Source organism: Pelophylax lessonae, assembly GCF_965119305.1.
Source record: "Pelophylax lessonae genome assembly, chromosome: 2".
NCBI lineage: Eukaryota > Metazoa > Chordata > Amphibia > Anura > Ranidae > Pelophylax > Pelophylax lessonae.
In genome coordinates, this window is record NC_138769.1 from 472,606,290 (window position 1) to 472,750,468 (window position 144,179).

General features: G+C 43.0%; 1 protein-coding gene and 1 long non-coding RNA gene across 2 annotated transcripts; one reads left to right on the forward strand and one right to left on the reverse strand.

Moving 5' to 3' along the window:
- Nucleotides 1–19,819: 19,819 nt before the first annotated feature.
- Nucleotides 19,820–20,957, reverse strand: LOC309547569. Its single transcript, XR_014224975.1, has 2 exons — nt 20,328–20,957; nt 19,820–20,237 (listed from the first exon to the last, which is right to left on the reverse strand). It is a non-coding gene; the product is annotated as an uncharacterized lncRNA (long non-coding RNA).
- Nucleotides 20,958–28,141: 7,184 nt separating this feature from the next.
- On the forward strand, nt 28,142–74,117 carry IRS2 (insulin receptor substrate 2). Its single transcript, XM_082245403.1, has 2 exons — nt 28,142–31,271; nt 73,340–74,117. Exons 1-2 carry the CDS (start codon nt 28,250–28,252, stop codon nt 73,342–73,344), a joined length of 3,027 nt encoding a protein of 1,008 aa, XP_082101529.1. The 5' UTR covers nt 28,142–28,249; the 3' UTR covers nt 73,345–74,117.
- Nucleotides 74,118–144,179: the final 70,062 nt, after the last annotated feature.

The following is a 144,179-nucleotide window of genomic DNA, read 5'->3' on the forward strand; positions in this document are numbered from 1 at the left end:
GACCTCTCCCACATCTAAAGGATGCAAGTTAGTACCCCAAAGGGTGGCAGAACAATTTCTTGGTTCCCATGAAAGACTGATGTACCCATGGGAATTGAGTAAAACATAGGTAAAAACACTGCTCGAACTGGAGGAATGTTAAGAAAAGTTCTCCATGACCAGTGAATCCATCTCTGAGGTTTTTTTTTTTTTTATTTTTAATGCCGACGTGATAGCAAGGAGAAAGGCAAACATGACAGAAAGGTCTTTAACGGAGACAGTCCTAGAACACTCCACTCCAATTCCCGAGAGGGAGTTGAGAAGAAGAGGGAGATTCCATTTGGAAAACCTCTGCTTACTCTGAGGTTTGAACCTAGTTGCTCTCTTGAAGAATTATTGCACAGGAAAGATACCTAGACCTGGAAACACCTGTGAAGGCTGATAAAGCTGACACTTGTACTCTGAAGGAGCTGATAGATAGAGCCAGATCTAAATCCTACTGGAGGAAGTCCAGAATATATAGAACTTCTAGATCAGTACATGATCTGTCAGCAGCAGACATGTATTGCACAGACTTTGACGGGATTCTCCCATAAACTTTGTTTGAGTTCACTCTTGTTAGAAACCATTTGTTAGAAACTGCTAATTGGCTAATACGCATGCGCCAATTAGCTCCCGTTAGCAACCGCTAATTGGCTATTATGCATGCGTGAATTAGCTCCCATTAGCAACCACTGTTTGGCTAACACGCATGCGCGAATTAGCCAATGCGCACGTCATGCATTCTCACGTTTGCACGCACTGACCCAGACGGCCTATTTAAAGGCAGCTGATGCACTGGCACTTTGCTGTCTTGTCTTCAGCTCTTGCCATTGTTCCTGAACCTGTGACCTATTTCCTGCGGATTTCCTGTTGTTCCTGACTCCGCTCGTCTGCTGCCCGTCCTGACCCCGGCTTGTTTGACCATCCTCTCGGATCTCCCTTGTCTGTTTACCTGCCTTCGGACCTTGACCGGTTCTCCCTTGGTGGGGCAACCCTGAGGACCGCGACCTGGTATCCACACGCAGCGAAGTCCATCCTCACCACCAGAGGCTCTGGCGAGAACCGGTGGATACTTAGATTCCGCACCTCAGGCTAGCCTGTGTCACTTACCTTGGGTTTCCCGTCCAAGCTCCGTCCTCTAGCAAACATCGGGGCCTATCTCTGCCGTCAGGTTACCACCAGCACCCTAACAGTACAAGACAGCCATGTCGGAACCTGCAAGAGAGGCCTCACCGTTAGAGGAGATCTGCCAACACCTAGAAGCCCTGTCCCAAGCCGTGAGGAAGCTTCAGGATGGCTATAAACAGTTAGAGGGACGATTGCGCTCTGTAACCCTCCCGGCAGATTCCACTGCGCCATCTACTCCCTCCTCCGCAGCCGCAGGACCAGCCTCCAGCCCCACAGTAGTGATGCGTCCACCGGAAACCTCAGGTCCCTACCCCTGAAAAATATTCCAGAGATCGGGGTAAATTCCTAGCGTTTCGCAATGCCTGCCAGCTATACTTCTCCTTGCAAGCCCGGACCTTCTCCCTTGAGGCCACCAAGGTGGGGTTTGTTATTTCATTGCTACTAGGCGAACCCCAGTCATGGGCCCATCGGCTCCTTGAAGAGGGTAGCCCCCATTTGAACTCTCTATTGTAATTTTTTGAGGCTATGGCCCAACTCTATGATGATCCACAGCGATCTTCCACCGCAGAAGCTGCGCTACACGTTCTCCAGCAGGGGCGCAGACCCGTAGAGGACTATGTCACGGACTTCCGTCGCCTGAGTTCCGACACTTCCTGGAACAAGGCCGCACTCCGGTACCAGTTCCGTCTTGGCTTGTCCCTAGCACTGAATCACGAATTGGCCCCGGTGGGCGTCCTCGACGCACTGGAGGATTTGATCTCCCAGGCCATTCAAATCGACTGTCGGCTCCGAGAACGCCGGGCAGAACGATCAACACAGCAGTTTTGACCAGCCTGGATGTTGCCAGGAGTAGCACCTCCTGTACACTTCTCTCCCGCTGGGGCAGTCTCTCCCAGCCCTGCTCCCGCTGGAGCCATGCCTGATGCACCTGAATCTATGCAACTTGGGGTCATGCGGCCTGCATTGTCTCCGGAGGAGAGACATTGCCGCAAGCTGGGTAATCTTTGCCTGTATTGCGGAGAAGCTGGCCATTACATGTGCTCCTGCCCAGCGAAACACCATAAGTCTTTGCCAGTCTCTCCCTCCAGTTGTGTGGCATCAGTTACCTCTACCTCCCACTTAGCCTTTCCTGTGTCTTTGCAGCTCCCAGAAGGATCCGTCCAGGTTACAGCAATCATTGACTCGGGAGCCTGCAGTTGTTTCATTGACCGTTCCTTTGCGGGGCAGCAAGGCATACCTCTCCGGACCAAGCCCCAGGACCTCACTATCTTCCTGGCCCATGGCTCCCACATCAAGTCTGGACCCGTGATCCAAGAAACCCTTCCTCTTCCAATGGTCTCTCCATCTGGCCATAAGGAATTGATAAGTTTGGATGTCATTGCATCTCCCTTATTTCCCATTATCCTGGGATTGCCATGGTTTCAGGCACACAACCCGCAAATCAACTTGATCACAGGAGCCTTCCAGTTCCCGTCAGCGTGCAAAATCTGGTGCAGCTCTGCATAGAAACCAATCAGCTTTTAGTTTTTTTTTTGTTTGTTTAGGCCCCTTTCACACATGCGGACCATTCAGTTCCGCCTGTCAGTTTTTCAGGCGGATCTGAACGGATGCCCCATGCATCTCTATGGGGCAGCGGATGTCAGCGGAGACATGTCCGCTGACATTCGATCCGATCCTGTCCGTCAAATCTGGACGGATGGAAACCCTATTTTCCATCTGGCGGATCGGATCGGATCGGATGAGAACGGACAGGTGGTCCGTTCTCATCTGATTCCCCCATAGAGAACAGCTGGGATTTGACACCTCTGTCTCTGCACACAGCGTGGAGACAGAGCTGTCATCCGCCTGCTCATCGGGGATCGGCGGATCGATCCCCCGCTGGGAAAAATGGAGTCCGCCGACGAAGCGGACATGTGTGAAAGGGGCCTAAAGCTGAATTGAACAAGCTGAAGTTAGAAGCTGATTGGCTGCCATGTACAGCTGTACCAGATTTTTCATTCAGTTTTAGTAAATCAACCCCACAGTGTTTTAGCAAATTAAGGTCATTAAGGTTGGGGTTCACACCAGGGGCGGAACTAGAAATCGCAAGGCCCTACGGCAAAAAAGTTTACTGATCCTCAACAGAAAAAAAAGACCATTGTACACCATTTGAATTACAATAGCAGGTGACAAAGGACTGGAAAGGATGCAGCAGTGACCCTAAAAGTAAGTATAAGTTTGTGGAGGGAGAGGAAACGTCTGATTCAACCAAAGGGACTAGAGAAAAGGAATTGAATGTGCACTTATCCTTTAGGCCGAATTCACACTAGATGCGGCCGTGGGTCCCAGCAGGAGGTCCGGTGCGTCCCTGTTCTCCATTTTAGGTGCGTATCAGGTCCGCATTTTTGCTTGAATTCGCACCTGGATCGAAATTAAAGATGCAAGGACCCTTCCAAATGCGGACCGCAGCCACCCTGAACCAGTAAGGCGTATAGGTAAACCAGGTCCAATGAGAGCTGGTCACAGTCTCCTGTCATGCGCATTAGATGAGGGGAAAGAGGCATGGCATAATAGGCAATGTATAGCATGGTATAGGGAAGTGGTCTCCAAATTGTGGCCCTTTACTTGCTTTTACCCAGCCCTTGGGATACTATTTCATTCACTGATACCATCAATGGGGCATAATTCCCCCACTGACACCAACAAAGGGGCACAATTCCTCCCAATAATGCCAATGATGAGGGACAATTTCTCCCAATAGCACCAACAATGGGGCCCAGAGACATCAATGAAGGGGCATAATTCCTTCCAATGATGTTAATGTTGGGGCGCAATTTCTCCCACTTACACCAAAGATGGGGCTTTATTTTTCCCACAGACGCCAGGAACTTTTCTACTCCTAGTGGTCACATTTCAGCCCCTCTAAAGTCTGATGGACAGTAAACTGGCCCTTTGCTGAGAAAGTTTGGAGACCCCTAGTATAGAGAATGAGGCAGTGCTGAATAGTAATTGTACAGCATGGTATAGGAAATGTACAGCATGGCACAGGGAATGAGGCAGTGCAGAATAGGGAACAGATACCATGGCACAGGGAATGAGACATTGTGGAATAGTGATTGTACAGCATGGCATAGGGAATGAGGCAATGCAGAATAGGGAACAGATACCATGGCACAGGGAATAAGACATTGTGGAATAGTGATTGTACAGCATGGCATAGGGAATGCGGCAATGCAGAATAGGGAACAGATACCATGGCACAGGGAATGATACATTGTGGAATAGTGATTGTACAGCATGGCATAGGGAATGAGGCAATGCAGAATAGGGAACAGATACCATGGCACAGGGAATGAGACATTGTGGAATAGTGATTGTACAGCATGGCATAGGGAATGAGGCAATGCAGAATAGGGAACAGATACCATGGCACAGGGAATGATACATTGTGGAATAGTGATTGTACAGCATGGCATAGGGAATGAGGCAATGCAGAATAGGGAACAGATACCATGGCACAGGGAATGAGACATTGTTGAATAGTGAGTGTACAGCATGGCATAGGGAATGAGGCAATGCAGAATAGGGAACAGATACCATGGCACAGGGAATAAGACATTGTGGAATAGTGATTGTACAGCATGGCATAGGGAATGAGCCAATGTGGAAAAGTGATTGTACAGAATGGAGTGAACATGCAGAGTTATTTTAGTACCTTTAGAGCTACAAACAGTGAGCTACTAATTTCTCATCTCTCATCCATAACCATCTACTGAAAATGACTGTCATTTTGAAAAATCAGTTACTTATCTAGTTGATCAAATTTTACTTAAAAAAAAAAAATAGAACTTTTCTTGTAGAAAAATGTAGGTTTAAATTGCTTAAAGACATTTTTAATCACGTCACACTTAAGTAAACCAGGGCCAGTGCATCCTATATTGATATCATACAGACTCTATATATAAGTTTTCTATGTGACAGAAGAAGTAAGGCTCCATGTACACGGGACGCTGGAAATGGCCGTTTAGGAGCAGTTGGGCGTTTTTTTCAGAAGCCCCTGAACCCATCTACATTTTATCTTATCTGTCCATGTACACCAGGTCGTTTACAGTCATTTGCAGGCAGTTGCGTTCAGGGACTGTTTTTAGAACGCAATTATTTGCGTTCAAACGTGTGTTTTCCGGCGTTTTAAACGCACAAACGCGTCCGAACGCGTCCGAACGCGTCTGAACGCGATGACCCGCGTTTGGCGTTCGCGTTTTTCCATTTTAAAGGGGAATAATTTTTATGACCTCTAGGAACGCTTCTAAACGCAAACGCTGCTAAACGCCCGCTAAACGCGGGTACAAACGCGACTGAACGGACGTTTCAAACGTCCTAAAAATTCCAGCATTCAAAGGGACTTTTAACAACGTCCCGTGTACATGGAGCCTAGGACGCAAGAACTGTTCATGGCAGCTCCTCGTCATAAATACTTTTCCATACCACTTCTGTTGAGCTGTGTTTAGGCTGCTGTGTTCATTGTAAAGTATGTGCACATCCTGTAGGCTAAGATCTATTTTGCATTTGCTAGCTAGGTGCATCAGGAACACAACAGCAGTACATAGAAAGACAGTCATAGCAAACCTGAAGAATATAGCTGCCAATCGACCATTTGTTTTGTGATGACAGTCCAAAAAGGTACAGATAGCGGAAACTCTGTATTGACACACTGGAATGCTTAAAGTGCTTGTGAAGGCTGAATGTTTTCTCTGCATAAAGGTAAAAAAAAACTTCTGTGTGCAGAGCCCCCATCCCATATACTTACCTAAGCTCAACCTTGATTCAGCGCTGTGCTGAGAGCAGCGGCTCACTCTCTCCCCAGGCTGGGTTCACACTTACTGTGGCTGCGGGTCCAGGGCTGGCCCAAGACATTTTGCTGCCTGGGTCCAAGTATGAAATGCTGCCCCCCCCCCCAAAAAAAAATTATGCCTAACAAAAGCCCCCACATCCATTACTTTATATAAATATAAAATTTAGAAAATATATATAGTGTTATCTTCTTCCATAACTCACCCCTGGCCTGGTCCACCAAACACCCACCTTCTGTCCTCAGTCCTCCTCTGTCACTCCTGTGTCTGCCATGCCCACTGTCCTAGAAGATCCAGCCCGCCCTGCGTGAGATGGAGTGCGCCGATGTGTGACATCATTGCGCATATCACGATCACACGAAGGACGTTCCCCAGAGGGGATAATCCACCTCCTCATACTCATCAGTTTGCACTACATTCGGCAGTATGAGATAGGGAAATGCCGCCCGTAATGCGCCGCAAACTGATGACACGCAAAACTGCTGGAAAAAAAAGTCTTGGGAGTCAATTTGCCACCCCTCTCCAAGTGCTGCCAGGGTCCAGTGGGACCCATGGTAGGGCCGGCCCTGTGCGGGTCATAGCAGGGGGTCCGGTGCGTCCCTGTTCACCAACTCAAGTGTAAATCAGGTCCAAATTTTTTACCTGAATTCACATCTGATTCAGAGACAAAGACGCAAAGGACTCTTTCAAAATGTGGACCGCATCACCCTGGAGCTGTGTGAGAGCTAGTCACACTCTCCTGTCATGCAAATTGGATGCAAGGAGGCCCTCGGGGCGCAGGGCAAAGCCAATGGTCACACAAGCAAGCAGTTCCAAGTCAACTCGGGACCGCTTGCTATGAGGGCACTAAGCAGGGGGAGGAGCCAGGAGCACCCCCCCCCCCCCCCAAAAGAGGAGATTCAGGACTGCTCTGTGCAAAACCATTGTAAGGCTGGGTTCACATATATGCAAAATGGTTGCGTTTAAAGCCGCATCCAATACGCGTGACTGTGACCAGCTCTCAATGAAGCCGGTCTGCACAGGTGGCAACGGCACAGCTTCAAAAAAGGTCCTGTGCGTTTTTGGGTCTGGTTCAGGTGCGAATTCAGGCAAAAATTTGCACCTGAATCGCACCTGAACCGAACAGAAACGCACTAAACCCCGGACTGCAAACCTCAGACACGTGTGAGCCCGGCCTAAGTAAGTATGACATATTTTTGTTTTTTTCCTTTAGAGTCGGTTCACACTAGCGCGACTTGTCAGGCTACTTGTCAGCCTGACAAGTCGCCCTCCCTCGCGGTCCATTGACCGCTACAGGACCCGTTCTAATAGGAGCGACACGAGTCGCTCCGACTTAGAAAAAGGGTCCTGTACTACTTCGGGGCGACCTCGGAGCGACTTGCATAGACTTCCATTATGTGAAGTCCCTGCAAGTCGCTCCAAAGTCGTGGTGCACAGGACTGCACAAGTCGCCCCTGAAGTAGTAAGGAGTCATGTCGCCTCAGTGTGAACCGGCTCTTAGAATCACTTTTAAAGGATACTATTCTTTAGATCTTCTACTTTGCAACAAATACTATACTTTAGATCTTCTACTTTGCTAAAACAGTAGCATTTTATGTATTAACACAAAGCATTCTCTGGAATAGACAAGTGCTTAGACAAGGGGACATCACATTGTAGACTGCTGTACAACAGAGACAAGTACAGTAATACCTTGGTTTGCGAGTAACGTGGTATACGAGCGTTTTGCATGACGAGCAAATTTTTCTTTTTAAATTATGACTTGATATGCAAGCGCTAGCTTGATATACGAGCAGTAGTTTTAATGTAAAGAGAAATTACACTTACAATGTTAAGGAGTCTGGTGCTCATTGTAAAGCTGCTGGTGTACAGTAGTACTTTATGTGGCCACAGGTCCGAGGGCGCTGGTGGCTTCCAGCGCTACCTGGAGAACTCGGAGACACTACCAGCAGGGTGGGGCAGGCGTAAGGCGCGTTCGGAGCACCCAGGAGTGTCAACAGTTCCCGAGCGTCTCTGAGTTCTCCAGGAAGCGCTTGGTGCCACCAGCTCTGGCCACATACAGTACTGTACCATACACTAGCGGCTTTAGGCCTCTTTCACACGGAGCGGACCATATTGCGATCCGCTCCGGCACCTTTTTTTTTTTTTACGGACACGGATGACACTTGTGTCATCCGGTCCGTATATCCGCATATTATCCAATCCGTTTGCAGATGATATACTGACATAATGTATGTCTATGGGATTGCGGATGTCAGCGGATGACACCGCTGCCATCCGATTTTGCGTCCTTTCCGTTCTTTAAACGGAAGAAAAAATAGGGTTCTGTTCCGTTCCAAAAAACGGAACAGAACTGAAAGGACGCAAATCGGATGTCAGCGGATGGTCATCCCCTGACATCCACAATCCCATTGACATGCATTATGTCCGTATATCACCCGTAAACGGATGGGGTGATATACGGACATAAGGAACGCCCGTGTGAAAGAGGCCTTACTGTACTGTATACACCAGCGGCTTTACATGGATTAACACCAGACTCCTTAACATTGTAAGTATAATTCTTTTTTTTTTTTTTTTTTTACATAAAAACTGTGATCCTTCTTTTTTTGTACTAAATACCAGTATAAGTAAATATTGTATTCTGTATTGTTGTAATCATTTTTATATGAATAAATTGTTGTGGAACGAATCATTTAGGTCTCAATTATTTCCTATGGGGAAATCAGCTTTGATATACGAGTGCTTTAGATTACAAGCAGGTTTCTTGAACAAGTTATGCTCGCAAACCAAGGTATTACTGTATAATACTTCCTTATAATGGCAGTGACATCACACAAAAGGTGTCCACCAAGTGACATCATTGCCTTGATAATCTTTCTGTTTAGGATATTGTCTAATACTACTACAGAGGACACTGACGTGAAAGGGAGTGGGGATTTTAACTCCATAATCCAGGACGTAAAAGCAGGATCCACATTTAACACTGCAGGGAGACCTCAGCTTATACTTTCTTTGAATGCCCCCCACACCTATTGAACTTTTCAGTAGTCATTTTGACCAGGTTTTACCAGTTTTCTAATAGATTGGATAAACCTACTATTTTCTGAGCAGAGCATGTAATGTGCTCCAGAACAAATTGCCTGGTTTACACTTAAAGTGTACCTGTCGTAAGAGAAAAATGAAGGCTGCTATTGCTTGTCTCCTACTGAAAATGCAGGAAAAGAAAGTCAGAATTCTTTATCTCGATGAATGTTACAGGTCAGTGAATACAATTATTGACAAAAATCAAAATGAAAGCCAGGCATTTAGCATTTTGAGGGGTAAAGATCAGCAATGGCATCCTCCATATTTACCTCATGACAGCTGTTCTACAGTTTTGAATTCCAGTCAAACAGTTAAAGAGGAACATTTACCTCTTGCCAAAATGTGTAAGTATGCACAGTAAATGAACACGGTATGAAACCTTTATATAGGAAAATGACCTTCTGCAGTGTGACATCCATGCTTCCCCATGCTGTGTCATTGCCACAATTATCTACTGGGCTTTGGGTCTTCTCTGTTCTCTAATGTTTGGGACAGCATGACTTAGGGCATTGTAAACATTCCTACCTGCACCTTGTGTTTTTCACCTGCATATGATGTGCATTGATCATGTCATTTGTTGCTTTGTATGCACAAGCCTATAAGAGAAAAAGTCTTCTCATTACCGGGTCAGAAGTTTCTGTTTGTGTAGAAACATGAGGCATTCAGCATGGAACTGTACAGGTTAATGCATGACTCCTATGGAAAAAGTGCTCCTTCTGCGCTCAATGACAAAAAAATACCACAAAGGGGAGCTGCCTGCAAAATACCTGCATACAAGATATCAAATATAATAAATTAAAAGTGCTGCGCTACCCCTTTAGAAGCATGTACAAGTATTATTACACCAAACCTCTAAAAAGACATAAAAACAACATAGTCTTTATGATGACAACATATGTGTGCAACATGCTAATTATATACAGAATCTGGACTCAAAACACAAACATGACTTCTGTCTGTGGTGTCAGACACTTCCTGTGAAGAAGCTACAGTACATATCCCACAATTTCTGGGCAGTCTGGTGCTGGTGCAGGTGAAAGCTGCACATTAATTACATCTAACCCAGACACAATGGGGTGGATTTACTAAAACTGGTGCACTCAGAATCTGGTGCAGCTGTTTATGGTAGCCAATCAGCTTTTTGTAATGCAACACAGAGGAGATGGCGATGTATATGCTGAATGTATGAAAATTTAAAGTGCTGTATAAAGGCGGTGACCCCTACTGACGAAGTCAACGGATGACGCAACGCGTACAGGGGGCAGAGCCTGTTATCAGACTCCAGTTTGTTGTATGCTCAGATGAGTATGGATTGCCTGTCAGAGCCCGCACAGCTGAGTGTGCTGGCATTTGTAAGTGTACTTCTTTTCTTTATGCACATTAAAACTGCCATACAGAGATCATTAGATTGTGTCTGTTTTTTTCTTATATCTCTGTGGGATTGTTGCTGGATACTTCTGAGTGGATCCTGACCCAGTTTTACTTGGAGGATTTTGCTATCCCTTTCTACTGTGATCCCGTAAGCGAACAGCGTCTTCTGACCCATTGGTAAAACAATGGTCAGAAGCTGAGGTGAGCGGCCATCTATTTATGGTAAAGGAATGCATGGATATTGGATTTTACACCTTTTAAGGAATTGCAGTGTTGGCACGCATTATTTGCACATGATTTACACACTTTAATTTGGACTTTCATTATATAAGGACTTTTTTTTATATTTAGATATATATTGGCTTTTTTCACTGTATTTGTATATATTTTGGTACATATGAATTTTTATTGTAATTTTGATATTCATCTATGAATTAGTCCTAATTTACACACCTTTATACAGCACTTTAATTGTTTTTTTTTTGGATACACTGATTATTTATTTATTTGTAATTTCAGTGGCGCAGCACTGTTTTTGTTAATACTAGAGATACGCTATGCGGTGAAGACATACTTAGTGACAGCGGCCGCTTGTACATACTAGTACACTATTTTATTTTTTCACTGGGTAAGCAATTGGTTGTGCTGATTTTCACTTACTTTATTTATAAGTTAGCTGAAGTAATGGATGGACATAGGGGAATCAATCAGCCATGACACTACGTTCACACGTGAGTCCATCATTACAAGGTAAGGAAAACAAACTACACATGGGAATATAACTACACTAATACCTAGTTAAAAACAACAAAAACATTTTAAAGTGTACAATGCCTGAAACTCTTGTGCTTGCTCAGATGCTTTGATTATACCCAGAGCTGTGCATGCACAATCAGTAAAACATTTCTAACAAGGTGGGGTAGAGATTTTATGGCAAAAGGGACATACTTAGATTTGTATTCTATAAAAACATACCTGCATGGGTGGTCACTTTGTATATTTTGGCGATATTGGAAGCTAATACTTTATAATTTTGTGGGTTTTGTTCTGTGCAGAGGTCACCTTGGTAGAGGAGCAGGGCTTTGCTTCCTCGTGTTAGAGCTGATCTGATGACTGGTGGGTTAGAGATCATGAAGCAGCAAAAAAAGTGGAGGAAGCATGGATGCACAGAACAGATGAAGAAAAAAGATCCTTGCACTTCAAATCCACAGGTACAGCTTTCTCTCCAACAAGGAGAATGTTGGCATAGCCCAGTCATAAGTCAGCTAAACCACTAATATTTTTCCGAGGTTATTTCAAAACATAAGGTTCCTTTTTAATGGCATTGCTTTGGTACAATAAACACTTCTAGAGGTTACCTGTAAGACAAAACAATTTCATTTGAGAAGTTCACTTAAAGCAGTTGTACACTCATTCAAACCAGTTTCTTTCAAATGATTTAGTGCAGCCTATAGTACTGTGTGCTCTTTCTTTATCACTTCTTACCTACTTGCTTTCAGTGTAATCCTTATGTTTCTTTTCATTGGCATCACTGGTGCATGCTCTGTTAGCCCAATTTTTCCGACAAGCTTATGCTGCCAGAAAAATGCTGTGTATATGCCAGGGCTGCTTCATTTACTAATGTCGACATCAGCCCCCAGATCCTGCGGCACTCCTTCCCCATTGAGAAGCTGGGCAGTAGCAGGATTGGCTCCTATTCGCTGGACATGATTTCCATAGTAACGGGAAATGAAAACGAGGCTTGGCTTCGGGAGAATAATGCACATGCGTGGGATTATGGCCACGAAAAAAAAGCTGTACAGATGCAGAAGGCAGGAGTTGTAATGGCAGCGGCAAGATAGATGCAAGCTCGAGCATTCACAAAAACGTTATTCTAACAAGAAAGAAAGTTTATTTGGCATACTACATGCAGCGATTTGATTGAAAACAACAAAATGAAGTTATATTGCTGATTTGTAGTTAGAAAAACCTGCAGGGGATATAGGATCCTCTACATAGAAGAGATCAACAAAGGGCACCACAGAGGTAGATAGCAAAAATAAGTGAAAAAGCTTTATTTAGGCACTTATGCCAATATGACAAAATATATATACACACATGATAGGATGTGGCACAACAATGTACAATAAAAAGGTTAAAAACAAACAGTATTGAATGGACCACCATCAACCCAGATAACTGTAGGAAGCTCAATGAAAATACACAGTGGAACCTGTGATAGTAAATGAGGCTCGGTATTGCACTGTCCCAAAATGCCGGTGATAAATAGCTAAAATTAGCAAGTTAAACAAAGAAATCCAGCAAGGTCCCAGGTGACAAAAAACATCAAAAATATGATTAAACCACAATGGGGTGCCCCGTTGGGGAAGGACTGATGCTGGAAGGCCTTGACGTTAGGCAGAGAATGAGTGGCAGGTGTAGAGGGACAGAAACGTCAGCCTTCAAATCAGTAGTAAGTTCCAGTTACGGCCATCGATGGTATGTACAAGTAAAAGGTAAGAAGTTGATCTTCTATTTTACCATGCAGATGTCATGAATTCAGGCCGTAGGGGAAATCTGGGGATGTCTGTTCCTCTGTATTGATGTGACCTGACCTGCCGGTATTGGCGTTCCTCGTGCAGCGCTCTCCCTTCGCTCTCTCTCTGGGTACTTCCTGGTCTGAGGTCAGAACCGTCGAACACGGCCTGACATCACGTCCGGTGTAAAGGATTGGAGGCGGGGGCGCACAGAGGAAGCAACCGTACGATAGGCCAGACGTTACAGAGGTAGCTGGTCCATTGACTGTGGGCAAGTGACGCACACGTTGACGCGTTTCACTGGCAAGACGCCAGTTTTCCTCAGAGCTTCTAGGGTCCTATGGCCCTAACTGGAACTTACTACTGATTTGAAGGCTGACGTTTCTGTCCCTCTACACACACATTGCGATTCAGATGCGAATGTAATGCGATGATGAAAAGGGTCATGTGCGAGTTTACAGCGCTGTGTTGCGAATTTAATCTCCATAGACATCAATGTAAATCGTCCTGGACTCGCATTATCAGTTCAGATATGTGCAAATTCTTATTTTTTTTTATGTAGATTTTTCCCCTCAGTTCCACCCCTCCTTACTTCCTGTCTAATTTCTAAGTGCCCATCTGCAAACATCCATGATCATGGCCCCCCAGACATCGGAACATTGGCATTGACAATGAGGAGCTGATAAGACTTGTCTGTGCCAGGCCATATATATGGGACAGCCGTATAGCAGAATATAAAAACAATGCCCTGAAGAAAAGAGGGTGGGATGAGATCTGCAAAAGTACTCTCCCCACAAAGACCAGGAAGTGCACAGGAAGTTTACACCCATTTTTTGGATTGGCCTGACCAGAAATCGCATCTGAGCTTAATTAAAATGAACAACGCAATCAATTCGCATTACAATCGCGCTGGTAATATTGAAAAACGCAAGGCCAACTCCCACTGAAAATTCGCATTGCAATCGCACCAGTTCGCAATCGCACAAGTGTAAACCGGCACTAAGGAGTATAGCCGGGTCCAGGACCTGCCCCAGCCTTTGGCTAGACAATGAAGAAGGAAAAGCACACTGCAAAGTTTAGCTCTGTGCTCTGCCCTTCCAGTAAGTTCACTCCCTGTTAGCCATACAAACCTGATTGGCACTGAGCACCGGCCCTCCTAATCTTTGTAATGTTCTGACCCGGAGTACAGAAGGCTAATATCAAGATAGATTCAGGTACTTATTGTGTGCTTTTTTAATGAGAACATAACTGTGTTAAATTGAGTTTTTATATCTGCTTGGAGTTTAGCTTTAAAAGCAGGAGGAAGGGGATCAATACTTTTTATGGGCATTTATTTTTTTTAACAGACATCCTCAATCTACCTGCATTTTTTACAGACAGTCTGTAAATTTCTGGACAACCGGCAATCCTGTGAATGTGTCTGTAAACACACTTACCTTCCTTATGAGACAAGCAAGCTGCTCTTTTAAGTAGACCTGTCACAAACCAGACCAATACAAGCATATCAAGAAAAACTGTATAAGCAGAGGTTACTTTTATATTAAAACGGTTAGTAGATCCAGAGATGCAGGCTAGGGTTGCACTGATACCAGTTCTTTATTGCAAGTACGAGTACCGATACTTTTGGTCAAGTACTTGTTGATAACAAGTACCAATACTTTGCGGTACTATTTGTGTCAATACAAAATAAATGGGTGCAAGTCGCACTGCAAAGAATTGCATGTGATTTGAACAGGAATGTGGTGCGATTCCTGTTTGAATTGAATGCAATTTCCCGCACCCCTCCTGTGTGTGTATAGAAAGGGAAGCGTCATCTAGTAAACAGTTTATTAAAAATGTCATAACTCACATAAAGTACATATCTGGTCAAATGCAAAATCTGCAGTGTCACGATCCCTCCAATGATAGAAAATCACAGCCGCTGGAGGTGCTCACAGGGCTGGAGGAGAAGTTACAGAACCCCTGTTGGTATAGTATAGGGTGGAAGTAATGTCAGCTTGGGGGCAGATCGTCTCTACATCTCCTCCAGCCCATTTTGTATTGACGCAAATCGCACTGCCAAGTATCAGTTTCAGTATCATTTTCACAAGTACGAGTACTCGTAAAAATGCTCAGTATCGGCACCGATACCAGTGCATCCCTAATACAAGCAGCTGAATTTATATGGAAATCTTGACTCTCCCATATAACCTGAGTTACGCTCTACCCCTTCTGCTTTTTAACCCCTTAAAGAGGAAGTAAACTCTTCTTTTTTTTTTCTTCTAGTTCTGTAAAGTAAATGCATAATGTGACATTTTCCTCCAAAAGAAGCCCTCGTCATTCCCGCTGGTGGCCGCATCCATCTTCTGCCATCTTCCTTCCTGGTCTGCGGACTCTGCCTATGCCACTGGCCGGGAGCCTCGTGACGTCACTCCCATGTATGCACGCGGAAGCCGTTGGTCACGGCACAGGGCTCTGAAGAAACGGCACAGGCGGCCGTTTCTTCAGAGCGCATGTGCCGATGACGTCATCGGCTGAATGAAATGTAAATATCTCCTAAACTGTGCAAGTTTAGGAGATATTTACAGTACCTATAGGTAAGCCTTATTAAAGGCTTACCTATAGGTAAAAGTTATTAAGGACCAAGCCTATTGCTGACACATGTTGTTTACAAGTTAAAATCAGTATTTTTTTCTAGAAAATTACTTAGAACCCCCAAACATTAAATATATTTTTTTAGCAAAGACTCTGGAGAATAAAATGGAGGTTGTTGCAATATGTTTTGTCACGCGGTATTTGCGCAGAGGTCTTTCAAACACAATTTTTTTTGAAAAAATATACTTCAATGAATTAAAAAACAAAAATCAACAGTAAAGTTAGCCCAATGTTTTTGTATATTGTGAAAGATGATGTCACACCGAGTAAATAGATACCTTAAATGTTACGTATTAAAATTGCGCACACTCGTGGAATGCCGAAAAACTACAGTACTTAAAAATGTCCATAGGCGATGCTTTAAAAAATTTTAACAGTTACCAGTTTAGAGTTGCACAGGAGGTCTTTTGGAGAATTATTGCTCTCACTCTGAAAATTGCGGCGATACCGTACATGTGTGATTTAAACACTGTTTACATTTAGGGGCGCAACTTTTTTTTTTTCTATTTTATTTTTTAACAAAAAAAATCTGATCACTTTTATTGCTGCCACAAGGAATTGAAACATTCATTGTGACAGTAATAGTCAGTGACAGGTACTCTTTATGGAGGGATCTTCAACCCCTCCACTGCACTTCAAAGTATTCAAAACGCAGAAATCTGCATGTTTGAATAGAGTATTCTTAAATTGGCGCCATTGGCAGCCGTGTAAACAGGTTACATGATCGGAGACCAAAGCGTTCAGGACTCAGTTGAACATGCTGGCTGGTTGCTTGGGTCTCACGGTGGGACGAGAAACTCAGGCAGAGTGGCGGAAGGCGGCGGGAGGGAGGGGGATGTGCCCTGCTGCTCGCTGGGAAAATGGCCGAGCGGCTGCTGAGCCGCATAGGTTGTTTTCCCCAGAAAGCTGACCGCCGGCTCTAAAAAAAAAAAACGGTATAGGGGTGATGCCTGGTACAACCACTTCTGCAAGCCGACGTAAAGGTATGTCAGTTTGGTGGAAGTGGTTAAACCTTCCTTCTGGTCAGTGTGGTGACCCATCATATTAAATGGCCAGTAAGAAAACACAGGAGGTGATGGGGCCAAGTTTTATATTCACCATGAAAGTTGAAAATTGAAAATCTCTGGAGATACCTTTGCTTTGACATGGGTCCAGACCCCATCCATGAAGAAAAAATAAATCACTAGGTCACAACATTAATGTCAGATGGACTGGATGACATTTCCGTTCACTGTGCAAGCATCAAACTTTTAGCGATCTAATGTGAAACTTTTGTTGTGCTAATTTGTGCCCTAGTCAACCCAACTTTACACAAACTGTTTTGTATTTCTCAATATAGCATTGAAAAGGGATTAAAGCCCTCCTAAAGCAAAACACGTATGTTCACTGTTGAGCTTCACAATTCTGCTACGTTATATAAAACTCACTCATTGGGAAAAACTACAGCATTTTTTTTTTTTTACTATTTATACCCAAAGAAAAAAAAACAAGGAAACAAAATCTATTTATCTAAATCTGACAAATGAAAGCCATGTCCCAAAAAATGATAAGAGTATATATTAAGATAAACAACAAAGCCTAAAAGATATAGGGATTGATTTACTAAAGGCAAATAGACTGTACAGTTGCTCCAGAGCTTAGTAAATGAGGGGAAGCTCTGCTGACTTTCATCGTCTAATCATGTTTTTTTTTTTTCCCCTTGCATGTGTAACATGGCATACAATACCATTCTGCAGCCCCCCATCCTCAAACCACCCCCCACCTTGAATACAGGGTTCTTTTCCCTGTATTTTTTTTTAGTTTAGACCTGCTGCACAGAGGATTTGTGAATAGAAAAATTACAAATTCCCTTTGCCACTGCGGCAGAGGGACTCAAAGGAGGTTATTTACTAAAGCTGGAGCGTGAAAAACCTGATGCAGCTCTGAATAGAAAACAATACCCTTCCAAGATTTTTTGCCAAACAGTTAGAAGCTAATTGGCTATCATGTACAGCTGCACCAAATTCTGCCTGCTCCAGTTTTAGTAAATTCCCTCCCTTAATTCTCAATGGAGTACAAACAGTGTGATGTCCCTGCACTTGTGGTCCTTTGATACTTTCTCCAGCCCCATAACCGAAGGCCTGTACCTCCGTACGCGCATTTTGTCACTATACCACCTTTGTCTCATATTGGGGAAAAAGGTGGAAATACACTTTAAAGCAGAGCTCCACCCAAAAGGGAAAGCTCCACTTGTTTTCACCCTCCACATTTGACACTTTTGGGGGGGGGGGGGGAGTGGGTACCTAGTTTTGACAGGTACCCGCTCCCACTTCTGGGTCAGATCGCTGCAGCGATCTCTGAGGAAGTTCAGCCCTCCTCCCTCCCCCCACAGGTTTCTGGGATACACACAGGTCCTAGAAGACTGCGGGACCATTCACAAAGCGTGACTCATGCACGCGTAGTAGGAAACCAGCTGTGAAACCTCAAGGCTTACCTAACATGCCCGGCGCCTGCACCCGAAGCCGATTGAAGAATCAGCTTGGATGCTGACATCGCTGGATCCCTGGACAGGTAAGTGTCCTTATATTATTTATTTGGAGGGGATTGGAGCTCCTCTTTAAGCTGGAGGAAAAGTCTGCAAGAGCCTGTACATTGCAGCTGTAAGCTTCTGATTTTAGCTGCAATGCTTTGCAGACTCCAATGCAGAAAAAAATAAATGCACACCACCCAAAAGAGAAAGCTCCGCTTGTTTGTACCCTCCCCCCTCCACATTAGGCACTTTAAAGGGGGGGAGTGGGTACCTGGTTTTGACAGGTACCCGCTCCCACTTCAGGGTCAGATTGCTGCAGCTATCTACGAGAAAGTTCAGCCCTCCCCATTCCCCCCACAGCCTTCTGGGACACACACAGGTCCTAGAAGACTGCGGGACCATTCACAAAGTGCAACTCATGCACGCGCAGTAGGAAACCAGCTGTGAAACCTTAAGGCTTACCTAACATGCCCAGCACCCGAAGCCGATTGAAGAATCGGCTCGGATGTTGACATCGCTGGATCCCTGGACAGGTAAGTGCCCTTATTTTATTTATTTGGAGGAGATTGGAGCTCCTCTTTAAGCTGGAGGAAAAGTCTGCAAGAGCCTGCATATTGCAGCTGTAAGCTTCTGATTTCAGCTGCATTGCTTTGCAGGATCCAATGCAGAAAAAAATAAATGCCCACCACCCAAAAGGGAAAGCTCCACTTGTTTTCACCCTCCCCCCCTTCACATATGGCACTTTTAGGAGGGGGGTTGGGTACCTGGTTTTGACAGGTACCTGCTCCAACCTCCGGGTCAGATCGCTGTAGCTATCTACGAGGAAGTTCAGCCCTCCTCCTTCCCCCACAGGCTTCTGGGACACACACAGGTCCTAGAAGACTGTGGGACCATTCACAAAGCGCGACTCATGCATGTGCAGTAGGAAACCAGCTGTGAAACCTCAAGGCTTACCTAACATGCCCATCGCCTGCGCCCAAAACCGATTGAACAATTGGCTCGGATGCCGACTTCGCTGGATCCCTGGACAGGTAAGTGTCCTTATATTATTTATTTGGAGGAGACTGGAGCTCCTCTTTAAGCTGGAGGAAAATTCTGCAAGAGCCTGCACATCGCACCTGTAAGCTTCTGATTTTAGCTCCAATGCTTTGCAGGCTCCAATGCAGAAAAAAATAAAATGCACACCACCCAAAAGGGAAAGCTCAGCTTGTTTGCACCCTCTCCCTCCACATATGGCAATTTGGGGGGGGGGGTACCTGGTTTTGACAGGTACCTGCTCCCACTTCCAGGTCAGATCACTGCAGCTATCTACGAAGAATTTCAGCCCTCCTCCTTCCCCCCACAGCCTTCTGGGACACAAACAGGTCCTAGAAGACTGCGGGACCATTCACAAAGCGTGACTCATATATGCGCAGTAGGAAACCAGCTGTGAAACCTCAAGGCTTACCTAATATGCCCACCGCCTGCGCCCAAAACCGATTAAAGAATCGGCTTGGATGTGGACATCACTGGATCCCTGGACAGGTAAGTGTCCTTATATTATTTATTTGGAGGAGACTGGAGCTCCTCTTTAAGCTGGAGGAAAAGTCTGCAAGAGCCTGCACATCGCACCTGTAAGCTTCTGATTTCAGCTCCAATGCTTTGCAGCTTCCAATGCAGAAAAAAATAAATGCACATTTTTTTTGCAACATGGGTGCATTTACCCCCCCCCCCCCCCCCAAAAATTTGGAATATGCCTTTAAGAAAACTGCGTACAGCAAGACATGATACGAAAGATCCTGAAAAATCGATTTTGGGTTTACGTACACTTCCGCTATGGATTGTAAGCTCCTGGGGGCAGAGCTGTAGTATAGTGCTGCAAAGCTCATTAATAATCCATCAGACAGAGCCATGTGTGAGTGTTGCCATATATGGAGCGGTGAAGAATGTTTTGTTTAGTGGCCTTCTCCTGTGGGTGGGAGGGAGATGCTGATCTGCCATCCTATACTGAGCACAAGACAGCTCTCTGCTTCTTCTTCTTCATCATCAGGGTTGGTCCTTTTCTGACTGTTTGCCTTGTGAGGGAGATGAAAGCAAATCCCGCCCCATCCATACACGGTGGAAACTACGCTCATTCAAAACAGATGACTTCAATAGGATCCCCTGCAAGAATAAAAGCAGAGAGAACATAAACATGTGTGTGTCATCATAACAGCCCACAAGGCACATGGTGACTCAGTAGGTCCCCCTTACTTTAGGTGGTACAAGGCTGATCACGACATTGTGTGGGTTCAGCTGGCATTTCCTCCCACCGGTGTGAATTGACAGCCTACGGAGAAAAAAAAATTAAAAATGGAACAGTCATTCCAGCATTACACGGCACTTTGTGCTGGATACGCAATGGAGCAGTACGGGAAGGGTTAATGGTGGTGTGTAGCCAGCGCTTCGATGTACAGCCGTAGTACTAGAGATCTGCTGGGAGAAGCATGACTCATTTTCATCCTGGTAAACAAGAAGGGAGCCTCCCATTTACATTTGTTTACAGACATCTTTCCCAGGACACTTCCCTGCCATAACACACAGTAGGGAACGTAAAAGGCTGAGCAAACATGGGCCAATGCATCGCCTTCACTGCAACACCACAGGTAATAATAGCAAGCTCTTTAGGCGTGATTAGGGCAATCGAGTGATTGATCATAGCACAGTGGTCCCCATGCTACGTATCAGTTGCGTCATGAGCAAACACCGAGTTTTTAATAAGAAACGTCATCCCCACCAGGGTTATTTTTTATTTTAACCCCTTCTTACCTTGTATATGGAGTTTAGATAGAACAGTAAACACACCCTCCCAATAAATACTGCGCTGTCCAGTTGTAAACCACCAAAAGCCACTGCCCACGCCACCATCATCTTTGTGATGCCATCAAGAGGCCAGCTCTCTCTCTGGGGTCCTAGCACCCAGCTACCTAATTATGCTGCACTGTGCAAGCTCAGTGTACTCTACATAGCCCCAAGGCCTCCTGAGGCATGTTACGTGGCTATGGGACAGTAGACCGGATCCCCTTACCTTCTTAATATTATAATATTAAATTAACTAAAAATAAGACACCACACCATCCGATTTGGGTAAAAATTTAAGCCCCCGTTCACACTGGGGCGACCTGTCAGGCGACCTGGTCACCTGACAGGTCGCCTTCCATAGAGAAGCTGCGGACCCGTTCTAATAGGAGCGACACAAGTCGCTCCGACTTAGAAAAAGGGTCCGGAGCTTCTTTGGGGCGACCCCGAGCGACCTGCTTAGACTTCAATGTTATGAAGTCCGTGCCGGCCACTCCGAGGTCGCGGTGCGAGCAGCGCACCGCGACCTATGAGGTCGCCCCGGCAAGTAGCGTCGCCCCAGTGTGAACGGGGCCTTAAAGGCCGCGGCCGTTTATTATTTATATTACATAAATAAAAGATTCAACACAATCCATCAAGTATAAATACTGAAGACAAACAAACCTGATCACCACGATCCAGGCTGTAATAAAGAGATACACTTAACAAAATGTATCCATTATTTAACTTAAAACATCAACAAACATTTAAAAAAAAAATAAAAAATGTCCCCCTTTGCAATACGCAAAGGTGACCCACGAATAATAAACTTTTGGCCAGGGGGGGGGGGGGGGAAGAAATGAAGATCTTCTTTGTTCTTCCTGAGGTGGTCTGAGAATTAGGCGGCAGTGAAGCCCCTTATAAAGCCCTAGAGCGGCAGTTTAGGTGGTAAATTTGAGCGGGAAGCGGGGTTCCGAGCCCAAATCTCCCCAGATACAAGGGGGGATTTGGGCGGGAAGCGCATAGGGAAGACAAAATCTGCCCAGAAACCCGAATTTGAGCGGGAAAGAAGGGGAAACCTCAGGCAGCTAGGTCAAAAGTTCACTGACCTTGCTTACCTCAGAGGCCCCTATACCTATCTACCTGACACCAAAAGTATAATACACCTAACCTGCCCAGTCACTCTCCCATGAGGAAAATAGGGCATATTCATTCCTCTTTTCCTTTCATTCCAGATAGCTTTAGGCGGGGGGGCATAATTTTCGCCTAAGCAAGAAAGGCAGAAACTCAGGCTGCTTTCTGCCAAAAACAGGAACCCTCTCCAAAAAATGTTGTTGCAATTTGCTGAAGGGGTATGAGTAAGGGGGCCGCATTGTACATTCACATCAGCCCCTGCCTTTTGCCTGAACAGCCAAAATTGAGCGACAGTCCTCTCTAAGTTAATTTATCTACTATGAGGATGTGCATTGTTATTTATGCAGGCATTCCTATATCGCCAACATATTCTGCAGCGCTTTAGATATTTTACATTCACCTCAGTCCCTGCCCTCAAGCTTACAATCTAAGGGTCTGATCTCAAATGCATACATACAAACACTAGGGCCAACTTGGGCTGGAGCCAATTAACCTACCAACATCAGTCCTTGCCCTCATGAGCTTACAGTTTAAGGTCCGGATCTCACATATATACTAGGGCCAATTCGCCTACCAGAACCTGCCCTCGTGAGCTTACAATCTATGGGCCAGATCTCACGTGCATACATACACATACTGGGGCAAAGTTCAATAGATGCCAATTAAGCTACCATCATCAGTCCCTGCCCTCATGAGCTTACAATTTAAGGTCCTGATCTCACATACAAACTAGGGCCAATTTGCCTACCAGAACAAGTTCCTGCCCTCATGCACGTACAATCTAAGGGCGCGATCTCACATGTACACATATACAGTATCTCACAAAAGTGAGTACACCCCTCACATTTTTTAAATATTTTATTATATCTTTTCATGTGACAATACTGAAGAAATGACACTTTGCTACAATGTAAAGTAGTGAGTGTACTGCTTGTATAACAGTGTAAATTTGCTGTCCCCTCAAAATAACTCAAAACACAGCCATAAACGTCTAAACCGCTGGGAACAAAAGTGAGTACACCCTAAGTGAAAATGTCCAAATTGGGCCCAATTAGCAATTTTCCCTCCTCTGTGTCATGTGACTTTTTAGTGTTAGAAGGTCTCAGATGTGAATGGGGAGCAGGGTTGTTAAATTTGGTGTCATCACTCTCACTTTCTCAAAAGTACATGACGAAGGCAGCGCATGAACCACACCGGGATGCAATGGATAAGGAAGTCAGGTGCATCCCGGAGTGGTTCATGCGCTGCCTTCCTCATGTACTTTTGTCCATATCAGCACCCTTCCTATGCTTTTTGGCTAGCAGCAGAAAAAACACTGGGGAGCCTCACAGGCTTATTTCTATCCCTCCACCCTAAAGGCACCCCAGGAGCGCCTGATTTGTGATTATTGCTTTGACTTCTGGACTGGATTTTCTCCTATGGCTGCCCTGGGTGCGAATCTCTTTACTGAGCCATTAGTTGGCTAACAGCAGAACAACTGCTGGGGAGCCTCACAGGCTTACGTCTATCCCTCGACCCTACAGGCATCACAGGAGCGCTTGGTTTGTGATTATTGCTTTGACTCTCACTTTCTCATACTGGTCACTGGAAGTTCAACATGGCACCTCATGGCAAAGAACTCTCTGAGGATTTGAAAAAAAGAATTGTTGCTCTACATAAAGATGGCCTAGGCTATAAGAAGATTGCCAAGACCCTGAAACTGTGCTGCAGCATGGTGGCCAAGACCATACAGGGGTTTAACAGGACAGGTTCCACTCAGAGCAGGCCTTGCCATGGTTGACCAAAGAAGTTGAGTGCACGTGCTCAGCATCATATCCAGAGGATGTCTTTGGGAAATAGACATATGAGTGCTGCTAGCATTGCTGCAGAGGTTGAAGGTCAGCCTGTCAGTGCTCAGACCATACGCCCCACACTGCATCAAATTGGTCTGCATGACTGTCGTCCCAGAAGGAAGCCTCTTGAAGCTGAGGGTAAAGGTGATGGACTGGCCAAGCATGTCTCCAGACCTAAACCCTATTGAGCATCTGTGGGGCATTCTCAAACAGAAGGTGGAGGAACGCAAGGTCTCTAACATCCACCAGCCTTGTGAGGTCATCATGGAGGAGTGGAAGAGGACTCCAGTGGCAACCTGTGAAGCTCTGGTGAACTCCATGCCCAAGAGGGTTAAGGCAGTGCTGGAAAAAACTGGTGGCCATACAAAATATTGACACTTTGGACCCAATTTGTACATTTGCACTTAGGGGTGTACTCACTTTTGTTGCCAGCAATTTAGACATTAATAGCTGTGTGTTGAGTTATGTTGAGGGGACAGCAAATTTACACTGTTATACAACCTGTACACTCACTTATTTACATTGTAGCAAAGTGTCATTTCTTCAATGTTGTCACATGAAAGATATAATAAAATATTTACAAAAATGTGAGGGGTGTACTTACTTTTGTGAGATACTGTACATACTAGAGCCAAGTTAGATAGAAGCCAATTAATCTAGCAGCATCAGTCCCTACCCTCATGAGTTTACAGTATACAGGTCTCATCATAGGGGAGACCTGTATAGATAAACAGGGCACTGATCATCAGTGCCCTGATTACAGTACAGCCCCAGCAGTGCCCATCAGTGACACCAATCAGTGCCGCCTATCATTGCCCATCAGTGCTGCCTATGACGTCATATGACAGCAGCCCTGAACCACTGCTCTCACGCACCCCACTGCTCTTTACCCATGTGATCGGCTGTGTCCAATCACAGACGGTCACATGGAAACAAGGAAGTGCCATTTATTGGCTCTCCTTGGCTTACACTGACAGAGTGTGTGACAAGGAGAGACTATCAGTGGCATCTTCTCACAGGGGAGACTTGTACAGGTAATCAGGGCACTGATCGTCAGTGCCCTGATTACAATACAACCCCAGCAGTGCCCATCAGTGCCACCAATTAGTGCCATCAACCATCAGTGATGCCAATCAGTGCCCATTAGTGATGCCAGGCAGTGCTGCCTTTCAGTGCCTACTCATCAGTGCTGCCCATCATTGCCCACCAGTGTGCCACCCATCAGTGCCCATCAATGCTGCCTATCGGTGCCACCTCATTAGCCCCAACTCAACATCAGTGAAGGAGAAAAATTACTTATTTACAAAATGTACTGACAGAAACTAACTTTTTTCTTTTTCTAAATGTTCAGTCTTTTTCAAAAAATAAAACAAAAACAGCAGTGATCAAATACCAGCAAAAGAAAGCTCTATTTGTGTGAAAACAATTTCATTTGGGTACAGTGTTGCATGACCATGCAATTGACGTTCAAAGTGCGACAGCGCTGAAAACTGAAAATTGGTCTGGGCAGGAAGGGGGTAAAAGTGCCCGGTTCGCAAGTGGTTAAAGCGGAATTCCACCCAATAGTGGAACTTCCGCTCATTTGCTTCCTTTCCCCCTCCGGTGCCACATTTGGCACCTTTCGGGGGGGGGGGGGGAGAACAGGTACATGTTTTTGACAGGTACCCTTCCTCACTTCTGGGGTAAAGCACCGTGGCGCCATCCCTCTGAAATTCTGTCCAGCTTCTCCTCACCCCCCCACAGCCGAGCCAATCACAATGAGCAGCGCGCTTCGCACATGCGCAGTAGGGAGCCGGCTGTGAAGCTGAAAAGCTTCATTGCCGGTTTCCCCTACAGAGAATGGCGGCCGATCCGAAAATCAGCTGTGGTGCTGACATTGCGGGCTCCATGGACAGGTAAGGGTCTATATATTAAAAGTCAGCAGTTACAGTATTTGCAGCTGCTTTTCATTTTTTTTCCCACATCTGGAACTCCTCTTTAAATTTGTGATTGCGCTGTACTTCTATATTATATATTTGTATTTCCCCATCTGGTGCAGTGTACAGCCTGGCATAGACGTCAATGACTGGCCAGCAGTTGCGTGCTCCATGGACAGGTAAGTGTCTATATACTGTATTTTCTGGCGTATAAGACTACTTTTGAACCTCAAAAAAATCCCCCAAAAATGGGAGGTCGTCTTATACGCCGAGTATAATATCTGCAAGGTAACCTAAGTATAAGTATTACCGGTAGATGAAAATTAGGGGGGTCGTTTTATACGTCCAGTCGTCTTATACGCTGGAAAATACGGTATATTAAAAGTCAGCACTACAGTATTGTGCTGTACTTCTATATTATATATTAGTATTTCCCCATATGGTGCAGTGTACAACCTGCCATAGACATCAATGACTGGCCAGCGGTGCATGCGCGCCTAGACGTACCACCATGATCGGTCTGCAATCACACGCACAGATTGACGCGCACACACCTGCGTCTATTCACGTACAGCCATTGATGTCTATGGGCAGCCGTACACCGGTGGGGAATAACGGGTGAATGTGACGTTGCGTTGATCGGTCGCCTGTATACTGATGAGACAATGTGACGTTGCGTTGATCGGTCTGCAATCACACGCACAGATTGACGCGCACACACCTGCGTCTATTCACGTACAGCCATTGATGTCTATGGGCAGCCGTACACCGGTGGGGAATAACGGGTGAATGTGACGTTGGGTTGATCGGTTGCCTGTATACTGATGAGACAATGTGACGTTGCGTTGATCGGTCTGCAATCACACGCACAGATTGACGCGCACACACCTGCGTCTATTCACGTACAGCCATTGATGTCTATGGGCAGCCATACACCGGTGGGGAATAATGGGTGAATGTGACGTTGCGTTGATCGGTCTGCAATCACACGCTCAGATTGACGCGCACACACCTGCGTCTATTCACGTACAGCCATTGATGTCTATGGGCAGCCGTACACCGGTGGGGAATAACGGGTGAATGTGACGTTGCGTTGATCGGTTGCCTGTATACTGATGAGACAATGTGACGTTGCGTTGATCGGTCTGCAATCACACGCACAGATTGACGCGCACACACCTGCGTCTATTCACGTACAGCCATTGATGTCTATGGGCAGCCATACACCGGTGGGGAATAATGGGTGAATGTGACGTTGCGTTGATCGGTCGCCTGTATACTGATGAGACATGCACTGTCTGGGATGGTATAGAAGCAGTCCTGATTAATGATAGTGGGGGGAGGGAGTTCTCATCAGCAGTCCCTGTTAACCCTTCACACTCCCTGCCTGCTTTGCAGTAAGAACATGAATCACTGCAGAAAGCGTGTGTGCATGGTGCCCCCCTCCCCCTCCCCTGTGATCGTGCAGCCCCGGGTCCCAGTGACCCCCAGTGAAGGGCACCGTGCTGGCCCAGCGCCTTCTGCAGTCCCTTTACACAGGCAGCGTGTTCTCCGCCACTCATTTTCCTGCGTTGGTCCTTGACAGCTCTAAGGTGGGGGGTGGGGAGGAAGAGGAGGGGGGCGGAGTCCCGGAGCTGAAGGTAGACAGTAGGCGGGCTTTGGCTTTGGAAGTTGCCGTCTGCCCAGGCATCCCCGCCTCCATTGGCCATAGATGGAGCCTGCTAGCGTCCTCTTCCACCCTTCGACCAATCGTAGCAGGAGACGCAGGTTGATGGACAGTCCCGCCCCCCTGAGGCACGATCCCGCCCCTCTCCTCCCCTGGTATGTGTGTAGATGTGTCTCCCCCCCCCTCAGGTCGGTAACTTGGTACGTCACATGTTGTTTTGCTTCTTTAGCCCGGGTAGTCGATGAGATGTGCTATTTACTGTTCAACGCGGAGCGGAGCGGGGAGTGCGCGGCGTCTGCAGTGAGTGAGCGATCTCCTGGCCAGAGCAGCTGATGAGCCCCCGGCATGGCTAGACAGCACAGCAGACCGGCGATCAGCTGCTGCACTCACCGGCGATGACAAGGACAGCTCCGCATGTTTTCCTACAGCTGATCGGCTACATTGGAAGGTAAGTCAGCGGTGTTTATGTGCTGATCAGGGCACCTACCTCTGATGGCAATGTTGTTTTCATTTATGTGTAATATACGTCACATCAATGCAGCATCTGGGTGGCTCAGGAGCACTGCATCCAAGCTCCGTCCATAGTATTAGGCTAAAACTTGCCTGCGATATTTATTGCGAATAATAAAAAAAAAATGCCACTGATCGTACGTTTACTGCATCTTACTTAAATCTCTTCTCTCCCTTTTTTTTTTTTTTGAAGGTCACGCTAAAGCAGGTGGAAGGAATCCTACAAATCCTAAATCCGTCACCCTTGCGACACGAGCCAAGCATCAGCCCGGGGAAATACGGCGTCCAGGTAAAAAGAGGATGGCCAGCCCTCCGACTCCAGGGCAGCCTCTTCCCCCTGCCACCTCCAACCTTAACCACAACAACAACAACAGCAGCAGCAGCGTCAAAAAATGCGGCTACCTACGCAAGCAGAAACACGGGCACAAGCGGTTTTTCGTGCTGAAGGAGCCCGGGGAGGGGTGCCCCGCCGCCAGGCTGGAGTACTACGAGAGCGAGAAGAAGTGGAGGAGCAAGTCGGCCGCAGCCAAAAGGATCATCTCTCTGGACAGCTGCCTGAACATCAACAAACGGGCAGACTCTAAGAACAAGTACCTGATCGCCCTTTACACCCGTGATGAGTACTTTGCGGTGGCGGCAGACACTGAGCAAGAGCAGGAGAGCTGGTATCGGGCTCTTACCGATCTGCTTGGCAATGGTAGAGGAGAAAAAGACAAAAATGGATGTACAGGTACGGGAGGATGCTGCTGTTCTGGGACATCCAGTTGTGGCACTAATTGTAGCAGTCACCTGGTGTTGGCTGAGGACCCAAATTATGGACTGATAACGCCAGCCAACGCAGCCTACAGAGAGGTCTGGCAAGTAAACTTGAAACCGAGGGGTCTGGGCCAGAATAAAAGTTTGATTGGTGTGCACCGACTGTGCTTGTCTGCACGAAGTATCAGCTTTGTGCGCCTGAATAGTGAAACTCCTTCAGTGACCCTTCAGCTAATGAACATCCGGCGCTGCGGTCACTCGGACAACTACTTTTTTGTGGAGGTGGGGCGCTCGGCGTCCACTGGACCTGGAGAAATTTGGATGCAGGTTGATGATAATGTTGTTGCCCAGAGCATTCATGAGACTATTCTAGAGGCTATGAAGGCTATGAAGGAGTTAGCTGAATTCAGGCCTCGCAGCAAAAGCCAGTCTTCAAGTTCTAACCCCATCAGCGTACCTGGAAGAAGACATCATACACAGCTGCCTCCAAGTCAGACTGGGCTGGCCAGGAGAACTCGCACTGACTTCCCCCCAACTTCATCAAGTGTTCCCGGAAATCATTCTTCTCGTCTCCGCACTGCTAGCGAAGGAGATAATTTAAGCAACAAGACAGTCTTAAGTAGTCCCTTAAGTCCAAGTATTCTTCGTGCTCCACTAAGTCGTTCCCATACATTAAGTTTGGGTGGTCGAAATGGGAAACTGTTTCCTGCTCCTGGTCCCCTTCAACACAGCAGGTCTATGTCCATGCCAGTCCCACATTCTCCACCATCTGCTGCTAGTCCAGTTAGCATGTCTTCTGGGAGCAGTGGCTATGGCTCTGCTTGTGACCCTCTAATCCCTCCACGTCCTTTCAGCTGTAATGCATCTGCATCTGGGTCACCTAATGACCCAGGTTTCATGTCTTTGGATGAATATAGTTCCAGTCCAGGGGACTTAGCCCGAGCGTATTTAAGTTGCCGGAGTGCCACTCCAGACTCAGTTTCTGGTACTCCACCACACACAGGAGACATGAATGGGTACATGTCAATGGATAAATCTTTCTCTGGTGGTTGCCAATGCCTTGCCCGACGCATGGAATGTTCAGCAATAGAGAAGTGCCCAAGGAAGAGAACTTACTCTTTAACTACACCTGGAAGACAAAAAGTTGCAACTCCTCAACTTTCCTCTGCTTCCCTGGATGAATCCACCCTTGTACGTGCCACATACAAGGGTAGTTCTAATCTTCTGTCGTCATCTCCTCCTAAAACATGCCATCCTTATCCAGAAGACTATGCAGATGTAGAAATTGGGCATCAAGGGGATGATGGGTATATGCCCATGAACCATGGAGCTGTAACTGTTTCCTCTTCCAATGATTATGTTCCTATGAGCCCAGCAAGCGTGTCTGCCCCTCAGCAAATATTACAGCCACGGACATGTATTAATGGCACTTCTCAGGAAGATTCACCAGATGGCTATATGCCAATGTGGTGTGGGTCTAAAGCAAAGCCAGTAGCTGTACATCCTAGACTTTCCCCTGCAGAGACCCTGTCCTTTACACCCCCTGAATATTTCTTCATGCAGCCTAAAAATTGCTGTTGCCAGAGTCATTCAACAGCTCCTCAACTTAATAGCCCAGCAGATGCTGAGCCTTATGTCTTGATGAGGTCTCCAGCTTCCTCTTCTCCACATGGTCGAATCACTCGACCTTCTCGCCTTGCACTTCGCACTCTCCCGAGCATGAGTGAGCATCCACCAGAACCTGCAAGCCCTCCGGGTGGGGAATATATTCACATCTACTTTGGAGAGACCAGATCACAAGATTCCTTGCCTTTGCCTCCACAAACTGCCCGTTCAGACTCTGCACCCCTGTCTACTGCAGGCAGTCCATCTTCCTCATCTTCTGGGTCTGGGCCTCAGCCCTCTCCTATTTCAGACTATATGAACTTGGATTTTGGGCCTCCTTCACCAAAACCGAAAGCCTCACCTAGCTTATGCCCAAATTCAGACTATACAGAAATGAGCCCAAGGAAGACCTCACCACAGCCATCTTCCCCCATGGCATCACCTACCGCTGTAAAATTACAAGAAAGTACAGTTCCCGGTGTACAGTGCCTCACAGTGCTTATGGACAAGATGAATGGGGCTTTTAACCTGCACAGTCCTCCACCAGATCCAGATAGGGGGGCTAAAGTCATCCGAGCAGACCCCCAAGGGGGGCGCCGTCGCCACAGTTCAGAGACTTTTTCATCCACCACTCAAGTGACTCCTGTATCACCTTCCTTTGCGCATAGTCCCAAGAGGCACAGCTCGGCCTCGGTGGAGAATGTGTCACTGAGGCCTGGAGAAACATTGGAAGCTGGTGAATGTGGCAGCCCCATGTGCAGGGAAACCTCAGCAGGATTCCAAAATGGACTTAACTATATTGCCATTGACTTGTCACCTGAAGATCGAAACCTTTTGCTGCTTTCACAAGCCTCTTCCAGAGGACACTTGCCTGCTCTGGGACTTGCCAGTTTGAACATTGGGTCCTATCCAAGCATTGACTTCCTGGGACATGGAATGAAGGGTGCCGCCACTGTCAGAGGTGAGAATGATCCTAACAACACTGTGGGGGGAGATTTACTTAAACTGGAACACTCAGAGTCTGGTGCAGCTGTGCATGGTAGCCAATCAGCTTCTAGCTTCAGCTTGTTTAATTAAGCTTTGGCAATAACATCTGGAAGCTGATTGGTTTCTGTGCACAGCTGCACCAGATTTTGCACATTCTAGTTTTAGTGAATACTGTTACAAACGTGTACAGAAAAATAGCTACCAAAGGGAACATTTTTTTATTTATAATTCTAATTAGCTCAATTCCCCCTTTTTTAAATCAGTGAATCCACAATGAATGTGTCCATCTATTTGTAATCTTATATGTATCATGTATACATAAATGCATTTTGTCACCAAATACATCAGTTATTTAACATTTTTACAACTGCATTTTTCAAGCATATACTGTCCTTTGATCTAAAAAAAAAAATGTATTCCACAATAATCAAACGTTTACAAACAATCAGCATTTGGAGTCAGTTCAATTGGATGGTAGTAATGAATTAGTGTAACCGGTAATACGGAAAGCACACAACTGCATGGCTTCCATTGATTTATATGAACAGTGGGTGCAGTCACATCCCACTGGCTGGTTGTAGTAAAATCAGGTTCACTTACTTTTTCTTCCTGATTCACACAAACAATACAAAGCCCACATGTCTCCGCTTACATAGACATCAAAGCTATACATTCTTTTAACCTTTAACCAGAAGGGAACACAAAGCTTCCCACCCCCCAGTTCACTTGTCACTCACTGACATATGGATAAAGGGGCTGGACACTTCTGTTTTGACATTTGTCATGTCACGTAGATTTGGACTCTGTATTGCAAAATATTTTTGGGATTATGCACCGCTTATGCTGTGAAGTGCAAATCTGTTGTGTTTCCTCCTCTATCTTCCCCCCCCCCCCTTCTTTCCTTTTTTTTTTTTTTTTTTTTTTTTTTTTATGAATAAGAGCCTTTTTGGACGACATCATTGTAATTCAGTTGTTGGGTTTCCTAAAGTATCATGGGTACCCAATCATGTCTTCTATGTATCCTATGAAAAGAAATGTATTTCCTTTGCACTTTTATGTATGTACAAGTACTGTCACCTTCTTAGCTATAGGATCATATTTTTAATCCGAGTATTAGCATAGCTATAAGGGAAAACCTTGGCTTTTGTAACCTGTGGGATGTTCCTAAGTAATGGCTACAAGTGCAGTTTATTACTTTAAATGAAACGTCTATTTGGTTGCATGTGGCTAATACTTTTTCCATATTAAAAATATTCCAAAAAGTGTTATCAGATGACCTTTAGAGTAGTAGTCCAAACAGCCAAACAGAATCAATGGACTAGGAGCTATAGTAAACTGAAATCTGGTTGCTGGGGGTTCCTGCACTTTTTCCATCCCCATAACTGATAAATGATCCTGTATTTTGTCTGAAGCCAATTTCGAAAGGTATGCCTACAGGCACTGGAAGAGCTATGTAATCCTCTTTTATAAGGGAAAGGTTAAATAAGCAGACTACTTCCACTACGATTGCGTATACACATTCAGCTATAGAGGGGAAAGTGCGAATAGCTTAGTCCAGTATTCTACAGTTGTAATTATAACATTGTTTATTGTTACCATGTTTAAAAGGTTTATGAATGCGTTCTTTCTCCTGCAAAGAAATGGGTGCTTTTCAATGGCTTGTAGTAGAATCGCTTCTGCTAGTTACGCTTTGCTTGTTTTGCCATTGAAGACCAGCTTGTCGGAGATTAGCATGGAATGGGGAGGGGTTCATCATTGTTTTGCTTTGTAGGAGACTCTGGTGAATTGTGTACTACTCCTTTTCCAAGGGGACCTGCAAAGCATAACACGCTGTACAGTAAACCAAAGAGACAGAACAAAGTAAAGGTCCCTATGAAATTTATACTGGCAGAGTGGGAGAAATACAGAATTTTATGAATCGAGAACCAGAAATGAAGGAATTCTTTTCATTTCAACCATTTAAGAAGCAGAAAAAATGACTTTTATATGCAAATTCTATATATATATATATATATATATATATATATATATATATACAGTAAGCAAGGATTGGGGTTTTGTTTTACTTTTACAACTAAGGAAGTATGGAGGCTGCCATTGCTGACCTCTCCTAAAAATGTTGGTTTTAGGGCTGTCATGATAAACCCATGGTTTATTAAATCATTAACTTGCAACAAAATGAGGAGTTCTGACTGTCCTAATCTGATACTGCCTTTTTTTTTTTTTTTTTTTGAGGGGGGAGGGGGTACCTGGTTTTGACAGGTTCCTGCTCCCACTCCCAGGTAAGATCGCCACGAGTATTTTCGGCCCCTCATTCTCCCACTGCCTTCTGGAACTCGCACACGGGTCCCAGAAGACGACTGTACCATTCAGAAAACACAGCGCGAGTGCACCGTTGCAAACCTGAAGGCTTCACTGCTGGTTTCCCTTAGTGAGGATGCCGAAGTCTGCCGACAGGAATGGTGCCGACATTGCTGGATCCCTGGAAAGGTGTGTCCTTATATTAAAAAGTCAGCAGCTACAGTATTTGTAGCTGTTGACTTTTATTTATTTTTTTTTTGCCCAGACTGGTGCTCCACTAAGAGCCGGTTCACACTGGGGCGACTTGTCAGGCGACCTGGTCGCCTGACAGGTCGCCGTGGGTCGCCTGCCATAGATTAGCACAGGACCCGTTCTAATAGGAGCGACACAAGTTGCTCCGACTTAGAAAAAGGGTCCTGTACTACTTTGAAGCGACCTGCATTGACTTCAATGATATGAAGTCCGTGCATGCCGCTCCGAGGTCGCGGTGCGAGCTGCGCACCGCGACTTCACAGGTCGCCCGGCAAAGTCGGGTCGCGCCTATGTGAACCGGCTCTAAAAGGAGTATGAAAACAAGACCAATGCCACTGGCATTTTCAGAAGGCTTTCAGCAATGGCAGCCTTTGTGTTTCTCAGTACAGGTTTCCTTTTAGGATGAATTATTTAGTGTCGGTTCACACTATGGTAATCCGACTTCGGGGGCGACCTGTGAAGTCGTGTGCACCGCGACTTGCATGGACTTCACGTAATGGAAGTCAATGCAAGTCGCTCCGATGTCACCCCGAAGTAGTACAGGAACTATTTTCTAAGTCTGAGCGACTTGAGTCGCTCCTATTAGAACAGTTCCTGTAGCACAGAATGGACCGCGACTTGCCAGGCTGACCAGTCGCCTGCCAAGTCGTGGTAGTGTGAACCGGGACTTAGGCCACTGTTGTCAGTACATAATAATAATAATTATTATTATTATTATAGCGGCTGACGTGTAAAGGTAGCCACATTTGGAACCCAGTTGAGTGTTTCTGAAACTGTAACTCCTGGGGTTCTTAGTTTAGTTCTGGGTAGTTTTACCCCTCCTGTACTACCTCACCGCCTAATTGGTGGGTATGTAAAGCAGGAGTGGGCAAGCCAGCTTGGTACTAATCTATGCAGTGTCAAAGGGCGCCTGGTCGAAATTTCTATGGCCTACCTCTCCCTTTTTTTGTTTTTGCAGCGTAGAATGCTTTAAATGTGACCGTTCTTTAGGCTGGGTTCACACTTATGTGAATTTGATGCAGGTTTCCCTGCATCCAATGCACATGACAGGAGAGCGTGCCCAGCTCTCAATGCAGCCGGTTCACACATCTATGTGGCTTCTGCGGAGCGGATTACACAGGGGTCCTCTGCGTCTTTGGCTCTGTTTTTAGGTCCAAATTCAGGCACAAATTGGGCCTAATTTTGTCGCTGAAATGGACGCATCGGACCCCTACTGTGAGCCGCATTAGGTGTGAACCAAGCCTTAAGATTGTCAGAACTGTGATGGAAATAGCCTCCGTTTTTCCTGCGTGTCTGTTTTCAAACTTGTGCAAAAAATATAAAGCTTGGATGGGGGGAAAAAAAAAAAAAAAACACTTTTTTTTTTTTTTTTTTTTTTTTTAAGAAAAACTGCAGCCTGTATGAGTCATTACTTTTACATTTATGGCCTGGTAAGTTTACATTGAGACCTTTTTTGTAGTAATTTGTACTGACAGTTTGATTCCATATCCCTTGTTATTCTATGTGCAGTGAGTCAGACTGGTATCCTAGGGTTGGTAAATAGGCATGCACAGCCACATCCCCCTATATAGAACTTTTTTTTATTGGGACCAGATCCAGGAACTGCATTCTTTAGATAGGCCACGTCATGTTATGGTTCTTTAGAAAGTAACCTCTGTAAGCTTATTTCAGGAACTATGTGAATTTGCAGTGATTCATAATGGTAGATTAAATGTATATTTTATAGAACATGTGGAATTCATTTTTTTTTTGGGTCTGAAAATTGATGGGGCCTACTATGTTTTCAGTGTAGTTCAGCTGAGGTAAAAAGGCTTTACCTGGGGAAAAAAAAGAACCATTAAATAAAAGGCATGGGAACTTGTTTGATTTGATGATGAGATTTTTTTTTTTTCCCGCTTTAAGATAATAATGTATGATATTTACACTATTTTTTTAATTGCCTTAAGAAATTCTGCTTGAGTGACCCCAGGTAGAAAATGCTGAGAACAAAACAGGTTGCTTTTTCTGGGGTAAATGGTAGGGAATGAGGAACATGTAGAGATTGCCCTCCCTTCGTTGGGGCTTGTACCTGTCCACATTTGCATGCTCTACAGCAGTGGTCTCCAAACTGCTGCCCGGGGGCCAGATGTTGCCCTTTGCTTGCCTTTATCATGCCCTTGGGACACTATTCCTCTCACTGATAGCAGGCACTATTCCTTCTACACCAACAATCTGGCATAATTCCTTTCATTGATACAACAATAGGGTACTATCCCTACCACTGACACCAACAATGGGACACTATTCCTCACACTGACGCCAACTGCAGGGCCCTATTCTTCCCACTGACGGCAATGATGGAGCACTATTATACCTTCCTCTGATACCAATGATGAGGCACTATTTCTTTCCCTTAATACCAACAATGGGGCAGTATTCCTTTCCTTTATTACTAGCAATGGGGCACTCTTCCTCCCACTAATAACCAATGATGGGGCATTCTTTACTCCCATTAACGCCAGGGCATTTTCTACTCCCACTGGCCACAGTGCAGCCCCCCACAAAATCCGAAGGACAGTAAGCTTGGCCCTTTAGAAGTTTTGGAGAACCCTGCTCTACAGTATTGTAAACATGGTTGCCAAAGGTGACAGTTCTTGGCTGAAAGGGCTTTTAAGTGCTATATTACCATAGTTTACTTTTTATTTTTTGTGTGCACAGGTCAGCCAAGTTGCCCTTATTGCACTTTAGAGTGCAGAATTTAGTGCTTAAATATGGACACAGTATTAGACCTTCCCCACGTGCCCAAGTCTACTCGCATGTTCTTGATTGAACACCAGAAGGACCTCCAGTGCAGCAGAATCTATTTTAAATATGTGCAGTTGCATCTTGACGCACAACATTTAATGCTTAGATATGGATACAGCATTGGTTTTTCATCACTTATCCTTGTTCTACCTGCTTTCAGTTTTTCTCTTATGTACTATGATAGTGGCAAATTATAGTAGGTCCCTAAATCTGTTTACAAAATGCTCATTTGATTAGGAATTTTTCTGTGAGCAGAGATCTTATGAGGAAGAGGTGGTCTGAATTTTTTGAGGTTCAAATTAAGTGACTAAGGTGGGTAAAAGCAGCACCGGGGGTGCATAAAACTTTCCTATTGGCAACATTGCTCTTAGCATTTAGAGTCTAGCTTTCACTATACTCCTCAGGACTGCTTCAAAGAAGATGGCATTAGCTGCTGGTGAAGCCCTTGCTGATGTAGTTATTTCTTGAGATTTGACTATGGTGTCTGTAAATGTGTATCTGGATAAATCAAAAACATTTTTAATACTCCGTTTCAAAGTGAGAAGCTTCTTTTCCATTTAAAGCATGGATGTTCAACCCGTGGACCTCCAGCTGTTACGGAACTACAAGTTCCATCATGGCTCTGCCTTTTGGGAGTCATGCTTGTAACTGTTCAGCCTTGCAATGCCTCATGAGACTTGTAGTTCCGTAACAGCTGGAGGGCCACAGGTTGAGAGCAGCCATGATTTACTGTATATGTAAACCCTTACCTTGTAAAACAACTTATTTCATTTAAAAAGGAAATGTAATGCCTCGTACACACGCATCGATTATTGGCCGGGAATTTTCGGCCCTCGGCCGATTTTCGGCTTGTTAGTATGATGCTTTTGACAACCGACTCCGACTTTTCGGCCGAATAAAATCTGGTGTGCAGGCTATAACATTTTTGTTGGCCGTCAACACAACGGCTGATTTTCCGTCAGTCAGTACAGATTTCGGCAGACAAAAATCTGATGAGCAAGACTGGGCATGCTCAGAGAAGAAAAAACACATGGAAAGTAAACCAGCACATGACATCACTTCTGAAGTTGATTTTTGTTGGCCAAGAAAATTTGTGTGCAGTCTAGGCACATTCCAACCAACAAAACACAACTCTGGACAAAAGTCGGACGATCGGTCGGCCGATAATCATTGTGTGTGTGTGTGTAATTATAATTTTTTTTTTTCCATTTGTAATATATAATCTTTTTTTAATAAGTGATCTTATGACCACTGTTCTCTGCTGCATAAGGGGCTTATAGAGGTGGGTGTGGAGACTGCAAGGGGGTGTATCAGTGGATTTCTGATTGATGGCATATAGACAGGCTGTGGTTCAAGTAGAATGCAAAACTGGCCATGATGGTATGGATGTGCTTCCATGCCTGCTGTGACTAGTTTGAAATAGGAAATCAGTGGGACTGGTAGGATCACCAAGGCAAAGTATTTAAGTACAAATACATGGAAACACAGACTATTAACACAAACATGAAATGTAAAGATAACCTACACTTTAAGCTATTGGAATCTCTAAAGCAGTGTTTTTCAACTCCGGTCCTCAGTGCACACTAACAGGCCAGGTTTGCAAGAAAACTGAAATACATCACAGGTGATATCATTTGCTGCTCAGTGATTGCAGTAGTCTAGTCTGCATCTCCCCAAGGTAATACTTAAAATCTGGCCTGTTATGGCGCTTTTCCACTGCATGGAACCGTACCGGTTCGGCACGCTTTTGTGCTTTTCCACTGCTGGTACCGCATGGTATAGGGTTGGAACGGTTCGGTCCGGTATGGTATAGGTTTGCTTTTCCACTGCATGGAACCGAACGGTACGGTACGGCTCTGAAAAAACAGTACCTACTCGATTGTGGTTCCAACAGGTACCAAACTGGTACCATATCCCACAATCCTTTGCATGCAGTCACTACTAGCCACTGATTGGTCAGAGAATCCCACCCACCCCGTTGTTATCCCACCCACTTAACTTAGTACTACTTTAGTGGAAAAGCAAACCTATACCGAACCGTTCCGACACTATACTATGCGGTACCAGCAGTGGAAAAGCAAACCGGGCCAAGCAGGGCCGAGTAGAGCCGACCCGGTATGAGCCGGTACTTGCAGTGGAAAAGTGCCATTAGTGTGCCCTGAGGACCAGAGTTGGGAAACACTGCTCTAAAGCAGGGGTCTCCAAACTTGCAACACAAAGAGCCAATTTACTGTCCTTCAGGCTTTAGAAGAGCTGGACTGTGGCTGATGGGTAAAGAAAATACCCCAGCATCAGTGCCTCATCATTGGTTTTTAATGGGTGAAAGAGTTTCCCATTGATGGTATCCGTGGACTGGTGCCCCATCATTGGTGTTAGTTGGTGAACTAGTGCCCCAAGGGCCAGATAAAAGCAAGCAAAGGGCCACATCCGGCCTCTGGGTTACAGTTTGCTTTTTAATGGATGGATGTAAAGGAGGGACTATCATTGAAGGAAACAGAGGGAATTCTAGATAATGGACTGTACTTTAAACAAGAGCTAATAGGGAACTCTGCCTATGCAGCAACTTAAATGTTTTCCCAAAATCATACACAGCATAAAAGATGATGGCTGTTGTGACCTTCTTGAACCTTGAGTGCTTGAAGGGCAGGAACGTTCCTTATAGGGATAGAGGTTGTGCTTGTATTGATTTAGAAAAAGTTGCTGTTTAACATATCAGCTTAGGGTTGTGCAGTATAGCTGGAAGCCTATACTGTCATCTACCTGCAGCTTATGTTACTTTTGTATGTTCTATTTACAATTGGGTTCGCTTAAGGTAATTGGGTAGTATTGTTGGCCAACCCTGTTACATTGGGTATTCAGGAGCACTTGCTACAAACTATAATTTACATTTCAAAGAAAGAGAACATGTGACCTTCAGATATAGTCACTCCTACACAAGTTAAGTGCATCAGTTATTTAACAGTAATGATAACTAACCCATTCTGGTTTAGCTTGTACTCTCCTGTCACAGCAGGATGATTCTGGTGTCTGCTTTCCAGCTAGTATCAGACACAAATATTCCCTTTGAACTAGACCATTGTTTCTTCTATTTCACCTGGTACATCATGTTCCACTCCTATTTTTTTTCCCTTGACTTTCCCATTGTATTAAAACTCAGTGACTGAATCAGCAGATAAAACCTCACTTATATCATAGCCAACGTCCTATAATGATATAAAAAAAAAAAAAAACGGGTCAAATTTGTATGCACTGAGACTCTGCTTCACCTTCTCAAGGACATGAGCAACCCAAGCAAATCTAACCGGGAAACCATTGCTCCATAATTGTGACTGGGATTTCTTCATGTTCTGCAAGGTTTTTTATAAAGTACCCATGGGGCAATTTCACTCTGTCTATTATTTAATTTACTACTATTTACATAATCTATACTGGAATAATTCTACGTGTTTTACTTTAGCAGCATTTTATTAACTATTCTAGATATCTGAATGCTTTTTTTTTTGCAAAGTTTGGTACAGCAAGCTAACCGCTCTGTATTTTTGGATGTGACTAATAATATTGGCATGTTTTATTTATTATTTTATTTTGTCTATTAAAAAAAAAAAAAAGTAATTTTCCTTTTTGTTACTGCATACCTGGCACGTACACTTGAGCGGTTTTACAGAAATCCTACACATGAGCACACTTTTGAGCAGCCTTTCTCAACTTAAGTTCTTCCAGAGGTTGCTATAGGTTCTCTGAGCAATTTCTGCCTGTTAGAGATAATAACCACTGACATCAAAGATATATTCCAATAACCACTGCCATCAAAGATATATTCCCTATCTTTAAGGGAAGGAATCTTCCTGCTGACCACAAATGAGCAATCTACTCATTGACCATCACACTGTGAGCTGTAGATATAATAATATGGAGGGGTCCCTTGGGGCCAGAAAACTGAAAATTGAATCCATTATTTACGTAATTTTCCTTTCCTGGTGCCAATCTATGGCAACATATATGTGGTGGTATGCTGAAATTTTGCTGCCAGGAAAACAGAAAATTGTATCAAATACTTGCTGTAATTTTCCTTTCCAGGGGCCAATCCATGGCAGCATGTTACCATGCTGGACCCAGGAAAGTTTAATAGTTTATCCATATTAATGTTTGAAAAAAAGGCTTCTATAGGGACATGGATGTCTGGAGAACAAGAATCTCTCTGGCTTGTTTGGAATCGCACAATGTATTAATACAGGTGCATGCCTCCCTACTCAATTCCTGAGTTTTACCCCGAGTTATGATTTCCAGGCATCAGCTGCAGCACCATCCTCTAATATTGCCAACACCTCCATGTAATACAATAATATGGGCGATATTCGGGACTGTCTGACGTGAATGCTTTGCTGGGTACTGATGGGGAGGGAGAGAGAGAGAGACGTGTGTGTGTGTATGTATGTGTATATATATTGTGAGGGATTAGCTCGGTGGCGGGTGTGGATGACCCCTTGGGGGGATTCGTTACACAGAGAGATAGCCGAGAAGTGGTTGCAAACAACAGTTTGGTTTATTCATGCAATTTTCTTCACCAGACTGCAAGCGTCAAAAACATCCAAAATAAAATAAAACACAAAATAAATCCTTGCCACTGTGGGCGGCTACCTTCTCACACACAGGAACCTACCTATGGAAGTCTGTCCCCAACCTACTGTTGGGCAGACTTGGCTGATCATACAGCAGACTATCAATAGTCCATTTATTATCTTTTCACATAGAGAATGTCCCTTTTCTCTTCACACAGCACATGTTCATTGGACTTTCCTTTCACATAGAAAAGATCCATTGGTTTTTCTCTTCACACTCTTCACGTAGAAATAGTTAATTTTCTCACCTTGAGAAGTCTTCACACTTTTTACCCTCCTCAGCGCACATCGCTCCAGGAGGTCTTCCCCATGCTCACACAGCTTCAGGGGGCATTCCTTCTCCCATGCTCACACAGCGTCGGGAGGCACAAATCTGACTGTCCTCCTCTCCCCAGCTCACACAGCGTCAGGAGGCAGCAATCAATAGACTTCCTTTGGACAAATTTATAGAGGCCTTAACTTCCTCATTCTGAACAGCTGAATGGTTTTCAACTTCTTTACAACTTCCTGCTGCCTTTGCAGCCGACACCCTATAGTAATTGGTGAATTGTCTAACCCAAGCAGAAGTGTATCTCCTGTCTGTGACAACATCCACAGATTTGCCTGACTTCCTGTCACTATATATATATATATATATATATATATATATATATATATATATATATATATATATATATATATATATATATATATATATGTGTGTGTGTGTATAATATATATATAATTATAATGCCATTTGACTCCATGCATTCTTCCTCCACAGAGAGGGTGGGCCTTGTTTTATTGGTGTTGTGTGGTATTGAAAACTGAAAAAACACACAATCGTAGAGAAATATAAGATTCTGTAGATATATAACTCTTGTGGAAATGGCATGCCAGAGTGTTAGGACAGCATTTATGATCTTTATAATGGATAAAAGCTGAAGCATATTGTATGCGCATATAGTGAATCAACCCGTACGTGGGAGTTTCCATGGTTCTGCCATGTCTTTTCCAGTGTCGGGTGTGATTGTGCTTCTTAAGATCACACATAAATGATAAATACATGTGCCTTTCTACTAAGTAGACCTGTCATGTTTCTCCAAGAGTTAAATGATTTCCGAGCTGGTCTACCTTTAGTGTTTAAAATAGAATGCAGCGGAATATTCTGAATGGAGCGTTTGTTCTGAAGTGAACGTAGAACAGTTGCTGCTTAAGGCACAGGAAGTGCTTGCCGAGGATTGCCTCTGATTACTTTAAAGATAGCAAGACAAGATTACATTCATTTTTTCCCTATATATAAACAACATATTGAACATTGGAAGATATTTGATCTGTCTGCATTTACTGACAAAGTATACACTTAACATCGCCAGTGTGTGATCAAAGGGGATTTGAAATAATATTTAAGCGCCACTTAGGAATAGTTTATGTACTAATTAACTTGCAATGTATAGCACTGTTGTTTACGCAGAAAACATTGAAATTAAATGAATTTTGTGACGGAATCGTAGGACAGATAGGTCCTTCTACTCCACAGGCTTGTTCGCATGGTGACACGTTTTGCCTTTGTGGTTAGACTTGTGAAAAAGTGTGGATGTTTCAGGGATGCTTTTCTTGGAATTTTTAAGTGTGAGCCCTAAGTATATAAGCCCCAGTTCACACCTATGCAGTGTGGGAAATGCTGCAATCTCTGCACATTTTCTGCAGTGCATTGCAGTCGCACTGTGTTTGCGATTTGATGGGGCTGTCAATACAAAGTTCTTGGCAAATGGATTGCAAAGGCAGTGCGGCTATCCTGCATTGGATCACATGGTACAAAATGGCCATGCGATGGGTTACAGTACAGCTCCAAAAAAAGGTGCGTGCACGTCTTGTGGTGTGATGCAGTGTCCAACTCACACTGCACTAAATTGCATGTGAATTGCACAGGAATGTGGTGCTGTTCCTGTACAATTCACATGTGGGTATAGTGTGAGCCGGGGGCAAAATCTGTTGCTGAAAATGCTTTGTACAGTTTTTTTTTTCTCTCCTCTTTTTTTGGAGTTCCCTGCCCTCCGTTTTGCGGGTGCCTACCTAGGAAGCCATGTGCTTTGGAGGCAGCAGAAGCCAATGGCTACCACTATTGCCTGAGTCTCCTTTAGGAAGAAGAGGAGACTGGGGCTGCAGATGAGAACAGCGCAGGATCAAAAGAGGACTTGGGGTACATGTTTAGGGATGGGGGTGGGGAGAACTAGTATTGGAGAGGTGTGTTTGTGTGTGTGTGTTGTTTTTTTTTTTTTTTTTTTTTTTTTTTCGTTAACCTTTAAAGTGGAGTTTCAGGCTAAAATGTCTTAAACAATAGAGCACCCCACACCCCCTCTCTTTGGATATCCTCTTCTTTTTTTGGTACTTTTTTTTTTTTTTGTTTAATTTTTAGCTAGACTTGCGTCCTACCTCGCTGCGGCAAGGTACGTCATTTCCATGATTGCATTGGGCCCCCCCTGCTGTTTTGGGACCTGTGTGTGTCCTAGAAGACGGGACTATTCAGAAAGCGCAGCACAACTCACGCAATAGGAAACCGGCTGTGAAGTCTGAAGGCCTCACTGCCAGTTTCCCTTACTAGTGGCACTTTTCCACTGCAAGTACCGCATGGTACGGTGTTGGAACGGTTCGGTTCGGTACGGTACGGTTTGCTTTTCCACTTTAGTAGTACTAAAGTTAAGTGGGTGGGATAACAACGGGGTGGGTGGGATTCTCTGACCAATCAGTGGCTAGTAGTGACTGCATGCAAAGGATTGTGGGATATGGTACCGGGTATGGTACCTGTTGGAACCACAACCGAGGTGGTACTGTTTTTGAGAGCCATACCGTTCGGTTCCATGCAGTGGAAAAGCGCTGCCGTACCATACCGAACCGTTCCTACACTATACCATGTGGTACCAGCAGTGGAAAAGCACAAAAGCGAGCCGAAACATTCGGTTCCATGCAGTGGAAAAGCGCCATAGCAATGGCGGCGCCGGCACCTGAAGCCGATGGATGAATCAGTTTGGGGTGCCAACATTGCGGGAACCCTAGACAAGTAATTGTCCTTATAAAAGTTAGCAGCTACAGTATTTGTAGCTGCTGACTTTTACATTTATTTTTATACAGGCTTGGACTCTGCTTTATTGCATTAAAAGGTACAAATTAAGTCTTTAGAACCACTTTAATATCCCTTTTTTTCTAAACTGCTGAAATTTGAAACATATGCGTACATGTAAAAGTGGGCATGTTCTTTATAGACAAATAAAAACTATAGTAACAATAGTGCTACAATAGAATATGCAGGATACATGGATCTGTAAAATAATTGACTAAAAAAAAAAAATTCTATAGGCCTCCTAATAACTGGTCACGTGTCCAGCAGTGAAGTCTTTGGAACCAGGTCTTGGAGGGACTGAGGGTTAGGCAAAACAAGCCTTCATCGTTGCCAACCTGCTGCCAAAGAATTCAGGACATCTTCCGAAGAGGTGTTTCATATCTAGGAGTATCCCACATCTATTTAATGAAACCCTTTTGCGACTGTAGCCATCACGTGTTTTCACGGATCGGCTTCAATTCTGTGGAATGTGTAAAATGTTTGAGTTTACAGAAAAGTTTAAATTGTTTTTGTATTGTGATGAGATACGGAACCATAGCTGACATACTTACATTCTAAAAAATGCAATACAGTATATGTTTATAGCCAATGCAGTTTCTAAAAAAATATGTAGAGCTGCGTAGTGGTGAGAATGTTGTTGAACTGTTTTCTCAACCATGAGAACTAGAAATTGGAATTTTATGATTCATAACTTTCCTTTAGCATTTGACAAACAGATGCTGTAAACTGCCTTGAAAGGAATGCAGGCGGGTCAAAACATGAACGGTGTTTTTAAAGATAGGTGGTATGTAAAAAGAAGACTCTAAAGAGGAACTAAAAAACATTTGAACCAGCTAGATTGGAACCATTAGCCAGCTAGGATTAATTAACATGCATGTGTGTTCTTAGAATCATAAAACTCCTGACCTGTCTAGTTTCCCAGGCCTCCCTATGCTGTATATGCGTCATTTTCTATCTCTATGTCGTTATTTGTTCTAAGCATGAGGTATGTGTGACATTGTATAATTCAAACAAAGGACACAACCTCCTTGGGTGCCGCCTAGCTGGCAGCTGTAAGATTTCTGATAGATGAGCATTGCAGCTTAGACTTCAATCGCTCTGGGCTGAACAAGAGAAAATCAATTAATTCCCCCATCCATACTAAAGCCGACCATACAAGCAGGCCATAAATGGTGCAAATTTCTTTCCTGCAACCATGGGTTGCAGGAAGGAAATTTGCACGGTTCTCCAATTGGCACAGACAGTACTGACAGGGGAATCAGCACTTGTCTTCTCCCGGCGGTGGAAGCCATCCCCGATGGGAGAAGACCATGATTATCACTGGCAGCTGCTAGCGATAATCGCAAGAGTCCAGCAGGCTCAATCAACTTGGGTACTTTCACCTTGCCCAGTAATGATTCAAATCTTAGCTGATTCCTGCTGAACTGACTAAGATTTGAACCGTGTATGGCCAGCCTGAGATTTCTCATGTTTAAAGCGGAGTTCCGGCCACAAAAAAAAAATTTCAATGAACATACCCCCGGGACAGTCAGGGCTAGTACATTCCACAATGGCTAGCCTCTGATCTGTCCCGGTTCGCACTTACCTTTTAGAAGAAATACTCCCTTTTAAAATTTCTTCTCCAGCGCTGCCATCTCAGATGTGGGCAGCTTGAAGCCAGTGCGATCCTCTTCTGCGTCCCCTTCCGTCCTCTTCGGTCCCACGATGCACTGCGCCAGCCCCGCCGTCACTTCTGGGGCCGCAGCGGCATCCCTGCACAGCTTCTGGGCATGCCCAGAAGCTGTTTAGCAAGGTATGACGCGTCTGAACCGGAACTGACGTCAGGGCCTGTGCAGGCGCATTGATTCCTGGGAGCGATTGACGTTCAGCTCCCAGGAATCATTGCAAAGCGGAAGTGACGGCGTGGGCCGCGTGGCCGAGGAAGGAAGTGGAAGAAAGGTGAGTTATTTTTTTTTTCTGCAATTACAAGGTAAGTAAAAATCCTAACTATCCATTTCTTTTTCAGGTGACAAATAGGAAGTGGATGGCCCAAAATCGACTATGTCGCTTTTGTGGCCGGAACTCCGCTTTAACCTCTGTGGAAAAAATTAGAGAAATCACTTGCTCCCCTCCCTTGATAGTGTTGATCAAAAAAAATCTCCCCACTGGCTATTGTATTCTCTCAGCCAGCACCTGCAGCGTCACCCACACAGTAGTTGCATCTTATTGGATGCAAACGCTGTTCAGTCGACAATTATCCACTTTGTTCCTTTGACAAAAATCGACTCTTATCAAGTTGTGTGGTGCCAACAGGGCTGCCTATGATTTACCCGAAAATTCAATTAGTGTATGGCTAGCTTAACACCATGAATGGACGAGTCTTCACTGCCACCTTTTTGTATTTTGCACTCGCTGTTACCAGAACACTGTAGCGCCGCCAAACGGAGACTGCGTCTAATATTATCAGTCAGTATTTGACTAGTATTTGCCACCAAGCTTGGGTGATTTTTGAGCCACCTGGTGCTTTTAGGGCCATCCATAGCTTAAATGATGGCCAATTCAACCGGAATTGGCCAGAACTAAGGCGTCATGCACGCCTGAGTGATTTACCTGGAGCTCTAACACTCTTAACAATGCAAGTCCTATTCAGTTCGATGGGCCCTGTTTACATCTGAGCATTCTGTCGCCTGAAACAAAATGCCAGTGGCTCAAAAAAGTACATGCACTTCTTTTTGGCAGATTGGGCCCCATATACTTTAATGGGGATACCTGAAAATGTGAGACATGATTGTTTTGTTGCTCATTTTCTGCTCAAACAGCAGCTCTCTACCCCTAATCTCCTCCACCTCTCCTTCCCCTAGTGCTTTCTATTGGCTAAACCAAAACCCCTGAAGCTGTAAAACATTTGTAATACACTTTTAAAAACTCTCAAATTAAAAAGGCCTTAAAGCTGCTCCTGGTCAGGTGTGAATGCAGCCAAAGATCTGCCTATGGCCAGCCTTGGTTGATCCTTTTTTTAGGATAACTACCCATACAGCGTAGCATTGAAGGATGTGTAGTGATATCATAAATGACACCATGTAGGAGAGTGTCACAGGCTACGTTTTAGATAATAAAAAAAAGAAAACTTTGGAGACTGCCCTTCTTCCTAAAACTTTTATGCCTAAAAACCAATGTGCCCCAAAGCCAGCTCTGTGCTTGTTTTTTAGTGTTTGATTATTTTTAGGCTGAATAGGACACAATTTAATGGGCAGAATGTCCACATTTGACTAACACCTCCTTGATAATGAAGCCCTTGATGATTATAAATAGCTCTAATAAAGACGAGGAAGGATGCTGCCCTGAAAAGACCCCAGGCTTTGCCTGTGAGTTCAGGATTAGTGTGTGTGTTGAGGCTCAGCATGTGCATAGTGCCAAAAATGTATTCAAGGTCAGTGGATGTCTGAATGAAGGGAGCTAATCTGTTTTATTGGGAGAGGAAAGGTACTTGCTTGCGATGCATGTAATTATGCGTGAGCAGATGTGAGCAATGCAATTTGGGGGTCCTTTCTTATTTTTACAAAAAAAAAAAAAAAATCTGGTCTTGGGTTCCCTTTTTTTATTTATTTTTTTTTCTTTTTTCTTTTTTCTTTTTTTGTTACAGAATTACAAAGCTTTACATACTTGATGTACATTCTATCTATATGTGGTAAATGAAAACCTCCATAACAGGCTGGAATAATGCCTATTGCCTACACTGATCAGATTCCATTTTTTTTTTTTTTTTTTTTGACTATTGTTAAAATAATTTACTATGGGTAAGATCCCCATACAATAGGTATAGTTTGACAGATGTGTATTTGTTGCTTATCTATAGGTAAGTTACAGTCTAGTGTTTGTGTATGTATGTATGTATGTATTTGTGTGTGTGTGTATATGTGTATATAATATATATATATATTGTATGTATGTGTGTGTATGTCTGTATGTATATGTATATATATATATATATATATATATGTGTGTGTGTGTGTATATAATATTATAAAATCTCTCTATTTCTCTGTGTGTGTGTGTGTGTGTGTTTATATATGTATATATATATATATAATATGTGTGTGTGTATATTATATTATATAATGTGTGTGTGTGTGTGTTTTATATATGTATATATATATATATATATAATATGTGTGTGTGTATATTATATTATATAGTGTGTGTGTGTGTGTGTGTGTGTGGAATTTTTTTTTTTTTTTTTTTTGTATAGGTAATAAAGATACCTTTTGAAGGCAGACTGTTTAGTGCTATAGATTTTTGTACATCTGTCATAAACTATAGTCCAGATTTAGTCATAATCAGTGATTATCAGACTCGTGTGGTGTTGGCACGACAGGACAAAGGGCAACGCATGTGGAATTTTTTTTGTAAAATTCTTTATACACATTTTGTGGACTGGATTTGACTGTACAGAGATCTACAATAATCCAGTCTGTTATCAGTCTCACTAGAGCTGAACTGACATAATTAACTTAATTTTCTAATCACTTATTGAATTATGTATCACATCATGTTGATTTTTCTGTATCTGTAATTTCTCTTTCCTTCCTGTCTGGATGATGAATGGGGCAAGCTATGCACTGGATGAAAATAGCGAAAGCCAATTTGCCCTAAGATAGCGACTCTTTGCTATGCCTTGATTATGTATTAGTGAAGGTGTTTTACAGGTTTTCCTGTAACAATCATCATCACAAATAAAGGTTTGTCTATTCTGTATGGAAATTTGGCTCTGCCGTGTACAGAGAACCAGAGATTCCTGCCAATCAATGGAGATTGGATGTTGTTGTTTACATTTTTGTATGTCCCATCTTCCAGGAGAACACTTCCTCCTTCGGCAGATGGCAGCCTCAAGGCCATGCACCTGCCATGACAAGCAAGACACACTAGTAATCTACCCCAGCACTGCTGCTGACAATAGGCTAATGATTGCATACCATCTGCCTCCCAGGCCTAGTATAAAACAGAAGAACGGATTTCTTCAACAAGGGAATGGCTGATTTTTTTTATTTTTTTTTATATAGACAATGGTGACAAAGCAAGATTAGAGGACAGAGGGGGCAGTGCACAAGTTGTTTTGAAGGAGCTTAGTCCAAGCTATGAAGAGCCGTCTCTTTCATTCAAAGCCTTCAAACCCCTGGGAATTTCTTAGAAGCATGTTCAATGTAACCTGCTACTACGTTGGAATAAAGATATATTTTTTACTTCCTTTTTTAATGCATTTTTTTTTTTTTTTTTTTATGTATCTTGACTATAGTCAGGAGCCCTGTGATCTTTTCTAATCAGCTTGTGGTATATTGAAAGGAATACACAACCCCCTGTACTTCCTGCACTTGTTGTTTTTTTCAAAAGCTGGTCAAAGTGCAGTCCAAGACTATCTATAGTAATGTGCTTGAAAAATGGAATGTATGAGCTTGTTGAGCAGGTTCAAAAGGTTTAGAAAAACAAGTAGGAATTCGCTAAACATTCTTGGTATCATTAAACGCACTATCTTGTGCAAAAGTCCTTCTTTTTTTTTTTTATACTATTCTACTATAATGTACTATGTTTGTCGTACCCATTTTGAAAATGCATCTTATTTTATTGATTTTTATATTTTTAAATGATACGGTTTAATAAAGCCCAACTGATTTCAGTTTAAAGTAATATTAACCACTTAAGCCCCGGAGGATTTTCCTGCTAAACGACCAGGGGGTATTTTGCGATTCGGCACTGCGTGACTTTAACAGACAATTGCGCGGTCGTGCGACACTGTATCTAAACAAATTTGGCGTCCTTTTTTTCCCACAAACAGAGCTTTCTTTTGGTGGTATTTGATCACCCGTGCGATTTTTACTTTTTGCGCTATAAACAAAAAAAGAGCGTACATTTTGCAATAATAACAATATTTTTCACATTTTTTTATATGAAATTCCCCCCAAAAAAAATGTAAAAATCAAAATTTTTTAAAATTTTCGGCCAATTTGTTTTATGCTACCTATGTTTGGTAAAAAAAATCGCAAAAAGCGTATTTTGATTGGTTTGCGCAAAAGTTATCGCGTTTACTAACAAAGGGAAAGATTTCTGTCATTTTTGGTGTTTTTTTTTTTAACGTGTAATGGCGGCGATCTGCGATTTTTTTTTTTTTTGTGGTACTGCGACATTGGGGCGGACAGATCGGACCCTTGACTGACATTTTTGACACTTTTGGGGTTACCAGTGACATTTCTACAGTAATCAGTGCTATATATATGCACTGTTACTGTAAAAATACACTGGTAGTGAAGGGGTTAACTTTATTTGGGAGGGAGGGGCTGTGTGTGTCCCTAGGGGCGTGATTCTTACTGTGATTGGCTGTGGCTCTAGCTGTAAGGACACTGATCAACGGATCTACATACTAGATCCGAGTGATCAGTGTTTTTACAGCGAGGAGAATGACAGGTGGCTTGTTTACACAAGCTGCCTGACATTCTCCTTCTCCCCCGCCGATCGCCGAGTGACCGGCGGACATCGGGTCCGCTGGTCACACGCGCGGGGGGGTCCGTGACCGCGCCTCCGCGGGCGCGCGCTCGCTCCCCAGAGCCTCACAGGCGAGCGACGTAGACCTACGTCACTCTGCCTGTGAGGGGCCGACTGCCGCAGTAAATATACTGTGAGCAGTCGGCAAGCGGTTAAAGCCAAACGGGAAAAAAAAAAAAAAAAAGTCATACTTACCTGCTGAGCAGCCCAGATCCTCCTCCTTGGGTCCCTCACTGGCATACCTGGCCTTTCCTTCTTGTCAGGTGCCTCCAGAGCAAGCAGCTTGCAATAGGGGCACCCAAGCAGGCGTGCTCCCGAGGCGCGGCTCCTCTTGTCCATTCAGACACAGAGCTGTGGGCACAGCCCTGCCTCCTCTCTCTCCTCATTGGCTCACTTGTGATTGACGGCAGTGGGAGCCAATGAGGAGGGAGAGTCCCTGAGGAGCCAATGCTTTTGTGCACATTGCTGAATCAAGAAGGAGCTCAGGTAAGTATGGGGGGGGGGGCTGCACACAGAAGGTTTTTTACGTAAGGCTAAAGTGTACTGGAGAGCAGAGCATCCTTTGTTGCTAAGATGCTGTCAGCTACACTGCATCATTGGTTGCTAAGATGACGGTGTAGTAGCAACCAGATAATCCCCAGTGCCATTTAGGTGCAAGGCCGAAAATTCCATTATTTTGGAATAATTGGATTTGGCCATTGCCATGTTTCGGTAATGTCATTAGCAAGTATACCCAGGCCCTTTTTGTTTTACATTCAGCTTTTGGAGGGAAATGTTGATACAATTGACTGTAGTTCGCTAATGCCCTCGTACACACGCAACGATTATCGGCCGACCGATCGGCCGTCTTTTGTCCAGTGTTGTTGTGTTGGTTGAAATGTGCTCTAGACTGCACACGAATTTTCTCGGCCAACAAAAACCAACTTCAGAAGTGATGTCATGTGATGGTTAACTTTCAGTGTGTTTTTTTCTTGTCTGAGCATGCCCAGTCTTGCTCATCAGCTTTTTGTCTGCCGAAATCTGTACTGACTGACGGAAAATCGGCCGTTCTGTTGACGGCCAACAAAAATTTTATAGCCTGCACAGCAGATTTTGTTTGGCCGAAAAGTCGGAGTCGGTTGTCGAAAGCATCATACTAACAAGCCGAAAATCGGCCGATCGGACGTTGGCCGAAAATTCACGGCCAACTATCGATGCGTGTGTACGAGGCATTAGATTCATTTTCAGCACAATGAATAACTAACCACTCTACTACCGCTCACAGTAATACTACTGCGGCAGAGTGGCTCGTTCCCGTCCAGTCACGTAGTATTAACGTGACTGGACTCCTCCCCTTCCGCTCGCTCCCGCTGTTTTCATTCACAGCGGGAGTCGGGCCAGGGGAGGAGCAGCGGCGATCGCCGCTGCTCTTACCCGATCGTCGGGGATCGAGTCTGGAGATCCGCCCGCTGTGTGTAAACACAGCGGGCGGATCTCCATAGTGACAGGGAGTGACAGATCGGACTGTTCAGCATAGCTGGACATCCGATCTGTCCATGAATCACATAGTCACCTCCCCCCCTACACGTCAGTAAGCACCAGGCATACATTAACCCCTCCCTCTCCAATAAAATTAACCCCTTCCCTGCCAGTGTCATTTTTACAGTAACAGTGCATATATATAGCACTGATTACTGCAGTAATGTCACTGGTACCCCCAAAAGTGTAAAAAATGTCAGTCAGGGGTCCGGTCTGTCCGCCGCAATGTCGCAGTCCCGCAAAAAAAATCGCAGATCGCCGCCATTACGCGTTAAAAAAAAAACACCAAAAATGACAGAAATCTTTCCCTTTGTTAGTAAACGCAATAACTTTTGCGCAAACCAATCAAAATACGCTTATTGCGATTTTTTTTTACCAAACATATGTAGCATAAAACAAATTGGCCAAAAACTTTTAAAAAAATTGGTTTTTACATCTTTTTTGGGGGGAATTTCATATAAAAAAATGTGAAAAATATTGTTATTTTTTCAAAATAAACGCTCTTTTTTTGTTTATAGCGCAAAAAGTAAAAATCGCACAGGTGATCAAATACCACCAAAAGAAAGCTCTGTTTGTGGGAAAAAAAGGACGTAAATTTCGTTTGGGTACGGCGTCGCACGACCGCGCAATTGTCAGTTGAAGTCGCACAGCGCCGAATCGCAAAAAGTGGCCTGGACGGAAGACAGCAAAATCCTCCGGTTGTAAAGTGGCTAACTAAGGAATACTTGCACTAGGTCAGGGTTGACCTAGTAACCACAACTAGGCTCAGCTGATGGGGGGGGGGGGGGGGGCATGATTTAGAGTATGTCTTCATAAATGTTCCTACTGGGTGAATAGTGGCTCTTAAAGTGCAGGGGCAAGATTAATTGCCCACAAAGACTGAACAGTAAAATGGGAAGCTGAAAAACAAGGAACATACATGCTTATGTATATTGCTTTTGACATAGTTATAGCTAGGAAAACCTACCAGGGTACAGTTTGCTCCAGATTCTTTCTGCTCTAATATTAGTAGTCATGCATTGAAACGAGTCGGCTTTTAGCTTTCATTTTCAAAGCGTAACTGAACTAATTGAAGCTAGGAGCTGATTGGTTATTATGCACATCTGCTTCAGTTTTAAGACATTCCCCATTGCATGTTTTGTGTGTTTTGATTAGCCTCTTCGGTCATATTTTTTCCCATTTTTTTCATTTTTACTTGCCCCACGGTGTAAATGTTTTGATACTGGTATATTCTTTGAAATAGGCCAAGATGTTCTTACTAAATTAAAAAAAAAATGTCCAAACATCACCCAGAGTTTATACAGTATTAAGGAGGATTATATGACGCATGGATTAGGCATTGTTGAGCAGCTTGGTTTAATGGAAAGGGTCAGAGATGGTGGCATTAGTCTAATACCAAACTAGTTGATACCAGTATCAACAGGGAAAGTTAACAGCAACTTGAAAGACATATCTAAATAACTCTAATTTCTGTAAGCCTTCATGATATCGCAGATCATTTTCTTTGTGTTTTTAGGTTTAGGGACATTGGCTCTGCATCTCATTACTGCACACAGGTGTACACTTTTCTTTGTACTGGGTTTTATGGTAGATTACATTTTTTTTTTCTTTTTTTTTTTTTTTTTTTTTAACTTTTTGTATCTTTTAAAAAAGCAATCGTGATTTTGTTCTTAATATAAAAAAAAGTTAGTTTTGATTTGTCAGCATCATTTTTTGTTTTGCCTTCTGGGTAATGCCTTATTCAGGGCTTTGTTTTGCCAGTGGTTATTTATGCCATCAGTAGCCATTTCTCCTCCTCCTTCCACCTTCATATCTTTGACCTCCTGGTGCCTTCACATTCCGCTGTTGTTTCCCCCTATCGCCCAATCGGATCCTATTGTGCCGTGTTTACTCTTTTTCTAATCCTATCTGTGTTCTTGGAGGACTCTTCTGTAACACATGAAAGTGGGCTCCAAATCCCTCAAGTTTTGGCACTGCCTGTCGCCAGTTCCTCATGTCTGTCTCCACTTGCTCCTGCCCATACAGCCTCTTTGGCTCCGTACCCACCTCTTTGATCCATATTAAGGGATCTGGCTGGAGGGGTTGAGGTAGAAATGGTTTTCCTCCATGTTCAGCTTTCTACTTCCCAGCTTGCTCCCCTGTGATGCAGAGAGCCCCAGGCACAGCAAAGCAGTGATCACAACCGGGACCAGACATATGGAGCTTTGCTTTCTTGCTCCTGGCAGGGGCTTCTCTTGATTCCCCCCCCCCCCCCTTCTTGCAGGTCCTGGGTATCTCTTACATATAGCCAGCAACAGAGTGAGATTATGCATAAGGCTACCTAGGCATGAGCATAGGGCCTCACAGATGTGTTTTTATGTAACTAGATAGGGGGAGGTGAATAAAAACACCGAGATTCATCTGGAACTGCTCATCACAGTACACTGTAGCATCAGGACATTTTTTTTTAGACCTTGCCTGCTGAAGTTCAAACTTAAAACCCCCGAACATAGACTTCGCTTGGGATGTTGTGTATTTATACAAGTAGTAGAGTATACTTGCATGCAGCCATCAAGTCCTATGGGGCAACTGTTGGCAGCATTTGTGGCTTTTGGGCAGAGAAATGCAACCAAACTTTAACTTTTAAAGTCCAAGATGGCTGTGTGCATGAGCCCTAAAGCTCTAGATTCAAGGGTTATGTAAAACTTTATTTAGCAAATTATGAAAACCGTCACGGTATTACCAGTACCATGTGTCTTCACAACACAGGGGGGCGTTTACACCTCAAAACCTTATTAAGCTTTAAACATGGTGGCTGTATTTGTGTCCCTTTTTTATTTCCCCACTATTCAATTGATAAAATGCCAATAATCCACTACATTTACTGCTTATATGGTGGACTGCAGTGTTTTCACCCTCGTCTGCGTTTGTTAATTTGTGCTACAAACACCACCTTCTCCATCCATCAAATTTTAGTTTTGTTTGCAGAAAATGTCTATCCTAAAAAGGAAAAAAAAACAACATAAGCAGCCACCACATCGAAGGGCTGGTAAGCTGCAATATAATTCAGCTTGGACATCCTTTAACCTAAAACCAATGCTTTGCCCATGCATGCTTTACATCCCATTTAATGGCAGCCCCACAGGCAGTTTAACTCCTTTCCCTTTGCTCTCTCATCATTCTGTTTGGCCCGTGAGCGAGCAGAGAGAGGTAGCCTTGTGAAAAACCTGCCCTGCAACAGTGCTCAGTGCCCGAACTACCTGGTAGCCGCACTGTCACGTGAGAAGGGGACTGAGTTGCCTGCTTTACATATCCAGAAATACCAGGCAAATTTCTTAGGGTTGCCACCTATACCCAATTTTGGGTTGTTTGAACCCCTACCAGGCCCCCCTGCATAGTCAATGCACAGGTTCACCTTTAAAATGTGTCCCCAAACTAGTGATTGTGAAAATGACTGGCTTTCTGTTTTAGCTGAGGTTACTACCGAACAAGTTTCACATCCCGTCTTGCAAATGTTTACAGAGTAAACTAAAGAACTGCCATTTGAACTTCTCATAGGGCATGCTCTGTTTCTGTTGAGAGCAAACAAAGTGCTGATCTGTTCAATGATACAAGTCCCATTCTATGTTTATTAAAGGGGTTGCCCTCATTTGGACACCTTTCTCTTTCAATAGTGTTCCACCCAAACTAGTATTTTGCTGGGTGTCCCTACTACTATATATATATTTTTTTTGAACCCGGGATTCCCACTGTAACCTGGTCATAGGTGTAGCCAGACAAAAACAAAGACCTTTTTTGGAGAATGTGTGATGCTTTATTATGAAGGAAAGCTATATAATGCGTTACAAAGTTCCCCATTGCTTCTAGTTGCAATATACATTTACATGGCCTTGATGTGCATAGAAGGTTGTCCTTTCCTTAAAATTGTAGTGAGATTTTGTTAAAGAGGACAGTTTAGCTATAAAAGGCCCTCCTGGAGGTCGTCTTTGAAGACAGGATGTTTGGTAAGATATAAGGGGTTGTTGAAATCCCTAAGTGGTATCAACTTACGCATTTGCTTACTTTCCCTGCAAAGGGACAGCAGGCAATTTGAAGTCCACTACATGTCACCCATTCATGTTTTGGCTTTGTGCCTTCCCCCTCCTCTATATAATGCTAATTGACAAAATGCAATGCAAAGCATTGTAGGAGCCTACCTTTTTGGTAATCCTGACCTGAAAAGTAGATGCAGGAATACACAAGAGCAAAACAAAAGTGGAAACTTTGGCTGTGCGTGCCTCCATCTGTTTAACAAGTTCAGAACCCAATACATTTGCCCTATAAGACTTGTTATGAGGCATATCACTGACAAAAACAATTTTTATATATGTAAAAAGCAATTTATTATCAAATGTACTTGCATCTCATTGCATATATGAAAAACCTAAAAATAGTAAGCTGATGTATTCTATTTATCACATTTAAGAAAAAAAATTCTATATATAATATTACTATTAACGCGCATATTCTATTTCAGATGTTCTCACGTGGCTAAATCAAAAAAAAAAAAAAAGTTGCATCCAATATCTTGATGCTGCATTCACCTAGGTAGGTATAAATCATTAAAAAAAAAAAAAAAAAAACATCTCTTTTAATGCAGAAGAGACATGCAAGGTCTCTTATGCATTAAACCTACTTACCTGCCTGTCCGCCCCTGTACAGTAAGCTGCACAATCACAGCTCACTGCACAAATTTGGCATGCCGAATCTAATGTCAGCCGGGGTGAGTTCTGGGGATGGCGCATCCTCTAAACTCAAGGTGAATATAGCCCATAATATCATTAATGGTAAGTTAAAAAAGATGTTTAGAAGACAAAATGTAGTGCACATTATATTGTAAGTAAATATGTAAAAAAAGTAGTGGCATCAGAAACGGACAAGGTGGGAAATTAAATCCAGTGCTTTGCTACTGGGGAGATATAGTCAGATTAATAAGAGTGCATAATGAAATGCAGTATAATGTTGAAAAATTCAAAGTGTATGTCTTATCCTGTACAGACTTGTAGTAACATCTACTCTAGATGAAGTAAATAGACCTTCATGAAACGCGTTGAGATACTGGATGAACTTTTTCATTTAGTCATGTGGTAACATCTGGAAAGGAATATGCGCATTCATTTTAAAATGATTAATTTATATATGTAGAAATTATGAATATATTAAATTGGCTTATTTTTAATCCTATTTATCATATATGGAATGAGATTTGTGTATATGTGTGTGTATATGTGTGTGTGTGTGTGTGTGTGTGTGTGTGTATAATATATATATATATATATATATATATATATATATATATATATATATATATATATATATATATATATATATATATATATATATATATATATATATATATATATATATATATATATATATATAATGTGTATGTATGTATGTATGTATGTATGTATATGTGTGTGTGTGTGTGTGTGTGTGTGTGTGTGTGATGTATATATTTACATATAGTACATGAGAGAGATAGCTATATCAATGTAAATGGCATGCAGTCATATGTAACAAAATGCTAAAACCTTAAATGCAGTTGACTCTCTAATAAGCTACATAACATAAAAGCATAGATGTACACTTATAGGAGAATAATTAGACTGCCAAATCTTTTTCGGTCCTTCCTTTACTTACCAGGGAAATGATGCATGAAGTGTAGAACATGGGTATTTAAAGCAAAATCCCAATTCAAAATGTCTGACTTTGGTGTGTGAGGGCTCATTCACTCACGCATCTAAATTGCTGCACTTAGATGCACCCAGCGTATAGTTTTGTACGCATCTAAATGCAGCAATAGAAGAATCAATGGGGCCATGTAAACTGCTGCATCTACAAATCAAAATGTGCACTTTGTTTAGCAGTGTACAAAAAAAATCAGGACACAGCTGGGTCCGGGGGCCATGCATAGCTGCATATTTTATGCGTGTATGTGTATGAGCGCATAAACGCGTAAAAATGATATGCGTCTAAACATGAGTAATTTTAATGGCGTTCATTGCGCACAGAACCTTCTGCAAGCGTTCTCAGCAAGAACCTGTGCTCAGTGCGCAAAATACACCTACGCCCATGTGAACGAGCCAAAACAATACCAACAACCAAAAGAAAACATTCAACAAGGGAAACATTTCTTAATTGATGGGGCAGTATTTTCGTGTAGGAAGTTGCTTTCTGACACAACCGGCTCCCTTGAAGTGTACATCAATGTATATTAAAAAAAGAAAAAAAAATTGTTAGCAGTACATAGTAACAGCTTTGTACAATCCAGGTGTGAATGATTTAAGAAGAATCGAAAGTGATTAGCATTTTCCTGTGGAGATATAAAAATAGATGTACTTGTTGCTTCGTGTGTCTTCTGTAGCAGCCTTGGGGCTGTCAAAGCTAGTCTGCCAAACGGAGATTGTGTTTGCATAGTAATGTAACCAGAGGCTAATTGGTAAACTCGCAGTGAAGGGCTGATGTACTGCCGCCGCCAAGCGCTGCCTTCGTATTCGGCTCATGTGGTTTTTACTCTTGGTCTTTTTTTTTTAATTTAATTTATTTTTATCTCCAGAAAATGCATATGAATTCTCTATTATGTAAACTCTTAAAGTGGAACTGCAGGTACCCAAGTCCCGATTAAGCCTGACTTTCCTGTGTCGGGTCACTGTACATAAAGAAGAAAAAACTTGTAGAAATACCTTTTTTAAATACCGCTGTCAGCTCTCTATGTGACCTCTTTGATTATAGTGCTTCCTTATCTGTCTCTAGTGTATAGCAGGGAGCAACCACGCTCAACCTGTTTACATTACCACATTGGGACCACAATTCCCTTGTGCTTCAGATGGAGTGGGTATTGAAATCGGTATGATGGTATAGAGTGGTATGCCTCTTGCAGCATGAAGAAGGCCATAAGAGCTGTAGCCACGTGCTGTTTGAATAGACATGTCACTGAGTATTAACGGGCATTACTGGGCGGGAATCTTAGAACAGAACTCCACCACTAGTAACGTTAATTAGTGGAATAGAAAATAATGTTGCGTTGGCACTAGTAACGCCCATCAGCGGTGCCAGAATTGATGTTACGTCGCATATAATAATTTTTATATAATTGTATTTTCATTTAAAACTGACCTATAAACCTAATGCGTTCCCCCTCCTTCTTTTATTTATTTATTTATTTATTTTTTAAAGGGTATTTCCACTTTCGCAGCCAAATAACACCTACCTATGTTACATGCTCCCATTTTACATAGTAGAACTTTGAAACAATATTTAAATTTGCAGCTTCACTTTTTCCGGTGTTCTTTTGTGGAAACTCCAGGGCTGATCAATCTAAACAAGACTAAAATATCCGCTCTGGGGAGTGATGGCTTTTTTTAAAACTTTTTAGCGTTGATATATATAAAAAAGTAATTAACCTAAAAAAAGGGGGGACATGTATCCGTGTCAGTGCACATTCCCAGGAGAAAAGGCTATACCACCAGTAATTCTCTGAGGGCTATTTTACTGTTTTCAGGTACACAAAACTTTAGTATATGCCAATTCTGGGTCAAATTTTGTTTTCCAATTGTGCTTTCATTTAGCATTGTATAAAATACCAGAGCAACGGGGGATTGTCTAGAAAACTCCTGACTAAGCTCACACAATGTCAAGTAACCAGAAAAAAAATCTTTCAGTTCTTCAGGTGTAGTCACAGAAATTAACTAACATTTTGCATTTCGTTATAAGTTGCATGATCTTTAGTATTTTTTTTTATTTGTAAAAGCCAGTAAGACCCCTGTTCACACTGGGGCGACGCTACTTGGCGGGGCGACCTCACAGGTCGCGGTGCGCAGCTCGCACCGCGACCTCGGAGCGGCCGGCACGGACTTCATAACACTGAAGTCCATGCAGGTCGCTCCGGGTCGCCCCAAAGAAGCTCCGGACCCTTTTTTCTAAGTCGGAGCGACTTGTGTCGCTCCTATTAGAACGGGTCCACAGCTTCTCTATGGCAGGCGACCTACGGCGACCTGGTCGCCCCAATGTGAACGGGTCTGAAGGTGTTTATTCTTCCCTTTGGGCTTGTTCACACTTGACTTAATTTATAATGCTTAATAAATGCTCCTATAGCTTTGGTATGGGCGTTAGAGGCACGTTAATGAGCTTTGGTATGAGCGTTAGACTGGTGTCAATGAGCTTTAGTATGGGTGTTTTAGACTTGCGTCCAATGAGCTTTAGTATGGGTGTTAGACTGGTGTCAATTAGCTTTAGTATGGGTGTTAGACTTGCGTCCAATGAGCTTTAGTATGGGTGTTAGACTGGTGTCAATTAGCTTTAGTATGGGTGTTACAAATCGTTAATGAAGAGATAAAAAGTCTCCCCAAACGCCCTATGCGAAGTTTTGAAGTGTTTGATGAGCGTTAAGGTGCGTTAACGAGAAAAAGGAGGTAAAAACTGGTAGAGAAAAGATACCCCTCAGTGCCAGCCTGCACAAGAGGGGTCATCCAATGGTACCCTTCAGCCAGAGTGGAGCTGGGAACCCTACGCAACCTAGTGGTACAAACGTCAAAGGGAAAGGAGACGAGGTGGTGAGGACACCTCAGAGGGCTGCAACAAAAAGGGCTCACACAGAGTTACCGTGCAAAAAATGAATAAACTTTATTAATAGTGGGAAAAATAAACAAAAATCAATAAAATTCCTATAGACCGTCACAAATAGGAACAAACAATGGCAGATGATAGACCCTGACGACCCGCGGGGGTATCCGATGGTCTACACACTTGGAAGTCCCGACCCAACCAGGTACCCAGATAGGAGCACTATGCACCAAGTATAGGGAGTGACCGGTCAAAAAGAGGACACTTGTTCACTACCACCTATCTGGGAGATAGTTGCTCCACGTGCCAAAATGCTGCGATATGAGTAATCCACCGCACGGTAGTAGTTAAATTGCAGTATAGTCGTGCTTACAGCGAACCACAGTAAGAGGGTCATTGAGTAATGCTGAAATGGAAAAATATAAAAGATATAGAAAGTGGGTTATTATCAAACGCCATATAAAATCTCTATTCCTAAACACATTTCAGAATCCTCATAATTCCATTATAGCCAAGTATAGGTCACAGATGTGACCAAGAGATGAAATTCACAAGCGGAATTGTCGGACCAGATGGTTGGTCAGCAACATGATCATGTTTTTTTTATAGATTTCCAGAGACAAATGCTTAATTGACACTGTTGAAATGAAGTTGATAAAAGTAGTTCACAGATGGTGAGAATTGTCCCTAGCACATGTCAATTGATGATGGAGGTAACCCTGTGGGGGGTAAATAGGGGCTGACTAAACACTAAGGATCGGTCCAGTCTCTTACAACTAGGAAAAGACAATGAATGGTACGGCTAGCCAACCAGGGATTGATAATCATTCAGTTCAAACTGAGATGGTGTCCGGGATCCGGAGTGGGTGACTTAAAGTAAGGTGGAGCAGGATGATATAATAAATTATACTGCACTTCTGGGCACTAATGTCTTGCTCATACAGTAACTGAAACATAGGGGTTAACCACCCGAAGGCAATCAACAGTTACAGCTTCGTATTAGCTAGATCATGGTTTGTAGGGAGAGTCTCCAACCACACAGCCAACAAGCAGCCTGTGTGCAACAATGGATTCCCAAATGGGTAATGCACGAACTGTCTTACCAGTTTCTCTCAAACCTGTTACAGACCGCTGACCTCACAACTTGTAGTCATACCACATGTGGCTCAGACGGGTGCAGATGGCATCAATCCAGATGAAAAGCTTGCCCACTTGGTGTAAATCAAATTTCCTGCTCCAAAGGGGTCATCAGGCCGTCAGATGCAGACACCATTCCTGGGATACGTCACGCAAAGACTACGCCTTGGGAAGTGACTCATCGGGTGAAAGGATCCTCGGAGATGGTGTTGGAGCCATAACTGCCGCACTCGGCTAGGGCCGCTATGTCAGAGCGGGGTTGGCGGGCGGTGCGTTAAATCCTCTCCACAAACGCCTATTCCATTACAGGAAATAAAGTAATCTTAACATCCCGCAAACGCCTGCCAGAGTGTTTGTGAAGCATTACCATAGACTTGAATGGGAGGCGTTGAAAGGCTTTTTTTTGTGTGTTTTAAAGAAAACTAGTTAGAAGTGATTCATGCTGATAGCAGAGGAAGGAAGCAGCAGGCAGAAATGACACTTGGTGCTCTGGATTAAGACAAGTACACACTATAGAAGGATATACTTTGTTCATATTTAATGTTTGAGGTTTACAACAACTTTAATGCAGACCTGCAATACTTTTGCATTTTATATTTTGTCCAATGTTCAGCTTTGAATATTACAGAAGAGGATGTTTTTTCCAAGGCAAGGTATCTCGTAATGCTTATAAACGCAATGTTTACATACTGGTATAATTTCCATTCACGTAGATAGTTCAACCTTTGCTTGCCTTTGTTTAAGGGAATCTCCTTATGCACACAAAAGAGAGGCAACATTTATCGCAGGTTCCAAGTTGTGCGCGGATGATGATGAGTTTAGAGATTTTCCCACGTCATCAGAGATGGATATGATGTGAGAATTGGTGTGATGTTGACTTTGGACATATTAAGTCAACATCCATACTAGTTTAGTGCCTAGAAATGTATTTCATCCAGTTCAAGTGTGTAGTAATGTAAGCAGAAAATAGTGGTGAAGCAAACTCCTTTTGACAAACTTTTATCTTTTTTGGTCCGTCTGAAAACAGAAGTCAGACAGGAAGCAGGAATTTCCTTATTTTCCCTTGTGACAGATGGGCCACACGCTAAAGCAATAGGCAGCTGTTCAGACCTGTGGCTGATCGCAAGAACGCAGAGGAATCCCCTTAACCCCTTCTACTTCAAAGGCACCATTGATTGCAAAGTCATTTTAAGTAGATTTTTACTGCTTTTTACAATTTTTTTTTAAAGTGCTGCATAGGAGCAGATGCCATAGGAATCCTTTTATTGCCTTTATTAGCCAGAATTGCTTCTTTTATGTGCCCTTCTCTGACCTAGGGACCGATTTTATTGTGGACTATAGATGCCGCTATGTTCAAAAATAGTGGAAATCAGTGTGCAGTCAGCATTGCCCCACAAAGTTCGATTAACGCTGTAAAGAGATATACCTGATTGGAGGAGAGACTTTTGAACAGTCATGTGACCATGCCTTTTCTCCTGATTTACATTTTTAATGTTCTCTTTTTTTGGAGTGCCAAAGCAAGTGGAGCATAATGCACACTTTTTTATTTATTTTTTTAAAGCCACTTCATAGATTAGGTCGTATGTTTTTTTAATTTTGTTCCTGGGGTCTGGCTACACAGCTAAAGTCAGCCATATACAGATTGAAATTCAGCTGAATTTTGATCCATCTGGTTATACTGAAGTCATTCGTTAACGATCGACTTGAGTACAACCAACCTGTCAATTTTTTTTTTTTTTGTACAGTCATTGATCATTGTATTCTGATGGCTGTGAAACCTCCCGCCGTCAGAATATAATAATGCAGCAGGAGGGATTCCCTCATCAACAATGTCTGTATTTGGTGGGAGAATCTACAGATTTTTTATTTTCTTTCAACCCATGGTTGAAGGAAAGAAAATTGCATGATCTTTGGCCAGCCTAATCCCAAATAAGACTCTCAGTGGTTAAAATGGATCACTCTAATTGGACCAGGGGATGCCAGTTATTCAAGTCTGGCTACATCTGAGTGGGGACACACAAATTAGTAGGGTGGTGAAAGCTTAGAACCACTCCTTAGTTGTGATGAACATTCTACAAAGGAAAATGTATGGACCGCTTTAAAAATACGTTTTCCCTGGAGCTGTGCTATACAGTAAAACTAAATTCTCTCAATCAACACTAAAGCAATAACAACCCAAACCCAAAAATCTAATCGATTGCATCTTACCATCATTAGATGTGGCTGCATTTATTTTTAGGGCTTTTTTTCCTTCTGTTTTCGCCTTGTGAGCTGGCCAGTAACACACACCTCTTGTATTCGAGTATCTCCATTCTGGATGAAGGAGCACAGGCACACCTTAGGACAGCAGCACTGGATCTGAGCACCACAAATAATAAAAAAGGCTACATTTCAGCTTTCAACCATTCATACCATTTTGGACTTGGTATTTAATCTTCTAGCTCATTGGAACAAAGTGCCTAATTTTAACTCTGCGGCATTTCTTGGGAGATCACATGATCTATTCCAGGCTATTTTTAACTGGCACAGATAGGCAGTTAGCATGGACACTAATGGCGCTTTTCCACTGCATGGAACCGAACGGTTCGGCTCTCTTTTGTGCTTTTCCACTGCTGGTACCGCATGGTATAGTGTAGGGACGGTTCGGAACGGTACGGCTCTCAAAAACAGTACCACTTCGATTGTGGTTCCAAGAGGTACCATACCCGATACCATATCCCACAATCCTTTGCATGCAGTCACTACTAGCCACTGATTGGTCAGAGAATCGTTGTTATCCCACCCACTTAACTTTAGTACTACTTTAGTGGAAAAGCAAACCATACCGAACCGTTCCAACACCGTACCATGCGGTACCAGCAGTGGAAAAGCAAACCAGGCCAAGCAGGGCCGAGTAGAGCCGAGCCGGTACTTGCAGTGGAAAAGTGCCATAAGTCCCGGTTCACACTATAGCGATGACAGACATCGCATGTGATTTGGAGCGCACTGCTCTGAAAATCAGATGCGATGTCTGTGCGATGCGAATTCAGCCATACAGATTTTATGGCTGAATTTGCATCGGATTCGGACAGAACACGCACAGGACCCTTTTTTGGGTCCGCAGCAGAATCTGATCGCATGGTGGTTCACACCTATGTGATCCGATTCATGTCTGAGCTGACAGTTCGCACTGCGATATGCAAACTGATCTGAGGGTGTCGTTAACTTTGTATTGCCACCCCCAGCGATTTGCATATGGCAGTTTGAACTGCCTGCGATTTGAATGCGATGCAGGAACCCACAGTGGATTTGCGGGGGTTCCCGCATCGCATATATGTGAACCGGGACTAAAGCCTTGTTCCCACCATGGTGCAGAGACGTCTGTTCTGCAAGGGCTCAAAGAAAACAATGGCTCTCTGTGTACTGTTCACATCACAACCTGCGGATTGATTTATTTTGTGTGCAGGAATCTGTAATGTGTATGCAGTTTCCTGCATGGGAAAACAATATGACACCAACATTGGTGTGAACAGTAGCAATTCTAGGAAGGCGCCTGGCCCTTTAAAAAAGATATAAGCAAACCTGCTGCCCTTTTAATTGTAAAAAACAATATAAAGATATAAGACGTAGATAAAAAGGCGCTGGTGATCTTTTATATTACTGGAAAAAACTTATTCAGGGTATCATGTGTATTAAATTATATATTAATATTATTAAAAAATTCCTAATACTGAATAAATTAGTGCAGTTCGTGATTATAAAATATTTAAAGGTGCATCAATCTAAAATTGCAAATATTTCTATTACATAAATAAATAAATATATAAATATAGTAATCCGTGCAACAAGCAAACAAAGTGCTTAATGGTGCGTGCATAAATTAAACCACATCAAATACAGTTGAAAATGGTCGTGCTCTCCAGTAAAGTGCTCCAAACAAAATAATATATATATATATATAGCAAGTTCTCTGCAATTCGTGCAATAGGATTGTGCTCCTTAAAGTGCTTCAGGTGGTGGGGTGTAACACACGTGGCCTCTTACCAGCTTCCAATGAGTCGCAATGACCCCCAACGCCTGTGATCCCTTTAACTGGGTGGATCAGACCTCTCCTCGATATCTTTTGGATTGGATATCTGCTCCTGGTGTGAACAGGGCACATAATTGATGTAAACTCATATCTCTGCAAGTGAAATCTGCATGATTTTCCCATCAGTTTTTATGCATTTATGATGTGAATGAGCCCTAAAAGAATGCAATTTGTTTTGCACAATAATGGGTAGCGCAGATAATAAAATATCCCTGCAAAAGCAACAGTTGTGTATTAAAATAATAATAAAGCAAAGAACTCTGTTAAGCAATCATGTTCTATATGTATTGAGTAGTAGGAGATACCTCTGTAAACTTCCTGCTGGTTGTATACAGTCAGGCAGATGAAAGCATAGCACAGGTATTGTGATTTCCTAGTGGATTAGCACTGCAGAGGTTCATACGAGGCATGCCACTGCTTTGCGTGCTGTAACCTGATCACAGGTGAATAATTCAAATACACTTCTGGAAAGTACTTTAGAGAAACACATATTTTCAGCGTTTCTAGTCAAGTGTAATTTACATGCTTACTTGACTTCAGAATAAACCAGTGTAACATGTTCCTTTTTTACATTTTCAGTGAAAGGAAAGAGGAAGAGAGGTTTATAAAAGAGTCTTCTTTATTCTTCAGCTTCAATTTACAAGAATAAGCTATTGTAGAACAAGTGGATTCTGTTGTGTGAATTGGAGGTGGTTTTATTGATCTCATGATCTGAATAGTTTACTGCATTCATACTATATTAGTTTGTTTGAAATGGTGCCGCTTGGCAAGGCAGAGTGAAACATTCTGTAAACCACGCTGTGGTGGCTAGTTATCAGTTGTTGAACTTAACCATACGTGCTTGTTTATGAGCTAGGCACTAACCAAAAGGTAGTTGTTGGCCTTAACCAAAAGGTAGTTGTTGGCCCTAACCAAAAGGTAGCTGTTGGCCTTAACCAAAAGGTAGCTGTTGGCCCTAGCCAAAAGGTAGCTGTTGGCCCTAGCCAAAAGGTAGCTGTTGGCCCTAGCCAAAAGGTAGCTGTTGGCCCTAGCCAAAAGGTAGCTGTTGGCCCTAGCCAAAAGGTGGTTGTTGGCCCTAGCCAAAAGGTAGCTGTTGGCCCTAGCCAAAAGGTAGCTGTTGGCCCTAGCCAAAAGGTAGCTGTTGGCCCTAGCCAAAAGGTAGCTGTTGGCCCTAGCCAAAAGGTAGCTGTTGGCCCTAGCCAAAAGGTAGCTGTTGGCCCTAGCCAAAAGGTGGCTGTTGGCCCTAGCCAAAAGGTGGCTGTTGGCCCTAGCCAAACGGTAGCTGTTTGAGTTGGGGATGGTTGTCCTTGTGCTTCCATTCAGTGATTGGTTGTTTCTAGGATGGACAGATTGGTCATAATGTATGAGAAAAGACCATTGGTTATGGGCTTATGTCTGTATTTGCAGTTGTGTGACCTCACGTAATTTTTTTTTTTTTTTCTTGTACTCCTGTACCATCCATTTCTTCTGTCACTTGCCTTTTGGTGTTTTAATGGCTGTGTTGTGAATATTGCATAGACAGTAAAGCCTTGGATTTGAGAGTAACTTGGTCTGAGTGTTTTGCAGAATAAGCAAAACTTTTTTATACATTTTGATGAACGAGCGATTTCTTGATCTAAAAGTAGCATCACATCACAACTAACAATAAAAGCAGAGAGAGGTGCCTCTAAGTGTAGCAATATGATTACATTTAATGAAGGTACAACATTTAGCAACTCACATGGTTGAGGATTAAAACATGCACATCGAAGTATGCCGGCATGTGGGGTAAAGCTGTCCACATAGACCGTCCTCTGTACCGCCAACGACGGCATCCCTCCCATGCTGTGCTTCAAGATCCCTCTACTGCAGGGTAGTCTTCCCAGTCACGATTGCAGACTGACAGTGGTGAGAGCCGGCAGTGAGGAGGATGATCTATATGGACAGCTTTCCCCGGATGCTTGCATCCTTAGATGTGCCTCTTTTAATCATCAACCATGCAAGTTGCTAAATGTTGTACCTTCATTAACCGGTTGCCGACCGCCGCACGACTATATACTGCGGCAGTCAGCCCCGGCCAGGCAGAGTGACGTATCGGTACGTCACTCGCCTGTCACTGACTTGCGAGCCTATCGCGGGCGGGCGCGCGCCCGCCGAGGCGCGCGCCCGCCGTGGCTCGTTCACAGGCAAGTCAGTGCGTGTGACCGGCGGACTCGATGTCTGCCAGTCACACTGCGATCGCTCCTGTGAAGGGAGAAAGACAGAGCAGCTTGTGTAAACAAGCTGCCTGTCAGTTCTCCCTGTGTAAAAGTGAAGATCTGTCCGTTCTACTATGTAGAACGGTGGATCTTTGCTTTTACACCAATAGGAATGTCCCTACACAGTTAGAAGCACGCCCCTAGGACACACTTAACCCCTCCCTGTCCAATAAAGTTAACCCCTTCCCTGCCAGTGTCATTTTTGCAGTAACAGTGCATATGTATAGCACTGATTACTGCAGTAATGTCACTGGTAACCCCAAAAGTGTCAAAAATGTCAGTCAAGGGTCCGATCTGTCCGCCGCAATGTCGCAGTACCGAAAAAAAAATCGCAGATCGCCGCCATTACGCGTTAAAAAAAAAAAACACCAAAAATGACAAAAATCTTTCCCTTTGTTAGTAAACGCGATAACTTTTGCGCAAACCAATCAAAATACGCTTTTTGCGATTTTTTTTTTTTTTTTTACCAAACATAGGTAGCATAAAACAAATTGGCCGAAAAATGTTAAAAAATTTTGATTTTTACTTTTTTTTTTGGGGAATTTCATATAAAAAAATGTGAAAAATATTGTTATTTTTGCAAAATTTACGCTCTTTTTTTGTTTATAGCGCGTGATCAAAAAATCGCACAGGTGATCAAATACCACCAAAAGAAAGCTCTGTTTGTGGGAAAAAAAGGACGTCAAATTCGTTTAGGTACAGCGTCGCACGACCGCGCAATTGTCCGTTAAAGTCACGCAGTAAAAAATCGCAAAAAAACCCCTGGTCCTTTAGCAGCCAAATCCTCCGGGGCTTAAGTGGTTAAATGTAACCATATTTCTATACTTAGTGCCGGTTCACACTACTCCGACTTGTCAGGCGACTTGGTCACCTGAAAAGTCGTGCTCCATTCTGTGCAATGGGAACCGTTCTAATAGGAGCGACTCAAGTTGCTCTGACTTAGAAAAAGGTTCCTGCACTACTTTTGGCCGAAGTCGGACCGACTTGCATTGACTTCCATTATGTGAAGTCAGTGCAAGCCGTGCCAAAGTCGCGGTGCACGGCGACTTGTTCAAGTCGCCCCGAAGTCGTGTCGCCATAGTGTGAACCAACTCTTAGAGGTGCCTCTTTTATACTCTGTAGCTCCTGTTGGATTTGCTTCTAATCCCCTTGTGGAGTCACCATTTGTAGATGGACTTTTTATGGTTCCACAACCTATCACATTGCTATATTCTTTTTATATGGATTATAAACTGAAGGATTTATGAATAAATGGTTGTGGAACGAATTATCTCAGTTTCCATTATTTCTTATGGGGAAATTTTCTTTGAAATATGAGTGCTTTGGATTACAAGCATGTTTCCGGAACGAACTGTGCTTGCAATTTAGGGTTTTACTGTGTTTTTTAATAATCTGACAAGAAAAGGTTGCATTATATTTAAAGTGATGCTAAACTCAAATTTCCTTTTACATCAATCATTCTAAAATTTCAAGTATAGCATACAGAAGATTTACTAAAACTGGTGAACTGAGAATTTGGTGCAGCTCTGCATAGTAGTCAATTTGCTTCTAACTTCAGCTTGTTCAATTAGGCTTTGGCAATAAAACTTGGAAGCTGATTGGTTTCTATGCACAGCTGCACCAGATTGTGAATGATGCAGTTTTAGTAATTAACCATGGCTGTGTGTGTGTGTGTGTGTGTGTGTGTGTGTGTGTGTGTGTTTGGGTTTTTTTTTTTTTTTTCTTGTGTGTCTTATATTCTAATCTCTATTGTCCTGTGCACACTCCATACCCCCTCCCCCATTGATGCCCCTCACTGCTACTAGTGTACAGCAAGAAGTGCATTTATTTCTGGCCACATGCCTTTCCTATTGTGCTACAATTTCCATAGAGTTGAATTTGTCTGCACGTAGATGTGTAGTCCATCCTGGGGGCATGGAGAATGAACGTAGCTTTCAGACAACAGAAAGTTTGAGAATGGCAAAAAGAAAAAAAAAAAAAAAAAAGCTTGCATTTGAGAGATGGAGAGAGATAGATGTATTCTACTGTATTTTATTATACTGCATGTATTTTATTATATAAAAAAATAAATTTAATGTCACAAGTATAGCACGCCATTTGATGAGAAAAACAACCCTGCTGCCATAGAATTGTTTTGAAATCCACGTGGATTCTATTCCGTTCCTACTTCATGCAGTTATTCCTTGAGTGATGGGGTCTTAAAGCAGTATTAAACCCAAAAACCAAATGTATTATGTCGCAGCCTACCAATCATTAGATGTGGTTGCGTCTTTTTTTTTTTTGGGGGGGGGCTTTTTCCCCTTTGTTTTCACCTGGTGATCTGGCCACTATTACACCTCCCTGTATTAGTGAGATACAACTCTGGATGAATGAACATAGGAGGCACAGCAGACTGCAGCATTGTCAGTCTGTAAAAGCAGATGGCACTTTTCCACTGCAAGTATCGGCCCGTACCGGCTTGGCCCGGTTTGCTTTTCCACTGCTGGTACCGCATGGTATAGTGTCGGAACGGTTCGGTACGGTATAGGTTTGCTTTTCCACTAAAGTAGTACTAAAGTTAAGTGGGTGGGATAACAACGGGGTGGGTGGGATTCTCTGACCAATCAGTGGCTAGTAGTGACTGCATGCAAAGGATTGTGGGATATGGTACCAGTTTGGTACCTGTTGGAACCACAATCGAGTAGGTACTGTTTTTTCAGAGCCGTACCGTTCGGTTCCATGTAGTGGAAAAGCAAACCTATACCGTACCGAACCGTTCCGACCCTATACCATGCGGTACCAGCAGTGGAAAAGCACAAAAGCGTGCCGAACCGGTACGGTTCCATGCAGTGGAAAAGCGCCATTAGATACACTGACTGAAGCTAAACTCCAGCTCACACTTTTATAATTCATTACGGCGAACAGTTTTTTTTTTTTTTTTGTTTTTGTTTTTTTTTTTTTGTTTTTGTTTTTTTTTTTTGCTTTTGGAATAAAGGTTTTGAAATAAAAGCTGATCATTTAAATCACTCCTGTCAGTGTTAAATGTTCTTTCTAATCCATGTAAACGTAAAATTCTACTGGAGAGCTTGAGCTTGTGAGACACAACAGACTTGCTGGCTTGATCACCAGAGGAAAATTTAAACAAGAAAGCCTAAACCCCTAAGGGTAATAGGACTTTGAAGGCAGCCACTGTTAATCCCAGAAATAATCAGTACTCGGATATAAAAAAACATACAAGATTTAATAGGGCATTAAAATAGAAATATTCATTAAAACCATGGCGTGAATAGTGTACACAAATGTGCTGTACAGCATGCTCCTATAGCAGGAGAACCCATAAATTGCCTGAAGTATGCCAGCCAGGGTATGATGTCTGAGTCACAGGGATGAATGACCTCCTGTGGTCGGGCCACTAATGATTCTTATGTGTGGATACATAGAAACATAGAATGTGTCGGCAGATAAGAACCATTTGGCCCATCTAGTCTGCCCAATATATCTGAATCCTATGAATAGTCCCTGGCCCTAACTTATATGAAGGATAGCCTTATGCCTATCCCATGCATGCTTAAACTCCTTCACTGTATTTGCAGCTACCACTTCTGCAGGAAGGTTATTCCATGCATCCACTACTCTCTCAGTAAAGTAATACTTCCTCATATTACTTTTAAACCTTTGCCCCTCTAATTTAAAACTGTGTCCTCTTGTGGTAGTTTTTCTTCTTTTAAATATGCTCTCCTCCTTTACCGAGTTGATTCCCTTTATGTATTTAAAAGTTTCTATCATATCCCCTCTGTCTCTTCTTTCTTCCAAGCTATACATGTTAAGGTCCTTTAACCTTTCCTGGTAAGTTTTTTCCTGCAATCCATGTACTAGTTTCGTAGCTCTTCTCTGAACTCTCTCTAGAGTATCTATATCCTTCTGGAGATATGGCCTCCAGTACTGCGCACAATACTCCAAGTGAGGTCTCGCCAGTGTTCTGTACAGCGGCATAAGCACTTCTCTCTTTCTACTGCTTATACCTCTCCCTATTCATCCAAGCATTCTGCTTGCATTTCGTGCTGCTCTATTACATTGTCTTCCCACCTTTAAGTCTTCTGAAATAATTACTTCTAAATCCCTTTCCTCAGATACTGAGGTCAGGACTGTGTCAAATATTCTATATTCTGCCCTTGGGTTTTTACGCCCCAGGTGCATTATACTATTGGATCACTATGTGTTTCGCTATGCAGCTTCCTCAGGAGATCCTATTGTTGTTTGCATGATAAACATGGAACACCCAATATCCTCTCAGTCTTGGTGTACAGGGTGATAACAGGATTGTTCCTAATTGGAAATATCCACTATGTAAACGTTTCCTTTTTGTTCAGGAGCAGCGGCTCCTCCCAAATGCTGATCCAATTTGTGGGGATAGCCTCTCCAGCAGGGAGACAATGGAGAAAGCCCAAACAGGGAAACTTATACAGCTATCACATCTGTGAATTGGTAAGCTGTAATATAATGTTTGCTTTTGGGTTTATTACCGCTTTAATGCTATAATCACATTAGTGTTGGAATAAGGTGAAATGACACCTCTGCACTTCCATGCATTAGCAATATACAGGACATCCCACATAGAAGGAAGCATGTTTTATGATTGTGTTTTTGACAAATCCTATCATAGCTGGCTGCAGATTTGAACATCGCTTAGGTAATTTTTTTCTTTAAAAATGTGGAGCTATCCTTTTAAAAAAAAAAAATAGATTTTTATATTTTTTTATATATATATATATATATATATATATATATATATATATATATATATATATATATATATATATATATATATATATATATATATATATATATATATATATATATATATATATATATATATATAATATAATATAATATAATATAATATTTGTATTTTTTTCATATATCTTATGCATATATTTTTTGCCTTTTCAGAGTGAAGGTACTGGTTCCAAAGTTTAATACGCTACAGAACAGATCCTTGGGCCTATTTTGTGATCAGATGCTGCTAAAGTCTCCCTCTTTCCGCTAGTGCGGTTTGATTGGTTTCCGCTCAGGTATATACTGTGGAGGACGCGTGCCAGACAGCTACCAAGACAGACTTGATCTATTTGGATGGCATTATTTACAGTCTATCATTTTGCTTCAGACATCATGAAATTCACCACGAACACACAAGGAATGACGAGGCCTTCATCAACTCTTCCTTTTTATTCTTCAGTAGGATGGGACGTCACCTAAGGCAGTAACATTACCCAAGTTGTCAGAAAAAGGTACTGCTTGCCCTACCTCATGAATCAAGGAAAGTAATAAATTAAAATCTGGTGATCTGTTTGATTTTCTTTGTGCTATGAAGTTACTGAAGAAGTGTTCGGCCTTATTCCACAGCGAAAGAACATCTGCTTGCTGAATCAAAATTATTGGCTGTGCAGTTTACTTGGAAACCTCATGACACCAAGTGGCATGGCAACTCTACCATAATGCAGTCGTGCACGTTTGCATTTTCTCTTTTTAAATGTGGACCAAAAATGTGACTAATGGACTTGTTTTTTTTTTTTTTTCCTCTTATGCTGTTAGACGCATGCACTACATGGTTACATAGAGCTTAATTTGACTCCTTACAGTTTGATCTAGCAGATTACTGTATGTACACAAGCCACAGGCTGAGAATTGTGATTTTTTTTTTTTTTTTTTTTTTTTTTTTTATCTTTTTTTTTTTTTGTTTGTTTGCTTTTTATCATTGACATTCAAAATGTATGTACGATTTCAACAAGAGATTGTATGTGTTGATACAATATTACTACTATTGACATGTATTGAAGACTTACGTTTTTAGGTTTTTTAAGGTACTTTAATTTTAAAGTTGATTGTAATACACGCACACATAACTGCATTGTGCTTAACCAAAAAAATGTCACCCTATGGAATATTCATCCTAACTAATGTGCTGTAACAACACTGCAGTTAGAAGGCTAGCCTCTTGGCACAGCTCTTCCTGCCCGACCAGTTGCTCTAGTATTGTCCCCTAAATGCCACATGCACCTCTGAGATTGCATTGTGATCTATCGAGCCTAATTTTTGAAAGTATGCCAGAAAGATTGCAGGGTTTTGAGCTCTGTTTTCCATCTGATTATATTTTGGTGGAAGGGTCCTGAAGATGCCCAGTTTTACATTATGGACATGATTGGAGTGATCGGAGGGCCCTAAAATGTCCTGGTTGTAGATTTCAAACTGTTGGCCGATACGTTTAACATTACTCTACTCTTCTTGCTAAGTACTGCTTTATCAGGTATATGAATATTTTACAGCCTTTCTATTTTTACTTGGAAATTTTATCAAAAATATTTTACAGAAGAGGACATATCCATTTTTTTTTTTTTTTTTTAAAGGTACAAGCAGAATTAAGGTATATTTTATCAAAAGGACTTTGTCTCTTGAACTTCACTGTAGATCATTCACTTCCTAATCTTGCTAAATGTCTGTGAGGATTTTCACAAAGTCATATCAAAGCCGAAAATCGGGGTGGGCATCTACTAAGTAAAAGGGGTTCAATTCATTGTGACCTCTATTTGGGTACCAAACTTTTTTTTTTTTTAAGTGTTTGAGGGGCTGGGGGGGTTCAAAGGTCATTCCGTGAAAGGCTTCCATTGGGAACCACATTGGGTTTGGCTCCCAGAACAATAGCAAATGGAGAATCGGTTATCCCTAATACATACAACAGACAGGGAAATTTATTTTTTGACTCTAAACAATGGATTCAGACAATGTATTCAAAAACACCACGTCTTCCTGCTAACACAACAAAAAAGTCTTACTAATAAGGATTGTATTTCCAGACAAGAGTGAATGTAAATTCATATCTTTTTCTATTTCTCCTTTTTATAGTTAAATTCCTGAGGGCAAGGGGAAGTGCCGCTTTATAGAGTAATGCACAGGCCATCAAGAGAACTGGTCTGTTAAAATGTGTACAGCATACTTTTATAAATGAATATATTGTACATAAAAAAAAAATGTTCAAATATTTTGGTTTAGTCTCCAAATCAAAAATTTTAATATTTGCTACCTTAAATGTACGGCACTGAACGTTGTGACCTGCTGAGGTCAATATTTGATTTTTTTTTTTTTTTTTTTTTAATGAAAATATAGACCTATAGGAGAAATGTCTCGGTAGTATTGAGTTACCAGTAATATTAATGGTTGAGCAACATATAGTAAAACCTAGCTTGGCTCTGTAAATTTTCACATGAGGCATATGCAATATTTAAATCTGAAGTTTAGTTTACAAAAAACAACCAAAATGTACAGGTTTTGCAAAAACCCTATGATGTATATTTACATATTTGTGCATTTTTGCCCACCGTCCCTTTAAATTGAAAATATTTTGATATTGTAAAATTTAAAGGTTCTAAAACAGTATTTTATTCTTTATTTACTGGGTACATATTGTTTCTGAATATCAAGATGTTAAATATATTTCTTACAATTGTGGTATGACAAGAGACTTAACTTATCTTGCAGTGTCTTCCGATGGACATGGCGTGTGTGTGGGTGTATGGTATGTAAGAGATATATATAAAAATATAAATATATATGATGCTGCTGGAGACGTGGATAAACAAAACTAGGGTAGTGCATTATATTTAATCTTTATTGATCTTGGATGCTGTCTTAATAGCCATATGCAATAAATACATTATTTATGATAGGAATCAGTTTTGAGCGTGCTTTCTGTAGACATGTGGCTGAAAAAAGATATTCTGTTATTTTATTTATTGGTTTTTGAAATCATTGGGACTATGGTGTACAACTAAAGGGTAAATGTTTACTTTGATTTTATTATATTCATAATTAAAATGTGTGACAAAAAGGTCATCTATTGGGTTTTCTTTTTTATTTCTACACACTGACATTTGCCTCTGCCTTATATAGTTCTCATGGTATCTCCACTTCTGTCTCTCTCTATGTTCATTTTAAGGAATTCTGATTTCAAAAATAATTTTTTTGAAAGGTAAACTCCACTTTTGTGGGGAAAAATATATATATTTTTTTTAAATGGTGATTTAGTGTTCTTAAAATGTATCTTTTTGTTTGTAATATAAATTCTGCAAGTAGATATGGATGTCTAGACCTGTCAAAATATTCAAATATTGCCTCTTTGTAACTATGGCAACAAGGAGTCCTTTCCTGCAGAATCATACCCCTCCCCAAAATAAAGAAAAAAAAAATACTGGTTATAGCAGACAGACCCCCACCCACTTAGCATGTAGAAACATTCATTCCAGTGTCTTCCTATTTTCCATTTCCATGGTCTGCAATGATGTTTTGTAATTGACCTTGAGAGGAGGTGTTTTTTCTTGAGAAATACTTATTTTAAAGTGCCAAACATTTGAGAATAATTGCATAAAACGATTCTATGCCTATGCCAAAAAAAAAACAGGAATACATTTAAAAATGCACAATTCCTTTGAATCACATGCCTGGGAGATGCCTTAAACCTGCCAATGAAGTCACACATCTGTAGAATGTGCTACAACAAAAGAAAAAAAAATGTCATCAAAATGCAGTTCCCTGCTGACTGATATTTTTTATTTATTTATTTTTTTCTTTTTAAAAAAATCGGCATGGGGTCTTCCCAAAGTCAACTGAGGCCGTGAGGAAGTTAGGCACTGCCCTGGGGGACATGTAGCAATGCAAAAAATACAAAGCAAATCTAAAAATTCCCTTTTACATGCTTTGGAAATGACTTAAAACTGTGAAGTGGCACACCTGTACTAATGCATAAGTGACCTAGAGAAGCAAAAAAAGGCCACTGATAAATGACATTTTCTGCCCACTTTGTCCTGTTTGTACACAAAGTGAACAGGGATTACCTTGGTTTCTAGGGCACAGATGGCACAGCAGGAAGTTGTCATTTAGTGGCAGTAGTAATATGGCCACTAATGGAGTGACTGCCTGCTGCAAAAGCAGCCAGATATTTGCACAGGCGACCAGTCCGAAGTCTGCTTCTTTAGTTTGCCAAGTCTGCAAATCGCAGCAGTAGCAGGTCTGATGTGACAGCAACAAGTCTCTGTTACTGGAAATTGTGAACTATAGCTTTTCCGTTATGAACAAAGATTGAAAACCTGAAGCTAGAAACCGGCATATGGCCTTATTATGATAAATAGCCATAATTTTACAATTCCTTTCTCACAGTAAAGTAAAATATGTTTGCCACCGCCTGTTCATTTTTAGCCCCCGTTCACACTGGGGCGACCTGTGAGGCGACCTGGTCCCCTGACAGGTCGCCGTAGGTCGCCTTCCATAGAGAAGCTGCGGACCCGTTCTAATTGGAGCGACACAAGTCGCTCCGACTTAGAAAAGGGTCCGGAGCTTCTTTGGGGCGACCCGGAGCGACCTGCATAGACTTCAATGTTATGAAGTCCGTGCCGGCCGCTCCGAGGTCGCGGTGCGAGCAGCGCGCCGTGACCTATGAGGTCGCTCCGGCAAGTAGCGTCGCCCCAGTGTGAACGGGGTGTGTGTGTGTGTGTGTGTGTGTGTGTGTGTGTGTGTGTGTGTTTTTTTTTTTTTTTTTTAACTGATGTTTAAATCTTTTCTAAATAAATACATGTAACCACTGATAAACATTTTAGGCTCCATGTACACGGGACGTTGTTAAAAGTCCCTTTGAATGCTGGAATTTTTTGGACGTTTGAAACGTCCGTTCGGTCGCGTTTGTACGCGCGTTTAGCAGCGTTTGCGTTTAGAAGCGTTCCTAGAGGTCAAAAAAATGATTCCCCTTTAAAATGGAAAAACGCGAACGCTAAACGCGGGTCATCGCGTTCGGACGCGTTCAGACGCGTTCGGACGCGTTTGTGCGTTTGAAACGCCGGGAAACACACTTCGAACGCAAATAATTGCGTTCTAAAAACAGTCCCTGAACGCAACTGCCTGCAAATGACTGTAAACGACCTGGTGTACATGGACAGATAAGATAAAATGTAGATGGGTTCAGGGGCTTCTGAACAAAACGCCCAACTGCTCCTAAACGGCCATTTCCAGCGTCCCGTGTACATGGAGCCTAATACTGGGTTTACACATAAGTTTCCATTTCCCTGAGTACTATGGGTATTCAGCGAGCACCATTCTCTCTGACTGATTGAAACCTCGAAGATCTGTACATAAAGCGCGAGCCACTACCTGGCATTAACTTTTTTTGGGAAAAATTTATCTTACACTACTGAGCTCTGTAAACAGTTTTTCCCCGACAGTAGTAAAGGAAAATGTGGGAATTGCTGCATATGAAAATGCAAAATAGTAATTTACACAATTCTTTTTACCTGATCAATAAAGTTAATATATACATTAAAAAAAACATATTATGGCCAGGGCTATATACCGTATTTATCGGCGTATAACACGCAGTGTCCATATATGCAGCCTTGCAAGCGCAATGTCCAAATATGCAGCCTCGCAAGTGCCATTGGAACTGACCAAATTTGTTTTAAAAAAGGGCGGGAAGCAGCGCCGAGAGCAGAAGGGGCAGGGCGGGCTGGGCAGAGGAGAAGGAAGAACTAGCGAGCGCAGTCATCGGAAGTCCCGCCTCCTCTGCCGAGACGTGTGACGTCTGTCATAGGCGGGACTTCGATGACTGCGCTCGCTTGTTCTCCCTTCTCCTCGGCCCGGCCCGCCCCTTCTGCTCTCGGCAATGCTTCCTGGCCATTTTCTTTTTTTCCTAATATCGGCGTATAACACGCACTGCTGCTTTTTCCTCCATTTTTAGGAGGAAAGTGCGTGTTATACATATATATTTATTTATTTTTTTTTTTTTCCCCATTTAGCCCTGGCCATAATAACCATTCTACAGAAAAATTGCTGTACATCCCCCGTAAGCCCCTTTATCATCCTTTTAGGAGCAGCTTTAAAAAACGGATTTCACATCAATATGTGTTTTATTGCATTAAAGTGTAACTAAAGAAAAAGAAATTGAATTTTACAAGTTTGGACAATGTAGCAATAGATTAGAACACCTGTCAGTTTTTTGTTTTTTTGCTGTCTGTGCCCTCGTTAAGGAGATTCTCCCTCTCTAATAAACCCCACATTTTGAGTTGTCCCCAGAAAAGTAATAGAGGAGAAATATTCCAATGGGGACACTAGTTCTGGTGACCTGGGTGTCCCCAAGGAATTCCCTTCAATTTTCATGGGTTTCCTCTCACTTGCTATTTTGCTGTGGGATTGAAAGTGAAGGGAATCCCTGCAATGGGAAACAGATAGCAAAAATAAATCTGACGGGTTATAACCCTCTCTTGCTCTTTCCAAAATCTGGAGAGTGCAAAATCTGGTGCAGCTCTGCGTAGAAAACAATCAGCATCTGTGTGTTTTTTTTTTTTTTTTTTTTTGGTGAATGCTTATTTGAACAAACTTAAAGTGTTTGTTACCGTTAAAAAAAATAAAAAATAAAAAATTGATCCAGTTTCTTTAAAGTATGTTATGCAGCACAATGCTTATGCTGTGTAATTTGGCCCCTGTATCACCTGAAAAACCTGGCTGATCCTACCTGGTTCTGTCCTCCCCTCTGTAAACTGACCATGTTTAATCATGGTTGCTGACCCCCCGCCAAAGTGGCTTAACAACCTCTTTAAGATGGGAGCTGATTGGCTACCATGCAGAATTGCACCAGATTTTGCACTCCACCTGTTCTAGTAAAATGGCGTCTCTGGTTCCTGCATCTTTTTGGGTCGGATGTGGCCCTTCCTTTTAAATAAAAAAGGGGGAAAAAACCTCCCAAAAGTCCATAGGTTTTTTTTTTGGGCTTGAGATTGTGTTGACATTTTGGACTGGCTACACACTGCAGTATTGATATTACCTCAAAGCACATGGCCTACTCCGAGGAGGTATAGAATCTGCATGGATGGCAGATAAGGAGAGCCATGTGTCTGCTTCTTCTCCATTCTGCCTATTGGCTTAGAATAGTTAATGGCTGCTAGTAATCAGGCTTTGGTGTAAGCAAAAAAAAAAGTCAATAACTATGCATTTTTTATTGGACAGAATCCATTATACGCAGACACCATTTGCATATAAATGTAAAAGCTGTCCTGCTATGTGCAGTGCTTACAAACTTTAATACTGCATGTATTTTCCAATAAGCCAGGACTGATACGCTACTTGTCAGCGACAATCTTAGAGCAAACAGATGTCAAGATGTGAATAATCTCTTGTTTATTTCTACAAGAAAACCTGAGGAAATGAGTGAGGTACTCCCACAGACCAGAATCCCAAACTACTATTTATTAACATATTCACTATGGGTCTTGCGCACCAATTTTTTTCCTGTAATAAACATTATCTGGTTTTTATTCATTCATTTACATTCAAAGAGGCACTGTAAAATGACAACTAGAAAAATATTTGAACCTCATTGTTATATACATACATTTATTGTATAGGACTCTTTGCGTAATTGGATAATTTTATTCTAAAAATTCTAATGTGGGTGTTATAGATCCTAATGAACCGAATACATTTTCTACCATTAAATAATTGTTGTTAATATACTTTTTAGAGAGCGATATACATCCCTTTTTTTTTTTTTTTTTAAAGTACCTCCGCCTTTAGGTTTTGTCGCTCTGTCAATGCTGTACACAGGGCAGAAAGTTTTTAGTTTTTTACCAGAGTGGGCCTCCCACTGAGGCCACGTTTCATTGATAACTCTTAAAAGTATCAGTGCACTTCTGCTGTGTCCTTTGGAAAAAGAAGAGAAATCATTCCAATGGGGAAAACACAATAAAAACCTGACAGAGGTTCTGACATTCTAATGCCCCGTACACACGTGTCGATAGTTGGCCGTGAATTTTAGGCCAACGTCCGATCGGTCGATTTTCGGCTTGTTAGTATGATGCTTTCGACAACCGACCGACTTTTTGGCCGAATAAAATCTGGTGTGCAGGCTATAAAATTTTCGTTGGCCGTCAAAACAACGGCCGATTTTCGGTCAGTCAGTACAGATTTCGGCAGACAAAAATCTGATGAGCAAGTCTGGGCATGCTCAGAGAAGAAAAGCATAAGGAAAGTGAACCAACACATGACATCACTTCTGAAGTAGATTTTTGTTGGCTGAGAAAATTCGTGTGCAGTCTAGGCACATTCCAACCAACAAAACACAACTTGGACAAAAGACGGCCGATCGGTCGGCCGATAATCGTTGCGTGTGTACGAGGCATAACACTTTCACTCTCTATGCAAAATGGACAAAGGTTCTAACACTGTCCCACTCTATCCAAAACAAATACAAAATAAGTTTGGCTGGAGTTTTAATTTTTATCATAGAAATATGGGAAGGCGCACCAAGCTGGATGAAAGGGTCTAAATTAATTTTCATTGTTGGCAAATAAATCATATCAAAACAGCAAATGGGTTTCAGGGGCAATACCCCCTACTTTGTCAGAGCTACAATAATAAGCATACTCCTAATAATGAAAAATAAGTCTAGAGCATGCAACAAATTCTAGAACATCACTTAATAAACATTAACGTGGACTAAAAATGTTAAAATGATATACACAGTAGCACATCAAATAAGGTAGATGCCTAACTAAAAATATACAAGCAAATATAATATATATAAAAAAATATATACTAAAGGACATTTAAAAGAAATTGTGTAGTACTGAAATTATGTGTCAAGTACTGAAACATGGGACTGAAGCAAGCCATAGATGATTCAATTTTCTTTCCTGCAACCACACGAGTTTTGCTTTGACCAATGATAATGGACAACTGTTGTATTGTATACCATTCATGTATGACTTTCATGCAACTTTTGAGGGGTAACATTGAAGTCGATGACCCTTAATTTGCATGAAAGTCGGACCAAAATAGTGCATTAACTACTTTGAAGCCACTGCAATTTTTTTAAGTCGCACATATGTGAATAGTTATCATTGGAAAACATGGGGAACGACTTGCCAGATGACCTTTGATGTCCAAAGTTACATGACAAGTCGCACAAGTATAAATGGAGCCTTAATTGTACTGAAAACGCTGCTGAAATAAAACTAAATGGCTACTGGAAAAGAAAATACAAAAAGCTATTGAACTAATGCGTATGTGTTCTTTAGCACTTATTTCAGTAGTTTGGTCTCTTTTTGTATTTATTTCAGTATCCATTTAGTCTTATTTCAGCAGTCTGGTATCTGTTTTTTTTTTTTTTTTTTATGTATTTTATTTTTTACAAAAATTACAAAATGCAAAGTGAGTGAACAGAAGTAAAATCAAAAGCGGATCAATATTTGGTATGACTACCCTTTGGACTTCAATCCAGCTTCAGTTCTTAAACTTGCACACTTTCTACAGTTGTACAAAGTCAAGGATTTTGTAGGATTAGAATCCGGTGTGATTATCAATTATACCAAGCAGGTGCTAATGATCATCAATTTCATATGTAGGTTGAAACACAATCATTAACTGAAACAAACAGCTGTGTAGGAGGCTTAAAACTGGGCGAGGAACAGCCAAACTTTGCTACTAAGACGAGGTTGTGGAAGACAGTTTCATGGCGCAGGTCAGATGCCATGGTAAGACTGAGCACAGCAACAAGGTAGTTCTACTGAATTAGCAAGGTCTCTCCCAGGCAAAGATTTCAAAGCCCACTGGGGTTTTAAGATGTGCTGTTTTGTTGGTGCCACATGGGCTGGTCTGAGTTTTTCAAAAATTGATCTACTGGGATTTTCACACACAACCATCTCTAGAGTTTACAGAGAATGGTCCAAAAAGAGAAAATATCCAGTGGGCGGCAGTTGACAAATATTCCTTATGGATGACAGAGGTCAGAAGAGAATGGACAGACTGGTTTTAGATAATAGAAAGTCAACAGTAAAGCCCCGTACACACGTACCGATGGTCGGCTTACAAATGTTCCTCTTTTCTCCCCGGGATGTCGGTGTCTGCTGAAAAGTGCAAAGACAGCACAAGGACAGCACAAGAATTTTGTCCGCCGACTGCAGAAGTGATGTCATGTAATGGTTAACTTTCCCTGTGTTTTCTATTTTCTGAGCATGCCCAGTCTTGCAAATCTGCGGTCTGTCGGCCGAATTGTGTACTGACAGGCGAACAATCGTCCGTTCTGGTGTCGGCATACAAATATTTTCATGTTTGCACGAAAGACTTTTGTCCGCGGATTGTGCGCAGACATCTGTCGGAGGCACCATACTAACACGCGTACAATCGGCAGATCCTTCGTCCACCGACGTTTGTATGCCGACGATCGGTACGTGTGTACGGGCCTTTACTCAAATAACCACTCGTTATAACCATCTCTGAATGCACAGCACATTGAACCTTGAAGCAGATACAGCAGCAGAAGACCACACTGGGTGCTCCTCCTGTTCGCTAAAGCCCCGTACATACGTACCGATCGTCGGCCGAACGTTCGGCCATCTTTTGTCCAGGGCTGTCGTGTCTGTTGAAAACTGCAAAAGACTGCACACGAATTTTGTCGGCCAACAACAGCCGACTGCAGAAGTAATGTCATGTGATGGTTAACTTTCCGTGTCTTTTTTTTCTTTTCTGAGCATGCCCAGTCTTGCTAATCTGCTGTCTGTCGGCCGAAATTTGTACTGACTGGCGAACAATCGGCCGTTCTGGTGTTGGCCAACAAAAATTATAATGCTTGCACGACAGATTCGGTTCGGCCGAAAATGCGATGTCGGCTGTCGGAAACATCATACTAACAAGCCTACAATCGGCCGATCGATCGAATATTTACGGCCGACAATCGCTACGTGTGTACGAGGCATAAGAACAGGAAACTGAGGCTACAGTTTGCACAGGCTCACCAAAATTGAAAAATAGAAGATTGGAAAAACGTTTCCTGGTCTAATGAGTCTCGATTTCAGCTCCGGCATTCCGATGGTAGGGCCAGAACTTGGTGTAAACAACATGAAAGCATGGATCCATCCTGCCTTGTATTAACAGTTCAGGCTGGTGGTGGTGTAGAGCATTGTTTAAACGCCACGCCCTACCAGAGTATTGTTGCTGACCATGTCCATCCCTTTATGACTACAGTGTACCCATCTTCTGATGGCTACTTCCAGCAGGATAATGCACCATGTCTCAAAGCCAAATCATCTCAACACTGGTTTCTTGAACATGAAAATAAGGTCACTGTCCTCCAATGGCCTCCTCAGTCACCATATCTCAAACCAATAGAGCGCCTTTGGGATGTGGTGGAATGGGAGATTTGCTTCATGTGATGACAAATCTGCAGCAACTGCATGATGCTAATATGTCAATATGGACCAAAATCTCAGAGGAATCTTTCCAACACCTTGTTGAATCTATTCTATGCCACAAAGTACTAAGGCAGTTCTGAAGGCAAAATGTCCGATCTGGTACTAGCAAGGTGTACCTAATAAAGTAGCCGGTGAGTGTACATCTGAATGTATGTGTGTACAAGGACAGGAAATGAGGGAAAGCATTCCTACTACTACATTTTTTGCGACACGGCACTGCATTACTTGCAATTGCCCGGTCATGCGATGCTGTACTCAAAAAAAAAAAAAAAGATGTATTTTCTCTTACGTCCTCCGACAGTCGCCGCCTCTTCATATTCGTCACATATGGGGTATTAGACTTTGCTCCGAAGGAGTAGCTAGGCAACAGAATATGTTAACAATAAAGCTTTAACATATCCCACCCTCAAGGGGTGGTCCCCTCAGTCAATACCCTCCTACTTCCTGCAACCATATCTCAGTTTTAATGTCTAGCTTGTCAGGAGTGGCTGGCTCTCTCTGTGCTGGGACTTTCTGTCCCAGACTCTTTCTTCTTTTTAATATTTTGTTTGAGTTTTCTCTCTACCTTTACTTAGCTGTTATTTTTGTCAGCATTAGTTAGTTCTTCGGACGAAGAGGATCATGCGGACTGGGTCTCGGGCTGATCCCCCTGGTCGCAGGTCGTGGGTCAGTGGCTTCCCAGCCTGCCATCAAGCGTTCAGCCAGGTAACGCTCCTGGCACAGTGAACGACCCATCCCTGTTCGGTTCAGGGATGATTGGTGTGGTGGCTACCTCACCGGACGCTGTGCGGTTTCTTAACCTCCATTGTGTGCGTCTTGAATTGCGACTCTCCCTGCCTCATGTGCAGCGGCTTGTTCGCCTGTGCGGGTTCCCCACGCCATGTGAGGTAAGTGTATTTATGTGGGGACCTGTCTGTCTGGGGGGGTGTCAGTCTGGGACTGTGTAACCTGCCTTTAATCACACTGCTTGTCTCCCTATCTCTCGGCTGCATGCTGTGGGCTGCAAGGGGGGGGGGGGGAGCTGTATGACACTGTGTGTGTCAGGCTGGGCAGTGTGAGAAGCTGTGTGCTGTGGGGCATGTTTTTTCTTGGCATGTTTGGGCATATACAGCGATCGCTGCGGCGATCTAACATGTATCCTTATATTGGGATGTAATGTGTGTGTTTTTATGCACTGTGGAGCGGCGTTTTCGGCGCCAAACGACGCCATTTTACCGGCGCCCGCTCCGGCCGCATGGTTTACATGCACGGCGGCCATTTTCTTGTAGCCTCCATAGGCTTACATAGAGCGCCCTGGCAGCATCACTTCCTCTTCCCAGGAACACCGATCGAGGCAGCAGCAGCAGCGGGGTCTCCTCAGGTTTTATCCTTCTGTTCTTGTTGTCCATTGCCTGTACTCAGTTTGTATATTCCCTGTGGGGGTCTCATTGTGCCTGAGTGTGGTGCGGTGGGCTGCGCTTGCCGCGCTTGCTAAAAGGGGGCAGTTAACCCTTGGTTGTCTGGCATTACAGGGGCAATGGATTCTCAGGAGGGCAAGTTTCCTACAGTATTGGTGGAAAGCCAGGGGACCGCTGTTTCCCCCCCAGGGGGGGATTTAGCTACTATTGTGGCTGGCCTTGCTGCCCAGGTGCAAATGCTGGTGGCTGCTCAATCTACTAAACGGCCCAGAGTTGCTCTGTCCTCTGATTCTGAGGGTGAAGGTGATGGGGCTGTTCTGGCAGGGACCTCCTTATCGGGGTCCCGCTCCTCTCTTGATCTAGTGGGGTCTGAGGTAGAGGCTGAAGTTGAGGGGGTTGATAATTCTCCCCCTGGCTCGCCTGAAGAGCTTGCAATCATGGATGAGTTGATTGCTTCCATTAAGCAGACGCTACGTTTGCAGGACGAAGTGTGTCCCCCCGCTGCCTTGGCGGCTTATGGGACGCAGAGAAAACGCAGGACGCCGCAGGTTTTTCCCTGCAATGCTGATTTTCAGCGCGCTGTTAAGGATCAATGGCGCGATCTGCGCAAGCCTTTTGCGGTACCAAGAAAATTCAAGCTGCGTTATCCTTTCTCGCCTGCCACTGATGAACGGTGGTGTGTGCCTCCGCCAGTGGATCATGCAATTGCGGTTTTGAACAAAGCCACTGCGATTCCTGCAGAGGGTTCCCCTGTTTTCCGTGATGCCACGGATAGGAGACTGGAGTCTCTTGCCCGTCATACTTATTCTGTTATGGGTTCTATGCTTAAGGCTCTGTTTGCTTCTCTCATGGCGGCCCAGGCGATCGCAAGTTGGACGCAGATGCTTAGGCGCGTCCTAGTGGCCGATTCGGCCTCGGCGGCGACCCTGGATATGGTGGATCAGATCCACCAGGGTGTCATGTATCTGTGTGATGCGGACCTGGACCTGATTCCGTTGGCTGCACGTGTGCACAGCGTGGCGGTGTTGTCTCGCCGCCTGGTTTGGTTGAAATGTTGGTCGGTGGACCAATCTTCACGTAAGACCTTAGCCAATCTGCCTTATGATGGGTCTCGCCTTTTTGGGGAGTCCCTGGATGTGTTGATTAAGGGGATCACCGGGGGTAAGAGCACTCTCTTGCCCCATTTCCCCAAGGCTAAGGGGGCTTCTGGGAAGAAGCATGCAAATTTTCGGCCCCCTCAGGGGTCCTTTCGTGCCTTTCGGCCGCACTACAAGGGCAAACCGTTCAAAGGCCAAGGCTCTCAGAAGAAGCCCTGGTCTGGGAAACAGAAGTCCGGCCAATCCGGACCTGCAGCCCATAACAGTTCGGCCTGAAGGGGCGCCCTCACCCAGTTTTGGGGTTGGGGGACGCTTGCTCGGTTTTCTTCAGCCCTGGTTGGCCCGTGTGCGGGACAGATGGGTTCTGGAAATCGTTCGATCTGGTTACAAGATCGAGTTTCTCTCTCGGCCGGAGAGCAGATTTTTTCCCTCAAATCTTCAACTGTCTCCAGAGCGCCTGCGGGATCTGCACCTGGCAGTGCGGGACCTGAGGGCTCAGGGAGTGGTGGTTCCGGTGCCTCATCGGGACAGATTTCGGGGGTTTTATTCCAATCTGTTCACCGTGCCCAGGAAGGAGGGCAAGGTTCGTCCGATTCTGGACTTGAAGGCTCTGAACCGCTCTGTGCGGGTTCGCAAGTTCCGCATGGAATCCCTGCGCTCGGTGGTGGCTGCCCTGGTTCCGGGGGAATTCATGGCCTCCATCGATTTGAAGGATGCGTACCTTCACATCCCCATATTCGAGGGTCATCAGAGATACCTTCGATTTGCCATTGCGGAGGATCACTACCAGTTCGTGGCGTTGCCCTTTGGTCTCGCCTCGGCTCCGCGGGTCTTCACCAAGGTGCTTGCACCGGTTCTGGCATTATTGAGGGCCCAGGGCATTTCTGTCCTGGGGTATCTGGACGACATTCTGGTTCGGTCTGCGACCAGACAGGGTCTGGAGGAGGACCTGTCTGTCACAATGCAAACTCTGCAGGAGTTTGGTTGGACGATAAATGTTCCAAAGTCGACACTGAGTCCGTCGGTTCGTCTCCCCTATCTGGGAATGATACTGGACTCAGTGCAGGCGAAGGTCTTCCTGCCGGAAGACAAACTCGGGACTCTTCAGGAGGAAGTCAGGTCCCTCAGGGACGTTCCACACTCGTCTCTGCGGACGTGTATGAGATGTCTGGGATTGATGGTCTCGGCCTTCGAGGCGATTCCTTTCGCGCAGTTTCACACGCGGGGTCTCCAAGCGGAGATCCTGTCCAGGTGGGACGGGCGACCTCAATCTCTGGATCTTCAGATCTCGTTGAGTCATCGCACCAGGGAAAACCTTCTGTGGTGGCTCCAGTCCCCGTTGGTGTCCGGGGGCAAGTCGTTTCGTCCGATCTCGTGGACGGTAATCACCACGGATGCCAGCCTGTCGGGCTGGGGTGGTGTTCTGGGCGTTCTGTCCGCCCAGGGGACCTGGTCGGAGGGGGAGTCTTCCCTCCCGATCAACATTCTGGAATTGCGTGCGATAAGGCTCTGTCTTCTTCGCTGGACGGACCGGCTGCAGGGCTGCCCGGTTCGGGTGCAGACGGACAATGCCACGGCGGTGGCCTACATCAACCACCAAGGGGGCACCAGGAGTGCCCGAGCGGCTCGAGAAGTGGCCGACATTCTGTCTTGGGCCGAGACTCATGTCCCGGCGATAACGGCGGTTCACATTCCGGGAGTAGAGAACTGGCAGGCGGACTATCTGAGTCGCCAGACCCTGGATCAGGGGGAATGGTCTCTCCACCCGGCTGTCTTCCAGATGTTGTGCGCGAAGTGGGGTCTTCCAGATGTGGACCTGTTCGCGTCTCGCCTCAACTACAAGGTGAAGAGGTTCGTGGCAAGGACGCGCAACCCTCGGCAGACGCGTCGGACGCGTTAGTGGCCCCGTGGCATCAGTACAGGCTGATGTACGCGTTTCCACCGATTCAGTTGCTGTCCAGGTTCCTTCGCAGGTTACACTCGGAACGCAGCACGGTGATTCTTGTGGCACCGGACTGGCCTCGCCGGTCCTGGTACGCAGACCTCGTGAATCTGGCGGTCGACGCCCCTTGGCGTCTGCCTCTTCGAGACGATCTACTGTCTCAAGGACCGATTTACCATCCTGCTTTACAGTCGCTGGCTTTGACGGCCTGGCTGTTGAGACCGAGGTCCTGAAGGAGAAGGGTCTCTCTCCAGAGGTCGTTCATACTTTGATCAACGCGAGGAAGTCTTCCTCGGGGAAGGTTTATTACCGTACTTGGAAGGCCTGTTTTGCCTGGTGTGAGTCCAGGGGGTTTTCACCCCGCACGTACTCGGTTTCCCGTGTGCTGTCTTTCCTTCAGACGGGTGTCGATCAGCGTTTGGCGCTGGCTACGATAAAGGGTCAGGTGTCTGCGCTGGCCGTTCTGTTTCAACGTCCCGTGGCTTCCAACTCCTTGGTTGGCACCTTTATTCAGGGTGTGCGGCATCTGGTTCCTCCTAGGAGGGATCCTTTGCCCCCTTGGGACTTGAATCTCGTTCTATCTGTGTTACAACGTGCTCCTTTTGAACAGATCAGGGAGATCTCGTTGTCTATGTTGTCCAAGAAGGTCGCCTTTTTGGTGGCGATCACTTCGGCTCGCAGAGTGTCGGAACTGGCGGCTTTGTCCTGCAAGTCTCCGTACCTGGTTGTTCATTTGGATAAGGTGGTCTTGCGACCTAATCCTTCTTTTCTGCCGAAACGAGTTTCGGAATTCCATCTTAACGAGGATATTGTTTTGCCTTCGTTGTGCACGAAGCCTAAACATCCAAAGGAGGTGAGATTGCACTCTCTGGATGTTGTTCGGGCGATAAGGGTTTACCTTAAATCGACTGAGTCTTTTCGTAAGACGGACTCCTTGTTTGTTCTTCCAGAGGGTCCTCGGAAGGGCATGGCGGCTTCGGCCTCTACCATCGCCAAATGGATCAGGCAGACCATTGAACAGGCCTATGCCTTGCAGGGGAAGGTTCCCCCTGTGCCTGTGAAGGCGCACTCTACTAGATCTCTGAGTACGTCTTGGGCCTGCCGTCATGGGGCTTCTGTAGCCCAGGTGTGTAAGGCGGCGACTTGGTCGACCGTGCACACTTTCACAAAATTCTACAAAGTAGATGTTCAGGCATCGGCGGATGCTTCCTTTGGCCGCAAGGTTCTTAGTGCGGCTGTTCCATAGGGTCCCTTGTTGGGGACTCCTGGCTGTTGGGATAGTTTTTTGTATCCCCTGGTTTTTTTGTCTTTTCCTGGGTTGTTGCTCCTGTTGAGCACTTATTTTTGCTGTTGCCCAGCTGGTTTCCTTCCTTTGGTAAGGTTCCTTTCTTTGATGTGGAGACTGCGTTGCCTTTCGGCGCGGATGCGTTTCCCACCCCTCATGTTTGCACTGCTTTGGGACGTCCCCATATGTGACGAATATGAAGAGGCGGCGACTGTCGGAGGACGTAAGAGAAAACGGAATTTTTGTAAAATCTTACCTGTAAAATTCCTTTCTCTGAGTCCTCCGACAGTCGCCGCCCCCGCCCCTCTTTTGGGGTTTGAATGTATACTCTACTGCTATTCCACTAAAACTGAGATATGGTTGCAGGAAGTAGGAGGGTATTGACTGAGGGGACATGTTAAAGCTTTATTGTTAACATATTCTGTTGCCTAGCTACTCCTTCGGAGCAAAGTCTAATACCCCATATGTGACGAATATGAAGAGGCGGCGACTGTCGGAGGACTCAGAGAAAGGAATTTTACAGGTAAGATTTTACAAAAATTCCGTTTTTTTTCCCACAAATAGAGCTTTCTTTTGGAGGTATTTGATCACCTCTGCGGTTTTTATTTTTTTGCGTTATAAACAAAGACCGACAATTGTGAAAAAAAAACAATATTTTTTACTTTCTGCTATAAAACATATCCAATAAAAAAATCGAATTTCTTCATCAATTTAGGCCAATATGCATTCTGCTACATGTTTTTTTGGTAAACCAAATCCCAATAAACGCTTTTTTGATTGGTTTGCACAAAAGTTATCGTGTCTACAAACTATGGGATATTTTTATGGAATTTTCATTTATTTATATATTTATTACTAGTAATGGCGGCGATCAGCGACTTACAGCTGGACATTGTGGCAGACAAACCAGACACTACGTGACACTTTTGACACTTTTTTAGAGACCAGTGACACCAATACAGTGATCACAAAAAAGCTAAAAAATATGCACTGTCACTGTACTAATTACACTGGCAGGGAAGGCGTTAACATCAGGGGCGATCAAAGGGTTAAATGTGTTCCTTGGGAGTGCTTGCTAACTGTGTGGGGGCTTCTTTAACTGTGGAAGATAGAGATCTTTGTTCCTGCTTAGCAGAAACACCGGGTCTCTGTCTTCCCTACAAAGAGGCGATCTTGCCTTGTTTACATAGGCAGGCCTCTGTTCAACCTCTCGGGAATGATTGGCGCGTTCCGGTGGAAATCGGGTTCGCCAGACCCGCTAATTGGCTCCCACCGTGTCCAATCACAGTGGGAGAAGGTTGCCGACAGCACCCCAGACATGGAAGAGGAGCCGCGGCCCTGCAGTAAATGTACGTGTGGCGGTCAGAAAAGGGATAAAGCTTAACAAAAATCAAACGGATAAATACACAGAGGAAATACACATAACAGATGCTTTTTACGTGCCAAAATAATTGTATCCATTCAAAGTAGAATTTTTTGGCGAAAACCCATCTACTCTTCAAACTATCCCCTCCCCCTCCTAACAAATATTCTGAATAACCTGTGTAAGAAAGATGTTTGTATTTACCTATTTTCAGCCTGCTCTGGTCCGGTCATGTGATCTCCCCTGTGTTACCCAGCGCTGGGTGCAGGAGAAAGAAGAGAGCGCTCCAACAAAGACTGGGAGTGGGAATGTCACTGAAAGCTTAAATGGCCCATCTATTGTCAATGTTCTCTCCTCTCCCCTGCAGCCAGGATGGCTTACACAGGGGATCATGTGCCCATACTGGAGTGGCCTGAAAATAGTATATAGTATACAGATGTTTCCTACAAAGGTTAGTTAGCATAGGTATTAGGAGGGGGGAGGGGATAATTTTAAAGCTAGTTTAGGTTTGCCTGGAATTCTGCTTTAATAATGTTTAAAAGGGATACTAAAGGTAAATTAAAAAAAAAAAAAAAAAACAACAAACATACTTACCTGCTCTGTGTGATGATTTTGCATGAAGCAGCCTCAAATCTCCTCTTCTTGGGTCCCCCGACAGCGCTCTGGCTCCTCAACCCCTGCTAAATGCCCCCTCAGAAAGCTGGGCTCTGCTCTGTCTGTTCATTAAAGCGGTAGTATCATCATTTTTACAACTTTGCATAATCTAAATCATCTGTGTCCGTATTATATTACTAACCTTTTACCCTGCCTGTCACTTCAGCCGTTCTCCTTCTATTTATATAACTGCAGTCAATTACGTCACTCGCGCATTCTCATTGCAACCCTATTTTCTTGCAAGATAATGAGCTTGCTGGAATAATGCAGGGTCTATTGCGGGGCTGCGTCATTTCCTCTGCTAGACGTCAGCCCCGTGCTCCCGCGAGACTCCGACCTTCCCTCATTAATAAAAATTCTCCACATGATCGTGGAGAAGGGGGGGGGGGCAATTGTGCATAAGGGCTACAGTGGACAGCCTCCTATTGGCTGTCCAAATGGTGAATGAAACCAAAACGAGGCTTGGTTTCGGCATCTACTGCGCATGTGCAGGATTTACGAATAGTACACATACTGTGGGCGGAAATACCGCACCGATGAGCAGCCGAAAACCACAGCAAGGATGGCGGCGCTCAACATCCCAAAAAACCGACCCAAAAAAATCAAATTATACAGGTAAGGAAAACTGCTAAATTGATTGCTTTCATTATATTTCATTGAACATTACATGTTAATGGTGTTGATTGAATTTTCAGATATGCAATGACTGAGTTTACTACCGCTTTAACACACAGAATGGGGCTAAGCCCTACCCCCTGCTCCCTCCTCACTGGCTCTGATTGACAGCAGTGGGAGCCAATGGCTGCAACTGCTGTGTCTGAGCCAATGAGTAAGGAGAGAGCAGCTGCTTTTGTGCACATTGCTTGCTTGAGATTGGGCTCAGGTAAGTATTGGGGAGCTGCACACAGAATGTTTTTTTACCTTCATACATAGAATGCATGATGGTAAAAAAAACCTTCAGCTTTTAGAACTACTTTAAAAAAACTTTCGTGTGCAGTAGCCCCACCAGTCCCCCCCCCCCCCCCCAATACTCACCTGAGCTCCATTGCGATACAGAAATGTGCATAAGTGTCTCGGCTGTCCAGGGACTCTGCCTCCTCATTGTCCATTCAGACACTGAGCCCCGACCTGGCCCCACCCCTTCTCTCTTATGATTGGCTAGCTGACTTTGATTGACAGCAGCAGCCAATCAGGAGGGAGAATCTCAGATGGCTGAGACACTTGCGGACATCCCTGGAAGGAGAGGGACCTCAGGTAAGTGTTAGGGGGGCCGAGGGGGCTGATGCCCACAGAAGGTTTTTTATTGTAGAATGATAAAAAAACCTTCTGGCTTTACAACCCCTGTAATTGCAAAGTCCCTCTTTGCCATTATAATGAACATAATCCCATAAAAAAACATTTCCATGCATTTGTGAAGAAAGCTTCCGGGCGCCCAAGAAAGTCCAGCAAGCACCAGGAGCGTCTCTTAAGGCCCGTACACACGTACCGGTCGTCGTCATACAAACGTTCGTCTTTTCTCCCCGGGATGTCGATGTCTGTTGAAAAGTGCAAAGACAGCACAAGAATTTTGTCCGCCGACTTCAGCTGACTGCAGAAGTGATGTCATGTAATGGTTAACTTTCCCTGTGTTTTTTCTTTTCTGAGCATGCCCAGTCTTGCAAATCTGCGGTCTGTCGGCTGATTTCTGTACTGACAGGCGAACAATCGTCCGTTCTGGTGTCGGCATACAAAAATTGTTATGTTTGCAAGAAAGACTCTTGTCCGCAGAATGTGCGCAGACAGCTGTCGGAGGCACCATACTAACAAGCGTACAATCAGATCTTTCGTCCGCCGACGTTTGTATGACGACGATCGGTACGTGTGTACGGGCCTTTACAGATGATTCAGCTGCGGGATCGGGACACCACCAGTGCAGAGCTTGCTCAAGAATGGCAGCAGGTAGGTGTGAGTGCATCTGCATGCACATGCACAGGGAGGAGAAGACTTTTGGAGGATGGCCGGGTATCAAGAAGGGCAGCAAAGAAGTCACTTCTCTCCAGGAAAAACATCAGGGATAGACTGTTACTCAGCAAAAGGTACAGGGACTAGACCGCTGAGCACAGGGGTAAAGTCATTTTCTCTGATCAATCCCCTTTTCGATTGTTTGGGGCATGCGGAAAAAAACCTTGTCCAGAGAAGAAAAGGTGAGCGCTACCATCAGTCCTGTGTCATGCCAACAATAAGGCATCCTGAGACCCTGCGAGCCATGTAAAAAGAATGGCACAAAAACATCCTTTGAGAGAAACTTCTCCCAAACATCCAAGAACAGTTTGGTGATGAACAAGGCCTTTTCCAGCATGATGGAGCACCTTGCCATAACACAAGGTGATAACTAAGTGGCTTGGGGAACAAATCATCAAACATTTGGGTCTATGGCCAGGTAACTCCCCAGTCCTTAATCCCATTGAGAACTTGTGGTCAATCCTCAAGAGGTGGGAGAACAAGAAAACCCCCACAAATTCTGACAAACTCCAAGCATTGATTAAGCAAAAATTGGCTGCCATCAGTCAGGATGTGGGCCAGAAGTTGATTGACAGCATGGCAGGGCGAATTGCAGAGGTCTTGACAATACACTGTAAATATTGACTCTTTGCATAAACTTAATGTATTTTCAATAAATCCCTTGACACTTATGAAATTCTTATAATTATACTTCCGTATACCATAGCCAGGGGGGGGCTGGCAGCCTTAGGCCTGGGGGGCAAATCCAGTCAAGTGGCCCATTGAACCATGGAATCAGCTCACCATCCGTGCCCACCTGGTTTTGGACTGACAGCTGTATACAGTGTCTGGCCCCTACATTAATCCAGCCCTGAGTTTACTAACTTTTTATTAGTTTTTACCACTTTTCAGCGTGGCCCGGGGGGCAATTGCCACCCTACCCCCATTGCCAGTCCTCCCCAGACCATAGCAACATCTGACAAAAAGATCGAAAAACACTGAAGCAGCAAACTTTGTTTAAATTAATATTTGTGTAATTCTCAAAACTTTTGGCCACGACTGTACAAGTAACAATGAAAAAGTCACATCATGACCACATATCTATGCAGATTCAGTCACCCTGAGACTGGACTTTCCACCCTGCCTAAATGACATCCCAGTGTCAAGCAAAAGGTATGCTCCTCTCACAAATTTGACAGTTCATTGTCAAATTAGTCAGATGTCTTCATTTGCCTGATAACTGGTTTGTGTTTTGACCCCATAATAGCAGAGTATAGTAGTCAATTAGCCCTGAAGGTAATGTAACTTTTTGTATAGATGATCTGTAACCAATATATGTTTAAATCCTGATACAAGAAGAGCATTTTATTTATTTTGTAGATAGCAATATCTACATTTACAGATCAGCGCAATCATCCCAGAGAGTTATATCTCCCCCAAGGAGTAGCAAGGACAAAGGATATATATACCTAATAGAGATTAAGTGTCATGTTTATAATTGAACATTATAGAAAGAAAACAGGAATAAATGAAATAGTTGTTACATTTTACAGTGCGTTGCTATTTAAATCAATACATCTTTGGAAAAGCAATTTAAAATAGTTTAAAAACAATTGATTCAGTGCAGGCATCAATCATTCAGACACAGCTTTGTAAACACAGTAGAGCGATTTGCTGATCAGTGTTTTAGATGACACCGTTCTTCATGTAGTGACGAACCTTATTGTTTGTGTAAGGCAACCATTTTCTTTCTCATCCAGGGTTCCTTAAGAGGTTGCCAGGGGTTTCTTGAGCAATGAGAAAGTCTGACCGTCAAGTAAGTAACCACTGAGCGCAGTTATCTTTTAGGTCTTCTTGCCACTCTTCCATAAAGACCAGATTTGTGCAGTATACGACTGATTGTTGTCCTATGGACAGAGTCTCCCACCTCAGCTGTAGATCTCTGCAGTTCATCCAGAGTGAATGTCCATAAATGAAAGGGAAAAATGATGACCCTTGTGCAGGTACCGCTTACCAGATTCCAATCATTAAAGAGCCAAGAAATTAAAGGCAGAGTCTTCAAATGTGGAACACAGCAAGCTTCATAGGGCTCCGATGTAAATCTCCTCAGTGGTATATGAATAGAAGGAGAAAAACAACACCATAGTGTAAACCAGTAACAAAAATGGGAAAAAATGCGTTGTGACTTGTGCGGGTACCGCTTACCAGAAGTAGCAGATACTGTAGCCAAAATAATGGGAACCGAATCCACAGACCTCAGAAGGCAGCAACCCGTACCGTGGTGATGCAGGTGTCCAGGGATACGTTTAAATGAGGAAAAAAAAGGCAAACGCCATAGCGTAAAACCATAAAACAAACGATGATAACACCCAAATAGTGATAACTAAAAATCCAATAGTGGTGAATAGTGACAGCCACCACCGAAGAGGGTAGGTTCCCTTATAGACTGTACCAAGAAGTTTAAGCAGGTAGTGAGATAAACCGCTTACCAGATAGACTAAAAGGTGGACGTATAATAGAACCTAGAGGGCACCAGTGAGAATGGGTACTCTTACCAGCTCCAGATATTGATTGAGCGGGGGTTCAAAGTGACACTGGACAACACTCCTGATAGCGCTCGTCAACCAGACTCAGGGAGGGATGTGCGATGTGGGGTTACCCGTGCACAATGTCTCTTGCTTCCCGGATCCTCTCTGTACAGCTGTCTCAGACAGCTGTACAGAGAGGATCCGGGAAGCAAGAGACATTGTGCACGGGTAACCCCACATCGCACATCCCTCCCTGAGTCTGGTTGACGAGCGCTATCAGGAGTGTTGTCCAGTGTCACTTTGAACCCCCGCTCAATCAATATGTGGAGCTGGTAAGAGTACCCATTCTCACTGGTGCCCTCTAGGTTCTATTATACGTCCACCTTTTAGTCTATCTGGTAAGCGGTTTATCTCACTACCTGCTTAAACTTCTTGGTACAGTCTATAAGGGAACCTACCCTCTTCGGTGGTGGCTGTCACTATTCACCACTATTGGATTTTTAGTTATCACTATTTGGGTGTTATCATCGTTTGTTTTATGGTTTTACGCTATGGCGTTTGCCTTTTTTTTCCTCATTTAAACGTATCCCTGGACACCTGCATCACCACGGTACGGGTTGCTGCCTTCTGAGGTCTGTGGATTCGGTTCCCATTATTTTGGCTACAGTATCTGCTACTTCTGGTAAGCGGTACCCGCACAAGTCACAACGCATTTTTTCCCATTTTTGTTACTGGTTTACACTATGGTGTTGTTTTTCTCCTTCTATTCATATACCACTGAGGAGATTTACATCGGAGCCCTATGAAGCTTGCTGTGTTCCACATTTGAAGACTCTGCCTTTAATTTCTTGGCTCTTTAATGATTGGAATCTGGTAAGCGGTACCTGCACAAGGGTCATCATTTTTCCCTTTCATTTATGGACATTCACATGGACTGTTTCATTTGTTAGCGCAGCTTTATTTATATATTTTCTTCTTGGGGTGTCAGTCGCACTTGAAGCTGCTGCTTTGCTTTTTTGAATTAGCGCAGTTGTTTTTTCTCCTTTAGTTCATCCAGAGTGATCATGGGCCTCTTGGCTGCATCTCTGATCAGTCTTCTCCTTGTATGAGCTGAAAGTATAGAGGGACGGCCAGGTCTTCGTAGATTTGCAGTGGTCTGATACTTCTTCCATTTCAATATTATCGCTTGCACAGTGCTCCTTGGGATGTTTAAAGCTTGGGAAATCTTTTTGTATCCAAATCCGGCTTTAAACTTCTCCACAACAGTATCTCAGACCTGCCTGGTGTGTTCCTTGTTCTTCATGATGCTCTCTGCGCTTTAAACGGACCTCTGAGACTATCACAGTGCAGGTGCATTTATACGGAGACTTGATTACACACAGGTGGATTCTATTTATCATCATTAGTCATTTAGGTCAACATTGGATCATTCAGAGATCCTCACTGAACTTCTGGGGAGAGTTTGCTGCACTGAAAGTAAAGGGGCTGACTAATTTTGCACGCCCAATTTTTCAGTTTTTTATTTGTTAACAAAGTTTGAAATATCCAATAAATTTCGTTCCACTTCATGATTGTGTCCCACTTGTTGTTGATTCTTCACAAAAAATTACAGTTTTATATCTTTATGTTTGAAGCCTGAAATGTGGCAAAAGGTTGCAAAGTTCAAGGGGGCCGAATACTTTCGCAAGGCACTGTATAATGCCCCATACACGCGTGCAGATTATCTGCAGACTTTTGTCTGCAGACTTACCAAAACCATATAATATGAGGTCAAACCTAAACACTTTCAATTTGTATGCAATCCGGCAGGCCCTTGCACTACATAGAAAAGGTAAGTCTGCAGATAATCTGCACGTGTGTATGGGGCATAAAGGTTGAGAAAGGCCGTTGTAAGGTAAGGTAAGGTATCTCACAGGAACACTCTGCTCAATTTGGGCAAAACATAAATATTATTAGACTATTTCCTGTGCTGGTCAAATGTTTTTCATTGATTTGAAATGGAAAATACAACATTTGGCATCAGCTGGTGTCAGCAGTCATATGGTGTACCAGTGGCGGCTGGCCGATAGGGGGCCGCCCCCCCCCCCCCCCCAAAAAAAAAAATTAAAAAAAAAAAATTTTGCCCACTAGGGGCGCCGGACTCATTGGTGGCTATGGGTGGGTGGGGTTTTCCACCCGTCAGAGGCGCCGATTGGCGGCCTTCTGGGTTGTAACCAGGGCGCACAGCACTGCGCTATAACACCCCCCTTTTGTGATGTCCTGGATCATGATTGGTCCAGACTCCAGCCTGGATCAATCATGATTCAGGACATCATTGCTGGGGGCGGTGCGGTCACCTTCCCGCCGTCAGACGGTTAGACGGGCCGGCACGCATCGGAGGAAGAAGAGAAGAGGACATCTCGTCTCCACTCTCCAGAGAGTCCCGACTGGCCGACTCCCGAGAGCAGCAGCATGCCAGGCAGCAGTGACAGGTAAGTGCCTCAGTCAGATCAGTGTGGTGGCTCTCTGTCCTGTCAGTGTGTGTGTCCGGGGGAACTTTTTGCAGACAATGCAAAGTGAGAGGAAACAGACAGGCAGCGACAAGTGCAGCAGTGTCTCGGGGGAGGTCTCACTCTGTGTGTTTTGCTTTGCAAGTTTGGATAGTACAGACCGGCTCTGTGTCAATCCTGCCTGATGCCCGCCTTCTCCTTCGGCTCCCTGCTGACAAAGATCACGATGACCCCAGACTCTGTGACCAAAAGTTGCTTTCTGTGAAGTTTACTGTTTTCTTCTCTGAGCCCTCATCTACTGGAACGAGCAAGCAACTACAGTAGCATACAAGGTAAAAAAAAGCTTTGCTACTTGCAGCCCTGCAGTGTTTTAGTCTCACCATATATCTGAGGAAAATCAGAATCAGCTCTGAATGACATCAACTCGCATTGATGAAATCACACTGCAAAACAGACTGTGGATACCTAGTGGTTAACTGGATAAGACACAGCTGCAAAAAATGTGAGAACTGCAGAGGAGGGTCTAAAATCACTCAATTGCTTATTAAGTTGGCTTGGAAGAGCCAACTTACTGATATTGTATTTAAACTTATTATTATTAAGTTGGCTTGGAAGAGCCAACTTACTGATATTGTATTTAAAGCGGAGTTCCAGCCATTTACTCACCTGTCCAACGGTCCAGCGATGCGGCCGCCGGAAGCCTCGATCCTCTCCCACGGCGCCGGCATCTCTGCTGTGGGCACCCGGCTGTTACAGTTTGCGGCTTCACAGCCGGGTGCCCACTGCGCATGCGCGAGTCGCGCTGCGCGCCGTGATTGGCCGGCAATCTTCTGGGACCTCTGACGTGTCCCAGAAGATTGCAGGGAGGGAGGGGGAGAGGAGAACTTCCGCTCAGGGCGCCGCGGCGCTCCGAGCGGAAGTGGGAGCGGGCACCTGTCAAAACTAGGTACCCGCTCCCCCCCCCAAAAAATGACATGCCAAATGTGGCATGTCGGGGGGTCAGGACTCCCTAAAGCGGAAGTTCCACTTTTGGGTGGAACTCCGCTTTAAACTTATTATTATTATTCTTCTTATTATTATTTTTCTGGCCGGTAAATTTTTGGACACTATCTCCTCCTAGACCGTTCAAGCTACATACTCCAAACTCGGCACAGACCTTCATACTGTTCTGACTCGGTGTGCTATATCTTTTCAGACTGGTTTGAGTTACGGTTTTCCTAAAAATTAAAATTAAAAACCCAAAAAATGCCCATAGACTTTCATTGACAGGATGTTCAGATGACCCAAGCTCCAAATCCCATTAGACTCAATCAAGCTTTGATGCTAATCAATGTAAACTCATTCAAACTCATCTAATCTATCTATCTATCTATCAATCGATCTTCAAACCTTTTCGATCGCAAGCCTTTTCGATCGATCGATCTTCAAACCTTTTCGATTGATCGATCTTCAAACCTTTTCGATCGATCGATCGATCTTCAAACCTTTTCGATCGATCGATCGATCTTCAAACCTTTTCTATCAATCGATCGATCTTCAAACCTTTTCTATCGATCGATCGATCTTCAAACCTTTTCTATGGATCGATCTTCAAACCTTTTCTATCTATCGATCGATCTTCAAACCTTTTCTATCGATCGATCGATCTTCAAACCTTTTCTATCGATCGATCGATCTTCAAACCTTTTCGATCGATCGATGTTCAAACCTTTTCAATCGATCGATCGATCTTCAAACCTTTTCGATTGATCGATCTTCAAACCTTATCGATCGATCGATCTTCAAACCTTTTCGATCAATCGATTGATCTTCAAACCTTTTTGATCGATCGATCTTCAAACATTTTTGATCGATCGATCGATCTTCAAAAAATTTTGATCGATCGATCGATCTTCAAACCTTTTTGATCGATCAATTGATCTTCAAACCTTTTTGATCGATCGGTCTTCAAACCTTTTCGATCGATCGATCTTCAAACATTTTCGATCGATCGATCTTCAAACATTTTTGATCGATCGATCTTCAAACATTTTTGATCGATCGATTGATCTTCAAACCTTTTCGATCGATCGATCTTCAAACCTTTTCGATCGATCGATCTTCAAACCTTTTCTATCGATCGATCGATCTTCAAACCTTTTCTATCGATCGATCGATCTTCAAACCTTTTCTATCAATCGATCGATCTTCAAACCTTTTCTATCGATCGATCGATCTTCAAACCTTTTCTATCGATCGATCTTCAAACCTTTTCTATCTATCGATCGATCTTCAAACCTTTTCTATCGATCGATCGATCTTCAAACCTTTTCTATCGATCGATCGATCTTCAAACCTTTTCGATCGATCGATGTTCAAACCTTTTCAATCGATCGATCGATCTTCAAACCTTTTCTATCTATCGATCAATCTTCAAACCTTTTCTATCTATCAATCGATCTTCAAACTTTTTCTTTCTATCGATCGATCTTCAAACCTTTTCTATCGATCGATCGATCGATCTAAACTTTTCAAACTTTCTGGTCAGGCTTTTTCAAGCCAACTTAAAGTTTGTCTCAAACTTTTTTTTCTAGTTAAGTTGGCTTGGAACAGCCAACTTACTGATATTGTATTTAAACTTATTATTATTCTTCTTCTTCTTCTTCTCATTTTTCTGGCCGGTAAATTTTTGGACACTATCTCCTCCTAGACCGTTCAAGCTACATACTCCAAACTCGGCACAGACCTTCATACTGTTCTGACTCGGTGTGCTATATCTTTTCAGACTGGTTTGAGTTACGGTTTTCCTAAAAATTAAAATTAAAAACCCAAAAAATGCCCATAGACTTTCATTGACAGGATGTTCAGATGACCCAAGCTCCAAATCCCATTAGAGCCGGTTCACACTTCTGCGTGTGCCGGGTTCGCATGTCATGTCGGAGCGCACTGCTCCGACATGACATGCGATCAGCTGTGCGGTGCGAGTTTAGCCATACAGTTTGTATGGCTAAATTCGCACCGCACCCGCAGCAAAGACGCACAGGAGGCATTTTTGCTGCCGCATCAGGATCGGATCGCACAGCGGTTCACACTTGTGCGATCCGATCCTGTGCGAACTGCACGATCGCACTGCGATATGCGATCAAACTGGGGGTGTCGTTAAGATTACATTGACACCCCCAGCGGATCGCATATGGCAGTGTGAACTGCCGGGGGTGCGTGTGCGATGCGGGAACAGGCTGCGAATTCGCAGCCTTCCCGCATCGCAATAGTGTGAACCGGCTCTTAGACTCAATCAACATGCTAGTAACTTTGATAATCATGCTTGTCTTTAAAAAAACAAAAACAAATCCCATGACTTCTATTGCTGTCGCAAGGCAGACAGACAGACAGACAGACCGCGGGTGGGGGGCGGTAAAAATTTTTTTTTTTTTTTTGTTTTTTCTATTTAGCTTGTCTTTAAAAAAACAAAAACAAATCCGATGACTTATATTGCTGTCGCAAGGCAGACAGACAGGCAGACAGACAGACCGCGGGTGGGGGGCGGTAAAATTTTTTTATTTTTTTTTCTATTTAGCTTGTATTTAAAAAAACAAAAACAAATCTGATGACTTATATTGCTGTCGCAAGGCAGACAGACAGGCAGACAGACAGACCGCGGGTGGGGGGCGGTAAAACATTTTATTTTTTTTTGTTTTTTCTATTTAGCTTGTATTTAAAAAACAAAAACAAATCCGATGACTTCTATTGCTGTCGCAAGGCAGCCAGCCAGACAGACAGACAGACCGCGGGTGGGGGGCGGTAAAAATTTTTTTTTGTTTGTTTTTTTTTTCTATTTAGCTTGTCTTTAAAAAAACAAAAAAAAAATCCGATGACTTCTATTGCTGTCGCAAGGCAGACAGACAGACAGACAGACAGACAGACCGCGGGTGGGGGGGGCAGTAAAAAATTTTTTTTTTTTTTTTTTGTTTTTTCTATTTAGCTTGTATTTAAAAAAACAAAAACAAATCCGATGATTTCTATTGCTGTCGCAAGGCAGCCAGACAGACAGACAGACCGCGGGTGGGGGGCGGTAAAATTATTTTTTTTGGTTTTTTTTGTTTTTTCTATTTAGCTTGTCTTTAAAAAAACAAAAACAAATCCGATGACTTCTATTGCTGTCGCAAGGCAGCCAGCCAGACAGGCAGACAGACAGACCGCGGGTGGGGGGCGGTAAAAAAAATTTCAAATCTTTTCTATCTATCTATCTTCAAACCTTATCTATCTATCTATCTATTTATCTATCTATCTATCTTCAAACCTTTTCTATCTATCTATCGATCTTCAAACCTTTTCTATCTATCGATCGATCTTCAAATCTTTTCTATCTATCGATCGATCGATCTAAACTTTTCAAACTTTCTGGTCAGGCTTTCTCAAGCCAACTTAAAGTTTGTCTCGACGAACTTTTTTTTCTAGTTATTATTATTTTTCTGGCCGGTAAATTTTTGGACACTAACTCCTCCTAGACCGTTCAAGCTACATACTCCAAACTCGGCACAGACCTTCATACTGTTCTGACTCGGTGTGCTATATCTTTTCAGACTGGTTTGAGTTACGGTTTTCCTAAAAATTAAAATTAAAAACCCAAAAAATGCCCATAGACTTTCATTGACAGGATGTTCAGATGACCCAAGCTCCAAATCCCATTAGACTCAATCAAGCTTTGATGCTAATCAATGTAAACTCATTCATACTCATCTAATCTATCTATCTATCTTCAAACCTTTTCAATCGATCGATCGAGCTTCAAACCTTTTCGATCGATCGATCGATCGATCTTCAAACCTTTCGATTGATCGATCTTCAAACCTTTTCGATTGATCGATCTTCAAACCTTTTCGATCGATCTTCAAACCTTTTCGATCGATCTTCAAACCTTTTCGATTGATCTTCAAACCTTTTCGATCGATCGATCGATCTTCAAACCTTTTCGATCGATCGATCGATCTTCAAACCTTTTCGATCGATCTTCAAACCTTTTCAATCGATCGATCGATCTTCAAACCTTTTCGATCGATCTTCAAACCTTTTCTATCGATCGATCAATCTTCAAACCTTTTCTATCGATCGATCGATCTTCAAACCTTTTCAATCAATCGATCTTCAAACCTTTTCGATCGATCGATCTTCAAACCTTTTCGATCGATCGATCTTCAAACCTTTTCGATCGATCTTCAAACCTTTTCGATCGATCTTCAAACCTTTTCGATCGATCGATCTTCAAACTTTTTCGATCGATCTTTAAACCTTTTCAATCGATCTTTAAACCTTTTCTATCGATCGATCTTCAAACCTTTTCTTTCTATCGATCGATCTTCAAACCTTTTTCTATCTATCGATCGATCTTCAAACCTTTTCTATCTATCGATCGATCTTCAAACCTTTTCTATCTATCGATCGATCGATCTAAACTTTTCAAACTTTCTGGTCAGGCTTTCTCAAGCCAACTTAAAGTTTGTCTCGACGAACTTTTTTTTCTAGTTCTGAGTTGGTATACATAAAATTTACCTCAAGCAGTATACAGCAAATTGTTGTCCTATTATGAATAGACACAGAGCAGGTGAAGTATACAGTATACTATTCCACCAATGAAAATAAGTAGGGCATGCAGGGGCAGCAGGAATGGGAACCTTGCTGAAAGAAACTGTCAGGCAGTGTGACAGTCTTTAAGTTTGTGTTACACATGGAGATGAGTACACTCTTAGCCCCCTTTCACATAGGGGCGACGCTACTTCGCACCGCGACCTCGGAGCGGCCGCCACGGACTTCATAACATTGAAGTCTATGGCGGTTGCCTCCTGGTCGCCCCAAAGAAGCTCTGGACCCTTTTTCTAGATCGGAGTGACTTGTGTCGCTCCTATTAGAACGGGTCCACAGCTTCCCTATGGGAGGCGACCTACTGCGACCTGTGAGGCGACCAGGTTGCCTCACAGGTCGCCTTAGTGTGAACGGGGGCTTAAGAGCATTTCAGGTATCACACGCCAACCTGCAGACCTTGGGGGATGTCTCCTCAGGTATTTTCCTCAGATATATGGCTACAATAAGTGCATCACAATCTTACTTTGACCAATTAAACTTCATTCCAATATACTACACCAATAGAACCCTTCATGCCTTTTTCCTGGTAAACGAGTGCCTTTAAACAAGCTTTACAGCAGTTACCACTGTTCTGAGGCCACCATAGAAGACCTGGATTGTGATGCACTTATTGTACCCATATATCTGAGGAAAATACCTGAGGAGACATCCCCCAAGGTCTGCAGGTTGACGTGTGATACCTGAAACGCTCTTAAGAGTGTTAATGGTGGTGAGGGGCCATTTACACCCATTTATGGATCTCTAGCTCACTGGGGTCACCTGAAGCATCTGATCACTTCACTTTATATGAACTTTATCTCATTATTTACCAGCACCGATTATATTGATTTGACCTTATTTCTGGATTACCATACAGGTTTTTTTTTTAGACTGATCACAGGATTTGTCACGTGGATATATTGTTTCACTATCACATTTGTTTATTGCCAATTTTTGTGCAAACTGAAGAGTTGCTAGTGGTTCGCCCTTCATAGGGCACTCTATCATTTTTTTTTTTTTTTTTTATTCCCCATTCTTCTCACTTGTTTACACACTGTTTATTTCATGGTATGATGATCACTGTTGCCACCACCTATTGATTCACTTTGTTTCATTACTGAAGAGTTACAGTGGTTTACTCTTCATAGGGCACTTTTTCATTTTTATATTTTTTCTTTGCTTTTTCCAGCTGATTTTTGATCAGTATATATATGCAACTGATTTCTTCACAGTTGCTCACTTTTGCACAGGATATTCACCTAGCCGTAACCTATTTTGGTAATTCTTGATCACCTTTCATATCACGCAAGCACATTATCAGTATTCTTTGTAATAGCTTATTTTGCACATGAGCACTTTACTATTTATTGTTTGAAGATTGATGAAGATTTTATAGTATTTATTACTATTCAGCATTTATTATCTATTTTTATACTTATATTTATGGTTCACCTATTTTAGAGTATCTGCGCTGATTTTTACCCCCCTGTTCTACAGTGTTTATTGCATTGAAGGGGGCACAGCACCGTGTTCATTGCATTGAAGGGGGCACGCACACTGATCTCTGCATTGAAAGGGGGCATGTACGCTGGTCTCTGCATTGAAAGGGGGCATGTACACTGGTCTCTGCATTGAAAGGGGGCATGTACACTGGTCTCTGCATTGAAAGGGGGCATGTACACTGGTCTCTGCATTGAAAGGTGGCATGTACACTGGTCTCTGCATTGAAAGGTGGCATGTACGCTGGTCACTGCATTGAAAGGGGGCATGTATGCTGGTCACTGCATTGAAAGGGGACATGTATGCTGGTCACTGCATTGAAAGGGGGCATGTACCATCTCCTGTACCATGACCTGTGCCATGCCTGTACCATATCTACGCCATGCCTATACCATGACCTGTGCCATGCCCTTACTATGTCCTGTGCCATGCCTATACCATCTCCTGTGCCATGCCTATACCATCTCCTGTGCCATGCCTATACGATCACCTGTGCCATGCCTGTACCATGACCTCAAAGTCACGCAATTTTTTACCGCATTTTTTTGAGGCGAAGCAATACCTATTACATTTTTCTTTTTGCGCCCCCCCAAAAATTTTGAGCACCAGCCGCCACTGTGGTGTACAGTGTAGACTTGTATGAGAATAGGCTACTTAGCAAGGACTTTTGGTTAGACAGCCAAGAGTAGAACTGCCATAGAACTTATTAAAGTTAAAGCAGATCTAAAGTCCCCAATTTAAAGACTAAGGGCTGGCAGGCAGTTTGTTGCAGAAGATTCATACGGTGTGTTTTCTGCAAAAAAAGAAACTTACTTGCCTGCTCGCAATCTTCTTTGGAATGTACACTAAGCTGGGCAAGGGCAGCTTAGATTACATTCTGGCACAAGGCCTGTGTGCAGGGATGACATGTGCAGGAGGGATATAATTCTGTGCTGTCCAATGAAGACAGCCATAGCCTGGCACAATTAGAAGCCAGGTAGAAGATGCTGACTCTGGCGAGTGATGTCAGATCATCAAAAGAAAAGTAGCTCTCAGGACTTTAATTCCGCTTTAACCTGACCATACACTTGTAGATTTTTGAACAAACATTTGTACGAAAATTTTCATTAGTACGTTTGATGACATGATGAATGTTGTACTAAAGAACGTCAACAAATGTTTGTTTTCAGGATTTGATTTTGGAAAGAATGGAATTTCCCAAATGAAAACTACATTTACTGTTAAAAAGTATTGGGTCAGGAAAAATTTACCATCCTGCTCTTTCCAATTTCCAGTTTAAAATTAATGTTGATTTAACCCCACTGAGGATTAGAAAATTAAACAAATGTTCTTAAAACGAAAATTGTCTAACAAACTTCTACTAGTGTATGGCCAGCTTACATTATCAGGGGTGCCAAACTCTCAACCTCCAGTTCAACAGAAACCCCCTCCCCATTAGAATACACAGATCAGTGCTGCTGAATTAGATTTAATAATACTTAAGCCTAGTACACACAGGCCGAATGTTGGGCAGTATCCACTGGTTCAATAGCAACCTGGCTGACAGTCATGCCTGTGTGTACTGCAGCAGGTCCAACAGAAGCCAGGCATGATCAAAAAATATCTGCCGATCAGCTCCCAGCTCAGTGGCTGAGAGCACTGACCAGAGTGTTCTGGCAGAGGAGCTGTCCCCCTGTCAGAACACAATAGCACAGTAGGGAAGATCAATGTACTAACATCGAATAGTTAGTACAGCGGCTCATCCTGAGCTGTCAGATTTTTTTTCGTTCATTCCTGCTGGGTTGAACGAAAATAAAAACTTGTAGTTTGTACTAGGCTTTAAAATATACCTAAAGGCAAAACTAGAATAGAGTGAAGAGGAATTAGAACACCTGTAAGGTTTTTATTGCTTCCTGTGCCCCCCTTTAGTGAAATTCACCATCTCTTATTGTCTGTTTACCATTATCACTTTGGAGGGATTTACTCTCTCTTCATATTTGAGCTATGGGACAGGAAGTGAATGGGAATCTTCCCAATGGTACGCAGACGGCAAAAAAAAAAAAAAAAAAAGAAAAAAAAACTAACAGAGGATATACTATAACTCTCCCCTTACTCTATCCAAAATAAAGAAAATGCCTTTAGTTTTACATTAATAGTACTGACCACCAAAAAAATGTAGTATAACATCTCCATTACATGCAAACCCACAACACAGTTATACAAATAATAATAATATAATTGTAACGAGTTCATGTTGGAATATCAGATATCATAGAACAAGTAGCCAAGAGCTAAGCAGCTGATGTCTTCACCAACATGGTTCTCTCATGATCTCTCAGAAGTCTTTAGATGTTCCCAGGAGATACAAAATAGAAAGTCACAGTTATGTCAAGAGTTCTGTATTATACACATTTTCACTGGCTGCCAACCCCAGTAGAAAATGATGTTGCAAGGTTACTGTTTCTGGATTCAGTTTTTAGGGCCTCTTCACACTACAATTTCTGTGTTCAGGATGCATTTCTGCATGTGCATTTTTTTATGTATTCTGATGCTTTTTTTTATTTGTTTTTCATGCGTTCCTGTGCATTTTTCCCTTCTTTGTTTTCTTCATCTCAATTGAGGACATGTGCTTTCTGGTGTGTTTTTTATAAGTTCTGCCACATTCCAGATGTGCTCCGTATTGAAAAATGACATGTTATACTTTTGTTGACTGCACTGGAACGCACTGCATTGGTGTGAACTAGGGCTATTGGAATCCATGTTAAACACTGTCCATGCTTTTTAGATGAGAATCAAAACACACTGGACTGCATCTGGTGTAAACCAGTCCTAAAGCTTGGTACACACTATTCGTTTTTTTCTGTTCAACCCAGCAGGTTGAACGAATAAAAAACTGTCAGCTCTGGTTGGAGCTCCTGTACTAACTATGCAAAGTTAGTATATCGATCTCCTCCGCTGAGCTATTGTGTTCTGACAGGGAAACAGCCCCCCGCCAGAACACTCCAATTAGCGCTCCCCGCCATTGACTTAGAGGGCTGATCAAGGGGTCAGTCGGCTGCTGGTTTTCCAGCATGCACAGCCAAAAGCTAGACAGTTTATTTTTAAACCGGCCGATATCTTTTGGTCATTCGGCCATGTGTGCAAGGTTTTAGAGTGGTGAGGTTGTGAAAACCAAGACCCATTTAATCTATGGTCCTACAAAACCAAAATTCAAAGTTGTCTGTTTTTAATACTTATGGCTTGAGATTCACGGCACAATAGTCCATCAAAAACTACAAAGAACTTTAGTCTCCAGAATGTCATACTTTGCATATCATTTCATTTTTTTTTTTTTTTTGCATTTTATTCGGGCTCCTAAATTTACAATGAACAGTTATAGTAGGGCTTTAGAAAATATAAGATTTTTAGAGCATTTGCTAATACTGGACAGCCTGTAAGTGCTCAGACCATACGCTGCACACTACATCAAATTGGTCTGCATGGCTTTCATCCCAGAAGGAAGCCTCTTCTAAAGATGATGCACAAGAAAGCTTGCAAACAGTTTACTGAAGACAAGCAGACTAAGGACATGGATTACTGGAACCATGTCCTGTGATCTGATGAGACCAAGATAAACTTATTTGGTTCAGATAGTGTCAAGCATGTGTGGTGGCAACCAGGTAAGGAGTAGAAAGACAGGTGTGTCTTGCCTACAGTCAAGCATGGTGGTGGGATTGGGATTGTCATGGTCTGGGCCTGCATGAGTGGTGCAGCCACTAGGGAGCTATATTTAATTGAGGGAACCATGAATGCCAACATGTACTGTGACATACTGAAGCAGAGCATGATCCTCTCCATTCGGAGACTGGGCCACAGGGCAGTATTCCAACATGATAACGACCTCAAACACACCTCCAAGACGACCACTGCCTTGCTAAAGAAGCTGAGGATAAAGGTGATGGACTGGCTAAGCATGTCTCCAGACCTAAACCCTACTGAGCATCTGAGGGGCATCCTCAAACGGAAGGTAGAGAAGCTCAAGGTCTCTAACATCCACCAGCTCTGTGATGTCGTCATGGAGGAGTGGAAGAGGATTCCAATGGCAACCTGTGAAGCTCTGGTGAACTCCATGCCCAAGAGGGTTAAAGCAGTGTTGGAAAATAATGGTGGCCACACAAAATGTTGGCACTTTTGGTCCAATTTAGACATTTTTACTTAGGTGTGTACTCACTTTTGTTGCCAGAGGTTTAGACATTAATGGCTGTGTGTTGAGTTTTTTGAGGGACAGCAAATTTACACTGTAATACAAGCTGTACACTCACTACTTTATATTGTAGCAAAGTGTAATTTCTTCAGTGTTGTCACATGAAAAGATATAATAAAATATTTTCAAAAATGTGAGGGGTGTACCCACTTGTGTGAGATACTGTACATGTTGCATTTTTAAGGATTTTTTTTTAGTTTATGCGATTATATTGCAATATTGTGATTTTATAATCACTGTATTAGAGTTTACCTAGGAACCAGTGTTTGATTTTATGATATGATATTTAAATATGATCCACTTACTATTTACCAAGGACACTAAGGAGGAAGATTTAGGACTTTGTTTACACTTTACAACACAATTCTTTTACTGACACTACTAAGTGCATTAGGCGCAACAACACACACTCTCATAAAATGTCCTTGTAAAACCTTTCCTCATGTTTGTCACTGACTTTACCTAGATTTTTGGGAAAGAAGTCCAAATTGTGAATGCAGAAAATTAATCTTTAGTGACTTTCGCACTTCACAGTCATGAATGCCGTAAGAAGTTTGTCAACCAGCTAAATGTTGTTTGACGCTCTATACTAAGCAGTCATCTGCATATCTACCCTGACAGGGTTTACATCAATTATTATGATTTAAATCCTGATAATGTGGGCTGGAACAATTCTACCTTTGCTTAATTCTATCTCAGTCAGTGTCTCTGGCTGGCTAAACCAACAACAACCACAGCCGTATGACAAGACTCTTCTGTAAAACATTCCCTGTAAAGGAAACTGATATATGAAATAAAAAAAAATAAAAAAAATGTAGTTTGGCGCTCTGTAGTTGCCAAGAAAAATTCTTGATGACATCCTTGCATCCTTTTCAGGTTATTTTGGCCCAACTAACAGATCTTCAAACCACTTGTCATTTACATATCTGATCTGTGAACCAACAAAAATGCCTTCTTCATTTTAGCATCAGTTTTTCTTGGAAACATTTGTCTCAAATAACGCAAACCTTCACCTTCCTTGTTCTCTACTTTCATGAAATCCATCAGCAGTTCCAATTTAATGTAAAGTGGAGACAAAAACATTTTTGGTGGGGTCAACAAGTGGTAATGTGCTATTTTTTTTGTCCTGGAACCAAATTCTTTTAATTTTTAACTGCTTCCTCAGTTTGGGAGAACATCATATGAGCACGACGATCGGTGATGTGCCGTGTCCCTGGGACACCGGGCATCACCGATCACGGTAAAGAACCAATCACATAGGCTCTTCACCATGTAAACAGCTGTGTTCAAAAAGTGTCAAAAAGAAAAAAAAAAACACACAGTTCTTGGCTATTCCTCTATTAAAAAACAAAAAACAAAACAAAGCCCCCGATGTAGATCTATCATCAATCATGACACCCCTGGACCCATTTGCTTGCCCCCCCCCTTTTCTGGGCTGCCAGGTTGCATGCTCGGATAAGGGGCTTGTATGGATTGGGGGGGGCGACATAGTTTTTTCAATATTGCCGGCAATGGCTTGCAGCTGGGAAAATCAATTGAAAATGTCATTTTGTTCTTTATACAGTCAGGTCCATAAATATTGGGACATCGACACAATTCTAATCTTTTTGGCTCTATAAACCACCACAATGGATTTGAAATGCATACTTTCAGCTTTAATGTGAGGGTATTTACATCCAAATCAGGTGAAAGGTCTAGGAATTACAACAGTTTGTATATGTGCCTCACACTTTTTAAGGGACCAAAAGTAACGGGACAATTGGCTGCTCAGCTGTTCCATGGCCAGGTGTGTATTATTCCCTCATTATCCCATTTACAAGGAGCAGATAAAAGGTCCAGAGTTCATTTCAAGTGTGCTATTTGTCACTATCAGTGAAGCAAGCCATCATTAGCCTGAAAAAAACAAAACAAACCCATCAGAGAGATAGCGAAAACATTAGGTGTGGCCAAATCAACTGTTTGGAACATCCTTAAAAAGAAAGAACGCACCGGTGAGCTCAGCAACACCAAAAGACCCAGAAGACCACGGAAAACAACTGTGGTGGATGACCGAAGAATTCTTTCCCAGGTGAAGAAAACACCCTTCACAACAGTTGGCCAGATCAAGAACTCTCTCCAGGAGGTAAGTGTATGTGTGTCAAAGTCAACAATCAAGAGAAGACTTCATCAGAGTAAATACAGAGGGTTCACCACAAGATGTTAACCATTGGTGAGCCTCAAAAACAAGAAGGCCAGATTAGAGTTTGCCGAACAACATCTAAAAAAGCCTTCACAGTTCTGGAACAACATCCTATGGACAGATGAGACCAAGATCAACTAGTACCAGAGTGATGGGAAAAGAAGGGTATGGAGAAGGAAAGGAACTGCTCATGATCCAAAGCATACCACCTCATCAGTGAAGCATGGTGGTGGTAGCGTCATAGCGTGGGCATGTATGGCTGCCAATGGAACTGGTTCTCTTGTATTTATTGATGATGTGACTGCTGACAAAAGCAGCAGGATGAATTCTGAAGTGTTTTGGGCAATATTATCTGCTCATATTCAGCCAAATGCTTCAGAACTCATTGGACGGCGCTTCACAGTGCAGATGGACAATGACCTGAAGCATACTGCGAAAGCAACCAAAGAGTTTCTTAAGGGAAAGAAGTGGAATGTTATGCAATTGCCAAGTCAATCACCTGACCTGAATCTGATTGAGCATGCATTTCACTTGCTGAAGACAAAACTGAAGGGAAAATGCCCCAAGAACAAGCAGGAACTGAAGTCAGTTGTAGTAGAGGCCTGGCAGAGAATCACCAGGGATGAAACCCAGCCTCTGGTGATGTCTATGCGTTCCAGACTTCAGGCTGTAATTGACTGCAAAGGATTTGCAACCAAGTATTAAAAAGTGAAAGTTTGATTTATTATTGTCAATCTGTCCCATTACTTTTGGTCCCTTAAAAAGTGGGAGGCACATATACAAACTGTTGTAATTCCTACACCGTTCACCTGATTTGGATGTAAATACCCTCAAATTAAAGCCGAAAGTCTGCCACTAAAGCACATCGTGTTTGTTTCATTTCAAATCCATTGTGGCTGTGTATAGAGCCAAAAAGATTAGAATTGTGTCGATGTCCCAATATTTATGGACCTGACTGTATATGTCCGTTTTGCTGCAGCACAGATGTGCCACTTTACAGGCTGACTAAGGGAACCCCCAGGCACTATATTTAAAGGAATGTTTGTTTACTGTTTCACTTTAAGCATCATTAAAATCACTGCTCCTTTATAAACTATATTTAAAAGAAAAAAAAATTGCATTCATACATGTCCCCTGAGGGCAGTAGATCTCCACAGATATCCCACTTGTACTTGGTGTACTGGATGTGTGCAACACCCTCCTAGTTAGATTGTTGTAATTTGCTCTTCCGCCTAACGGTTTGGCTAGAGGCAAATCTGTCTTCAGCAAGTCTGCTTAACAGAATGCTGCAATGTATTAGTTAGGGCTGCTCCTGTGTTCTGGTGCCTTCTGGAAACTAGTAGAACTTTCTGGAGCATAGGTGGGAGCTGGGCCAATTACAGGGGAGGTACCCCTGAGCATGCTGGGATTGGCCTATATATTCAGAGAACATGTGATCTCTGGATCCTTCCCTTCCCAGATGGTGGAGTGCACTGGCCAGGGGTGAGGCAGGCTTGCCACCCCTGGCACTTGCTGCCATGTGGCCCCAGGTGGCTGACCTGTAGGCCTGAAGTAAAGGAGTGACCCTGGTGCTTCTGAAGAGCTACAAGAAAACGACAAGAGAAGGGCGCACTTACCTTGTGCATTACCACTAAAAAAGTTTATCAAAATCAAAGAAGGTAGCCTACAATATACTCACAAACATAGGATATGTACAAGCATGTAGGAAATAGGGACTGCTCGCTTCAAGGACACTTCTCTACTGCTGGATAGCATGATGGCATCCTCACAACCTAGCCATACAAGTCAAACAGTCTGCTGTAACTGGCTTGTACCAGAAGAGCTCTGTCTACCTGTCCAACACTATAAGAAACTTTGCTAATGCTATTGATTTCTAAACTGCTATACAGGAGAAGTCTGTCATCTGCCCCCAGCAAGGGACTTCATCTGCTACTCAGTTCTAGATCAGCTAAAGTCCTCAGGTTGTACATACAGTAGTTTTGTTTGGAAAATCCTACTAAAATCCCATATCCTTTCCAAGTTCCTGCAAAATAAAACTTCAAAACAACAGCCCTAGTCTGGTCTTTGACTACACCGAGCCTAAGTGTATGTGTGCCTGGCTGCAGAAAATACCTTGCACCTGGCTGCCAGTGAAGAAGGGAGGACTGTCAGTGTAATGCTCAAGCGGCTCTAACAGGGGTAGCCCTACATGTGCTTTAACAGTTCTGTGTTTTCATATGTTTCTTTCATGTGTGCAACATAGCCAATGAGTATTGAAGAGAGTACATTGCCACTGTGTAGCCGGACAGCCTTGAGGCTTAACACTAATGAATCAATATAGAGACACTATTTTAGTGGGTCATGCTCACAACCCAAAGCTGTGAACAAATCTTCAATGTCAGTACAGACAATGGGGTTGTCGACCCGTGCAAAGAAATTTGCTAAATAACCTTGGCGGCTTTGAGACAAAAATGTTTGGTGATACCAAACATCATCCTTGTAGTTTTGATTTAGAGAAACCTAAGTCCCTGAAGTTATCAAACTTTACCTGATAGGTTAAATTACAGGCTATTTTCATGATTAGCAGCAAATAATCTTCGAGATACACTCAAAAGTGTTCAGGAAGCAAAATTCTGCTCCTTGTGGTGTAAGTACCATCATGATCTATGTGAAGGTCTATACAGGAAATGGGTGCAGGGATGGACTACAGTGAGAGATTCTTTTTATATACTGGAAACCTTTCTTTAGGCCAGGGACAGACACCTTCTACAATGCCATGTCTACAAAAGCTGCTGTCTGCTACTGATCTTTCATAATTTAAACCTTTACACTGTTCTAATATGTGGTACTTTAAATAAGGAGAAAACAGTGGTTAGATTCAGCTGCTGCTACACACAGACTAGTATAGGAATTGCCCTTCTCACAACTCATAGAATACATTTGCAACTTATGCTTCTAATTCCTGGTTGTTTGTTCCTACCTAGCTGAATATTGTAACACAAGCAGTCTGACTTTTCTTTAATAAAAAAAAAAAATCCCATAAAACTAATTTTATAGATCACATCACATTGATCATTGTCACAAATTTTAAAAATATCTTTTATGCATCTAAATAACTACCAACACTACCCATTTATTTTATTTTTTTACGTTTGAGAATCCACAATCTATATTTATTTAAAAAAATAGCAGAATATTAGCATAACGGATTAATGTATTTGAATTACTATGCCATGTAGAAAGAATGTTATCAGTTAAAATGCCCGGATATAAGTGGCTGTCCTTGCTTGAAAAATTGCTGATGTAGTAGAATCTATTTATATTACCGCTATAAAAATCATTTTAAGCTAATCTAAAAATGAAAGTTGACACATATTATTTAGCATTAGTAGCTATCTTTATTTTCTTTATTTGTTTCTAATATAACATATACTTTAGCTGCCTACATTTGAATACATTTTCCAGGGATGCCTATGAAGTGATAGGGTATTTAGTGAGCAGTGTGTAGTGATAGGGCAGTCAGTGAGCAGTATGTAGTGACAGGGAAGTCAGTGAGCAGTATGTAGTGACAGGGCAGTCAGTGAGCAGTACGTAGTGACAGGGCAGTCAGTGAGCAGTACGTAGTGGCAGGGCAGTCAGTGAGCAGTATGTAGTGGCAGGGCATTCAGTGAGCAGTATGAAGTGGTAGGGCATTCAGTGAGCAGTATGAAGTGAAAGGGCTGTCCATGAGCAGTGTGTAGTGATAGGCTAGTCACTGAGCAATGTGAAGTGGCAGGGCAGTCAGTGAGCTGTTTGTAGAAGCAGGGAAGTCAGTGAGCATTATTAAGTGATAGGGCAGTCAGTGAGTAGTGTATAGTGATAGGGCAGTCAGTGAGCAGAATGTAGTGACAGAGCAGTCAGTGAGCAGTATGTAGTGACAGGGCAGTCAGTGAGCAGTATGTAGTGACAGGGCAGTCAGTGAGCAGTATATAGTGACAGGGCAGTCAGTGAGCAGTATGTAGTGGCAGGGCAGTCAGTGAGCAGTATGTAGTGACAGGGCAGTCAGTGAGCAGTATGTAGTGGCAGGGCAGTCAGTGAGCAGTACGTAGTGGCAGGGCAGTCAGTGAGCAGTATGTAGTGGCAGGGCATTCAGTGAGCGGTATGAAGTGAAAGAGCTGTCCATGAGCAGTGTGTAGTGATAGGCCAGTCACTGAGCAATGTGAAGTGGCAGGGCAGTCAGTGAGCTGTTTGTAGAAGCAGGGAAGTCAGTGAGCATTATTAAGTGATAGGGCAGTCAGTGAGTAGTGTATAGTGATAGGGCAGTCAGTGAGCAGAATGTAGTGACAGGGCAGTCAGTGAGCAGTATGTAGTGACAGGGCAGTCAGTGAGCAGTACGTAGTGGCAGGGCAGTCAGTGAGCAGTATGTAGTGGCAGGGCATTCAGTGAGCAGTATGAAGTGAAAGAGCTGTCCATGAGCAGTGTGTAGTGATAGGCCAGTCACTGAGCAATGTGAAGTGGCAGGGCAGTCAGTGAGCTGTTTGTAGAAGCAGGGAAGTCAGTGAGCATTATTAAGTGATAGGGCAGTCAGTGAGTAGTGTATAGTGATAGGGCAGTCAGTGAGCAGAATGTAGTGACAGGGCAGTCAGTGAGCAGTATGTGGGACGCATGGCCCGCACTATTGTGAACTGAACCCTAGTCAGAATTTTGAACAGATAATAATTATTAAAAATATTTGACATCATATATTAAAAAATGTATGCAATTAATCTTATAAGCGACAAGATAAAAAAATATGCATTTTATTACCTTGAAGGAATCTCATATTACCCAAAAAAATCTAAAGATAAGAAAAACCCTAAACATTATTTTTTATTTGGAGCCATGTTTATTATTTGTTGGAAACCATATTGTGTTTAAATTAGGCCCAACATTCGAAACAGTCAAATATACTTGCTTGATAGTTTAGTAGGTCCAGAGAGTCAATGCGGAAACTCCTATTCTAGATTCTAGATCTATTTATCTATCTATATACACTATATTATTGGGACGCCTGCCTTTACACATGACATGAACTTTGATGGCATCCCAGTCTTAGTCTGTGGGGTTCAATATTGATTTGGCCCACCCTTTGCAGCTATAACAGCTTCAACTCTTCTGGGAAGGCTGTCCACAAGGTTTAGGAGTGTGTCTATGGGAATGTTTGACCATTCTTCCAGAAGTGCATTTGTGAGGTCAGGTACTGATGTGGGCGAGAAGGCCTGGCTCACAGTCTCCACTCTAATTCATCTCAAAGGTGTTCTATCAGGTTGAGGTCAAGTTCCTCCACCCCAAACTCCCTCATCCATGTCTTTATGGACCATGCTTTGTGCACTGGTCCAAATTATTTGGTGGAGGGGGATTATGGTGTGGGGTTGTTTTTTCAGGGGTTGGGTTTGGCCCCTTAGTTCCAGTGAAGGGAACTCTTGAGGCGTCTACATACCAAGACATTTTGGACAATTTCATGCTGCCAACTTTGTGGGAACAGTTTGGGGATGGCCCCTTCCTGTTCAAACATGACTGTACACCAGCGCACAAAGCAAGGTCCAGAAAGACATGGATGAGTGAGTTTGGGGTGGAGAAACTTGACTGGCCCACACAGAGTCCTGACCTTAACCCAGTGCTGTATTCTGGCCTAGGCCAACAAGGCCCAGGCCTAGGGCGGCACTTTGCAGGGGGGCAGCAAAAAAATATTTAATTATTTGTATAATGACTATGGGCTTCCTATTTAGTATACAAATAAGTGAAATAATCCTATAATTACAATCAGTGACAGCAAACACAAGTCCAAATATCCTTAAAGAGTAATCTTACTAATCCCGTGACATAAGGCTGTACTAATCGGCCCTGATAAGGCTGCACTGGTGACCACTGATGAGGCCACACTGATGTGCTGCACTGACGGGCAGTAAACAGGTGGCACTGATAAGGCTGCACTGATGAGGCTGAACTTATGGGAACTGATGAAGCTACACTGATGGGAACTGATAGACTGTGGATATGGTCTGTGGTTTACAGATGACAGGGTGGGTAATAATCAGGAAGGGGTGTGGCCTTTACAGGAAGGGTGGGTCATTTTTAAATTAGGGGGTGCACAAGTTTAGTCAGGCCTAGGGCAGCATAAAACCTAAATACACCACTGCCTTAACCCGATAGAACACCTTTGGGATGAATTAGAGCGGAGACTGTGAGCCAGGCCTTCACGTCCACATCAGTGCCTGACCTCACAAATGTGCTTCTGGAAGAATGGTCAAACATTCCCATAGACACACTCCTAAACCTTGTGGACAGCCTTTCCAAAAGAGGTGGAGCTGTTATAGCTGCAAAGGTTGGGTCAACTCAATATTGAATCCTATGTACTAAGACTGGGATGCCGTTAAAGTTCATATGCGTGTAAAAAAAAAAAAAGAAGGCGTCCCAATACTTTTGGTAAAATAGTGTATAATTTATTAATAGTATTTGCACTTTGTCCAGTACTGTTCTGTACTGACATCAATATACTGTAAATAGATCCAAATGTAGGCTAGTATAGCTAAAGTACCAAGACTACTTAGTTTCCTCTATATGGATGATGTTTAAAATGACACATGAGGTAAGGCACCACTAACCAGAAAAGCTGTGCATGCTGTGCTGCACTCTGCAGTACTATGCTTTTCATTGAACAATATACTATCGATATAGAAAAAAGTGACATTCCCTAAAATCAGTTGAGCCCAGAATCTTTCTTGTTCATGGTTGAATAAGCACTAGCTAATGGGAGGTAGTGTGCTTTGAGAACTCTAAGTAACATAATGAACTATAATTAGGCCATCTGCAGGTTAATTACTATTTTAATATCCTAAAGATACCATGTACCATATGAAGCTACAATTAAAGTTACAGGGAGCAATATCATTTTGGAATAGGAAAGATGAACCATGTGTACATTGTGGTGCACTGCATTAAAAGAAAATTGCAGGTCCATTAAAACCTACATCTACAAACCTGGTCTGTCTTACTGCAATGTGCATTACATGTGTAATATAATATATACTAATGTGCATACAGTAACACAGCTTAACAGTGTAAATCCAGCCTCTAAAAGCAAATCCGAGTCTCTTATGAGACAATCCATAATGAAAATGTTTATTTCATTTTTGACTGCTTTCCCATTTGAGACATACATAAGTACATGGAATGACAAGCACCCTTATCAAGAACAAATACTTATTTATGATCTACACAGATAAGTGCAACCATCTTGAGCTCATTTGTAAGTGCTTCAACACATAATACTGTATGTATATGATTCACTTTGACATCTGCTTTAGTATCTGACAAAATGACTGTCTGACCTTCTCATTGCTGAAGACCTAAGGGACAATGACACCTTTTGAAGCTAATAAGGGATGAGGTAGCATTTGTTTTGAAAAATAAATTATAAAAATATAACCTGAAAGATATTACAAACCACTGTTGATTCAGTGGCACCCCACATGACATTATGGGGCTGATTTACAAAAGCAAAAAAAAACAAGAGCAGCGTAAATAGTTATGGTAAGCTTGGAATGAGTATGTGTACACCCTGACGTCCATGCACATAATAATTGCTACTTCTAAGCCTACCAATTTGATTGTACACTAATGTTTTATAAGTGCTATGTTGTCCTAGTTTGCCATGCATGATGCCTTCTGTTTGTGGGCGGGGCCAATTGGTTGGTATCCAAGATGGAGAAAAGGCACACTGAGGCCATGTAGAGTAGCACAGTTATTATTCGGTTATGCAAAAGTAACCAATAACAGGTGGAGAACAGCGGTAAGGTATCTGCATTACAGTCCCAAGCAAATTGATAACAGCATCTCACTGTTACAGGCATCACAGGTACAGAAATTCTCAGCACTGGCACAATGTAATAGTCACAGCACTTACAGTGTCACCTTGATGAGGCCCACATTACTGGAACAGCATCTGGATGAAGAGAGACAGTTGTTTGGCAGGGTGGGGGTAAAAGCAGCACTGAGCAGACTGGTGGCCAATCTTTATCACCAATTCTAAAGTACAGCAGAGCCAGAGAAGGTTTCTTTTTTTCTGTGCCTCCTCCTCAGGAACCTTTCCCTAGGACTAGATGCTCTGTCTCTAGCTAGCACAAATTTTATCCCTTGCCTATTCACTTTGAGAATGCACATTAACTGCACTTGGACAGTGCTATTTATTAGAACTGCCCTCACTAAAGATGGCAGCAGAGGTCACCCAGTGATGCAGAATCAAAGCCCCAAAAGAGCAATCTATAAAAAATACAATATTAACAAGCAAATTCACACAACATTATCAGAATATTTCACTGGTAACTGTTCTTGGTTGGGCCAGATAGGGCTGTGAACCTCACTGTTATCCTCGGGCACAACATCAGAATTTTTAATTTCTGGAGGTTGTTCAGAGGCCTCAGGTCCTTGGGGGATATCATGGACAGGCAAAACACCCTCACCTGGGCTAGCAACAGCGCCCATAGAATGGTCTGTAGGTTGAAGAGGACACTCAACTTCTGCACACCTGTCCTCAACTAAGTCCTCAAGAGGAACAGTGGTACTTTCACCTTCAGGGCAGCCAGGGTCCACAGGGCTTAGACTCTTTGGGGTGCAAGTACCATTCCACAGGGACTTCCTGGATTTGTGGAATGTCTCGGACACAGGATTCCCCAGTCTGTAGTGGGTCTGATGGATCTATCCTCACTCAGCACACAGTTCCTCAATAGGTTCTGATGTAGACATTTATGGACAAGTTCGGGACCTTCAGTCACCACATTGTATATGGTGGGAATAGTTGCTTCTCCACTCGATACAAGATAGTTCCCATCTGGATTCCGATTTGTTACCTTTTTAAATTCAGGATTTAAACAAACACCTGTTTAAGATGCTGAATGTGATATTTGAAAGTTTTGGAAAAGATGATAGTATCATCCAGGTAGATCCGTACTATTTCAAAGTTGTAATCTCCAAGGCATCGTTTCATAAGTCTCAGAAAGGTACTGGGGGCATTAGTTAGCCTAAAAGGCTGATTGATTGAACTCATATGGTCCTAATGGCATTACAAAAGCAGTCTTTTCTCTATGATGTCCCCTTACAGGGACCTGGTAGTAGCCGCTAGCCAGGTCCAAAGCAGAGAAATAGTCCAAGGCCACGAGAAGTTCCTCTAAATAAGACAACAGGTAGGCATCCAGATGAGTATAGGCATTGAGTTTACAATAGTCCACAAGAACCACAAGCTGCCATCTTTCCTCCTCATTAGAACAACAAGGACAGCCCAGGGGATACGGCTCTCCTTTATTACTCTGCTTTGCAGTATATTGAGAATAAGTCCTTGACTGCTTGGCACAGAGATATGGCAGCCCTGTATGTATAGGGTGGTCTATTGCATCCATGCATCCTCAATCCTCAGGACCAGCCAACGAAAACGAAGATGTGTTTCTCTAACAGCTGATGCAGCAGCCACTGCTGGGACAGCGGGAACTCCTGGAAGGCAATGGCCAACTAATCGAGCAGTTTTGGTACTTCCAGTAAAGCCATAGTGGCATGCAGAGAAGCACAGTTGGCCTCAACTGCTGGGTGCGACACAGCAGTGCAGTGCTTGGGTACCACATACAGATCAGCTATGATCATCTGGTTGAGCAGCAGAATGGGGATGGTCCCTAGGTTAAACAACTGAACCAACACCCTACCCCAATGAACCTTGGAAAGGGTTAGTGCTGTCATTCATTCCCTGGCCACCTCAACATCTCTTTGGGGTTCAACCATAACAGAGACAACTTGGAGCTTCCTATGGGCCCCCGATGGGAAGTGACCAGCTTTCTGGAGTAAAGAACAGCTTTTGCTTTGGCAGTTTTTGGACAACACCCACTCGCTCTGTCTGTTGCCAGCTTTCTCTCTGTTAGGAGTCGTAGTGAAAAAAAAATGTTTTGCCAGACTACCCTGTTTTGGGCCATACCACCTTCCCATTTCTGCTAGCAATCGTGACAAGTCCAAGTCCTTTACAACGTTCATATCCAGAACCATGGGTACGGATGAGACCACTGGACTGCGAGTGACCACCACCCACTTGGACAAAAATCTGCACCATCATCCAAGTAATTCCCTCTACCACTGTAGCTAGGTTATTGGCCGCTTTCAAGGAAAACCACAAGGGGACCAGCTGGTTCTGGGCCCCAAACTGTTGCAGAAAAATTCATAGTCCATATTGGTAACTTCTGACTCTGTATCTATGAGGCAATGGACCTGCTGTGCATTGATTAGGACAGTGACCATTAAATTGTGTGCCTTGAGATATTGTTGGGGGGTTCCCAGAGATCATCCCTTGGGAGTCTTTAGTTTAACGGCTGGTGAGGGATACCCTTGTTCTCAGGGTGGACACAATTTCTAGCCATATGCCCATAACAACCACATTGCCAGCACCTCCGGTTCTCTTTGGGGTCTCTCCACAAAGGTTCTCCCCTCTTTGAAAACTGAGCTAACTCCTACTTGACTGTTCTTCTGGAAAAAAAAATGGAGGCCATTTTCTGGGTCAATTCTCATATGGCTGTTTACAGAGCCATAAGAGGGGAAAGAGTCAAAGCCTCTTCTCTAAAATACTCTGGCTCACTACTTTCCTTTGTAAAGGCTATGGTGACTTTCGTGTCCTCCTATTCTCAGGCCACTACTTCTACCACCACATCATTGAAGGTAAGGGAAGGTTAAGCTCTCCCCTGTTCTTGCAGGGCCCACTGTACGAGGCCCGCACACACTCCTCCTATGAATTGGCCCCACAACAGTTAGTCCAGATTGTCTATTTCACACACCTCTGAAGATCTTTCTTTTTCAGCCTCTTCTATAATTTCTTCAGAACTGCCACAAATGTAGTGAGACTCTCGGTCTCCTGCTGTCTATGAATGAAAAATCATCATCTAAACTCCATCAGAGTGACATTCTCTACGAAAAGCCCTTCGAGCTATGCAACTATTTGCTCCAAGTTAGCGTGTTCCACATCAGGTAGTACCATGATAGTTTGGCTGGCATCATCCTCCAAAAAATCGAACATGGAATGAACTTTCTAGTCTCTTCTCCTACTCCATCAGTGAGACATTAGAACCATTGATCTTGTAAATAAATGCTAGGGCTGTTTGTAAGGGTGCCATAGTAGTCCCTAGGTCCCCGTCTGTGCCAGCCGATGTGTGAGACATATCCTGCCAACTATGCCAAGTGGTGGGTGGGGCCAATTGGTTGGTACCCAAGGTGGTAAAGGCACACTGAGACCAAGTAGAGTGGCACCAACCCCACCTATAGAGGGGAGGGCAAACTGCACCTGCCTACATGTTTTTTTCGAAGGTACACTAGAGAACATTTTTTCATAATATGAACTTGAATTTGAAACATAAATAATGTGATTGTTCCACCAAGCAATGAAAAACACATAAGTCAAACTCAATGGCAGACCTCAAAACACTATGCTGCAATAGGCATAATGCAGTCCATATATATGGCTTTTTATCACTGGAACCTTGATTCCAAGCACCAGCTTATGAATCTTGTATGGAGGTTGAGGCTTGATATAAATGCCCATGGGCACACCTTTAACAGTTTTATTCCGTCACAGCAAAATGTAAACATTTTAATAGTAGAACCAAAACCTGTGTGTGTTCCAGCACTGGAGCGAATAATCCATAGGAAACGGTTTGTTGTAATTTAGTAAATTTAGACCTAGTAAAGCCTAAAAAAAATATATATTTTTGTTTTGATCACTATTCTTCTTCCTTAACATCCAGTAAGTAGAAGCATGGCTTTTTTTCTGCCAAAAAGCGCCAGGACAGCTTTCCGGAACCTTTGGCAGCCCTGTCCTCTCCCACTTGTCACATAACATAGAAGCTGGCAGAGTACTCACTTCCTCCACCATCCTCTGTGTGGCAGTGTCAGCGCTGCACCCAGGGCACATGATGCTGAATGAATGTCCCGGGTCCCGACGCTGCAAGTGCCCACATTTTTTGTAGATTTGGGGCTTGGGGAGGCGGCTTCTTACTCCGCCCGCTGCCTGTCACCACTGTGTAGCACAGAGTCAGGATTCACTGCTGTGCAGTAAAACTCCTCCTTAAACTCTGAGCTACATTTCTTATAGGCGGAGCAGAGCTGCAGGAAACATCATTAGCTTTAAAAAGAAAAAGCCCGGGCACAGTTAACAGAGCGGTGCCAGCTGCATTCTGTGAGAGGTGAGAGAGCTGTGGGGAGGATGAGAATTTGTCAAAAAGTGAGAGAGCTTTTTTTACAGTGTACCTTACATGATCCTGATCATACTGTACCTTTTAATGTTATGTACCGTACATGTTTATGGCTGCTGCACCCTGTATGGAATGCACTCCTCGGCACTGCACAATAGGGATGATCGAACGGTTCGGGTCGACCATCGGTTCGGCCCGAACATTGGGTGTTCGAGGTTCGGCCGAATTTAGAACTTTTTGCCCAAAAAGTTCGGAATTCGTCAACCAGAACCGACCAAAATGCAATGGGACAGGAAATGGGCTTTAAAAGCCTGTGATTGGACCAGAACCATTAGCAAAAGCCAATTGAGGGGGCAGGAGAATGCTAGGAATGTGATTGGAGTGACTAGGGGGTCCATAGTCCAATCATTAGTGAATACGCCCCCCAGTATATAAGATAGCCCTCGCCAAATTCCTAGCATTCTTATACGGGACATGGAAGAGAGTGGAATGCTGTTCTGTTACTTCTGTTACAAAGTGTTACAAAGTGTCATTTAGCATTTATTAGGAAAGGGATATCTAGTGTAGTTAGAGTGCTCTTTTACACTTTAGTTAGCTTTAATTTATTCAGTTTCTGTAGGGAAAGTGTTAAGTGTAAGGGGACCGTAGTGTAGTGTAGGGTTAACTGACAGTGACTGCTATGGAAGGGTGACAAAACCCTTCCAAAGCAGGGTGACCGCTATAGAGAAATGATCATTTCTCTGAGTTGCTTCGGAACTGGAATATGGCTTCTCCCCTGTCAGCATTCTTTATGCTGCAGGGGTTGCCAGTGCTTTTTTGAGGACATGTTTGGAGTCAGACATGACATCTGAACATGTGTATAGGGGGTATATATACACAACCATGTCTGTATATATACACCTAGACATATATAGGTGTGAAAGGAGCAGAAAAAATGACTTGCGCTAATGAAATAATTAACACCAATATAGTTACGCTCCTATCACACCTATATATGGCTAGGTGTGTATATACATATAAGTATGTGTGTATATACACCACTATACACAAGTTCAGATGTTTTGGCTGCCTCCAAAGAACCCCAAAAAATGCCCTAAAAAAACGCTAGCGTCAAAAAAAAAAACGCCCAGGTGTGTTGTTGCAGGCATTTTTTGGGGGTGTTTGTGGCAGGCAAAACATCTGAACTTGTGCACAGTACCACTATAAATCTAGTTGGGGGGAGTACCGCGCTTTAAAGTGCTTCTTATAACATAGATTAAATCATATAAATATGTGAAAAAGTGTCTCAGTGCTATTCAATATAATGTTCACATATGTGTATCTCCATATATAAAGTAAATACAATATTCTTTCAATAAATAACTAAGTGGTAAAACATTAATTATTAAAATACATAGTACAAAACACAATATACAGTGACATAAAGATAGTGTATAAATATAAAGTCCGTGACCTTTTAAAATACAATAAAGTGCTCTTAATTAGGTGGTTTCAAAAAATAAAGTGCTGAAGTGTCCTTTAAATAAATATAAATATAAATATGTAGTGATCAACCAGATCTTCTTATTCAAATATGGCATGCAGGTGCTCTTTCGTGCTGTGCCCACTAGGTGTCCTAAGCGCTCACCTCAATGCTTTATAAACAGAGCCTTAAGTAGTGTGTCTCAATATGCTCCTCCTTCCTCCTTATTGGCTTATAGATACCATTATAACTCCTCGGTTTTTCTCCCTTATTCACACCTCTATACTCCAGGGGGTATGTACGATCCTTTATGTCTCCAAAAAATCAGATCAGGCCAAACATAGTGAAGTACGTTCCATGTATTTTATTAAATTAATAAGAGTAACACTCACAATATATTCCGTCTTGTTCACAGCATAACGTACATTCCTTCGCCGATACGTCACTTCCGGTTAGCTATCCTACGCGTTACGCTGCGTACCCACGCAGCTTCATCCCTGGAAGAACTCCTTAAACTGCTTCACTTTTCTGAATCTTGTGCCTTCTGCGATACGCAGCTCTAAGCCTCGATCACACCCACTATTTGGCGACCATGTCATTTTCACCTCTGAGGAAGGCGTGGTTGAGGGTGGGGTTGTGGGCAGAGTTGGGGCAGGGTTGTGGGCAGGGAAGGTGAGTTCCAGCACCTATTTTCTGAGAAAAAAAGCCCTGAGTAGAAGTATATATGTAATATGTTGAGAGTTATTTATTGTAGCAGTAATCAATATATGAACAAGGGTTTGGTTGAAAAAAATTAAAAAATATTATTTCTAGTACCGAGTGCCAGATGTTTGCTCAATTACAGTAGGTCAAACGTTAAGAAAAAGTGTAGTCATTAGATCAAGTGCAGTCAATTCATCAATAGATTTTGGTATTTCTGTCATTTTGAGCAGCTAGTCTTTTCTTTAGTAACTTAAGAAGATAGAGTTCTTCACTTACTCGATGAGGGGAAAGTAAATACAAATTTGTAATAAAAAAAAACATAATAAAGATCACACACATGTCACACACACAGTAGTGGTCATTAAAAGGCTTGTGAGAATATAATGGGAATATTGGAAGAATATTTTATAATGTGAAGTCTCCTCCCAATTCGAAAAAGGGTAAAATTAGTTGAAAGATTTTATTTTGGCATTGTTTTTTTTGCCATTAAACTTGATTGACTAAAAAAAATGTTACTGCTTCCTTGACAAAAGCAAATCTCATGTGATTTAGCACGTGTTGTATGTCATGTGTGTTTCCGGTGGTTGTTTAAGTGTGAAATTAATACAGCTCAGTTACTTCTAATCAGGGATTTTTTTCTCAGAAAATAGGTGCAGGAACTGGTCCTCAATGCAGCCTTATCAGTGCGCATCTGCAGCCTCACCATTGCCCATTATTGCAGCCTGATCTGTGCCCATTATTGCAGCCCGATCTATGCCCAGTATTGCAGCCTGATCTGTGCCCATCATTGCAGCCTGATCTGTGGCCATATGCAACCTGATCTGTGCCCATATGCAGTCAGCCATTGCCCATCATTGCCGTCTAGTCTGTGCCGGATCTCCTGTTTAATCGGCACTAACAATCACACACAGTCCCGCCTCCTTGGCTGGCTCTTATGATAGACAGAACACTGGTCCAATGCCGGGACATGTGATGTCTATCCTAAGAGCCGGTCCCAGAGGCGGGACTGTATGTGAATGCGCTCGCCCCACCCCCTTCCCTCCGAGGCAGCTAGGTATAATATCTTCGCTTAACACGCACACACGATTTCCCCCCTATTTTCAGGGGGAAAAAGTGTGTGTTATACGCCGATAAATAAGGTATGTTGTCACACATGTTCCCATAATGTCAAAAAGTATACTTTTTTTTTAATATTGAATCACTTGTGAGCCGCCATAGTATTTTTTTTTTTTTTAAGAATGGTGTCATCATCTCTGATATGGATAACAAGAAGTACAAATACTATATTATATAAGTTGTTTTGTGGTGCCGTTAGTCAGGAAGGGGCAGATTTTGGAAATTGGGACATTTTAGGCTCACAGTAATGATCTACAATGTCAATTACTGTTAAAAAACATAGATATTTATTGCACAATGTTTAAAATAAATGTGTATACATAGACTAATAAAATCATATAGGCCATATATCACAGTGCAAACATGCAAGATAACAACATCAACCTACAGTCCTGAAATTCATACTTGACCAAATTGGTTTATTGTACCATTTATTGTGCTGGGACTGCATTTTCTTCATGAATTTCATGAAATGTATTCACTTCCTCAGGAGAATATGGATCAATATTATTTTTACAGTATATTGCTATAAGGATAGACCTAAAATTTTGTATAAAAGAACCTTTCTGTTTTTGTGGCAAAGCATCATGAGACATCCAGAGACACATTATCTAAAAAGAGAGCCAAAGAGGGTACAAGTTAGAAACCCAATTAGATATACTCATTGTCAAAAGGCAATCCTATAGGTACTACCAAAGCTTCACATGGATGTTTATGCAGTTGGCTGGTGTAATAACTGATGACAAGCAGCACCATTGCAACTGCAGATCAAATTAAAGTTGAATTCTTGCCTAAGGCTGGCCATACATTATACAATTTTCTTATTCAATTTTCTTTAGATTTACCTTCAACCATTCAACTATGTAGTGCAAGGGCCTGGCTGGTTGCATACAATTTTCGAGTGTTTAGGTTTGATCTCATATTATATGGTTTAGTAAATCTAAAGGAAGTTTGTATAAGAAAAGTCTATAATGTATTCCCATTATATAGAGTATACATAACACAATACCTCAAACCCAAAAAACGAGGGAAATTAAAGAGGCTTCATCGTCTCCCATCAGCATCCACTTAAGAATTCTTCAAAAAGCATAACAAAAACAATAATGGAAAGAAAGGAGGAGGAAAAAGCAAAGGAAATAAGTGAGAGAAAAGGCCAGAGTTGGTCCCCTCAGTCCAAGCCTCCATCCACAAGACATCCCAATGTCTAGGGAGCTTGGAGAGCTTCTCAACAAAAGTGGAGTTACGCTTTAAGACCAAAAGTGGTCAAAATGCATATGCATTGTTGCTCTTTCAGCTCATACATGATAATGAATAAGACTTGCTTGGCGTACTTGTGGAGAAGGCTGATGTTTTCTATGCTAGTTTCTACTCACAGTAGGACAAATATAGTCATGAACCACCCCTTATTAGTACTTATATGTTATTGCGAGGAGGGCAAGCTGATCTTTTGTTTGCAATCTGACCTTTTGTGCATTCATTCCACTGCGTTATAAAACAATTTGCTTTGATCTTTAGTTTTTTATATGGGGCTATTACTCTGCCTTGTCCCTGTACCATGAATGCAGGTATTTAACTGTACAAATGATGTTTTTTAGTGAGACATGTTCTGATCTAACGTTCAGCCAACTACCGTGCCAACTGAGGTAATTATTCCCAGCAGACACTGGATGCATGCAACCTCATTTCACCTTCCTCTGTCTATTTGTTTACTTGATGCTCAATAATAGTAGCATGGCTACTGTGCATTTTCCCTCTCTCGTTTTGCATTTATTCATTTTATATCACAGACGCCGGTAGTTGGTCACGGCACATGTGTTTATAAAAAAAATAACCATAAAAAATAATCGATCATAAAAGTCACATTGTGACAGTACATCTTGTATACGTCTACCATTTTATGGAATCATTTGTTGTATCATCAATTTTTATTTGGCTTTACTGAAAATAGAACTTTTTACTAATTATGCCGTAAATATTAACAAGACAGTAAAGAGCACAAGAATAAGTTAACACTACAAAACAATAAAAATCAGATTGCAAAAGGAATACTTTAGGCTGAGCAGTTTAGTGTGAACTACAGTTTTATTACAGGAGCTTTAATTCCCACAGCGAAAGCCACTCTTGTGAAAACATTTAAGAGCACATGCCATTATGAGAACACATTACTTCTCCTTTTTAGTGAAGGACAGCATGCCTTGTCTCTCACTACCTGTTTGATGTGGTTTATTCCTGTTTGCGGAGGTTCACACTGGCCATGGTTTAGAGGATTTGTTAAATTAACACAATAAGAGGAAGAAAAAAAGTTGTGTGTGTTGATATCTAATCTTCATAGTTTTAACTGCTGTCATGTGATCAAGCAACAAATAATGACATGTTTGGGATGACAAGAAATGTGGAACAGGCAACATGTGACCATAATATGTTTGACCTTGAAATTTTATGTCTTTGGCATAAATAATGGCTATATAAAAATATCCTGCTGCTGAAGAATGAAGCTGGGCAGACGTCTAGCAGAAAACTTCATCTCATGTCAATATTTCACTATGCATGGTCACATCAACCCTTAGTGCAGGTTCACACTGATCCGACTAAGTCGCCTGACAAGTAGCTTCCAATGCTGTGCAATGGAACCGTTCTAATCAGAGCGACTCAAGTTGCTCCGACTTAGAAAAAGGTTCCTGCACTATTTTCTTGCAAAGTCGGAGCGACTTGCATTGACTTCAATTATGAGAAGTCGTTGCAAGCCGCGCTGAAGTCGCGCTGCACAGGCGACTTCATTAGTCGCCCGAAGTCGGGGTGACTTCAAGTCGGATCAGTGTGAACCGACCCTAATAGTAATTATAGCATAGTCCCTTTATATCATCAAATCTTGTGAATTTCTATTAATTTGCAAAAACAATACTTTGCAGCAAATGTTACCCACCCAGCCTCATAAAGGTGAGAGAAAAGTGGATGGGCCGTGAGGCAAGTGCATCGTGTACTCATGGTGAACACATGCCTTACATGTTGGGACATAATATTGATAAACCTATTTGAATTTTATAGGCTTTAGTGAAGTCTGAATAGGAGAGAATATGTTGCAATGCTGCAGCACATTCAAATGATCACCGCATCATCAGCCGAGGATGTGCTTGTTTATTGACATATTCAGCTCCTAAAATGCAGTGGTAAGCAGGGCTGGTGCTAGAATTTTTGCCACCCTAGGCGAAACCTCATTTTGTCTCCCCTTGGCACTGCCCTGACTCCACCCTCTTTGCCCTGCCCATGTGTATGTATACCTCCCAAATTTTGAACTGAGCACTGATGTGCGCTCTAGGCTGGCGCCTACCTTTCCTGTAGGTAGCACGGCCCTGGGTATATGCACAGTAATATAGAATCTATTATTTTCTATTTGGTGCTGCACTGTTTGTATACTATACTACTACATGTTAGCCTATGTGTTTATGCACCCACAGGCGTTTCCAGGAGCAGCAGGTTTGGCATAAAAAATAAAAAAAAAACACTTGACACCTGTAAATGCACCTTAGTTCTAGGCGTGTTTCATTTTGGCCAGAATAAATTATTATATTGGCCAATAATATAATGCACATTAACACATTACATACACACATTTACAGGCATCAAATGTTCTTTGTGCCAAAGACATCTAGGAGAGAAGAATGAGGCCTAAGAGGGTCTGGAAGGCTCATTTACACAGACATGTGAATATTATCTGCACTGAAGGCAAGCAGAAGATCTGGCATAAAACACGCATCTAAATTTCTCATGTTTAGCACCTTACAGCATTTAGATGTGTACAATTCTTCTAACACTGGACACCGCTGCCTCCTATTTCATATGCTGATAAATGCAGCACCCATTTGTTTGCAGACACAGCTGTGCGTGTAACCCTATTGATCCCTATAGTGTTACCTTCTGATACATACAACACTATACTCATACACATCTAAAGGCAGCATTCTATACCCTCATGTGAATGAGCCCCATCAAGTGTGGGGATGGAGGACTCACGTTGAATGAAAGAGGGTCCCATTGCTCTCCAAGAAGCCCTTAAAGTGAACCAGTAGCACGTCCCCATTATTAGTCCTCCTCTTACAGATATAAGGCTTCTCCAGCACTGGGATCAGAACTTCAGGCTTGGGGATGAGGGCGCCCCCCGCACAGGCCAGCAGAGCAGCGAGCACCATCACCTCCTTCATCCTCCCTCTGACAGATGTGGCACACACACTCTACAACCACAGGCAGCTCCATTTAACTTTGCAGCATCTGATCCTATAGGCTAGAGGAGTGGGCGTGAATGCCTCCCGAACACTCTCCCACTGGTCAGTAGGTAAACCACCCCTCTCTGGTTCGGTAATGTGGTTGGCTGAGCATGTACAACCGGAACAAGGTTCCGGGCGTGGAGACTCCAGGCACAAGGTGTTTGTTCTCTGCTGATTGAAATGTAAAGGTGTCTTCCTTTATGTCACCAGCCTCCGCTGCCTACAGCTGGTAGTTGCTATTCACGATGGAGATGCATTGCAGCGAGCGGAGGATGTGCAAGGGGCAAGCCAGCGCGTGAGTGAGTGGGTGGTGAAAGGACGTGGAAGTGTGTTGCTTGGCACTAAGCGAGGCCACGGCGCCCCCAACGATGCACGCTCTAGGCCGGCGCCTACCTTGCCTTTAGATAGAGCTGGCCCTGGTGGTAAGGGATCCCTTTGTTTATGATATTCTCTGCTTAATGCTGAATTAATAAATTATTGTGGATTAGAACATGTGATAAAAGCCTGGAGCTAGTTTTAATTGTTTTTGTTGTTTGCTGAAATACAGTTAATCTAGCCATGCAATCATAGAGCAATCTAACAGATTCCTCCATCCATGCTATGCAGCCTTTAAAGGATAAGTTCATATTTGGGAACATGTTACATGTTCCACCTGTTTTAAGGGTGGACCATGTTCCCAATGCTGCAGCCTCTCCCCCTCCCTGTGACAGCAGTAAGAAGAGATGTTTCCCGTACTAACTGTCACTTTTTGAAATCAGCTCTGTGTATAGTATCTGTGTGGTATTTCATTGATACTTCCTGTTAATGTATCTGCTTGCCCGTACCCGTATCAGTGCTTGGTGCCAATGTAACTACTGCCTACTGGGCATTTTTACCCCCTTCCTGCCTAGGCCAATTTTCAGATTTCAGTGCTGTCGCACTTTGAATGACATTTGTGTGGTTATGCAATACTGTACCCATATGACATTTTTTATCATTTTTCTTGAGACAGATAGAGGAGATTTTTTTTTGGCTGTATTTCATCACCACTGGGGCTTTTATTTTTTGCTATATAAAAGAAAAAAATGTTTTACTTTCTGTTATAAAATTTAGAAAATATGTAATTTTTCTCCTTCACTTATTTGCACTGAAGATGCTACAATGATGGCACTGATAGGCAGCACTGATGGGCACTGGCAGGCAGCACAGATGGGCACTGACAGGCAGCACAGATGGGCACTGACAGGCAGCACAGATGGGCACTGACAGGCACTTTTGGGGCTGCTCTGATCATCAGGACACTGATGATCAGTGCCCTGATTATCAGTGTAGATGTCCTCTGTCACACTTACCAGTTACAGACTCTCCTCACGCTGTGACAGCACATAAGTAAAGGAATGCCAATAGCTAGCAAATGTGTTTACATTGTGATCAGCTGTGTTTGCCCAGATCAGTGTCCGAAGGTGCGTGGGGGGGGGGGGGGATTCTGTGAAGATGTCCATGGACGCCCTCCAAGAACTGGACATCATCACTGTAGCTGTCTTTGTGCATTTAGGAAAAGGTTAAAACTCCAAATCACACGTGCTCTGGAAAAAAATGTGTCTTCCACTCCACTCTGCCCTCAATCCTCACACCACACTCACCTGATGATGTTGACTTCTTGCTTAAACAAGAAATTCAAACTGCACTCAAGTAAAGGAGGAACTACTCACTGGGTGGGTCCCCCACCAATGTTGTTTATTTTTCAAAGTCCCTTTATATCCTCTCATGGCAGTAGAAAGTGTGCAGTTGAACCATCAAAAGGAATGGGTAAATGCACTCATATCTATACAGAAAGTGATATCTCAAAACAGAAGCCAGAACCGCAGCTGTGCCCTCCAAAAAAACAGAAGCAACGTCTCCAGAAACCCCTCCCTACACATTTTGTCATCTATACATGATGTCTTGAAAGGAATAGCCACAGAGTTGTCACCCTAGGACTGGTAGTGTGTTAGGACTACAGCTACTTATATAGCACTGTCAATTTAAAGCACTTTACTGAGCATTCACATCAGTCTCTGCTTTTAAGAAGCTTACAGTCTAAGGTCCATAATTCACATTCATACATACACTAGGATCAATTTAGATAGGAAACAATTACCCTACCAGCATGTATTTGGAGTGTGAGAGGAAACCAAAATACCCCCACAGGGAGAACCTGCAAACTCCAGACCAGTAGTGCTGTGCTGTGGTTGGGATTCAAACTCTAGTGCTGCTTGGCAGAAGTGCTAACCACTTAGCCACTGTGCTGTTAACTACATCTATTAGCCCACAAGAGGGCTGGCAAGATCAACTGATTTTTTGATAAATTATTAAAGATATATAACAAAAAACTTTCAATGTTTTATTTAACAGATCAAAAGGAAGCATATAAGAGTTAGGGTTAGGACATTCATAAACTTTTAACACTAATTTGCATTACTATGTATACAGTATATAGAATAAGCACACAGATCAACATTGATGGACAGATGTACAATGATTGATTGACTGGGGAGATAGTATCATGTTGATTCACGTTAAATGTTTATGGTATTTATTATGATGCTGGTTGTGTTGCATAACATTTTGGTGGTGGGAGAAGTTATTGCACTCTGTGATGTTATGATTATTGTTATGGTGAAAGTGAATATTGTTTATCATACTGAGTTATAATGTTACATTATAAGAGGATTTTTTTTTTTTTTTATGCTGTTGGTATTGAGGGTTATACTCCAGCATGATATTAAGGTGCCTGTGAGGGGAAGGGGGATTATTAAGGTGTTTGATGCTTATTATTGTGGTGCCTTCTACTGTATTAGATAATATAACATTGCTAGGGAGTTTTGTTATGTTTCCGGCTGCGAAGACATTATAAAAGTAAATATTTCCAGAGCATAGGGTTTGACATTGCAATATTCCTTTAAAAATGCTAGTTGCTGAGCTGTTATGTTGACCCTCCCAATTTTTTGAACGTTTATTTTTGCCTTATGCTACACATGTCCTTCCAGCTATCTTGTGATAACGGTGGAGCTTAGTAACTGGTTATTCTGGCACCAAGATTGGGATTTTTACCAGTGGAAACTGGATCAGCAGGTTGTGAGCATCAGCACTGCTGGGTGCACAACAAAGCAGTATTCATGACCAGTGGAGGCCGGTGCTCCATCAGTCGGGGGAGGGATGGCCCCCCCATATTACTCCAGCCTGCACCACCACAGCTTCTCCCCCCGCCAGCTTACTTACCTTGTGCCTCCGGAATTATAGGCGGCAGCGGCTTCCCCCTCAGGTTCTTTCATGTCCCTTCTCGGCGGCCGTCTCCTCCCCCCTTCTTGATCAATATCATGCTTTTTCCTTTCAGCCTATCGGGAAACAGGTCTCAGGACCCGCTTCCTGATTGGAGAGGAGAATCAGTGTGATAGCGAATATTAATTCGCCATTCTCACACAACAAGCCCGCTCTTTTTTTAAGCCTATTAGAGCCTCTGGCTCTAATCAGGTGCTTAAAAAAAGAAAAAAACCCCATTGAAATCCATACATCCGGCGCCCTGCCTGTAGAGTAGGGGGCTGGATGCATGTATAGGGGGGGGCGGTGCCCCAGCACCCCTAAATGGATGGGCCGCCACTGTTCATGACTAATGCATCATTTTGTTGTTATTATTTTTTTCTTTTATTACTTATGAGCAGCGCACCATAAAAGCCTTGGCGATTTCCACTAACTAACAAGCGGATAGTGTCAATTTTGTTTATAATGAATTGAAAACTTAATTCACTGTTGAGAAGAGGGGCCCCTGTTGTAATGTTCTCATTCACATAGCATAAATAACTTGTCTGATAACTATACAATTAAATAATTCTACTTAGCTCTTTTTGTTTATGAGGGGTCTGAGGGACTGTGTTTGCCATATATAGCCCTGTCTGTACTGTGCTGGTATATCTCATTATTAGTTGTTAACCATATTTGAACACTGTCTCTCTCAACACAGGGTTAAATATTTAGAAGCTGGCTTTCTGTATTGTATGTTAATGAGAGGAAACTCAGCCTGTCCCAATCCTTTGTATTGGGAGAGCCTTGAGCTTCATGTACACATAGCCTATGTTGTCTAAGCCCGCAGGAAAACGCAAAACATGGCAAATTTGTGCAGCAATTTTACCGTGACTTTGCTGCGTTTTGCAGCTGTTGATCAAAATGTTTAAATCCTGAATGTGATTGCTCCACGTTCAGGAGAGGGAGGTTAAACCTCCCCTAACCACAGCAGCTCCTAAACGATCCTAAAAGCCTATGTGTTACATGGACATATAAGCTTTTATGGAGTTGAGATTAGGAGCTTTTGGCAAAAAAAAAAAAACTCCAGTTTAGGAGCTGTATTGCACATAAAGCCTTAGGCTTCATGTACACTAGCAGCTCTTGGTAGCTCCTAAACTTGAGTTTAGGAGCTTGTGGCGTTTTGTTGCCAAAGCTCCTAAATTAAAGTGATACTAAAGCCTTGGTTTAAAAGACAAAAACAAACATGTTATTCTTACCTGATCTGCGCAGTGGCCCCGATCTACCTCTTCTTGGATCCCTCGCCAGCGCTTTTTGCTTCTCCCCCCTCCCTGGTGCCCCCAAATGAAGCACATTCACACACGGAGCCACAGTTTGGCCCTGCCTTCTCTGTCTTCTGATTGGCTCACTGGCTGTGATTGACAGCAGTGGGAGCCAATGGGGCTTAGGTAGAAAAAAAGGGGGATCTGGGGGGCTTCTGCATACAGAAGGTTTTTTACCTTCATACATAGAATGGATGAAGATAAAAAAAACCTTGTGCCTTTAACTTTGACTTTAACTCTATAAAACCCTATGTGTCCATGTACACATAGGCTTTTAGCAGAGTTTAGGAGCTGCCATATTTAGGTGACGTTAAACCTCCCTCTCCTGAACGTGGACAAATCGTGTTCAAGATAGGAACGCTTTGCCTGCCGGCCATGGGAACACGCAAAACGCAGCAAAATCACAGTAAAAACACAGTTTGCATTTTTGCAGCGTTTTGCTTTTTCCCGCAGCGAGTGTACATGAAGCCTTACTCTAAAATTGTTCAGAAATGCTTACAGTGGACCATGAGGTCTTCTCCTCAGAAACATCTACAATGTAAGAAATATTAAAAAAAAAATTGGTATGCGATGTGAATTGAAACACATAACAAACATATAGTAGGATTTTCTCAAATGTGACTTCAAAAGTAGAAATCAACCTAAAACAAAAATAAAAATTGCTTAGAAAAAACTGTGGATTAAAACACTTGCCAAAATAGACGGTAAGGTCGATAGGTTTTATTTGCGGGATCTTGGGAGAGCTGAAGATCCAAAATGCTGCAAGTGCTGGAGCATCTCCTTGTGAATTTTTAAATCCTGGTCTTGACTTAGGTATTGCTTAATATCGTACTGCCATGACCTGATCAACTGACCTGACCCAACTATGCCCCCCTTTTACCAAAACAAATCACTGGATACAGATATTTTGGGTTGAAAAGGCCAAATCAATCCAACAAACCAATCAAAAAAATTACAAACTTTTTTATACAGTTTTATTATAAAAATGTTTTACAACATTCTGATAAAGACTGACCTCTTTCCTGATCTAGGGTCTTCGAAGGCACATTTATTTTTATCAACCGGCTGTATCCACCCCAATTCCACTTCAAGACCCTCAGCTGCAACTACACTGACTTGAGGACAATTTAACTCCATTTATCCTTAAATCAGCCACACAACCATTGGTACCTTACTGCCATATCCTACATATGGAAGGTACACCCATACCTGCAATGGGTCCAACCATTATTGTCCAAAATTTTACCACAATCTCTCACATTTTAAGGCCCCTAAGACTTCTGTCACAGACGCTCATAAGAGAACCCTTACTCTTGGGCAGCACGCCAAACCCTAAGGGCTCTGTAAGCTTCATCTTGCAGGCCTAAAGACCACATATCCAGCCCAATGGCATTAAGGTGGATGCCATCTCCATGCAAGTAGTGTCTACTATCCTGTTCCAGAGCCCGATGGTGGACAGCCAGTCCACCATTCTGGGAAAAGAATCAGATCACTGCCTGGTTCACCTTAATCCTTGCCTTATTAACACTGACTACATAATGAGCCAAATGCCAACTGGTCCTGGCCACTATGTCAGATCATACAAAAAATGATGTTAGGGAAAAAAGATCTCAACCTTAAAAAGTAAAATTTTAGGTCACCCAACAGTTCCTTAATGGAACGGAGCCCTAGGTCATTTCCCCCCAACATGTAAAATTAAAATGTCCGGAGCCCTATCCAACTGGCATAATGATGTACTTCTGGTAAAACCCTTGACCATAACATACCCTGGACCCCAAGCCACCTCACTTTGACCTCACTCAGCTGGAATCCAAACTGTCTACCCTCGGGCCTGACATCCACTCTTTTTGCACCCCAATAGACGTATGAATGCCCGAGGATCCATACAAAGCAGTCAGACTCCTTCATACAACCTCTGAGCCTCACTAATTGAATATAAATAACACAAAAGTGCTGAGACATGCTCACAATCTCCATTTTTTTCCCCCAATCACGCTGGCCAAAATATTAAAAGCCTGAAGCCAGTTTAAAAAGTTCTAGGGTTTTGGCGAAAACGTTGATTCTCCTCCTCTTCCTTCTTACTCCTGTTCCACGGTCTGTGTCATCACGGCCCATCAATCGCAGTCCACTGACCCAGCCATTGTGGTGGTTTCAGACCTGACTGGTGGTGGTGGAACACTAGCCAAAAAAACAGTAGATGAAGTGAAGTTGAGGCAGCCGATGTGGATGTCCAGGCCGCTGTTGGCGAGCTAGCCAATGCGGCTTCAGGCCCCGCATCGCACCTTGCCAATATTAAAACCTGTTACATAGTTACATAGTTAGTAGGGATGATCGAACTTTTGAAAAGTTCGGTTCGACCAGAACACCCGAACCTCCCAAAAGTTCGGCCCGGATTTCAGAACCCCATTGAAATCAATGGGACCCGAACTTCGGTAATCAAAAAACATAATTTTGAAGCCCTAAAACCCAATAAATGCCCCTAAAAAGTGCCTAGGGTTCTGGGTCATACCCCAGGGACTATTAATCACACAAAAAAAGTTCTTAAAAATTGTCATTTTTGATAGAGAGCCAATTATTGAAAAAAATTAAAAACGCCAATGCTGGGGCTTGCAGGTGCTGGTTGATGATATCATCAGCCACGGCAGCTCCTCCCCCAGACTTCCTGGCCAACCATTCCCCGCTGCGCACTTGACTGCATTGCAGATGCCGATCTCAGGTCCAGTGTGTGGAACGCCTTGCCGGCCACTGATCTCCCCCAACCTCCGCTTCTCCCTGCAGCAGTCCTGGCTCCAGGTAAATGGACAGCCCTGGTGTCCTTCTCTTACGCACTCACAGCCGGATTGGCACCAACTGAGCTGGTCCCGAACTGTAGTGGCCTTGGCTCTGAAATAGGTGGCTGACAATGACCCCCTTCCCTGGTCCCACCTTACTCAGGGATTTCTCCCAGCCCCCGCAGCAGCCAAAGAATGCTTTTTTGGTATGACTGGTGCTGAAGGGTGCCTAAATGGGCTCCCATTGCAGCGGCAGACCTTTGGGGTCATTTCCAGATGAAGGCACTCAGGAGGCCTTGACCTCTTAGCCCGTGGACGCATGGGGGCTGACAAGACTGGTGCCTGCCCAGACCCCAGCAGCATACCTGTGACCTGGCCCTGTACCCATTAAGGGCCATTTGCCACTGCTACTGCTCTAATTTGCCCCAAACATGCTCTCCAGGTCACTCATTCTCATTCTCTTTTCAGGTCATCAGAGGGAAGCTCATCAGAAGTTCTTCTGTCCCAATTCCTGCTCCAACTGATCATGAGTCAAGTGACTCCACCCTGCCACACCCTGCTACACCTCTCATCTATCCAATCAGGTAAGACCCCTTGTAACTTTTAAAACTATAAACTTTATAACCCTATCTGTATCCCAGCCTAACTGCACTCTAGTCATGTAGGCCTTCACTTAAGCTGCGCCTGCAGCTCCAGGCCTATCTCTTTCCCAGGTGAGACCCAGTGACATAAAATGTACCTCCAAGAAATGTCTAAAAACTAGAATATAAGGTAAGTATAACATTTTTTTTTTCAAATAGGAAGGGGTCAGGGCTACAACAGAAGCAGACCTTGCATTTACGTGATAGGTCTGCATTAGCTTAAGGCCCACTTAAATGAGTATCACTAATCTGATGTCACATCTTCTACCTAACAACATTCTATGGCCTATCTTTTGTATAATTTGGCAAATAGAATCCAATCAGCTGCTCACTTTCATGTTTCTAGAACAGTTTGTAAACTGAAAGGATTATTCTGATTTGGCATTAGAGTGTTATATTAATATATATTTAAATAGTGCAGCTGACCTCAGCACTTGCCATGTTTGCTGTGAACCCTTATTGAAGACTGTCATTGCATGGCATTCAGTTTTCGAAAATAGTTATGTTATAGTATTTATGTTATAGTTTTGTTAAAATAGTTAAGTTATGGCTTCAGTCCACAGTTGGGAACTGTCAATCTCAATTCCCCGGAGCAGTGCCAGTGCCAATGAAGAGTACACTTCTGCAGCATCACATACAGTAATATATCTGCCCTGGTAGGGGCATTGCTTGCATGAGTCAGGTATTGAAAACCTCCAGCACTGGAGTGGAGCCTTAGCTACAATAGGCAACAACTATCCTGAAATACTTTCCTTAATTTAAGACTAATATTTAAAGACTAATATAAAAAAATATATATATATATTATATCTATGTAAGCCGTATAATATTTGTATATAAGGGAAGGAGGGGGGAGGGGGAAATGGGAAAAAAATGGGAAAAGTGGGACTTTAAATGAGACTCTTGCCATTGAGTCTTCATCCCTATATTCAATTAAAAAATAGAACACGTAGTGTTGCAAAATAAATTGGGACTTTAGATGAGATGTGACCAGTTTGAAAATAGTGATGTAAATGGTATTTCATATACACATGCTGGTAAGCATAAAAACAGGTATATAATTATTTAACATCACGTGTTTATTAATATGTCCATGGCAGTTAATAACACAGTACAAGAGCAATAAATAAGCATACACAATATGTATATAGACCAATAAGTATAATAATCTGGTGAAACCATACACAATGATAAGAACAATATAAAAAATAATGAATAGAAGGATTTGCCAGCCAAATATGGTTGGGATAAATGAAAAAAGATTGGATGCATGATGGAATTTGTAGATGAAGATAGCCTCATTAGCTCAACGCGTTTCGTGAAATTGTTATAACTTCCTCAGGAGCAGGCATGATTTTAATATCTAGAGAGACACATATGTATGAATAATATTGCATCCAAGGAAAGAATATGTTTTGGCAAATAGGGTGAGATATATAACTTACACATAAGTATTGACTGTCAATAGGCTGCGAATCACCCGGAAACCAGTCTAGGATGGGAACTGAGAGAGCGTTATCCCGACACGAGGCCAAAACGTAGGGACCATACACCTGGTAAAGATCTGGATGGCCGGTCTTAGGGGGCTCAACTTGATAATCACGTAAAGCTGTATAGATATATCAAACAGATAATATATATAAGGAAACCCTTAATAGTGTATTGATATAATCAGTGAGCCCAAAACTAAGATACCAGGAGAACAAACAAAATTGTGTAAAGCTGAGCGAACAGCCAGTCTAAATGGAGTGGTGAAAGAAGCATATGTGAAAAAGTGTGAAGCAGCATAAGCAGGTGGCTCACATAACCAGCAGAAAACAGTGCTGTGTAACAGAAAAGGAGAAAACAATACAGAGTGACTGTCACCAATAATTGTAAAAGAATTCCATGAGAAAGTGCTAGATGATGTGACAATGAATACATGCTCAGAATGGTGAGTATAAAGAGTATAAAGAGGTGAATGGAAAGAAAGAGAGACCTACGCAAAGCCAGGGTAGGGACGGCTCTCAGCGTCACAGTGCTGGCTGGTAATGCCCCGGGATGATCTCCCCTAAATGAACGCCGATGGAAACACGTGTCAGGACGCCGACGCCAATTATGACGCCATGCTCTGCACGAAAGGAAGTGACGCCGATGCCCCGCGGCCACGACTGAACCCCCCGTCCCCACCCCGACCAATGAGGTTTGAGCGGGGGGAGAGAGGGAAACGGAAGCGAACGGGGCGCATCGCAGTTCCCAAGAAAAGACAGTCCGGGGGACACAGAGGCCCAGTAACAGTAAACTAAAAAATGGAAAAGTATATAGGGTATATCTGAAATTTTGAGACCGTATCAATTGTCATGTACCAATTAAGTATGATAAGCATAATGCCGGATGAAATGGATAAAAATAAAATTGGAATACAAAAATTAGATCGCTGGTTACACATCTCCATCCCTAAATCAATATTTGTATATAATTATATCTATACAGCTTTACGTGATTATCAAGTTGAGCCCCCTAAGACTGGCCATCAAGATCTTTACCAGGTGTATGGTCCCTATGTTTTGGCCTCGTGTGGGGATAACGCTCTCTCAGTTACCATCCTAGACTGGTTTCCGGGTGATTCGCAGCCTATTGACAGTCAATACTTATGTGTAAGTTATATATCTCACCCTATATTCCAAAACATATTCTTTCCTTGGATGCAATATTATTCATACATATGTGTCTCCCTAGATATTAACCACTTTACCACCGGAGGATTTTGCTGTCTTACGTCCAGGCCACTTTTTGCGATTCGGCACTGTGCGACTTTAACTGACAATTGCGCGGTCGTGCGACGCCGTACCCAAACAAAATTTACGTCATTTTTTTCCCACAAACAGAGCTTTCTTTTGGTGGTATTTGATCACCTGTGCAATTTTTACTTTTTGCGCTATAAACAAAAAAAAAGCGTACATTTTGAAAAAATAACAATATTTTTCACATTTTTTTTATATGAAATTCCCCCCCCCCCCAAAAAAAATGTAAACATCTAAATTTTTTTTAATTTTTGGCCATTTTGTTTTCTGCTACCTATGTTTGGTAAAAAAAATCACAATAAGCGTATTTTGATTGGTTTGCGCAAAAGTTATTGCGTTTACTAACTAAGGGAAAGATTTATGTCATTTTTGGTGTTTTTTTTTTTAACGAATAATGGCGGCGATCTGCGATTTCTTTGCGGGACTGCGACATTGCTGCGGACAGATCGGACCCTTGACTGACATTTTTGACACTTTTGGGGGTACCAGTGACATTTCTACAGTAATTAGTGCTATAAATATGCATTGTTACTGTAAAAATGACACTGGCAGGGAAGGGGTTAATTTTATTGGAGAGGGAGGGGTTAATGTATGCCTGGTGCTTACTGACGTGTGTGGGGGAAGCTGAGTGACACAGGGACAGATCGCATGTTCAGCTACAACAAAGAAAATGGCCTCTGCCCCCACCTATAACTGGAGTTCATAGCAAAGAACACATGGAAGGGCAACGCACATGAAACAAACAAA

Bases quoted from the DNA above. Each gene is read 5' to 3' on its own strand.
- IRS2 (XM_082245403.1), top strand. From the start codon at position 28,250: ATGGCCAGCCCTCCGACTCCAGGGCAGCCTCTTCCCCCTGCCACCTCC.